Genomic DNA, 114,969 nt, shown 5'->3' on the forward strand with positions numbered 1-114,969 from the left:
CGACGTCTCCTCCAGCGACAAAGCCCAGTTTTTGCGTGCCTGGATTCGGAATCCATCCCTTCTTCCCTGTTTTGAGTCTCATTCGACTAATGAGAAGCAGATTGTCAGCCGGGTGGAACATGGCTCTGCTTGCGTGTTGGAGAATGTGCCATATCCATTTTCCCTATAGGACTGTGTTGCCCTTCCAGGCTGCTCAGAGTTTCCAGAAAAACACCCCTTTTTCTATCTCCAGAAATCGCTCGAGCAAACATGTTTTTCCCCTTTACTCTGAGCTGGCAGGATCCAACAGTCCCAGGCTGTAAACTTCATGCAAGCTTTATATTTTCCTCCCTCTGCAAGTTTCCTCCTTTCTTTCTTTAGGAGGGAAATAGAGGGACTTTGACTGCTTCCATTGCAGGGTTTAGAGGACAACTGGAACTCAGGCTGGATCTACACCAGTGGTTCCCAACCTTTGGGCCTCCAGGTATTTTGGACTTAAAATCATAGAATCCTAGAGTTGGAAGAGACCTCATGGGCCATCCAGTCCAACCCCATTCTGCCAAGAAGCAGGAATATTGCATTCAAAGCACCCTTGACAGATGGGCATCCAGCCTCTGTTTAAAAGCCTCCAAAGAAGGAGCCTCCACCACACTCCGGGGCAGAGAGTTCCACTGCTGAACGGCTCTCACAGTCAGGAAGTTCTTCCTCATGTTCAGATGGAATCTCCTCTCTTGTAGTTTGAAGCAATGGCTCCATTGCGTCCTAGTCTCCAAGAAAGCAGAAAACAAGCTTGCTCCCTCCTCCTCCCTGTGGCTTCCTCTCACATATTTATACATGGCTATAATATCTCCTCTCTGCCTTCTCTTCTTCAGGCTAAACATGCCCAGCTCCTTAAGCCGCTCCTCATAGGGCTTGTTCTCCAGACCCTTGATCATTTGAGTCGCCCTCCTCTGGACACATTCCAGCTTGTCAATATCTCTCTTGAACTGTAGTGCCCAGAATTGGACACAATATTCCAGGTGTGGTCTAACCAAAGCGGAATAGAGGGGTAGCATTACTTCCCTAGATCTAGGCACTATGCTCTAAATGTGTTCAAGTCCCCAGGGCTTTCCCAGAAATCCCAGCTAGTTTACTAGTTGTTAGGAACTGTGGGAACTGAAATCCAAAACACCTGGAGGGCCAAAGGTTGGGAACCACTGATTTACACTGTCATAAGGGGCAACTGAAATGATCAAGGGTCTGGAGAACAAGCCCTATGAGGAGTGGCTTAAGGAACTGGGCATGTTTAGCCTGAAGAAGTGAAGGATGAGAGGAGATATGATAGCCATGTATAAATATGGGAGAGGAAGCCACAAGGAGGAGGGAGCAAGCTTGTTTTCTGCTTCCATGGAGATTAGGACAAGGAACAATGGCTTCAAATTACAAGAAAGGACATGAGGAAGAACTTCCTGACTGTGAGAGCCGTTCAGCAGTGGAACTCTCTGCCCTGGAGTGTGGTGGAGGCTCCATCTTTGGAAGCTTTTAAACAGAGGCTGGATGGTCATCTGTCAGGGGTGATTTGAATGCAATATTCCTGCTTCTTGGCAGAATGGGGTTGGACTGGATGACCCATGAGGTCTCTTCCAACTATTTGATTCTATGATTCTATGATGCAGTTTGAAACTGCATCATATTATTAGTGCAGACTCGCGTAATGCATTTCAGTTAATCTGCATTTTTGAGCCTACATTGACAATCCAATGCAATTTCAAACTGCACTATATGGCAGTGTAGATCCAGCCTCATTTGACAGCTGAGGCCCCTTCTACAGTGTCATATAATCCAGATTATCAGAGCAGATAATCCATGCTATCTGCTTTAAAGTGTATTATATAAGTCTACACTGCCGGATAATCCAGTTCAAAGCTGATAATCTGGATTTTACGAGAGTTGAATAAAAAGTAATGCCTTTACCCTGTGCAGATGGTCGGTCAATGCGACTTAAGCAACGTGCAGTCATTGAATTCTTGACAGCGGAAAGTGTCACCTCAACATCTTTAAACTTACTCACCCAACGATGCACAGTACTCACATCAACACAATCACCATAAACAGCTTGCATTCTCTGATGAATCTCCTTTGGGATGACACCTTCTGATCTCAAGAATTCAAAGACTGCACATTGCTTAAGTCGCATTGACTGACCATCCTAGCAGGGTTCCATACTTCGCACTTTAACAACACAACTGTTCAATGCTAAGGCTTCCCACCAAAATGGAACTGTAGAGGAGAGTCTACTGAGCAAGCCAGTACCTGCCACATACCAGGGCTGCCATCTATTGAGGAGTTACAAAGGTGGAGGCATTACTTTTCATTCAACCCTCGTATATGGCAGTGTAGAAGGGGGCAGATGTATGTTCCTGGTGGGGCACAGTTGCATAAAAAGTAGTGGTGTTGTTGTTGTGGTTGTTGTAATATCCTGCTTCTCTCTCTCTCTCTCTCTCTCTTCAATGTGAGAGTGTAGCATTTCAAACAATGACATTTAAAATCTACAGAATATAAAAACAGGAATAATGTAGATTAAGGTTCATCTATACTGCAGAATTAATGTAGCTTGACATCACGTTAACAGGCATGGCAGGAGCCCCCGGTGGCGCAGTGGGTTAAAGCCCTGTGCCGGCAGGACTGAAGACCGACAGGTCGCAGGTTCGAATCCGGGAAGAGGCGGATGAGCTCCCTCTATCAGCTCCAGCTCCTCATGCGGGGACATGAGAGAAGCCTCCCACAAGTATGATAAAAACATCAAATCATCCGGGCATCCCCTGGGCAACGTCCTTGCAGACGGCCAATTCTCTCACACCAGAAGCGACTTGCAGTTTCTCATGTTGCTCCTGACACGACCAAAAAAAAAAAACCAAAAGACCAAATACAGGCATGGCTCAATCCTATTGAATTATTATATTGCAGTACAACTGTTTGGTTTGCTCCTAACACGCTAAATAAATAAATTATATTTGTCTAGTGAGGAACCCAAACTATAAAGAAGAAACCCCTCTCCAATGCCAGAAATACAGCTTAATGGTGTAACATTAGAAAATGTGAACCATTTCCGCTCCCTTGGCAGCCACCTCTCCACAAAAGTCAACATTGACACTGAAATACAACACCGCCTGAGCTCTGCGAGTGCAGCATTCTTCTGAATGAAGCACAGAGTATTGTCGAAGGCTTTCATGGCCGGAATCACTCAGTTCTTGTGGGTTTTTTCGGGCTATATGGCCATGTTCTAGAGGCATTTCTCCTGACGTTTCGCCTGCATCTATGGCAAGCATCTTCAGAGGTAGAGGTCTGTTGGAATTAGGACAATGGGTTTATATATCTGTGGAATGGCTGGGGTGGGGCAAGGAGCTCTTCCCTGCTGCAATTAGGTGTGAATGTTTAGCTAATCACCTTCATTAGCATTTGAAGGCCTGCCTGAACCTGGGAAAATCTGTTGCTGGGAGGTGTTAATCTGTGCCTGGTTTCTTCCTCTCTGTTGTTTAGCTGTTATAATTTTAGAGTTTTTTAATACTGGTAGCCAGATTTTGTTCATTTTCATGGTCTCTTCCTTTCTGTTGAAATTGTCCACATGCTTGTGGATTTCAGTGGCTTCTCTGTGTAGTCTGACATGGTGGTTGTTGGTGTGGTCCAGCATTTTTGTGTTCTCAAATAATATGCTGTGTCCAGGCTGGTTCATCAGGTGCTCTGCTATGGCTGACTTCTGTGGCTGAAGTAGTCTGCAGTGCCTTTCATGTTCCTTGATGCGTGTCTGGGCGCTGCGTTGGGTGGTCCCTATGTAGACTTGTCCACAGCTGCATGGTATACGGTAGACTCCTGCAGAGGTGAGAGGATCCCTCTTGTCCTTTGCTGAACGGAGCATTTGTTGGATTTTCTTGGTGGGTTTGTAGATTGTTTGTATGTTGTGTTTCCTCATCAGCTTCCCTATGCGGTCAGTGGTTCCCTTGATGTATGGCAGGAACACTTTTCCTCTGGGTGGCACAGAGTGTTTGAGGACCGGGACATCCATAGGGAAACCAAGAGGCTTGTTTATAAAGCTATTGTCCTCCTAACCCTGCTATATGCCTGCGAGACGTGGACTATCACAGATGTCACATGCAACTCCTGGAACGATTCCATCACCGTTGCCTCTGAAAAATCCTACAAATCTCTTGGGAAGACAGGTGGACAATTGTCAGTGTGGTGAATGAAGAAGCAAAGACCACCAGCATTGAAGTGATGCTCCTCCGCCATCAACTCCGCTGGACCTGCCATGTTGTCCGAATGCCTGACCACCGTCTCCCAAAGCAGTTGCTCTACTCTGAACTCAAGAACGGAAAATGGATTGTTGGAGGACAGGAAAAGAGATTTAAAGGTGGGCTCAAAGCTAACCTTAAAAACTCCGGCATAGACACTGAGAACTGGGAAGCCCTGGCCCTTGAGCGCTCCAGCTGGAGGTCAGCTGTGACCAGCAGTGCTGCAGAATTTGAAGAGGCACGAATGGAGGGCGAAAGGGAGAAGCGTGCCAAGAGGAAGGCACGTCATAGAATCATAGAATCATAGAGTTGGAAGAGACCTCATGGGCCATCCAGTCCAACCCCCTGCCAAGAAGCAAGCCAACCCCGACCAGGACCGCCTTCCGTCTGGAAACCAATGTCCTCACTGCGGGAGAAGATGCAGGTCAAGAAGAGGGCTCCACAGTCACCTACAGACCCACCACCAGGACACCAAACTTGGGGGACAATCTAACTCGAACAACAAGGGATCACCTAAGAAAGAAAGAAAGATTTACAAAATTCAAGACTTTGTAAAACTACAACTCCCATGACCAATAGCATTGTGCAGTGGCAACAAGACTGCATTCATTCTAGGCTATAGATGGATTCAAAGATACAGAATGGGGGATGCCTGGCTCGAGAGCAGTGCATGTGAAAAAGATCTTGGAGTCCTTGTGGACAGCAAGTTAAACATGAGCCAGGAATGTGATGTGGCGGCAAAAAAAAAAAAAAAAAAAGCCAATGGGATTTTGGCTTGGATCAAGTGGAGTCCACTAGTGTCTAGATCTAGGGAAGTCATGCTCCCCATCCTCTATTCTGCCTTGGTTAGACCACGCCTGGAATATTGTGTCCAATTCTGGGCACCACAATTCAAGAGAGATATTGACAAGCTGGAATGTGTCCAGAGGAGGGCAACTCAAATGATCAAGGGTCAGGAGAACAAGCCCCATGAGGAGCGGCTTGAGGAGCTGGGCATGTTTAGCCTGAAGAAGAGAAGGCTGAGAGGGGATATGATAGCCATGTATAAATATGTGAGAGGAAGCCACAGGGAGGAGGAGGGAGCAAACTTCCTTTCTGCTTCCCTGGAGACTAGGACACGGAACAATGGCTTCAAACTACAAGAAAGGAGATTCCATCTGAACATGAGGAAGAACTTCCTGACTGTGAGAGCCGTTCAGCAGTGGAACTCTCTGCCCCGGAGTGTGGTGGAGGCTCCTTCTTTGGAAGCTTTTAAGCAGAGGCTGGATGGCCATCTGTCAGGGGTGATTTGAATGCAGTATTCCTGCTTCTTGGCAGAATGGGGTTGGACTGGATGGCCCAGGAGGTCTCTTCCAACTCTAGGATTCTATGATTCTATGATTCAAGCTCAAGAAAACCCAAAGAATACCATGGAGACGGCCAGAATTCAATTCAGAGTCAGTCCAGGTTTGATTGCCTTTGTAGCCTTGCCCTTGGCCTTCTGTTGAATTAATTTGGGTAGATACATGCAGGTGAGTTGGTGACAGAACCTGGCCAAAACGTATGCCTGTTCTTTCCGCTTTAGATGGTGCTCAATGTTGCTGAAACCGGGACAGGTGGTGGCATGGAAACGGCAAGCGCCACCTCTATATATTGCCATTCTGGAGCCTTTGTGCCACCTGCCCTTCTGTCGTCTCCACCCTTTTCGGCACAGGGAAGCCTCGTGCCAGGTGCCGTGTAGCAATCATTGTTAACAGCTTGTCTACACATCCTGGCATGGCTGCAAAGCGTGTTCTTGGCTCTTGGAGCAAGGCTGGGGCTCCTCTAGCTACGTTTTGAAAGGCATGAAAGCTGCCTGCAGGATGCAAACGCCTCCTATGGCTTTGTTCCAAGAGAAAAAGGAAACATCTTCTGAATGGAAGGCTATGCGGTTTATCTGAGACCTCATCTACCATATAAAATCCACATTATCTGCTTTGAAGTGGATTATATGACAGTGTAGACCCATATAATCCAGCTCAAAACAGATAATGTGGATTATCTGCTTTGGAAATCTGAATTATATGGCCATGTAGAAAGGGTCTATTCCATAATCCCATAGCATTGAGTTCACTGCAGTTAAAGGCTCCTTCTTTGGAAGCTTTTAAATAGAGGCTGGATGGCTATCTGTCAGGGGTGATTTGAATGCAATATTCCTGCTTCTTGGCAGAATGGGGTTGGACTGGATGGCCCATGAGGTCTCTTCCAACTCTATGATTCTATTATTCTACTCCTGGGATTTGTAGTTTTCCAAGATCCTGAGCTGCAATACAGTGCGGATGCCTCACCAAAGTGCAATACAGTGGTGGTGCCTCACCAAAGTGCAATTCCCAGGATTGCAAAACATTGAGCCATGGCAACGAAAGTGGTGTTGTAAGGGATCACGGGTTTAGGATACGGGGTCCCTTTTCAAAGAAATCCACAGAGTCCAATTGGTTCATGTAAGACACCATTTAATCAAGCTGATCAACATGAGACGGACAGAAGCACTTCTGTTTGTGCTTTCAAAGACTGCCGCACCCCTCCTCTGTTTCTGCTGACTTTTATACTCAAGTAATAGGTCATGGAAAGTACTCTCTTTCCAGCCCCTCTCCCTTGACCTTTTGATGGAAAGTACCTTCTTGTACCTGCAGACTCTGCACTTAACCACAACCTTTGAACTTAACCACAACACAACTACTTCCTATGTCGGCTTGAACTTTGTATGACCTCCACATGTCACATCTTGTTTCTTAAAAACATTTTCTTCCGTGTTGCTCCTTTTCTACAGAGAAAGGGTATATTTCTCTTTTGCTGTTGATTTCATTCAAAGCCCCTTGCTTAGCATTTGCAAATTTCACTCAAAGACCTTTTCAGTGTCAAACTGCATTAATTCTACAGTGGAGATGCAGCCCTGGACCATTTTGGCCCTATTCGAAGACCTACCTTCTTTCCTTCCATCCATCCATCATCCCAAGGAGCCAAATCACACCTGTATGGTCTGAGACAGGCAGGTTGGCCTCCATTCTTTGCAAGTCACAAGTAATTGGTTCCAAATGGGAAGCTGTCAAGAGAGGAAAGGATCTCAATTTAGGGAGAGTCGTCTTTGTAATGAAACACCTGCTCTCTGTGTATGAAAAACCCTCTTTCCAGGGGAGGCCCAATCTATGTGCGGTCATGCCTCAGAGGGATGGAAATCACTTAACTCTGGCAGGTGGAAATCTATGACTTCATGGGCAGCTGAGCACCTGATGCTTTCCAGCCCTTCGTGGTTCTTCTTCTTCCCCTGGACACCCTCAATCCATTTCCATTTGTTTTAAATTATGAGAATTCTGTTAAAATGGCCAAAGATAGCTTCGTGCAGAGTGGGCAAGGAGGTGATTTTTCTCTCTATCAGAGACGTCACATCTGAATACACTTAACCCATTGTAGGAAGTCTAACTTGAAGGCATCAGATGCATCCTGGCAGAATCTGAGCTAGTTCCTATTTGGGTATCCATACTATTCTGGGAGTCGTAGTTTACTGCAGCACCAGCCCTCTTTGGAAGAGATGGTGGATTCCATGGTGGCAAATGATGCCAGTTGAAGTGGTGTCAAACTGCATTAATTTTACAAGGTAGAGGTAACCCTAAGGCCCCTTCCACACAGCTGCATAAAATCAATATTGAACTGGATTATATGGCAACGTGGACTCAGATAATCCAAAGAAGATTTTGTGGATTTTCTGCCTTGATATTCTGGGTTAGATGGCTATGTGGAAGAGCCCTATCTCTTATCTGATTCCTTGATGCCTTCCTTAATTAAAACAGAAATAATCAGACTCTGTCCAACATGCCTTCTGGATTCAAACTAATGGAGCTTCAAGGAATGGTTCTGTATAGAAAGACAAATCAAACACAGTTTAGGACTAAGTAAAATGGAGTCAATTGTTTTTGGTACAATAATAATAATAATAATAATAATAATAATCCTTTATTTGTACCTGTGCTGTGGCACGCTGGGCCTGTGCATCAGACTGTAGACAGGACATAAATTTTGTGTGCCCAACGGGACGCCGGGGCTGCCTCAGATTAAAGGCCCTTGGATTTCCTTAAAACAGAGTCTTTAGATTGCTTAAAGGTTCAACAATGTTCTTTATTAATGAAAACAAACAGGTACTTTCAAGCTTTCTTAATAATCTATTGTCTTTTGCAATCTTGTTCACTGGGAACAGGCACTATCTTCTTAACTGTAATTAACGAATGGGGAAATCCTTAACTTCTAATCTGGGCAGTCTGTACTTGCCTCTGTTGGCGTGGAGCCCCTGCACCCGGTACCAACTGCATCTGCTTCCGCAAGCAACCCTTACCAAGCAGAGCTTTGTAGACTTCCAAGGGAAAAGAAGGAGTTCAGGTTTCAGTGATGGCTGGCTGAAGTCCTTCAGCAAAGGAGCTGTAAGGCTGTATGATCCTCGGCCAAGCTGTAGGCTGTATATCTCCCCGGCCAAGCCGTAGACTGTATATCTCCCTGGCCAAGCTGTAGAAGACGAAGCTTTCTACAGGAGCTCTTGGTATTATGTCCAGCATGAAAAGCTTCTCTGTGTGGACTGAACCCAAACTGGCTCCTATTCCCTCCAAAACCCAAAAAGGGGGTGGGACCAGGGAACCTAACTATAATTGACAGGTGGCTAGCCCTATGATTGCAGCCAAAAGAAGCCACCTATCTGCAGAGTCCCTGAAACTTAGGACTACCAACAAACATTCAATGCAAAGCAAACAAAATTGGAGATCCTGGTGCAGTTGTACCTGCACAGTACCCTTCTACCATCTCACGAAGGACTCGGTGTGGCTTACAAGAGGCCGAGCCCAAATACAACAGTAAAAACAACACAACAACAATACAGCAAAATAGCTAAAAACAAGGCAATAACATTAACAACACACAATGGCACAATTAAAATCTATGGCAGGGCCAAATGTAAATAATTAAAATTAAAAAGTGCTGGGCATAACCAGGTGAGGGGTTTGGAGGGGGATGGGTATGCAGCTAGCAGTCATGCTAGTCTGGATAAATTATTCTTTTTCTAACAAAAAAAAGCAGTCTTCTGTATACTCTTCAGACAAATGTAGGTTACTTAATTACTTAAGCGATCCCTCGTTATCCGAGTAAGATTGTCCTCCAACTGCAGCATCCTGACGGTGGGTCTGTAGGTGACTGTGGAGCCCTATTCTTGACCTGCATCTTTTCCTGCAGTGAGGACATCAGTTTCCTGCAGTGAGGACATCAGGCATTTAACTGAGTGCTACATTAACTGGTAATGACAACTGGAACGGAATATGGTTTACGAGATTGGTTATGATTCTACGATAAGACGGAGCGGATTATTTAGTGTAATTATATTATTGTGTATTAGTGATATGCTGATTGTTCGTTATTGCTTTATTGTAAATTGTTTTTTATATGTTGTACACCGCCGTGAGTCGCCCTAGGGCTGAGAACGGCGGTCAACAAATGCAGCAAATAAATAAAATAAACAAATAAATAAATTTCCAAATGGAAGGCAGTCCCAGTCAGGGTTGGTTTGACACACCTACTTCCTTGGCACGTTTCTCCCTTTTGACCTCCATTCACGCCTCTTTGAATTCTGCAGCACTGCTGGTCACAGTTGACCTCCAGCTAGAGTGCTCAAGGGCCAGGGCTTCCCAGTGCTTGGTGTCTATGCCACAGTTTTTAAGGTTGGTTTTAAGCCCATCTTTCAATCTCTTTTCCTGCCCACCGACATTTTATTTCCCGTTCTTGAGTTTGGAGTAGAGCAACTGCTTTGGGAGACAGTGATTGGGCATTCAGAAAATGTAGAGTCCAATGGAGTTGATGGCATAGGACCATCACTTTAATGCTGGTGGTCTTTGCTTCTTCCAGCATGCTGACATTTGTCCACCTGTCTTCCCAAGAGATTTGCAGGATTTTTCAGAGGCAGTGCTGATGGAGTCATTCCAGGAGTTGCATGTGACGTCTGTAGATAGTCCACGTTTTGCAGGCGTAGAGCAGGGTTGGGAGGACAATGGCTTTATCAACAAGCACATTGGTCTCCCTACGGATGTCCCGGTCCTCAAACACTCTCTGCTTCATTTGGAAAAATGCTGCACTTGCAGAGCTCAGGAGGTGTTGTATTTCAGTGTCAATATTGATTTTTGTGGAGAGGTGGATGCCAAGGGAGCGCAAATGGTCAACATTTCCTAATGTTACACCATTAAACTGCATTTCTGGCATTGTAGAGGGCATTGTCCCACCCCTACCATCTATAGGTCTCCATAGAGTCTCTTATAGTATGCATGCAGAGGGAAGGAATCCTCCACTTCTTTTGCTGTGATGGATCTTCCTTGCAAACTGTGCCAAATGGCGCCAGCTGTCTCTCTCCTGGCCTTTGAAGGCTATTAAAAATCAGGCAAAACAAGGAGAACCAGAGCGAGTTTCTCTTTGTTTTTCCAGCTGCAAGGTCTGGTTGCCCCCCACCTCAACCTCCTGGCCTTTGACCCCAGGACTCTAGCCATTTGCTTCTAAGGATGGCTACTGGATAAAACTGGGCAAGAGGGATGGAAGAGAGATGGAAAGTGGAGACTGGAGACTCGATAGACAATGGCGGAGAATGAGAAGGCCTTGGAGGGAGAAGACCAACATTTGCATCTCAGGGGATGCATCTGCACTGTACAATCAATGCAGATTGATACTGCTTTAAGTGGCATGGCTCAATGTTGTGGGAGTTGTTGTCTTACAAGGTCTTGAATCATCTCTACATCTCTACAAACTATGACTCCCAGGATTCTATAGCCTTGAACTGTGGCAGTTAAAGTGGTGCCGAACCACATTCACTCTACAGTGCAGATGTGCTCCAAACCAAGCTGAGATACCACTATGTAACACGAGTTTTGTTCCTGGAGTTTTTGTTTTGTTTTGTTTTGTTTTTTTGATGACAGGAATGACTTGAGAAACTGCAAGTCGCTTCTGGTGTGAGAGAATTGGCCATCTGTAAGGACGTTGCCCAGGGGACGCCTGGATGTTTTGATGTTTTACCATCCTTGTGGGAGGCTTTTCCCATGTCCTCACACGGGGAGCTGAAGCTGACAGAGGGAGCTCATCTGCACTTTCCCCGGATTCGAACTTGCGACCTGTTGGCCTTCAGTCCTGCCAGCACAAGGATTTATCCACTGTCGTTTCCTAATTGTTTCTATCATAAAAACATGGGGAAAATTTATTAAACTGTAAAAACTTTGTTTTTGCATGACATCCTGCAACATATTTTGCTCTAGTTTGTCAATGAATCTCATCACTGGGTCTCAACAATTTCAACATAGTTTGTGGCAGCCACCAAAAACAAAGTTTCTGGAGGATAACAACTATTTTCAAAGTAATTACTGCACAATTCAACAGGAAGAACACCTGCAAACCAGGAACAGATTTTTTTTTCAAATTTTGTTACATAATGTAATTGTATGCATGTAGAGCTTGATAGACATATGTAGAGCACGTTGCAGTAGTCTATTCGAGATGTAACAAGAGCATGGACTACTTCAAGTTTGATAAGATTAGAGATGATGGGCCAAAACTAACAAAATGAAGTTCAACAGGGACAAATGCAAGATACTCCACTTTGGCAGGAAAAACAAAATGCAAAGATACAGAATGGGGAACAATGCCTGGCTCGAAAGCAGTACGTGCAAAAAAGATCTTGGAGTCCTCGTGGACAACAAGTTAAACATGAGCCAACAATGTGATGCGGCGGCAAAAAAGCCAATGGGATTTTGGCCTGCATCAATAGGAGCCTAGTGTCTAGATCTAGGGCAGTCATGCCCCCCCATGCTCTATTCCGCTTTGGTTAGACCACACCTGGAATATTGTGTCCAATTCTGGGCACCACAATTCAAGAGAGATATTGACAAGCTGGAATGTGTCCAGAGGAGGGCGACTCAAATGATCAAGGGTCTGGGAACAAGCCCTATGAGGAGCGGCTTAAGGAGCTGGGCATGTTTAGCCTCAAGAAGAGAAGGCTGAGAGGAGATATGATGAGAGCCATGAATAAATATGTGAGAGGAAGCCACAGGGAAGAGGAGGGAGCAAGTTTGTTTTCTGCTTCCTTGGAGACTAGGACTTGGAACAATGGCTTCAAACTACAAGAAAGGAGATTCCATCTGAACATGAGGAAGAACTTCCTGACTGTGAGAGCCGTTCAGCAGTGGAACTCTCTGCCCTGGAGTGTGGTGGAGGCTCCTTCTTTGGAAGCTTTTAAACAGAGGCTGGATGGCCATCTGTCAGGGGTGATTTGAATGCAATATTCCTGCTTCTTGGCAGAATGGGGTTGGACTGGATGATGGCCCAGGAGGTCTCTGCCAACTCTTTGATTCTATGATTCTATGATTCTAAGGACTCGGTGCAGCTTACAAGAGGCCAAGGCCCAAACACAACAAAAACAACAGCATCACAAATACAACAAAATAACTCATAAAACAGCAATAAATATTAAAACAATAGCAAATAACATTAGACAATAATACCATGACACATTTAAAAACTAAGGCCGGGCCAATGTAATGATTAAAAATTTAAAATGCTGGGCATGGAAGGTGAAATAGATACGTTTTTGGAGATAGGTGCAATGTGTAGACAATCTTAATCTCTGGTAAAGTGCATTTAGGGACATGATGCTTGGAGTTTCCTATTCTGGGAAGGCACACTGGAACAACCACGTCTTCAGGCTCCTCCTAAAGACTGCCAATGTTGGGGCTTGTCTGATGTCCTTGGGGAGAGAGTTCCAGAGTCGGGGGGCCACCACGGAGAAGGCCCTATCCCTCGTCCCCACCAATCGCGCCTGCGACGCAGGTGGGATTGTGAGTAGGGCCTCTCCAAATGATCGGAGAGATCGTGTGGGTTCATATACGGAGATGCGGTCACGCAGGTAGGCGGGTCCCAAACCATTTAGGGCTTTGTAGGTAAGCACCTGCACCTTGAATTGGGACCGGAAAATGAATGGCAGCCAGTAGAGCTCTTTAAACAGGAGGGTTGACCTCTCCCTGTAAGGAGCCCCAGTTAACAACCTGGCCACTGCCCATTGAACCAGTTGGAATTTCCGGGCCGTTTTCAAGGGCAGCCCCATGTAGAGCACATTACAGTAGTCCAATCTGGAGGTGACTAAGGCATGGACCACCCTGGCCAGATCCACCTTTAAAGTCATACACATCCCTTGCAGCTATCCTTTTTTGCTTTTCCCCTTTGTATCTCACACTGCTTTCTTTGCATACTTTCCCTAAAGTGTGAACTGATGGAAAGGGCTCTTTTTGAGGGGTCCCTGTTCAGACGGGACACCAGGGACCCCTGCCCCATTTAGACCACCATCTGCTGCCCTTTCCATTTGAGAGGTTGGCTGGAAGAAGGCAATTTCCCCCTTACACACATTTCATATCCAAAATAAATGGCACGAAAGTCATTTTCAGAGTGCTTTGGTGTCAACCCCCTCCATGAAGAAGCCATAATGGGGTCATCGTGGAGTCTCTATTCTCAGTCCCTCTCCTTTGTCCTCCACACTTCAGTATATGATGCCTTTGAAACAGCGGGATTGGAATAGTTTGAGACACAATGAAGACCCACAGCACTGGGCCAGGAGGTGGGCCACCAACCCAAAAAGAAAAGATGGGGTTAGTGACTTCAATGAGGGGCTTCCATGGCTTTATGAATAGGTTGGGGGGCCTTCATAGGCTTGTGAATGAAGACTCTGTGCCAAGGAAGCTGAAAAGGCCTATAGAGAGTCCTCATAGCAGCTGCGCTGGAGGGCAAGACCCAGGTCATCGAGATGGGGGACCATTTTGGGAAGGGGTTCTATGAGAAAGACCCTTGTCTCCATTTGTCTCTGTTTGGGTGAGAGAGAGAGGCCACGGCAAGGGATGGAAATCTTCACGTTCTTCATTCACAACAGCAAGAAAGTATATTCCTCACTTTGGGCTTTTCGTATATTTGGATACATCTCAAATTCATCAATTCTTTTCATATTCACTGAGCTTTCAATATCCAAATCCATGATATTGCAATAGTGTACAGGCTGGGTTTAGGAAAGGCAGAGGAACAAGAGACCGAATTGCCAACATCCGGATGCTGGATAATAGAGAAAGGCAGGGAGTTTCAGGAAAACATCTATTTCTGTTATATTGACTATTCTAAAGCCTTTGACTGTGTGGAGCATAATACATGGTGGCAAGGTCTTGGTGGGATGTATGGGGATACCAAGCCACCTGGTCTCTCTCCTGAGGAATCTCTGCAATGACCAAGTAGCAACAGTCAGAACTGACCATGGAACAACCGACTGGTTCAAGATTGGGAAAGGCGTACGGCAGGGTTGTAGACTCTCACCCAACCTATTCAGCTTGTATGCAGAACACATCATGCAACATGCGAGCCTTGATGAATCCAAGGCTGGAGTTAAAATTGCTGGAAGAAACATTCACAACATTCTGTTGTTACTCAGAAACAGTAACAACAATAACAAAATATAACATTAACTATAAGTTGTGCAAGTCCTTCAACGATCATGTTCGGAATTGCTGGGAGAGTCCAACCAGCTGCGATTGCTTTGTAAACATGCTCTTGAAATCCCTTAAAATGTATCCTTCTCAAGAGCCAAGATGGCTAGATTTGCTTTTTTTTGTTTACATAATGGAGTCCTGAACATTAGCACAGAGCCAGCATGTCACCACAATGGAGCATGAACATGCGCCCAGAGCTTGAGATGTACCAGAAGGGAATCCTGCTGTATAGATATAAAGTGTGGAGGGAAAGGCTTCCTTGCCCATGTGCGAAGTCATCAGAGTCTGCATTCATTTATTTATTTATTTGCTATACTTGTATACCGCCGTTTCTCAGCCTAGCCGGCGACTCAACGCGGTTTACAACAACTGATAACAAACAACAGTATACAGTTTAAAAGCATAAAAACACGATCCACAATACATATATCAATAAACCATCCAATTCATCTCTTGACTAAAATCGCGATCCAGTTTCGTCGTCCAAATTGCCAGTCCTTCAATCATTACACTTATTGCACTGAGTTAACCGAACGCCTGCTCGAACATCCAGGTTTTTAGTCTTTTCCGGAAAACCATCAATGAGGGGGCTGATCTTACCTCCATGGGGAGGGCGTTCCATAGCCGCTGGGCCACCACAGAAAAGGCCCTGTCTCTCGTCTCCGCCAGCCGCACCTGTGAAGCAGGCGGGATAGAGAGCAGGGTCCCCCCAGAAGATCTTAGGGTCCTGGTGGGCTGATAGGCAGAGATACGTTTGGATAGGTAAGTTGGGCCAGAACCGTTTAGGGCTTTAAAGGCCAGCGCCAGCACTTTGAATTCAGCCCGGTAGCAGATCGGCAACCAGTGGAGCTGGTGCAGCAGAGGAGTTGTATGCTCCCTGCGCTCCGCTCCAGTTAGTATCATGGCTGCCGAGCGTTGGACTAATTGGAGCTTCCGGGCCGTCTTCAAAGGCAACCCCACGTAGAGAGCGTTGCAGTAGTCTAAACGGGATGTAACCAGAGCGTGGACTACCGTGGCCAAGTCAGACTTCCCAAGGTACGGGCGCAGTTGGCGCACGGGTTTTAACTGTGCAAATGCTCCCCTGGTCACCGCTGAAACCTGGGGTTCCAGGCTCAACGATGAGTCCAGGATCACACCCAAACTGCGAACCTGTGTCTTCAGGGGGAGTGCGACCCCATCCAACACAGGCTGTAACCCTATGCCCTGTTTGGCCTTACAACTGACCAGGAGTACCTCTGTCTTGTCTGGATTCAATTTCAATTTGTTTGCCCTCATCCAGACCGTCACAGCGGCCAAGCACCGGTTCAGGACCTCGACAGCCGCCTTAGTAGCAGGTGGAAAGGAGTGACAGAGTTGGACATCATCCGCGTACAGATGACACCGTACCCCGAAACTCCGGATGATCTCACCCAGCGGCTTCATGTAGATGTTAAACAACATGGGAGACAGTATTGAACCCTGAGGAACCCCACAAGACAAAGGTTGTGGGGTTGAACAGGAGTCTCCCAGTAACACCTTCTGAGACCGGCCCTCGAGGAATGAGCGGAGCCACTGTAAAACAGTTCCTCCAAGACCCATTCCCGCGAGGCATCCCAGAAGAATACCGTGGTCGACGGTATCGAAGGCCGCTGAGAGGTCCAGCAGCACCAACAGGGACACACTCCCCCTGTCGAGCTCCTGGCGCAGATCATCCACTAAGGCGACCAAGGCTGTCTCGGTACCATGCCCCGGCCTAAAGCCAGACTGTGCCGGATCCAGATAATCCGTGTCTACCAAGAATGCCTGGAGTTGTGAGGCCACCACACGTTCCAAGACTTTGCCCAAAAAGGGGAGATTGGAAACAGGCCGAAAGTTGACGAATTGAGTGGGGTCCAGTGATGGTTTCTTCAACAGCGGTTTTATCACAGCTTGCTTTAAGCTGGCTGGAATTTTGCCTTCCCGGAGGGAGGCATTAAACACCACTGGTTGTACCATCCACAGCTTGAAAATGTGCATCCATTGGTTGTACCATGCACAGCTTGAAAATATTGCTCCCAAAAGCAAACCTTGATTTTGCCATATTATTAAAGGCATGCCATTTTACCCCTTGTTGTTGTTTATTTGTTCAGTCGCTTCTGACTCTTGGTGACCTCCTGGACCAGCCCAGGCCAGAGCTCCCAGAGCCTCCACCACACTCCGGGGCAGAGAGTTCCACTGCTGAACAGCTCTCACAGTCAGGAAGTTCTTCCTCATGTTCAGATGGAATCTCCTTTCTTGTAGTTTGAAGCCATTTCTCCATTGCGTCCTAGTCTCCAGGGAAGCAGAAAACAAGCTTGCTCCCTCCTCCCTGTGGCTTCCTCTCACATCTTGATACATGGTCCTGATCATATCTCCTCTCAACCTTCGCTTCTTCAGGTTAAACATGCCCAGCTCTTTAAGCCGCTCCTCATAGGGCTTGTTCTCCAGATCCTTGATCATTTTAGTTGCTCTCCTCTGGACACATTCCAGTTTGTCAACATCTCTCTTGAATTGTGGTGCCCAGAATTGGACACAATATTCCAGGTGTGGTCTAACCAAAGCAGAATAGAGCATGGGGAGCATGACTTCCTTGGATCTAGACACTATGCTCCTCTTGATGCAGGCCAAAATCCCATTGCTTTTTTTTGCCGCCGCATCACATTCCTGGCTCATGTTTAACTTGTTGTCCACGAGGACTCCAAGATCTTTTTCACACGTACTGCTCTCGAGCCAGGCCTCATCGTCCCCTATTCTGTATCTTTGCATTTCGTTTTTCCTGATCATATCTCCTCTCAACCTTCACTTCTTCAGGCTAAACATGCCCAGCTCTTTAAGCCGCTCCTCATAGGGCATGTTCTCCAGACCCTTGATCATTTTAGTCGTCCTCCTCTGGACACATTCCAGTTTGTCAATATCTCTCTTGAATTGTATTGCCCAGAATTGGACACAATATTCCAGGTGTGGTCTAACCAAAGCAGAATAGAGCATGGGGAGCATTACTTCCCTAGATCTAGACACTAGGCTCCTATTGATGCAGGCCAAAATCCCATTGGCTTTTTTTGCCGCCACATCACATTGTTGGCTCATGTTTAACTTGTTGTCCACAAGGACTCCAAGATCTTTTTCACATGTACTGCTCTCGAGCCAGGCATCATCGTCCCCTATTCTGTATCTTTGCATTTCGTTTTTCCTGATCATATCTCCTCTCAACCTTCACTTCTTCAGGCTAAACATGCCCAGCTCTTTAAGCCGCTCCTCATAGGGCTTGTTCTCCAGACCCTTGATCATTTTAGTTGCCCTCCTCTGGACACATTCCAGCTTGTCAACATCTCTCTTCAATTGTGGTGCCCAGAATATTCCAGGTGTGGTCTAACCAAGGCAGAATAGAGCATGGGGAGCAGGACTTCCCTAGATCTAGACACTATGCTTCGTCTTTTCCAAAAATGCCGTCATATGTCTCCAAAGGAAGCCATGCAGCCCCCTTGCCTTGCCCCCCAATGAAACCCAGCTGGGGCTGGCAAGACCTTTGTACAGCAAGGAGAGAAAAGGAAGAAGCCAAGCAAGGAAGGGAAGCAAAGAAGGGGGTGCAGAGACCCCAGAGCCGGATCCAGTGGTGGTGGGAAAGGGGGCCAAGGACCCCGATGCCCTTTGCTTGGCTTTGCCGGCCCTCACCCGCCCTTCTGTGGGCAAAGCCAAGGGGCAGGGCTTGCCCGCACAAAGAGGGCTGCTGTTCCCTGGCAGTCCTGGCACTGTGGAGGGAAGTCTTGCAGGCTGGACAGGCGTGCAGTGTGTCTGCAGAGGAGGGGAGGAGGGGGGTGGCCTTTGAAAGACCAGGCAGCCTCCCTCTTTCCCCCACCCCTCTCCCAGCCCCCTTCCCTCCTTCTCTTTCTTTCTTGGCTTCCCTTCTTTCCACTCCCTCCTTCCCTCCATCCCTCCCCTTCCCAGCCAGAGAGGAGAAAGAGAGCTCCTTCTTTTCCCACTTTTTGCAAAAACAAGGGGACAAAAAAAGGGGCTGGAAGGGGACTTGTTGGACTTTGGACCCCCCTGCAAAGGGAAGGAAGAGGAGCACCTCCAGAAATCCAATCTCTTCCTCAAAGGAGTCGAAAGAGAAAGTGGCCGAAAGAGAAAGTGACCGAAAGAGAAGGTGACCGTCTCCAAGGCTGTAGGGAGGTGGGGAGGGGTCCCTGCGCCCCCCTTGCCTCCCTCCCCAGCCCTCCCCATGGTAATCTCCAATGCCTTTCTGCTTCTCTTAGGCTTCTTTGATACTTTTGGGCTCTTCTGTCTCCTTGCTTTGCTACTCTCTCCTCTTCCTTTGCTTTGGCCTGAGGAGGGAGGGCATCTCAGGACACCAAAGGAGACCTTTGACCTCCTTCTCCCCTGAAAGTAAACAAAGGGGTGGCATGGAGAGGCTTGTTGCCCAACCTGTTTCCCAGCCAGAGGGGTCTTGTGGGGTTGGAGGGCTGGACTGGCAACCTGCGGGAACAAAGTTTCCAATTGTTGAAGGCTTTCATGGCCGCAATCACTGGGATGCTGTGTGTTTTGCGGACTGTTTGGTGATGTTCCAGTAGCATTCCCTCCTGACGTTTCGCCTGCATCTGTGACAGGCATCCTCAGAGGTTCTGTTTCAAGTAAGGAAAGTGGTGTGTGTGTGTGTAAAAGGTAAAGGTTTCTCCCTGACATTAAGTCCAGTCATGTCTGACTCTGGGACTCTGGTGCTCATCTCCATTTCTATGCCCAAGAGCCGGCGTTGTCCATAGACACCTCCAAGGTCATGTGGCCAGCATGACTGCATGGAGCACCATTGCCTTGCCACCAGAGCAGTACTTAGTGATCTACTCACATTTGCGTGTTTTCGAACTGCTAGGTTGACAGAAGCTAGGGCTGTTAAGTCCAGTCATGTCTGACTCTGGGGTGTGGTGCTCATCTCCATTTCTAAGCCCCAGAGCCGGCGTTGTCCATAGACACCCCCAAGGTCATGTGGCCGGCATAACTGCATGGAGCGCCGTTACCTTCCCGCCGGAGCGGTAACTAGTGATCTACTCACATTTGCATGTTTTCAAACTGCTAGGTTGGCAGAATCATAGAATCAAAGAGTTGGAAGAGACCTCATGGGCCATCCAGTCCAACCCCATTCTGCCAAGAAGTAGGAATATTGCATTCAAATCACCCCTGACAGATGGCCATCCAGCCTCTGTTTAAAAACTTCCAAAGTAGGAGCCTCCACCACACTCCGGGGCAGAGAGTTCCACTGCTGAACGGCTCTCACAGTCAGGAAGTTCTTCCTCATGTTAGAGCCGCTCAGCAGTGGAACTCTCTGCCCCGGAGCTAGGGCTGACAGCGGAAGCTCACGCTGCTCTCCGGAATCGAACCTGCGACCTTTCGGTCAACAAACTCAGCAGCTCAGCGCTTTAACCCTCCCCTCCCCTCTCTCTCTATCTATGGCAGGATTCTCTTCTGGCACATCTCAAGCTCTGGGCACATGTTCATGCTCCACTTGAGCATCAACATGACATTATACCTGTGGCATAATGTCCAGGGTGGGAGAAAGAACCCTTGTCTGTTTGAAGCAAGGGTGAATGTTGCAATTAGCAAGCTTGAATTAGCATTGGAGTAGCCATGAAGTTTACAAAGTCAACCAGCGAGGGTCTCTGCATAGAGGTATCCTGGCTGTTGTTGCCTGGAGGTATCCTCAGAGGTTTGTTCAGCAGTCTGTAGGAAATGAAGCAAGTGGGGTGTATAGACCTGTATAATGTCCAGGGTTGTAGAAACAAGCCTTGTCTGTTTGAAGCAAGTCTGAATGTTGCAATTAGCAAGCTTGAATGAGCATTGGAGTAGTCATGAAGTTTGCAAAGTCAACCAGTGAGGGTCTCTGCATAGAGGTAGCCTGGCTGTTGTTGCCTGGAGGTATCCTCAGAGGTTTGTTCAGAGGTCTGTAAGAAATGAGGCAGCAAGTGGGCTACATGTGTGTGTGTGTGTGTGTGTGTGTGTCTCCATGGTGGGAGAAAGAACTCTTGTCTGTCTGAAACAATTGTGAATGTTGCAGTTTGCAAGCTTGAATTAGCCTTGGAGTAGCCATGAAGTTTACAAAGTCAACCAGTGAGAGTCTCTGCATAGAGGTAACCTGGCTTTTGTTGCCTGGAGGCATCCTGAGATGTTTGTTCGGAGGTCTGTAAGAAATGAGATAAGTGGGCTGTGTATATGTATGTGTGTATGTATCTATGTAATGTCCAGGGTTAGAGAAAGAACCCTTGTCTGTTTGAAGCAAGTCTGAATGTTGCAATTAGCAAGCTTGAATTAGCATTGAGGTAGCCATGAAGTTTGCAAAGTGAATCCACGAGGGGCTCTGCATAGAGGTAACCTGGCTGTTGTTGCCTGGAGGCATCCTCAGAGGTTTGTTTAGAGGTCTGTAGGAAATGAAGCAAGTGGGGTGTATATACCTGTGTAATGTCCAGGGTTGGAGAAAGAAGCCTTGTCTGTTTGAAGCAAGTGTGAATGTTGCAATTAGCAAGCTTGAATTAGCATTGGAGTAGCCATGAAGTTTGCAAAGTCCATGCATGACTGCATGGAGCGGCGTTACCTTCTTGCCAGACCGGTACCTAATGATTTACTCACAGGGTTGTTGTAGGTTTTTTCGGGCTATATGGCCATGTTCAAGAGGCATTCCCTCCTGACGTTTTGCCTGCATCTATGGCAAGCATCCTCACTACCTCACTACCTCTGAGGATGCTTGCCATAGATGCAGGCGAAACGTCAGGAGAGAATGCCTCTAGAACATGGCCACATAACCTGAAAAAACCTACAACAACACTTGCATATTTTCAAACTGCTAGGTTGGCAGAAGCTGGGGCTAACAGCAGGAGCTCACCCCACTCCCTGGATTCAAACCGCCAACCTTTCAATCAGCAAGATCAGCAGCTCAGCAGTGTAATCCACTGTGCCACTGGGCACTCCAAAATTGCACTTTAGGATCTAGAAAATTGAGGATCTATTTTGCCTGCTATGGACCAAAGCAGATACGGGTCCCGCAGATACAAGGCTCATCATCCCATGCACAGTGTTCCCACTGAGATGTTTTGAGTGCAAGAGATGGGTGTTTCCTCTCCTTTCAAAAGAAGAATGTTGAAAATAAGGTTCTCATTTCCTCAGTGAAGCGTCCAGCCAGAGGTGTTGCAAAGCGGGCTATTATTGCAGCGGGAAGCGGCTGTTTCATCAGCTTTCTTCTATCCATCCCAGCTGGAAAAAGAACAGGGCCAGAGGTTGGAGACAAGATGGGAGAGGAGGCTGGAGAAGTGGTTTTGTTTTGGACTCGGCGGGGTGTCCCTGATGGATTGGGATTCATGGGAAGAAGCCGCCGCTCTGCTTTCAATAAAGAGAGAGAACTGGGTGAAAGGGCTTCTTGGTCAGATGGGGATGTGCGCAAAGTTCTGGGGATGCATCCACTGTTCTGTCGCGCGCTGGGCCTGTAACAGCTGTCTTTTCTATAGGACGTATACTTTAAGCCCAGCAGGAAGCCGGGGTGTCTCAAAGAGAGGTTCTCAGGGATTTTCTGAACTGATGGTCTTTAGAGTCTTTGATGATACAACAAAGTCTTTATTATGGAACCACTGACCACCTGCTGCAATGCAACCTGAGCCCTGCCACATGCATGATGGAGGACCTTCTTGCGGCAACACCCAAGGCACTCCAAGTGGCCAGATACTGGTCAAAGGACATTTAATCAGCTACCAAGTTTGCAAAGTTTGTGGGGTTTTTTAAATCTGTTTGTTTTGTTCTGTTAGAAATGTAATACAATGTTCTGGTTGCGGATGACACGATAAATAAATAAATAAATAAATAAAGTATGGAACAAACAACAAATCAAGCCAGAGGTACTCCTGGTCAGTTGCAAGGCCGAACAGGGCATAGGGTTACAGCCTGTGCTGGATGGGGTCGCACTCCCCCTGAAGACGCAGGTTCGCAGCTTGGGTGTGATCCTGGACTCATCGCTGAGCCTGGAACCCTAGGTTTCGGCGGTGACCAGGGGAGCATTTGCACAGTTAAAACTCGTGCGCCAACTGCGCCCGTACCTTGGGAAGTCTGACTTGGCCACGGTAGTCCAGCTCTGGTTACATCCCGCTTAGACTACTGCAACGCTCTCCACGTGGGGTTGCCTTTGAAGACGGCTCGAAGCTCCAACTAGTCCAACGCTCAGCAGCCATGATTCTAACAGGAGTGGAGCGCAGGGAGCATACAACCCCCCTGTTGCGCCAACTCCACTGGCTACCGATTTGCTACCGGGCTGAATTCAAAGTGCTGGCGTTGGCCTTTAAAGCCCTAAATGGTTCCAGCCCAAGCTACCTATCCGACCGCATCTCTGCCTATGAACCCACCAGGACTTTGAGATCTTCCAGGGAGACCCTGCTCTCGATCCCGCCTGCTTCTCAAGCACGGCTGGCAGGGACGGGAGATAGGGCCTTCTCGGTGGTGGCCCCTCGGCTGTGGAACGCCCTTCCCACAGACATTAGGCTATCACCATCTCTAATGGTATTCCGCAAAAAAGTGAAGACCTGGCTGTTTGAGCAGGCGTTCGAATAATTAGTGCAATGACTGGTAATGAACATAGGAATAGAACAATGGATGACGAATCTGGATTATGTTTTTGTGGATGAGACGATAGTGAATGGTTACTGTAGTAATTGTTTATTAATTGTATGATCTGCTAGGTTGTTAACTGTTTTTACACTGTAGCATTGAATTTTTGCTGTTCTTATTTGTTGTGAACCGCTGTGAGTTGTCTTCGGGCTGAGAACAGTGGTATATAAGTAAAGTAAAGTAAATAATAAATAAATAAATAAATAAATCTTCAATGGTTCAAACAACACTTCAAGGCTTTCTTAGTCTAGTCCTCAATGGACTGGTACCTGACTTTGATTAACTGAACTTTCTCTGTAGGAAAAAAAAACCCCTGTTTAACCTCTCCCAGGCTGTTTACTAACTATGCCTCATCGGTGTGGGTCCTACTACCGATTCCAAATGCTTCTGGGTATCGAGCAGACCTACCAGCCGAGGCTTGTAGATATTTCAGCTGGAGTTCCATGGATCTGTAGTGCTGTCCTCCCTCAGAGAATTCTTTTAAAACTTCAGGGCTGTTTTCCCTCTGTTTGCTGTGAGGCTGAGAGGCTATGAGCTCTCAGCCAGAGCTCCTGGAATTTTTGATTTTTGTTTCCCTGGATGTTCTTGAGAAAAGAAGCTTTTCTACGAGACGAGCTGGTCTACGTCCTATAGTTTCGCTTCCTTATGTGAGATTGCCCAAAAAATGGCTCCTTTCCCTCCCAGAGCCCTGAACAAGGGGCGGAACCAAAGCTTAATTATGATGGACAGGAGCCCTGCCCTATGACTGCAAACAGATAACAAAAAGGAAATAAAGTTGGAGCTCCTGGTACAGCCGTACCACTGCAGAATCGATGCACCTCGACACCACTGCTCATTGCTACGGAATCAGTGGAGTTCTAGCTCTACAGTTGACATTGAATCCAGACAAGACAGAGGTACTCCTGGTCTGTCACAAAGCCGAACAGGGCATAGGGTTACAGGCTGTGCTGGATGGGGTCACACTCCCCCTGAAGACACAGGTTCACAGCTTGGGAGAGATCCTGGACTCATCGCTGAGCCTGGAAACCCAAGTTTCGGTGGTGACCAGGGGAGCATTTGCACAGTTAAAGCTTGTAAGGCCAACTGATCCTGTACCTTGGGAAATCTGACTTGGCCATGGTAGTCCACACTCTGGTTACATCCCGTATAGACTACTGCAACACGCTCTACCTGGGGCTGCCTTTGAAGACTGTTTGGAAGCTTCAAATGGTCCAGCAGGTAGCAGCCAGGTTACTAACAGGATCCATGCTCAAGTAGCATACAACTCGTCTGCTGCGCCAACTCCACTGACTGCCAGTTTGCTACCGGGCACAATTCAAAGTGCTGGCTTTAGCCTACCAGGGTTGAATGAAAAGTAATGCCTCCAACTTTGTTACGTACTTTACTTACTTACTTAGGCAATCCCTCGTTGGCCGAGTAGGATAGTCTTCCAGGATCAGTATTCTTGTGGGTCCGTAGGTGGCTGTGGAGCCCTATTCTTGACCTGCATCTTCTCCCACAGTGAGGGCATCGGTTTCCAGGTGGAAGGCGGTCCCGGTAGGGGTTGGCTTGATGCGCCTTCCTCTTGGCACGTTTCTCTCTTTCACCCTCCATTCGTGCCTCTTCAAATTCTGCAGCACTGCTGGTCACAGCTGACCTCCAGCTGGAGCGCTCAAGGGCCCTCGCCCTGCATAATAATAATAATAATAATAATAATAATAATAATCCTTTATTTGTACCCTGCTACAAATAAAGATGTTACATGTAGAGGTCGGAAGTTGTATTGTGGTTAAGTTCAAAGGTTGTGGTTAAGCGCAGAGTCTGCAGGTCCAAGAAGGTACTTTCCATCAAAAGGTCAAGGGAAGGGGCTGGAAAGAGAGTACTTTCCATGACAAAAAAATGTTCTTGTTTACTTGAGGTTATATATCAGTGGTCAAAAGCTGCGGCAGTCACTTGAAGGGTAGCATCTGCGTATGCTGCCAGGCTGTCCGTCTTCTTCATGAAGAAAAGCAAATAAACCTTGGTTTTTTAATCATTTTTGGGACTGTCTCCTTCCTTTCGTGCTCCCATGATGTGGACCTAAGAAGACCCAATTTAGGGTCTCTAACATTATTATTATTAGAGAGAACTGTTCAGCAGTGGAACTCTCTGCCTCTGGAGTGTGGTGGAGGCTCCTTCTTTGGAGGCTTTGAAACAGAGGCTGGATGGCTATCTGTCAGGGGTGCTTTGAATGCGATTGTCCTGCTTCTTGGCAGAATGGGGTTGGATTGGATGGCCCACCAGGTCTCTTCCAACTCTAGAATTCTATGAATGTGAACGATGAATGCATTACCGGCTCTGAAGTTTCCATGTGTCAGCGTGATGGAAAGACAGAACATGAAACAGGACTGCTGACGATATTCATGGGGTGATTCCCTACTCTTAAAGGGATGCTCACCCATGTTTTCCCCTCTCAATGTGATGAGGTGCTGGGAGTCTGGTGTAGTCTCCTTCTCTGGAGGATTTTAATTATTATGTCTTCCTACCTGGCAGATCCCGGTTGGGCTGGATGGCCTCTGGGATCCTTTCCAAGCCTAGTATCCTATGTAGGAGGTGAGCTGTGTCCCTCTTTCCAGTTGTGGGAAGGCAACTTTGGCACTGAGAAGGGAAGGAGGCAGGGATCCTTTGCAGCTGTTTGCAAAGCGGGTGTGGGGGAGTGGGAATCTCCGTGATTCATAAAACCAGGCAGAGCGGCTGGGATCCAGATGAAATAGTAGATCTGCCTGGCCTCTCCTCTCTAAAAACACACGCAGAGACCTTGCAAATTTATTTATTTATTTATTTATCTATCGTGTCAGAAGCAAACCAAATAGTTGTATTGCAATTCCTATGATTCCATAGCATTGAGCCATGGCAGTCAAAGTGTGTCGAAAAGCATCAGTTCCACAATGTAGATGCATCCTTTATGTGGGTATTTATTTATCATGTCAGGAGCAAACCAGTACAGTCGTATTGCATTAAAAAGCAAGCAAACAAACAAAATACAAAGTTTGCAGACTTGATATTCTATTAAATGTCCTTTGACCAGTACCTGGCCCCTTGGAGTGCCTCTGGTGTTGCTATAAGAAGGTCCTTCATTGTGCATGTGGCAGGGCTCAGGGTGCATTGCAGCAGGTGGTCAGTGGTTTGCTCTTCTCCGCACTCGCATATCGTGGATTCCACTTTGTAGCCCAATTTCTGAAGGTTGGCTCTCCATCTCATGGTGCCAGAAAGCAGTCTGTTCAGCGCCTTCCAAGTCGCCCAGTTTTCTGTGTGCCCAGGGGGGAGTCTCTCATTTGGTATCAGCCATTGGTTGAGGTTCTGGGTTTGAGCCTGCCACTTTTGGACTCCTGCTTGCTGAGGTGTACCAGCAAGTGTCTCTGTAGAGCTTAGAAAACTATTTCTTGATTTAAGTCGTTGGAGTGCCGGCTGATATCCAAACATGGGATGGGCCCTAAGTGTCCCCCCACTCACTTGTTGTGGACTCCATTTTATAACCCCGTGGCTCTGCATCTCGTGGTGCCAGAGCGCAGTCTGTTCAGTGCTTTCCAAGTCGCCCAGTCTTCTGTTTTCCCAGGGGGGAGTCTCTCATTTGGTATCAGCCATTGATTGAGATTCTGGGTTTGAGCCTGCCACTTTTGGACTCTCGCTTGCTGAGGTGTTCCAGCGAGTGTCTCTGTAGATCTTCGAAAACTATTTCTTGATTTAAGTCATTGGGTATTATGCTGGCTGATACCCAAACAGGGGGTGGGCTGGAGATGTCTCTGCCTTGGTCCTTTCACTATTGCCTGCTACTTCCCGGCAGATGTCAGGTGGTGCAATACCGGCTAAACAGTGTAATTTTTCCAGTGGTGTAGGGCGCAGACACCCCGTGATAATGCGGCATGTCTCATTAAGACCCACATTTACTATTTTAGCGTGGGGAGATGTGTTCCACACTAGGCATGCATACTCAGCAGCAGAGTAGCATAACGCAAGGGCAGATGCCTTCACTGTGTCTGGTTGTGATCTCCAGGTTGTGCCAGTCAGCTTTCATGTGATATTGTTTCTAGCACCCACTTTTTGCTTGATGTTCAGGCAGTGCTTCTTGTAGGTAAGAGCAAGGTCCAGAGTGACTCCCAGATATTTGGGTGCGCTGCAATGCTCCAGTGGGATTCCTTCCCAGGTCATACTCAGAGCTCAAGATGCTTGTCTGTTTTTGAGATAAAAGACACATGTCTGTGTTTTAGATGGATTAGGAATCAGCTGGTTTCCCCAGTAATGGCCAGTAAAAGCACCTAAAGCTTCAGAGAACTTCTGTTCAACCATTTCAAAATGCCTTGAATGGGCGGTGATGACACAATCATCAGCATAGATAGAATTCTCTGTCCCTTCTGGCAGTGCTGGTCATTTGTGTAGATATTGAACATGGATGGAGCAAGCACACTTCCCTGAGGCAGGCCGTTCTTCTGTTTCTGTCATCTGCTTCTCTGGCCCTGGAACTCAACAAAAAAGCTCCTGTTTTGTAGCAGGTTTCCTATGAGGCGGGTGAGGTGGTAGTCCTTTGTGATATTATACATTTTTCTCAGGAGGAGGTGGTGGTTCACGGTATCATAGGCTGCTGACTGGTCTATGAAGACAGCTCCTGTGATCTGCTGCCTTTCAAAGCCATCTTCTATGTGCTGAGTCAGGTTCAGCACTTGCGATGTGCAGCTTTTGCCTTTTCTGAAGCCAGCTTGCTGTGGGATCAGACAGGGGTCTATATTTTCCATAATTCTATGCAAAATAAGTCTCTCCAGAATTTTGTAGAGGTGGCACAACAGGGAGATTGGTCTGTAGCTTTTTGGGTCATTACGGTCTTTGCCTGGCTTCAAGATGGCGATGACTCTTGCTTTCCTCCAGATTTTGGGGATCTGACAGGATGCAGTGCAGTTGTTCATCAGCTCCAGTAGCCAGCACTTTGCTTTGATTTGTTCAAAGTTCTTGATTTGTTCCATCCGTAGATCATCCAGGCCAGCTGCTTTGCCATTCTTACATTTGTTGAGAGCCATGTCCAATTCAGTAGATGTAAAGGGTTCATGGAGGTTGTTGTTCTCAATCTCTGGTTCTCTGGCTATTGGTTTCTTTCCTACTTTGGTGGCAAGGTTGGGTTTCCCATTCTTCAAGAGTTGGCTATCTGATCTGCCTTTATGTTGGCATGGGTATGAGTTTGTGAGGGATCGTTGCTCAGCCGTCTCAGCAGCCTCCATGCCTTCTGGCTGCTCCTGCCCATGTCGACCTCTGTGATCAGCTTGATCCACTGTTCTTTCTTGGCTTCAGAGATGGAGGACACAATGCTCTGCGCTGCCTGAAGAGTCTGCTCACTAAATGGGTCTTCGTTGTGGAGCCTGTAATAGTTTTCCAACAAGGCAGCTGTTTCAGGAGTAATGCCCTGGAGGTAGTGGGTTCTGCAGCCTCTCGGTATGGAGGCCCGTGAGCAGGTTTTCACGATTTCAATAAAATGCTCATATTCCTCAGGGATTGGCACGGCCGATGTGATCATGTCATCTAACATGTCTGAGAATTTAGTCTAATCTGCCTTTCTGAAGTTGAATCTTCATTTAAATAGAACTTCCTGAGGCCTTATAGTTGGAAACAGTTGGCATACTATTGGTTGGTGTTGTGTGTTTGGTATTGGTGGTCCCACTGATTTGGTGCATTGCTGTACGATGCTGTCGCTCACAAATAGGAGGTCTGGGCTATAACCTAGGTGCCATCTCCCGCTGTTGTAGGATGGTGGGAGTTTGCTATCATGGATGAGTGATAGTGATAGTTTGATTTGTGTAAATGTTGAACATGGATGGAGCAAGCACGCTCCCATGAGGCAGGCCGTTCTTCTGTTTCCGCCATCTGCTTCTCTGGCCCTGGAACTCAACAAAAAAGCTCCTGTTTTGTAGCAGGTTTCCTATGAGGCGGGTGAGGTGGTCGTCCTTTGTGATATTATACATTTTTCTCAGGAGGAGGTGGTGGTTCACGGTATCATAGGCTGCTGACTGGTCTATGAAGACAGCTCCTGTGATCTGCTGCCTTTCAAAGCCATCTTCTATGTGCTGAGTCAGGTTCAGCACTTGCGATGTGCAGCTTTTGCCTTTTCTGAAGCCAGCTTGCTGTGGGATCAGACAGGGGTCTATATTTTCCATAATTCTATGCAAAATAAGTCTCTCCAGAATTTTGTAGAGGTGGCACAACAGGGAGATTGGTCTGTAGCTTTTTGGGTCATTACGGTCTTTGCCTGGCTTCAAGATGGCGATGACTCTTGCTTTCCTCCAGATTTTGGGGATCTGACAGGATGCAGTGCAGTTGTTCATCAGCTCCAGTAGCCAGCACTTTGCTTTGATTTGTTCAAAGTTCTTGATTTGTTCCATCCGTAGATCATCCAGGCCAGCTGCTTTGCCATTCTTACATTTGTTGAGAGCCATGTCCAATTCAGTAGATGTAAAGGGTTCATGGAGGTTGTTGTTCTCAATCTCTGGTTCTCTGGCTATTGGTTTCTTTCCTACTTTGGTGGCAAGGTTGGGTTTCCCATTCTTCAAGAGTTGGCTATCTGATCTGCCTTTATGTTGGCATGGGTATGAGTTTGTGAGGGATCGTTGCTCAGCCGTCTCAGCAGCCTCCATGCCTTCTGGCTGCTCCTGCCCATGTCGACCTCTGTGATCAGCTTGATCCACTGTTCTTTCTTGGCTTCAGAGATGGAGGACACAATGCTCTGCGCTGCCTGAAGAGTCTGCTCACTAAATGGGTCTTCGTTGTGGAGCCTGTAATAGTTTTCCAACAAGGCAGCTGTTTCAGGAGTAATGCCCTGGAGGTAGTGGGTTCTGCAGCCTCTCGGTATGGAGGCCCGTGAGCAGGTTTTCACGATTTCAATAAAATGCTCATATTCCTCAGGGATTGGCACGGCCGATGTGATCATGTCATCTAACATGTCTGAGAATTTAGTCTAATCTGCCTTTCTGAAGTTGAATCTTCATTTAAATAGAACTTCCTGAGGCCTTATAGTTGGAAACAGTTGGCATACTATTGGTTGGTGCTGTGTGTTTGGTATTGGTGGTCCCACTGATTTGGTGCATTGCTGTACGATGCTGTCGCTCACAAATAGGAGGTCTGGGCTATAACCTAGGTGCCATCTCCCGCTGTTGTAGGATGGTGGGAGTTTGCTATCATGGATGAGTGATAGTGATAGTTTGATTTGTGTAAATGTTGAACATGGATGGAGCAAGCACGCTCCCATGAGGCAGGCCGTTCTTCTGTTTCCGCCATCTGCTTCTCTGGCCCTGGAACTCAACAAAAAAGCTCCTGTTTTGTAGCAGGTTTCCTATGAGGCGGGTGAGGTGGTCGTCCTTTGTGATATTATACATTTTTCTCAGGAGGAGGTGGTGGTTCACGGTATCATAGGCTGCTGACTGGTCTATGAAGACAGCTCCTGTGATCTGCTGCCTTTCAAAGCCATCTTCTATGTGCTGAGTCAGGTTCAGCACTTGCGATGTGCAGCTTTTGCCTTTTCTGAAGCCAGCTTGCTGTGGGATCAGACAGGGGTCTATATTTTCCATAATTCTATGCAAAATAAGTCTCTCCAGAATTTTGTAGAGGTGGCACAACAGGGAGATTGGTCTGTAGCTTTTTGGGTCATTACGGTCTTTGCCTGGCTTCAAGATGGCGATGACTCTTGCTTTCCTCCAGATTTTGGGGATCTGACAGGATGCAGTGCAGTTGTTCATCAGCTCCAGTAGCCAGCACTTTGCTTTGATTTGTTCAAAGTTCTTGATTTGTTCCATCCGTAGATCATCCAGGCCAGCTGCTTTGCCATTCTTACATTTGTTGAGAGCCATGTCCAATTCAGTAGATGTAAAGGGTTCATGGAGGTTGTTGTTCTCAATCTCTGGTTCTCTGGCTATTGGTTTCTTTCCTACTTTGGTGGCAAGGTTGGGTTTCCCATTCTTCAAGAGTTGGCTATCTGATCTGCCTTTATGTTGGCATGGGTATGAGTTTGTGAGGGATCGTTGCTCAGCCGTCTCAGCAGCCTCCATGCCTTCTGGCTGCTCCTGCCCATGTCGACCTCTGTGATCAGCTTGATCCACTGTTCTTTCTTGGCTTCAGAGATGGAGGACACAATGCTCTGCGCTGCCTGAAGAGTCTGCTCACTAAATGGGTCTTCGTTGTGGAGCCTGTAATAGTTTTCCAACAAGGCAGCTGTTTCAGGAGTAATGCCCTGGAGGTAGTGGGTTCTGCAGCCTCTCGGTATGGAGGCCCGTGAGCAGGTTTTCACGATTTCAATAAAATGCTCATATTCCTCAGGGATTGGCACGGCCGATGTGATCATGTCATCTAACATGTCTGAGAATTTAGTCTAATCTGCCTTTCTGAAGTTGAATCTTCATTTAAATAGAACTTCCTGAGGCCTTATAGTTGGAAACAGTTGGCATACTATTGGTTGGTGCTGTGTGTTTGGTATTGGTGGTCCCACTGATTTGGTGCATTGCTGTACGATGCTGTCGCTCACAAATAGGAGGTCTGGGCTATAACCTAGGTGCCATCTCCCGCTGTTGTAGGATGGTGGGAGCTTGCTATCATGGATGAGTGATAGTGATAGTTTGATTTGTGTAAATGTTGAACATGGATGGAGCAAGCACGCTCCCATGAGGCAGGCCGTTCTTCTGTTTCCGCCATCTGCTTCTCTGGCCCTGGAACTCAACAAAAAAGCTCCTGTTTTGTAGCAGGTTTCCTATGAGGCGGGTGAGGTGGTAGTCCTTTGTGATATTATACATTTTTCTCAGGAGGAGGTGGTGGTTCACGGTATCATAGGCTGCTGACTGGTCTATGAAGACAGCTCCTGTGATCTGCTGCCTTTCAAAGCCATCTTCTATGTGCTGAGTCAGGTTCAGCACTTGCGATGTGCAGCTTTTGCCTTTTCTGAAGCCAGCTTGCTGTGGGATCAGACAGGGGTCTATATTTTCCATAATTCTATGCAAAATAAGTCTCTCCAGAATTTTGTAGAGGTGGCACAACAGGGAGATTGGTCTGTAGCTTTTTGGGTCATTACGGTCTTTGCCTGGCTTCAAGATGGCGATGACTCTTGCTTTCCTCCAGATTTTGGGGATCTGACAGGATGCAGTGCAGTTGTTCATCAGCTCCAGTAGCCAGCACTTTGCTTTGATTTGTTCAAAGTTCTTGATTTGTTCCATCCGTAGATCATCCAGGCCAGCTGCTTTGCCATTCTTACATTTGTTGAGAGCCATGTCCAATTCAGTAGATGTAAAGGGTTCATGGAGGTTGTTGTTCTCAATCTCTGGTTCTCTGGCTATTGGTTTCTTTCCTACTTTGGTGGCAAGGTTGGGTTTCCCATTCTTCAAGAGTTGGCTATCTGATCTGCCTTTATGTTGGCATGGGTATGAGTTTGTGAGGGATCGTTGCTCAGCCGTCTCAGCAGCCTCCATGCCTTCTGGCTGCTCCTGCCCATGTCGACCTCTGTGATCAGCTTGATCCACTGTTCTTTCTTGGCTTCAGAGATGGAGGACACAATGCTCTGCGCTGCCTGAAGAGTCTGCTCACTAAATGGGTCTTCGTTGTGGAGCCTGTAATAGTTTTCCAACAAGGCAGCTGTTTCAGGAGTAATGCCCTGGAGGTAGTGGGTTCTGCAGCCTCTCGGTATGGAGGCCCGTGAGCAGGTTTTCACGATTTCAATAAAATGCTCATATTCCTCAGGGATTGGCACGGCCGATGTGATCATGTCATCTAACATGTCTGAGAATTTAGTCTAATCTGCCTTTCTGAAGTTGAATCTTCATTTAAATAGAACTTCCTGAGGCCTTATAGTTGGAAACAGTTGGCATACTATTGGTTGGTGTTGTGTGTTTGGTATTGGTGGTCCCACTGATTTGGTGCATTGCTGTACGATGCTGTCGCTCACAAATAGGAGGTCTGGGCTATAACCTAGGTGCCATCTCCCGCTGTTGTAGGATGGTGGGAGTTTGCTATCATGGATGAGTGATAGTGATAGTTTGATTTGTGTAAATGTTGAACATGGATGGAGCAAGCACGCTCCCATGAGGCAGGCCGTTCTTCTGTTTCCGCCATCTGCTTCTCTGGCCCTGGAACTCAACAAAAAAGCTCCTGTTTTGTAGCAGGTTTCCTATGAGGCGGGTGAGGTGGTCGTCCTTTGTGATATTATACATTTTTCTCAGGAGGAGGTGGTGGTTCACGGTATCATAGGCTGCTGACTGGTCTATGAAGACAGCTCCTGTGATCTGCTGCCTTTCAAAGCCATCTTCTATGTGCTGAGTCAGGTTCAGCACTTGCGATGTGCAGCTTTTGCCTTTTCTGAAGCCAGCTTGCTGTGGGATCAGACAGGGGTCTATATTTTCCATAATTCTATGCAAAATAAGTCTCTCCAGAATTTTGTAGAGGTGGCACAACAGGGAGATTGGTCTGTAGCTTTTTGGGTCATTACGGTCTTTGCCTGGCTTCAAGATGGCGATGACTCTTGCTTTCCTCCAGATTTTGGGGATCTGACAGGATGCAGTGCAGTTGTTCATCAGCTCCAGTAGCCAGCACTTTGCTTTGATTTGTTCAAAGTTCTTGATTTGTTCCATCCGTAGATCATCCAGGCCAGCTGCTTTGCCATTCTTACATTTGTTGAGAGCCATGTCCAATTCAGTAGATGTAAAGGGTTCATGGAGGTTGTTGTTCTCAATCTCTGGTTCTCTGGCTATTGGTTTCTTTCCTACTTTGGTGGCAAGGTTGGGTTTCCCATTCTTCAAGAGTTGGCTATCTGATCTGCCTTTATGTTGGCATGGGTATGAGTTTGTGAGGGATCGTTGCTCAGCCGTCTCAGCAGCCTCCATGCCTTCTGGCTGCTCCTGCCCATGTTGACCTCTGTGATCAGCTTGATCCACTGTTCTTTCTTGGCTTCAGAGATGGAGGACACAATGCTCTGCGCTGCCTGAAGAGTCTGCTCACTAAATGGGTCTTCGTTGTGGAGCCTGTAATAGTTTTCCAACAAGGCAGCTGTTTCAGGAGTAATGCCCTGGAGGTAGTGGGTTCTGCAGCCTCTCGGTATGGAGGCCCGTGAGCAGGTTTTCACGATTTCAATAAAATGCTCATATTCCTCAGGGATTGGCACGGCCGATGTGATCATGTCATCTAACATGTCTGAGAATTTAGTCTAATCTGCCTTTCTGAAGTTGAATCTTCATTTAAATAGAACTTCCTGAGGCCTTATAGTTGGAAACAGTTGGCATACTATTGGTTGGTGCTGTGTGTTTGGTATTGGTGGTCCCACTGATTTGGTGCATTGCTGTACGATGCTGTCGCTCACAAATAGGAGGTCTGGGCTATAACCTAGGTGCCATCTCCCGCTGTTGTAGGATGGTGGGAGTTTGCTATCATGGATGAGTGATAGTGATAGTTTGATTTGTGTAAATGTTGAACATGGATGGAGCAAGCACGCTCCCATGAGGCAGGCCGTTCTTCTGTTTCCGCCATCTGCTTCTCTGGCCCTGGAACTCAACAAAAAAGCTCCTGTTTTGTAGCAGGTTTCCTATGAGGCGGGTGAGGTGGTCGTCCTTTGTGATATTATACATTTTTCTCAGGAGGAGGTGGTGGTTCACGGTATCATAGGCTGCTGACTGGTCTATGAAGACAGCTCCTGTGATCTGCTGCCTTTCAAAGCCATCTTCTATGTGCTGAGTCAGGTTCAGCACTTGCGATGTGCAGCTTTTGCCTTTTCTGAAGCCAGCTTGCTGTGGGATCAGACAGGGGTCTATATTTTCCATAATTCTATGCAAAATAAGTCTCTCCAGAATTTTGTAGAGGTGGCACAACAGGGAGATTGGTCTGTAGCTTTTTGGGTCATTACGGTCTTTGCCTGGCTTCAAGATGGCGATGACTCTTGCTTTCCTCCAGATTTTGGGGATCTGACAGGATGCAGTGCAGTTGTTCATCAGCTCCAGTAGCCAGCACTTTGCTTTGATTTGTTCAAAGTTCTTGATTTGTTCCATCCGTAGATCATCCAGGCCAGCTGCTTTGCCATTCTTACATTTGTTGAGAGCCATGTCCAATTCAGTAGATGTAAAGGGTTCATGGAGGTTGTTGTTCTCAATCTCTGGTTCTCTGGCTATTGGTTTCTTTCCTACTTTGGTGGCAAGGTTGGGTTTCCCATTCTTCAAGAGTTGGCTATCTGATCTGCCTTTATGTTGGCATGGGTATGAGTTTGTGAGGGATCGTTGCTCAGCCGTCTCAGCAGCCTCCATGCCTTCTGGCTGCTCCTGCCCATGTCGACCTCTGTGATCAGCTTGATCCACTGTTCTTTCTTGGCTTCAGAGATGGAGGACACAATGCTCTGCGCTGCCTGAAGAGTCTGCTCACTAAATGGGTCTTCGTTGTGGAGCCTGTAATAGTTTTCCAACAAGGCAGCTGTTTCAGGAGTAATGCCCTGGAGGTAGTGGGTTCTGCAGCCTCTCGGTATGGAGGCCCGTGAGCAGGTTTTCACGATTTCAATAAAATGCTCATATTCCTCAGGGATTGGCACGGCCGATGTGATCATGTCATCTAACATGTCTGAGAATTTAGTCTAATCTGCCTTTCTGAAGTTGAATCTTCATTTAAATAGAACTTCCTGAGGCCTTATAGTTGGAAACAGTTGGCATACTATTGGTTGGTGCTGTGTGTTTGGTATTGGTGGTCCCACTGATTTGGTGCATTGCTGTACGATGCTGTCGCTCACAAATAGGAGGTCTGGGCTATAACCTAGGTGCCATCTCCCGCTGTTGTAGGATGGTGGGAGCTTGCTATCATGGATGAGTGATAGTGATAGTTTGATTTGTGTAAATGTTGAACATGGATGGAGCAAGCACGCTCCCCTGAGGCAGGCCGTTCTTCTGTTTCCGCCATCTACTCTGGCCCTGGAACTCAACAAAAAAGCTCCTGCTCATTAGTGTTTCCTGGTGAGGTGGTCGTCCTTTGTGATATTATACATTTTCCTCAGGAGGAGGTGGTGGTTCACAGTATCATAGGCTGCTGACTGGTCTATGAAGACAGCTCCTGTGATCTGCTGCCTTTCAAAGCCATTTTCTATGTGCTGAGTCATGTTCAACACTTGTGATGTGCAGCTTTTGCCTTTTCTGAAGCCAGCTTGCTGTGGGATCAGACAGGGGTCTATTTTTTCCATAATTCTATGCAAGATAAGTCTCTCCAGAACTTTGTAGAGGTGGCACAGCAGGGGGATTGATCTGTAGCTTTTTGGGTCATTACGGTCTTTGCCTGGCTTCAAGATGGCGATGACTCTTGCTTTCCTCCAGATTTTGGGGATCTGACAGGATGCAGTGCAGTTGTTCATCCAGGGTCCAGGGTAACTCCCAGGTATTTGGGTGCGCTACAATCCTCCAGTGGGATTCCTTCCCAGGTGATCCTCAGAGCTCGGGATGCTTGCAAATGTGCTAAAAGTAGCAAAAAGTTCAGAATCCATTCAACTCTTTGGACGTCTTTCTCTCTAATGCTTTCTTTTCTTGGGCTAAATGTGTAAATATTTATTTCAAACCAGTTTTGGGCAATATATTGGAATCCAGAAATGTGTAGTTTTACATGGTCTTTTGCCTTCTCTGCTCATTAGTGCTGGTGCTTTACCAAACTACAACTCCCAGGATCGCATAGGATTGAGCCACAGCACTTAAAGTGTGGCCAAATTGTATTAATTCTACAGTGTGGAGGCAGCCCAGAAATGCGGAGGTGGAGGACTCTTTCAGTTTGCTTGTGTTGGACGGATGTTCCAGACGCCGCCAAGAAAGCCTTTGCTCTGCAAAAGGAAGCCACACAGAGAGCAGATGTTTTCGTCTTAGCCGGAGGGAGGCTCTTGAGATCCCGATCTCATTATCTCATGACAGAGCCATTATATCACAGTCTGGGAAGTTTGCAAGTGGGCAGACGCATCCCGGATGTTTTGGACTGCAACTCCCGTTTTATGACCCTTATTGCCATTTCCAGTTGTGATAACTGGGTTGAATTGCTGCTCCCTTCATCCAGGTTGTATATACGTGAGAGTGCAACTACATCGTAAATAGATGCAGCTTGACGCTGTAACTGCTCAAAGCTATGAAACCACAGGAACTATAGTTTTCACAAGGTCATTCATCTTGTGAAACTACAACTCCCATGATTACATATCATTTTGTTTCTCAGCTAGCATAACAAACTAACACTTTCTGGAAGGTACATCTACACTGTAGAATGAACGCAGTTTGACCCCACTTGAACTGCCATGGCTCAATGCTATGGAAGCCTGGGAGTTGTAGTTTTTCAAGGTCTTTAGTATTCTCTGCATTGAGCCATGGCAGTTTAAGTGGGGTCAAATTACATTCATTTGACAATGTCAATTTGACCCCACTTGAACTGCCATGGCTCAATGCTATGGAACCCTGGGAGTTGTAGTTTCACAACTACAATTCCCATAGTTACATATCATTTTGTTTCTCAGCTAGTAAAACAAACTAACACCTCCTGGGAGGTACATCTACACTGTAGAATGAACGCAGTTTGACCCCACTTCAACTGCCATGGCTCAATGCTACGGGACCCTGGGAGTTGTAGTTTCACAACTACAACTCCCATGATTACATATCATTTTGTTTCTCAGCTATCATAACAAACAAAAATTTCCTGGAGGTACATCTACACTGTAGAATGAATGCAGTTAGTCACTACTTGAACTGTCATGGCTCAGTGCTACGGAACCCTGGGAGTTGTAGTTTCACAACTACAACTCCCATGATTACATATCATTTTGTTTCTCAGCTATCATAACAAACAAACATTTCCTGGGAGGTACATCTACACTGTAGAATGAATGCAGTTAGTCACTACTTGAACTGCCATGGCTCAGTGCTACGGAACCCTGGGAGTTGTAGTTTCATAACTAAAACTCCCATGGTTACATATCATTTTGTTTCTCAGATAGCATAAGAAGCAAACACTTCCTGGGAGGTACATCTACACTGTAGAAGGAACACAGTTTGACCCCACTTGAACTGCCATGGCTCAATGCTATGGAACCCTGGGAGTTGTAGTTTTTCAGGGTCTTTAGTATTCTCTGCATTGAGCCATGGCAGTTGAAGTGGGGTCAAATTACATTCATTTGACAATGTCGATGCATTTTCAGATGACTGTAATGCCCTGGCTTTGAATCTCAGGCCCTTTCTACACTGCCATATAAAATCCATATTATAATCCAGTTCAAAACAGATAATCTGGATGTTATATGGCTGTAAAGATGAGGTCTCAATCCAGGTAAAAGTGGGATATAAATAAATATGAAATATTATAATTATAATTATAATTCTGATGGATTTAATGCCGTTTCCTAAGATTTTCTTTGCAAGTCGTTCAGAGGTTTTCCCTTTGTTTTCATCTGATGTTGGGGCCCCATCCCCATTGCCAAATAACACACTTTGGAACTGTATTATGGTCAGTGTAGATTCATACATAATGCAGTTGACACGAGACAATTATAGAATCCACACTGAGCATAGAATGCAGAATCAAACTGCATGATACGGTGGTGTGGATGGGGCCTGGGAGAGCATGACTTGCGCAAGTGCGCTTCCATGGCTGAGCATGATTTGAACTCTGGTCTCTAGACGCTCAAGCCCCACACTGCCTGTCTTGAATTGCCCTGGATATTTGTACCCCAAATGCAAACTTGCCACCCAATGCATGGTCCCTTATCCTGACTGCCTTTCCCTCTGATAGGACCCGCAGTCCCTGGATGCGGCGGTGCAGACGACACTCTCTGGCCTCTTCCCTCCCTTCGAGGCCACGGCTCCCACGGTCCTGGGCCAGCTCTTCCGGGTCCTGGAGGCCAAATACCACGGAGATGGGCTCTGCTGCCTCCTGGACTTCCTCGTCCCCTCCAAGCGCCTCCTGGAAGACGTGCGCCAAGCTGCCTGCGTAAGTGCCACCGGGTGGGCAAAGGACGTATTTTGCATGGCCTAGAAGCTCTTTCCCAGGAATTGGGATCACCAAGCAATAAGAGTTGGAAGGGACCCCCAATGTCCCCCGTGACCTTCTTGCAAGCAAACTAGTCAAATATGGGATAAGCCAGCATTTCTCAACTTGAGAATCGGGACCCCGGGGGGGGGGGGGGTCACCAAAGACCATCAGAAAACACAGCATTTTCTGTCGCTCATGGGGGTTCTGTGTGGGAAGTTTGGGTTCAGAATGCTCTTGATTGCAGGTGAACTATAAATCCCAGCAATTACAACTCCCAAATGTCAAGGCCTGTTTTCCCCAAACTCCACCAGTGTTCACATTTGGGCATATTGAGTATTCGTGCCAAGTTTGGTCCAGATCCACCATTGTTTGAGTCCACAGTGCTCTCTGGATGTAGGTGAACTACAACTCCAAAACTCAAGGTCAATGCCCACCAAACCCGTCCAGTATTTTCTGTGGGTCATGGGAGTTCTGTGTGCCACGTTTGGCTCAATTCCATCATTGCTCTTTGATTGTAGTGTACTATAAATCCCAGCAAATACAACTCCCAAATGTCAAGGTCTATTTCCCCCAAATTCCACCAGTGTTCACATTTGGGCATATTGAGTATCGCTTCCAAGTTTGGTCCAGATCCATCATTGTTTGACTCCACAGTGCTCTCTGGATGGAGGTGAACTACAACTCCCAAACTCAAGGTCAATGCCCACAAAACCCTTCCAGTATTTTCTGTTGGTCATGGGAATTCTGTGTGCCAAGTTTGGTTCAATTCCATCATTGGTGAAGTTCAGAATGCTCTTTGATTGCAGGTGAACTATAAATCCCAGAAATTACAACACCCAAATGTCAAGGTCTGCTTTCCCCAAACTCCACCAGTGATCTCATTTGGGCATATTGAGTATCCATGCCAAGCTTGGTCCAGATCCACCATTGTTTGAGTCCACAGTGCTCTCTGGATGTAGGTGAACTACAAATCCCAAACTCAAGGTCAATACCCACCAAACCCTTCCAGTATATTTTCTGTTGCTCATGGGAGTTCTGTGTGCCAAGTTTGGTTCAATTCCATCGTTGGTGGAGTTCAGAATGCTCTTTGATTGTAGGTGAAGTATCCCAGTAACTACAACTCCCAAATGTCAAGATCTATTTTCCCCAAACTCCACCAGTGTTCACATTTGGGCATATTGAGTATTCCTAAACATTAGGAAGAACCTCCTGATGGTCAGAATGGTGGAGTTTGGTGGAGTCTCCTTCTCTGAGTGTTACGAAGCTCTCGGGAAGCTGATTCAGGTGTGGGAATTGACCCTGACATGGATGGCCAAGGACTGGGAAAGGGAGGGAGAAGCAAGGAAGAGAGTTGGAGAGATAAGGCCCATCTGGCTAGGTTGTTATGGGAACTGATGAGCTGGGGAGGTTGGAATGTAACCTGTTTGCAAAGAGTATATAGTAAGCAGTTTGAATTAGACTAGTAGAATTAGCTTTTTTGAATCCTGGCAAGGAGGAAAGTAAAGGCCTGTTTTCAGTGACTACAGTGTTCCCTCGCTACTCCGCGGTTCGCTTTTTGCGGACTCGCTGTTTCACGGGGTTTTTGCCCCTGGAAACGATGGAGTGTGGAAGGGGGTTTCACCCTCCCCCTTGGGAGAAGGGCAGCCAATCATAAAAGAGACAGAGAGAGTAAATATAAAGTAGTTTGTAAATCACGGCCTTATAGCCCCTTCCTTATAGCTATCAAAACAAAAAGTGGTGTGCGGTGTCATGAATAAGGCTCTGCCATATTCAGGTAGAGATGAACCAAACAACCTCCCAGTTTGTGTTAAACAATTTAATTAAAGCAGTACTTACTTTCTGGCTGTTTTAATAGTCCAAAACATAAAGATAGCACTCAGCCACAGAATATAAAACAAAACTGACAGCAAACGTTGTTGCAGGTTCAAGATAACACCATAGTCAAAAGGTCCAGTCCAGTGGTCAAATGCCAAGAGTTCAATGAGCAAAGTCCAGGGATCAAGAGTCTGTACCGTAGTCAAAAGCCAGTCCAAAGATTCAAGGTTCCAGGGTTCCAAGGGTTCAAGTGACAGGTCAGGATACCGAAAATCCACAAACCTGGGGGGAAAACCAGCAGCATCTACCACCAAAATAAGACAAATTCTTTTCTCCCGAAGATCAGTACCAAGGCTTGCTCCTTATATCCAGAAACACCCAGCTGCAACCTATCTCTTGCATTCCTCCACCCTTAATTGCTTTCACCCATGAACTCTTACTTACGGATTACTCAACCCTTTAGAACTAAGACTTATATTAACCCTTCCATCACCAACTGCTAGGCCTGCCACCACCAACCACCATCAACTGCACAACATGATACATGACATGCAGTGCCTTTAAATCTCACCTCACTTCTGCCTCACCCTCGGAATGTGATAGATAGATAGATAGATAGATAGATAGATAGATAGATAGATAGATGATATTAGCTGTCCCCTGCCATGCGTTGCTGTGGCCCAGTCTGGTGATCTGGAAAATAAAGTAATGAGAAAGTGTTGGTTTCTAATATATGCAGTTTTCTTTCTGCTTGTGGGTAAACAGTATTTCTTGTTGTTTCTTTGTCAGTGTTGATGTGGAGAGTGTCTGGTTTGCCTACTCTGGAATATGCAACATATCATAGTCCTTCTTTAAGGGTCTCTTTCAAATCTATGATACTATATCTGTGTGTGTGAGAGAGAATCATATCTATATTTATGACTGGATGGCTCTTTGTCAGGAGGGCTCTGATTACATTTTCTTGCCTTGGTGAAGAGAGTTGGGCTGGATGGCCTTAAGTATTTTCTGTTGGTCATGGGGGTTCTGTGTGGGAAGTTTGCCCCATTTCTGTCGTTTGTGGGTTTCAGAACGCTCTTTAATTGTAGTGAACTATAAATCCCAGTAACTACAAATCCCAAAATGTCAAGGTCTATTTCTCCCAAACTCCATCTGTGTTCATATTTAGGCATATGGAATTTTTGTGTCAAGTTTGGTCCAGATCCATCATTGTTTGAGTCCACAGTGCTCTCTGGATGTAGGTGAACTACAACTCCCAAACTCAATGTCAATGCCCACCAAACCCTTCCAGTGTGTTCTGTTGGTCATGGGAGCCCTGTATGCTAAGTTTGGCCCAATTCCATCACTGGTGAAGTTCAGAATGCTCTTTGATTGTAGGTAAACTATAAATCCCAGCAACGACAATTCCCAAATGACAAAAGCCATTTTTTTTGAGTGGGGAACATAAATTGGAGTGTTAGGTGCCTTGTGTCCAAATTTGGTGTCAATTCCCCCAGTGGTTTTTGAGTTCTGATGGTAGCACAAACGAACATTACATTTTTATTTATATAGATATATATATATAGTCCCTACTTTGTGGATTTTCACTTTTTGCGGGTGGTCCTGGAACATAACACCTGCAATAAGTGAGGGAACACTGTACAGTGTGAGCTATGTCTGCATTCCAAGGCCTTCCAGGATCTTACAGACACAGAGGCTGAATGGCTATCACTCAGGAGGGGTTGGGTTGTGTCTTCCTGCATGGCAGAATGGGGTTGACTGGATGTCCCTTGTGGTGTCTTCTTTCTCTATGATTTTAGGAGTGAGTTGCTTTGGAAAAGTAACTTCTGAAGCACTGATCTTTGTTTTCTTTCTCTGTCCACCAGGCCCCTTACGTCAACCGCGTGTTCCTCCACGAAGGCTGGCCGCTCTGCCTCCATGAGAAAGTGGTGGTCCATTTGGGTCCCTTGAACCCGCTCCTCTTGCGCCCCGGAGACTTCTACCTCCAAGCAGAGCCCTCTGGGGATCAGTCGGCCTGCCTTTCCCTGAAATGTCTCTCCAGGGACCTGACCTCGGTGCAGAAAATCCCCATCTCGGAAGCCTCCTGCCCTTTGCTCTTCACCCAGGAATGGCTGGAGGAGGTCAACCAGGACTTGGACCAGCCAGCGCTACATACTTGCATGGTGGCCACTGGAAATGGCATCGTCCCTGTGCCCTGGAGCAAAATTGTGACGCCAGAATTCGTCCAATTGCCCAAAAGCAAAGAACAAGAGGTCACCTCAGACTACTTGGAGACCTCTTCCTCGCTGAAAGGTGGCAATGACCGAAGCCCGAGGTCAACCAAAGGCAAGTATCCAGGCCTTATCAAGGTGGAGCAAGGGACATGGAAACAATCAAATGTATTCCTCCTGCCGAGTCTTTGCGATATCATAAGTGAGAATTTGGAAGGAGAGTACGTCAACCTCTTGGGCTTTTCAGAAGAGAAGAAGACAGATTCTTCCTCTCCGGCCAAGTCAACGGCATCTAGAGCTCACCAAGAGGTTACTGGAGAAGAATCACCTGGGATGGAAAAAGGACTTATGAATGGGGTTGCGGAGGAAATATGGAGCTGTGTGAAGGGTCCTGACTCAGAGGAGGGTCCTTGCACTCCTTGTTTGAGGAGGAAACTGAACCAAGACCCCAAAGTCCATGAGCCCAAATGCCGGTATCGGGAATCCTATGTGGCCGCCCTCAAGAACCCAGTCAGCTTCAGCTCAGGGTTGATGGAAGCAATCTTGGAAGAGATAGACACAACACAACAAGCTCCAGAGATTGTGGACACTATGTCTCCCAGAGAGTTGATTTCCAGAATCTCCTTGGAGCGTCCAAACAAGGAAAGCAAAGTTGAGGAGGTTCCCAAACAAAAGCCCTTGAAAGTCCTGAAGTCCCCTCCAGAAGGTCCTGCACCAGGCAATCGATTCTCATTCTTAAAAGGATACCGGCATCCTGTTCTTCCTTCTCCTCCAACTTCTCCGGAGAAAATTGGGAAGGGGCAGGAAGGGCCTCGGAAAAGGAATGTTTGCTCTCCGAAAGCAACCCGAGGAAAGCCGGCTTCTTCAGGGAAAGGTAATCCCTCAACTATGCATTTAGGAATTATTATTGATGTTGTTGTTATATATTCTTATAATATACTAGCTGTACCCGCCACGTGTTGCTATGGCCAACCTTCCCTCTTTCTCTCCTTTCCCTCCTTCCTTCCCGTCTTTCCTTCTCTTCTTCCTTCCTTCTCTATCTCTTTCCTTCCTTCCCCTTTTCGTTCTCTTCTGCTGTCTCTGTTTTCTTCCTTCTCTTTCCTTCTCTCCCTCTTTCTCTACATCTTCCCCCTTTCCTTCCCTCTTTCCTTCCTTCTTTCCCTTTTTTCTTTCCTTCTCTCCTTCCTTCCTTCTCTAACTTTCCTTCCTTCCCCCCTTTTTTCCCTTCCTCTTTCTCTCCTTCCTTCCTTCTCTACTTCTTTCCTTCCTTCTCTCTTTGCTTCCATGCTTCCTTTCCTTCTTTCTTTCCCTCCCTCCCTCTTTCTTTCTTTCTTTCTTTCTTTCTTTCTTTCTTTCTTTCTTTCTTTCTTTCTTTCTTTCTTTCTCCCCTCCCCCCTTTTTTTCTTTTTTCTGTATTGTCATTTAGCTTTTCGTCATTTAGCTTTTTGGGGCTTTTTAAGTAGCTTCTGCTGTGTTTTTATGAATGAAGGACATAGGTTGGGTTGTTAGGTGTATGCTGTCCAAATTTGCTGTCAGTTTGTCCAGTCATCTTTGAGTTCTGTTAATCCCACAAACGAACATTACATTTTTATTTATATAGATTCTATTATATCTACCTTAACACGAGGAAGAACTCCTTGACTGTAAGAACTGTTGTTCAACAGTGGAACTCTCCACCTCGGAGTCTGGTGGAAGCTCCTTCTTTGGAGACTTTTAAGCAGAGTTTGGATGGCCATCTGTTGGGAGGGCTTTAATGGTGCTTTTCCTCCAGGGCAGAATGGGATCGGACTGGATGGCCCATGCAATCTCTTCCAACTCTAGGATTATATTACATTATAATATCCTGTTTTCAGGGTTGTTGTAGGTCTTTTCGGGCTATATGGCCATGGTCTAGAGCAGGAGTCCTCAAACCTTTTAAACAGAGGGCCAGGTCATAGTCCCTCAAACTGTTGGAGGGCCAGATTATAATTTGAAAAAAACATGAATTAATTCCTATACACACTGCACATATCTTATTTGTAGTGCAAAAAACACTTCAAAACAATACAATAATTAAAATGAAGAACAATCTTAACAAATATAAACTTATTAGTATTTCAATGGGAAGTGTGGGCCTGCTTTTGGCTGATGAGATAGGATTGTTGTTGTTGTTGTTGTTGTTGTTGTTGTTGTTGTTGTGTGCTCTTGAGTCATTATAGACTTAGATTGACCCTGAGCGAGGGCCGGGTAAATGACCTTGGAGGGCCGCATCCGGCCCCCGGGCCTTAGTTTGAGGACCCCTGGTCTAGAGGCATTCTCTCCTGACGTTTCGTCTGCATCTATGGCAAGCATCCTCAGAGGTTGTGAGGTCTGTTAGAAGTAGGAAAATGGGTTTATATATCTGTGGAATGACCAGGGTGGGACAAAGGACTCTGGTTGCTGGAGCTAGGTGTGAATGTTTCACCTGACCACCTTGATTAGCATATAATGGCCTGACAGTGCCTGGAGCAAACTTTTGTTGAGAGGTGATTAGATGTAATTTTAGAGTTTTTTAATACTGGTAGCCAGATTTTGTTCATTTTCATGGTTTCCTGCTTTCCTCTCTTGAACGAGACTCAAAGTAGTCTCTTTCCCTGCGCTCCTCCTCCCGACGCCTGGGGATGTGTGTGTCTTTCACTGCACCGTCACCCCTCTCCCCACTGACATTTGGGCAGAGGTCAGGGGCATCCCTGTCGTCAGAAGATCGCTGTCAGCCTCGCTATCCACGCCAGTTAGATCCAGTTCAAGTGCTGTAGCCAATACCTCTGGGAGGCTCATTCCCAGGACCAGTTTCTAGCAGGTCCTCTGACCCCTCCATAGACAGAGTGCTCTCACCGTACAAATACAGACAGTACGGGACAAGCATAAAAGGAGAACTGTCTTAATGTCAGAACCTGGAAGCTCTTAGAACAAAACTACGCTCTGTGCTGTCGCACGCTGGGCCTGTGAATAAGACTGTAAACAGGACATAAATTCTGTGTGTCCAACGGGACACCGGGGCTGCCTCAGATTAAAGGCCTTTGGATTTCCTTAAACAGAGTCTTTAGATTGCTTAAAGGTTCAACAAAGTTCTTTATTAATGAAAACAAACAGGTAATTTCAGGCTTTCTTAACACTCTATTGGCTCTCTCTCAATCTTGTCCACAGGGAACAGGTACTATCTTCGTAACTGTAACTAATGGGGAAATCCTTAACTTCTAATCTGGGCAGTCTGTCTTTGCCTCTGATGGCGTGGAGCCCCTGCACCCGGTACCAACTGCTTCTGGCTTCCGCGAGTGACCCTTACCAAGCAGAGTTTGTAGGCTTCCAGGGGAAAAGGAATTCAGGTTTCGGTGATGGCTGGCTGAAGTCCTTCAGCAAAGGAACTGTAGGGCTGTATAACCCTGGTCAAGCTGTGGGCTGTATATCTCCCCAGCCAAGCCGTAGAAGACGAAGCTTTCTACAGGAGCTCTTGGTATTATGTCCCGCTTGAAAGGCTTCTCTGTGTGGACCGAACCCAAACTGGCTCCTATTCCCTCCAAAACCCAAAAAGGGGGTGGGACCAGGGAACCTAACTATAATTGACAGGTGGCTTGCCCTATGATTGCAGTCAAAAGAAGCCACCTATCTGCAGAGTCCCTGAAACTCAGGACTACAACAAACATTTAATGCAAAGCAAACAAAATTGGAGCTCCTGGTACAGCTGTACCTGCACACGCTCAAAAGGACAATCTTTGGATACAGCTTTATTCCTTCTTATCACAGCCATGTTGGAGCTCAGCCTGTGATTGTGTTTCAGGATCAGGGTGTCAATGAGGTTCAAGATGAGTTTCAAGATGGCAATGGTTTGGTCAGGGATATGGATGCAGAAAATGACCAGGAGATCCTTGTAGTTTCCCAGGAGAATCTCCCTGAGGGGCGTGGGGATGGTAGTGTGCTTGAATTGCTACCAGAGGGTTCCCATGAGAAATAACAGAACGTTATCTCAGCACCTGCAGAAATTAATGAGCAAGTAGATAACGAGCCAAGAGATAGGTGAGAAGAGATAGGTGAGAAGAGATTAGCCAAAACAGGAGGGCTGAACAGTGGCTTCGCCGATCGGCCCGGCTCCGACAGAAAACAATAATAAAATCTCAATTAAAGAGAAACCAGTTTCTGACCGCTAGTAACGAGGCAATAAAAGTCTCAGCTTTGGGATGTGTAGTCAGATGAAGCATAGTTTAGAATCACGCCAAGTTCTTGTCCTCGTTTCATGGAAGCTCTGCTTTGAAGATTCATGTTAAGATATTTCTTGTGTCATGGTTTTTGATTCCTGGATTTATTGATTACTCATCCAAGCCATGAATCAATGTATTCCTGTTTTTCTGGATTATATTAGAGAAGTGTGGACTTTGCTTTATGGACTTGGCTGAACTTTAGCTTGGATTAATTTGCTTCTGCTTATCTTCTCACCTAATTGGATTTGCCTATTCTTTTTAAGTGCTTTTTATTTAGATGCTTTTTACTTATCTATATATATAAAAATGTTCTCTGCGTAATGAGTACCCTAAAAACAAAAGAACCAATGAACGAAATCACACCAAATTTGGCAACAAAATGTCTCACAACACAAAATTATGATTTTTGTCATTTGGGAGTTGTAGTTGCTGGGATTTATAGTTCACCTATAAGCCAAGAGCATTCTGAACTCCACCAACAATGGAATTGAACCAAACTTGTCACACAGAACTCCCATGACCAACAGAAAATACTGGAAGGGTTTGGTGGGCATTGACCTTGAGTTTGGGAGTTGTAGTTCACCTCCATCTAGAGAGCACTGTGGACTCAAACAATGTTGGATCTGGACCAAACTTGGCACAAGCATTCAATATGCTCAAATATGAACACAAATGGAGTTTGAGGGAAATAGACCTTGACATTTGGGAGTTGTAGTCGCTGGGATTCACAGTTCACCTACAATCAAAGAGCATTCTGAACCTCACGAATGACAGAATTGGAGCAAACTTCCCACACAGAACCCCCATGACCAACAGAAAACACTTAAGGCCATCCAATCCAACTCCCTTCACCAGGGCAAGAAAACATAATCAAAGCCCTCCTGACAGAGAGCCACCCAGCCATAAATATAGATAGATGTGATTCACACACACACACAGTATCATAGATTTGAAAGGGACACTTAAAGAAGGACAATGGTATCTTGTATGTTCCAGGGTGGGCAAACCAGACACTCTCCACATCAACACGGACAAAGAAGGAGCAAGAAATACTGTTTACCCACAAGCAGAAAGACATTACTTATATTAGAAATCAATATTTCCTAATTACTTTATTTTCCATATCAATAGACTGGGCCACAGCAACGCGTGGCAGGGGACAGCTAGTCTTCAATAAAAAGATTGTTTTTCTATTCAACATGTGGTGTTTAAAATGAGAGGATTTTTCCTGTCCTAGAATCATAGAATCAAAGAGTTGGAAGAGACCTCATGGGCCATCCAGTCCAACCCCATTCTGCCAAGAAGCAGGAATATTGCATTCAAATCACCCCTGACAGATGGCCATCCAGCCTCTGTTTGAAAGCTTCCAAAGAAGGAGCCTCCACCACACTCCGGGGCAGAGAGTTCCACTGCTGAACGGCTCTCACAGTCAGGAAGTTCTTCCTCGTGTTCAGATGGAATCTCCTCTCTTGTAGTTTGAAGCCATTGTTCTGCGTCCTAGTCTCCAGGGAAGCAGAAAGGAAGCTTGCTCCCTCCTCCCTGTGGCTTCCTCTCACATATTTATACATGGCTATCATCATGTCTCCTCTCAGCCTTCTCTTCTTCAGGCTAAACATGCCCAGTTCCCTAAGCCGCTCCTCATAGGGCTTGTTCTCCAGACCCTTGATCATTTTAGTCGCCCTCCTCTGGACACATTCCAGCTTGTCAATATCTCTCTTGAATTGTGGTGCCCAGAACTGGACACAATATTCCAGATGTGGTCTAACCAAAGCAGAATAGAGCATGGGGAGCATTACTTCCTTAGATCTAGATCTAGATCTAGATTACTTCCTTAGATCTAGATCTAGATCCTGGAGTGCAACAAGCCAAGAGAAAGACAGATCTAAAGGTTTCCCGCCAACCCCAACCCTGTATATCATTCCCATCCCATCCCTCTCTACTGCCCACATTCCATTCCCATCCTGACATAGGTAGCCGCACCATACCTTCTCTCACTTTTCAATTTTCCCTCCCTCTCTCCAGGTACCAACCAGACTGATGCCATATTTCGAGAGCAACCATCACCAAAAACGAAAGAAGGCATCACAGCCAGTGTTTCTAGCACCGATTCCTTGCTCAAAGAGCTGCAACCTCCAGGATCTGGCCCTTGGGATCCTGTCCGCTGGGAGTCGCTGAATCCGGAGCTTTTGTCTTCTGGACTGGTGTGTTTGCCAGGTATTGTGAGCAGAGATTAATATCTGGAGATCTAGAGTGCATCTACACCGCAGAATGAATGTAGTTCGATTCCGCTTTAACCCCCATGACTGTTGGATCCTGGGAACTGTAATTTGACAGGGAAAGCTCAAGACCTTGTAAAACTGGAACTCCCAGGTGGCGTCAAACTGCATTAATTCTAGTGTAGATGTGCGCTAAGAAACGAATGTTTTTTTTTTAAATAGAAGAGGTTTCAACATTGGAGGATTTTGAACAGTGATTGGATGGCCACCTTACCTTTCCACACTGGAAAGAGGTTGACTAAATGGTCTTTTCAACCTGTGACTTTGTAAAACAATTATTATTTTGTTGTCGTCTCAGGGCAACCAGTCAATTGTATTACATTTCTAACAGAACAAAACAAACAAACAGACAAAACGCAAAATTTGCAAGTTTGGTAGTTGATTAAATGTCCTTTGACCAGTATCTGGCCACTTGGAGTGCTTCTGGTGTTGCCGCAAGAAGGTCCTCTATTGTGCATGTGGCAGGGCTCAGGTTGCATTGCAGCAGGTGGTCAGTGGTTTGCTCTTCTCCACACTCGCATGTCGAGGATTCCACTTTGTGGCCCCATTTCTGAAGGTTGGCTCTGCATCTCGTGCTGCCCGAGCGCAGTCTGTTCAGCGCCTTCCAAGTCGCCCAGTCCTCTGTGTGCCCAGGGGGGAGTCTTTCATTTGGTATCAGCCATTGACTGAGGTTCTGGGTTTGAGCCTGCCACTTTTGGACTCTCGCTTGCTGAGGTGTTCCAGCGAGTGTCTCTGTAGATCTTAGAAAACTATTTCTAGATTTAAGTCGTTGACATGCTGGCTGATACCCAAACAGGGGATGAGCTGGAGATGTCTCTGCCTTGGTCCTTTCACTATTGGCTGCTACTTCCCGGCGGATATCAGGTGGTGCAATACCGGCTAAACTGTGTAATTTCTCCAGTGGTGTAGGGCGCAGACACCCCGTGATAATGCGGCATGTCTCATTAAGAGCCACATCCACTGTTTTAGTGTGGTGAGATGTGTTCCACACTGGGCATGCATACTCAGCAGCAGAGTAGCATAGCAGAAGGGCGGATGTCTTCACTGTATCTGGTTGTGATCCCCAGGTTGTGCCAGTCAGCTTTCGTATGATATTGTTTTTATTTATTTATTTGTTTATTTATTTGCTATATTTGTATACCGCCGTTTCTCAGCCTAACCGGCGACTCAACGCGGTTTACAACATAATATAACAATCAACAGTATACAGTTAAAAGCATAAAAACATAAACACAATTCATACATCAATACCAATCCAGTTCAACTCTTAACTAAAAACGTGATCCAGTTCGACGTCATTTGCCAGTCCTTTAGTCAATTACCATTCGTTGCACTGGGTTAACCAAATGCCTGCTTGAACATCCAGGTCTTCAATCTTCTTCGAAATACCATCAATGAGGGGGCTGATCTTACCTCCAAGGGCAGGGCGTTCCATAGCCGCGGGGCCATGGAACGCCCTGCCCTTTTTAGCACCCACTTTTTGCTTGATGTTCAGGCAATGCTTCTTGTAGGTCAGGGCACGGTCCAGAGTGACTCCCAGATATTTGGGTGCGCTGCAATGCTCCAGCCAGAAGGCGTGGAGGCTGCTAAGACGACTGAGCAATGACCCCTCACAAACTAATACCCATGCCAACATAAAGGCAGATCAGATAGCACACCAACTCTTGAAGAATGGGATACCCAACCTTGCTATCAAAGTAGGAAAGAAACCAGTACAATAATACCAATTGTGGAATTCCCATTCATTTCAATACAGGCCTGAAAATTCCCTCGGGATGCAAGAGCCCATCCTGTCCAAGTATTGCAAATATAATAATAATAATAATAATAATAATAATAATAATAATTGTTATTTGCAAAAGGCCACCTTACTGGGATCTGCATTCATTATTCGCTGATACATCAACAGTCCTAGACGCAGCCCATCTCTTCTTAATTTAAAGAGGAATGGCAGCCTTTTTGGCTTTGCTTCGCTTGCGCTGAAAATGAAACTGACTTCCAAGCATTGCAAAACTCAAATGAAAAAGTATTGGGTGAGTTTTCATTCTTGAGTTTTTGCATGGGTGCCCTCCTGTGTTTCTTATATCTGTTTGTATATACAAAACTTACAAATTAGATATGACTTAGGATTTAAAAACAAAAATTTGAACATCCCTATTGGCTAAAGGTGTCCCCTTGCCTCCTTTTTCCTTTCTGGGCTGCAGGGAGCACCGATAAGGCAGGAAGGCCCATGATCCACATCAGGAGTGGCCCAGAGTGGAGCGCATCCTGGTGCTCAGCCGCGGAAGTCCTGCGCCTCCTCCTCTACCTTTTCTCCTTGTCCAGGTGAGTCACAAACCTATCTCCAAAACTAGAAGAATGTTAGATCAGTTGAAACATTCACACCTAGCTCCAGCAGACAAGAGTCCTTTGTCCCACCCCGGTCATTCCACAGATATATAAACCCTTTTTCCTAGTTCCAACAGACCTCACTACCTCTGAGGATGCCTGCCATAGATGCAGGCAAAACGTCAGGAGAGAATGCTTCTAGAACATGGCCATATAGCCCAAAAAAACCTACAACAACCCAATGTTAGATCCGACTTTAAAAAGACTTCCAAATGAGCAAACACACAAATATGAATCCCACGTTCTTGCATTATATGATTATAGCAGCGGGAATACTTTATGTGCAAAGTGGAGAAAAAACATAAAGCAACACTATGTAACACAATTGTGGTTCCTGTGTTATAAATGTCATTTCCTAATTGGTTCTATCACAAAAAAACATAGGAAAGGAGGAAACCATGAAAATGAACTAAATCTGGCTACCAGTATTTAAAAAACTCAAAAATTACAACAGCAAAACAACAGAGAGGAAACAATCAGGAACTTCCAATCACCTCTCAACAAAAGATTGCCCCAGGCACTGCCAGGCCATCAAATGCTAATCAAGGTGGTCAGTTGAAACATTCACCCCTAGCTCCAGCAGACAAGAGTCCTTTGTCCCACCTTGGTCTTTCCACAGATATATAAACCCTTTTTACTAGTTCCAACAGACCTCACTACCTCTGAGGATGCTTCCCATAGATGCAGGCAAAACGTCAGAAGAGAATGCCTCTAGAACATGGCCATATAGCCCGAAAAAACCCACAAGAAGCTAGTGATTCCAGCCATGAAAGCCTTCAACAATACAGAGGTTATTGAACTTTCCAGTTTCATGAGGGTATGCTTGAATTCTGGCCACCGGGGGAGCTGTCACTTCACCGTCCGTTTGTGACACTGATGGAGTACTTCCTAATTCTTTGCATGCTTGTTGGAGATTTTTATGGCGTCATAAATTAATTAAATTAGCCTCCCCACATAAGCGGTACCTAAATTTCCTACTTGACCGATGCAACTGTCTTTTGGGTTGCAAAGATCGACAGCGAGCTACACAATGGTCGGAAGCTCACTCTGACCCAGGCTAGCTTCGAACTCATGACTTTCGGTCAGTATTGATCTAATGCAGCTCAACAGTCCCGGTGCAATAAATAAATAGCATTACAAAACACAATCACCAGGTATCTAAACTAATATGTATGTATGTATGTTTGTATGTATGTTTATAAACATACATCTGCATATACACGCACACGCACACATTTAGAAGCATGCAACAGGTTAATGTCACAATAGAATTCAACTTGTACAAGTATTAAAACAAATTCAACTAAAAAACAGTAAGCCAATGCAATAACAACAAGAATATCCCATTGCAAGTCAATAAAGCCTTGCAATGCACATCTCCCTTTCCAGCAAATAGCAGAGCCAAAACTATGACTTCAGAAATGATTGATTTGGCAGAGCCAGGGCATTAAAAGACACCATATATAGAATATCCACTTACTGCCAGGGACTCTGTTGGAACCATTTTGGACGAATCTTCACTTGAAAGGAAACATCTGGATTTTTGGCGCGTTGTCCATGGCTGAGGTCATTCCAGGGTCTGGAGTGAAGCTTCTCCTTTGTTTTGGAGTGTGTCTACGTTGTAGCGTAGATGGAGTTTGACCCCACTTGAACTGCCATGGCTCCGTGCTATGGAGTCCCGGGAGTTGTAGTTTCACAAGAACTGGAGCCTTCTTTGCCAAAGAGTGCTGGTGCCTCACCAAACTACAACTCCCAGGATCCCATAGCATGGAGTCAAGGTGCTTCCGCTCATTCATACCTTTCCACCATCCAGTCTTCTCTTCTTGGTACTAGCTTTCCATCTTTGTGCATAAATAATTCTCACTGTTGTAGTCATATACTAAAGTATTTCCCTGTAGTTGGGTTGTTGTAGGTTTTGTGGGCTGTATGGCCATGTTGTAGAAGCATTCTCTCCTGACGTTTTGCCTACATCTGTGTGGCAAATATCCTCAGAGGTTGTGAGGTATTTCCCTGTAATGCTCCAGATGAAGCTTCATTCTTCCCAACATGTAAAATTCTGTACTTTTTTCTGCAAGTAAATTTCCAAACGTCCTCTATCATCTGATCCGTTTCGTTCCAGTATTTCTGAGGTTTATTATACATCTCCACAAATAAGAAAAAGGCCCTTGTGGAATATTTGGATTATATTTTGAAGAGAGATGAAGGAACTACCAAAGGGAGGGTTGGAAGGCAATTCTTTCTTTTTGTTTATTCTGCTTTTGTTCTGTTCTCACTCTGCTTGTTCCTCTTCTACTCCTTTTCCTCCTGTTCTCTCTTCTTCATCATCTCTTTCATCTCCTTTTTCTCTCCTTCATATTCTTATTCCGCCTCTCCTTCTTTTATTTACAGCTCTCCTCTTTTTCTTCCTCCTCTTGTTTCCCATCTCCTTCATCCTCTTTATCCCTCCTCCTTTTCCTTTTCTTCTCCTTTTTTCTTCCTGTTCTCCCTCCTCCACCTCTTCCTCCTCTTCTCCTTTCTCTTTTCCTTCTTCTATCCCTTCGTTTTCTCTTTCCTTTCCCTCATCTCCTTCTCTTTTGATGTACTAATTTCCTCTTCCTCCTCCTTTACTTCTTCTTCCCCATCTCCTTCCTCTTCTTTGTCCTTTCCCTTTTCTTCTCCTTTTCTCCTCCTGCTTCTCTTTCCACCCCTCCTTCTTTGCTGCTCTATTTCTCATTTCTGTAATTCTTACTAGTTTAATTGAATCAACTTTTACTTTTTTTAGAACAGAGACCTCCAAGGAAGGAGGTTCCATCTGCCCAGGCCGCTCTACCAAGTCCTGTTAGATTGAAATGGCAAAGCATTTCTAGTCATAGTGCAAATACTGTTTAATGAGCATTTGGTATATTGATAGCACCTGGGTAATGGCTGTGAATGTCATGATGCAATACTTAAGTAGGTGTGGTAATGACTGAGCCATAACCATGTGAGGTGAGGTGTATTGCAAAGGATTTGCATCAGCCAGTGTTCCTTACTGATGACCCATCAGCAGGTGGTTATATAAAGAGGATGAAAGAATCCACCTTTCTCTCTCTTGTGTGACTCTTGTGTGACCCATATCTGCCTATGTTGTATGGGACTATCTGGCAGGGGCGGCTCATCCATTACGCGAAGTAAGCGGTCGCAGAAAACTTATTTTTGCCAGGGGCTCAGAGGCGCCTCTGTAAATGCCCCTCGACCGCCACTTGATGAATGCCCCCTTGGCTCACAACAGCCCTAGCAGTCCGGGGGGAGCCTCGGCTTTCTTGCATCGCTGCCGGGTGATCCTCTTCCCAAAGGGGCCGGGCCCTTGAGCCTCACCTAGCCCCTCTCATTCCTGCTCCACTCGGCCACCGGGTGTGTGAGCAGAACTGGCGCTCAATCGTTCTCTGCGTTCGATCCCTTCCCCATGACCAGCTCCCTTTCACGATCCCCCAGCGCTCCTCCTGCCTCCTCTCCTCTCCCCAATCCGCGGGTGGGCCAAGGGCCGGAGCTGCCATGCCTGGCCTGCTTTGGGTCCAGAGGTGTGTCTGCAGACCCCAGCATGCGCACCAAAAGTCGCCTCTTCTCCTGACTTTCTCTTCAGCCATTGGGACCGAGAGAGAGAGAGAGAGAGAGAGACCCTCCGGCTGGAGGTATCTCCCACCTCCGCTCCCTCCTTTGTTTTTGCACCTACCTTCAGGAAAGGTGGGCATCTCCACCTCTGTCTCTCTCTCTCTTGGTCCCAATGGCTGAGGAGAAAGTCAGGAGAAGAGGTGACTTTTGGTGCACACGCCGGGGTCTTCAGGCACGCCTCCGGACCCAAAGCGGGCCAGGCAAGGGAGCAAGTGCGGCAAGTGTAGTTACTGGGATGTATAGTTCACCTACAATCAAAGAGCATTCTGAACTCCACCAATGATGGAATTGAACCAAATATGGCACACAGAACTCCCACGACGAACAGAAAATATATATCAATGATTGGTTGGGTGGGGGGGCTGCCCAAATAGTTTGCTTACCGTTGAAAATTACCTAGGGTCGCCTCTGCTGGTGACTCTAATTATTTGCTAGTATAAGGAAAGTGGATCTGAGTATCCTGTTTGTACATTTGTATATAATGCAACTGTGAAGATTAAAGCCCCTGATATTTTGGATGAAAACCTGAATCCTTGAATTTACTAAACAGTGTGTAGATAAGGTGAGGAGCTGGCAGTTGGACTCTGCTGATAGACGGGTTGAAGCATGTTTTTGCTGTGAAAGGTCTTTGTTGTATTTACTTGCTTCTGGGTCACTTGCTATCCAGTTTGCAGAAGTTCAGGGAGGTCACCATTTGGAAACTATAGATCACTTCATTTACTCCAGAGGGCAGGAGCAGGATTCAAAACGATCTTGACAGATTAGAGAGATGGGCCAAAAATAACAAAATGAAGTTCAACAGTGACAAATGCAATATACTCCACTTTGGCAGGAAAAACGAAATGCAAAGACACAGAATGGGGGACGCCTGGCTCGAGAGCAGTACGTGTGAAAAAGATCTTGGAGTCCTCGTGGACAACAAGTTAAACATGAGCCAACAATGTGATGTGGCAGCAAAAAAAGCCAATGGGATTTTGGCCTGCATCAATAGGAGCATAGTGTCTAGATCTAAGGAAGTCATGCTACCCCTCTATTCTGCTTTTGTTAGACCACATCTGGAATATTGTGTTCAGTTCTGGGCACCACAATTCAAGAGAGATATTGACAAGCTGAAATGTGTCCAGAGGAGAGCGACTAAAATGATAAAAGGTCTGGAGAACAAGCCCTATGAGGAGCAGCTTAACGAGCTGGGCATGTTTAGCCTGAAGAAGAGAAGGCTGAGAGGGGATATGATAGCCATGTATAAATATGTGAGAGGAAGCCACAGGGAGGAGGGAGCAAGCTTGTTTTCTGCTTCCCTGGAGACTAGGATGCGGAACAATGGCTTCAAACTACAAGAGAGGAGATTCCATCTGAACATTAGGAACTTCCTGACTGTGAGAGCCGTTCAGCAGTGGAACTCTCTGCCCCGGAGTGTGGTGGAGGCTCCTTCTTTGGAAGCTTTTAAGCAGAGGCTGGATGGCCATCTGTCAGGGGTGATTTGAATGCAATATTCCTGCTTCTTGGCAGAATGGGGTTGGACTGGATGGCCCAGGAGGTCTCTTCCAACTCTTTGATTCTATGATTCTACCAGCATGCAGCCAAACTCTTTTCCTTGACCTTTCCTTTGTGTATCCTCCCCATCAAATGAAAAGCAGACCCCCCCTTCCTTGCCATTGCTTTGGTCAACCTCTTCTTCCCTCTTGCAGGAAGTGGTCAAGCGAAGCAGCTCTGACGGTGGTAATCGATGCCAGGAAGGACCCCCTTCTCCCATCTCTCTCTGCAGCCTTGGTGGCTTTTCAGGTAACTCAGGTGAATGGGAAGAAGGAAGAGGGAATCTTTGCATGTTTCAGAGTTATAACCTACAATTACGAGTCAAAACATCCCAAGAGGCTACTACAATAAAGGATATGACCCTTTATTGAGGCTGGATCTACACTGCCATATAATATGGTTTCTGAATCCAGATTGCACTACGTAACACGATTTTTTTTGTTCCTGGATTATAAATGTCATTTCATATCAACTTATATCCCCATACCAAAAAAGGGAAATGCGAAAGACTGCTCCAACTTCCGTACAGTGGCCCTTATTTCTCATGCCAGTAAGGTAATGCTCAAGATCCTGCAAGGAAGACTCCAGCAAGACATGGAGAGAGAATTGCCAGATGTTCAAGCTGGGTTTAGAAAAGGCAGAGGAACGAGAGACCAGATTGCCAATATCCGCTGGATAATGGAGAAAGGCAGGGAGTTTCAGAAAAACATCTACTTCTGCCTCATTTACTATTCTAAAGCCTTGGACTGTGTGGATCATAATAAATTGTGGCAAGTTCTTAGTGGGATGGGCATCCCAAGCCCCCTTCCCTCTCTCATGAGGAATCTGTACAAGGACCAAGGAGCAACCGTCAGAACTGACCACGGAACAGGAGACGGGTTCCAGATTGGGAAAGGCGTCCGGCAAGGCTGCAGACTCTCACCCAACCTTTTTAACTTGTATGCAGAACACATCATGCGAGGATGTGTGGGGCTTGATGAATGCAAAGCTGGGGTGAAAATTGCTGGAAGAAACATTAACAACCTCAGATATGCAGATGACACCACTCTGATGGCCGAAAGTGAGGAGGAGCTGAGGAGCCTTCTAATCAAGGTGAAAGAAGAAAGCACAAAACCTGGGTTGCAGCTAAACATCCAAAAAACCAAGATTATGGGAACAAGAATGATTGACAACTGGGAAATAGAGGGAGAAAACGTGGAGGCCGTGACAGACTTTGTATTTCTAGGTGCAAAGACTACTGCAGATGCAGACTGTGGCCAGGAAATCAGAAGACGCTTCCTTCTTGGGAGGAGAGCAATGTCCAGTCTCGATCAAAGAGTGAAGAGTAGAGACATCAGACTGGCAACCAAGATCTATTGCCTAGTCCAAGCCATGGTATTCCCGGTAGTCACCTACGGATGTGAGAGCTGGACCTTAGGGAATGCTGAGCGAAGGAAGAGAGATGATTTTGAGCTGTGGTGTTGGAGGAAAGTTCTGAGGATGCCTTGGACTGCGAGAAGATCCAACCAGTCCATCCTCCAGGAAAGAAAGCCCGGCTGCTCACTGGAGGGAAGGAGACGAGAGACAAAGCGGAAGTCCTTTGGCCACATCATGAGGAGACAGGAAAGCCTAGAGAAGACAATTATGCTGGGGAAAGTGGAAGGCAAAAGGAAGAGGGCCCGACCAAGGGCAAGATGGATGGATGGCATCTTTGAAGTGACTGGACTGACCTTGAAGGAGCTGGGGGTGGTGACGGCTGTCAGGGAGCTCTGGCGTGGACTGGTCCATGAGGTCACGAAGAGTCGGAGGCGACTGAACGAATGAACAACAAACACAATTGGTTCTAACATAAAACATGGAAAAGGTTTATTAAACTGCCAAAACTTTGGTTTTGCAGGAGGGAACATCCTGCTAGAGCACATTTTCATTGTTTTTTCAATGAATATCTCAATGAGTCTCAACCAATCCATCTTTGGAAACAACAATCTTCAAAACTTTTACTCCGTACGCTGGGAGTTATGGTCAAAAAGCAAGATTTTCAAGCTGCACTATTCTTTTTGGAGGGTTAGAACTGAAGCTGTCAGGGTGCATCATGGCTCCCTGTCCCAATCACACCGCAATTTCTTTCTCTCTCTCTGTTACAGAAAGCCTTACCTGGCTCCATTCACACCATCTTGCTTCTCGCAGAAAAGGAAGCGGCTTCCCACCTGGAAAGGTTACCTGGGGTGCAGGTGAGTTGCAGAATTTGGAACAATACCTTTAACAAGTGACCCATACTCATAGCTAGAATAATTTTAGGTTCTTGTGGGTTTTTTCGGGCTATAGGGCCATGTTCTAGAGGCATTTCTCCTGACGTTTCGCCTGCATCTATGGCAAGCATCCTCAGAGGTAGTGAGGTCTGTTGGAATTAGGACAATGGGTTTATATATCTGTGGAATGGCTGGGGTGGGGCAAAGAGCTCTTCTCTGCTGGAGCTAGGTGTGAATGTTTCAACTGACCAACTTCATTAGCATTTGAAGGCCTGGCTGAGCCTGGGAAAATGTTCTGTTGAGAGGTGTTAAGATGTGCCTGGTTGTTTCCTCTCTGCTGTTTTGCTGTAGTAATTTTTGAGGTTTTTTAATACTGGTATCCAGATTTTGTTCATTTTCATGGTTTCCTCCTTTCTGTTGAAATTGTCCACATGCTTCTTGTGGATTTCAATGGCCTAGTTGTGTAGTCTGACATGGTGGTTGTTGGAGTGGTCCAGCATTTCTGTGTTCTCAAATAGCATATTATTTGAGAACACAGAAATGCTGGACCACTCCAGCAACCACCATGTCAGACTACACAGAGAGGCCATTGAAATGCACAAGCATGTGAACAATCTCAGCAGAAAGGAGGAAACCATGAAAATGAACAAGATCTGGAGGTTTTCTAGTTGTTCCAAGTACGGTTAGTGGACTGCTAACAGGTTCCAGGATTCAGCAGTTTTGCTGTAGGTTTTATGATCTTGTTTATGGACATTTCTTGTTGCTGATTTTTATTGTGACTTTTTGAAAAAACTCTAAAATTGCAACAGCAAAACAGCAGAGAGGAAACAACCAGGCACATCTTAACAACTCTCAACAGAACTTTTTCCCAGGCTCAGCCAGGCCTTCAAATGCTAATGAAGGTGGTCAGCTGAAACATTCACACCTAGCTCCAGCAGACAAGAGTCCTTTGTCCCACCCCAGTCATTCCACAGATATATAAACCCATTGTCCTATTTCCAACAGACCTCACTACCTCTGAGGATGCTTGCCATAGATGCAGGCGAAACGTCAGGAGAGAATGCCTCTAGAACATGGCCCTATAGCCCGAAAAAACCTACAAGAACCTAGTGATTCCAGCCATGAAAGCCTTCGACAATACATAGAATAATTTTTTCAATGATAACTTGTGTTGCTGATTGGTTTTATGCTGTTTCCTGTTCCTTTTAAAAAAAACTGATGGTCTTAACTGCTAGTACAAGCTGAACTCCAACAATATTTATTTATTTATTTATTTGCTTTACTTCTATACCGCCTTTCTCAGCCAAAAAAGGCGACTCAAGGCGGTTTACATAGTAAAGGTTAACACAACAATATCAAAAAAGCAGTTAAAACACATTATACAAGACATATCAAATCAAGCAATCAATTAACATAGACGTGCGCCTCAGCAAACAAATCAAAATCAGAATCCGCAATCATAGTCCTTTATACAGTTCCTATGTTCAGTTGTACCATCTTACTGTGGAGGTGTCTCTGTGTTTCATTGCACAATTAGCCAAACACTTGTTCATAAAGCCAAGTCTTGACCTTCCTCCGGAATGCCAGCAGTGAGGGGGCCTGTCTGATGTCCACAGGTAGGGCGTTCCACAGCCGGGGGGCCACCACCGAGAAGGCCCTGTCTCTCGTCCCCGCCAACCGCGCTTGCGATGCGGGCGGGACCGAGAGCAGGGCCTCCCCAGACGATCTTAATGTCCTAGTCGGTTCATAGGAGGAGATGCGTTCGGAGAGGTAAGTAGGGCCAGAACCGTTTAGGGCTTTATAGGCTAAAGCCAGCACCTTGAATTGTGCCTGGTAGCAGATTGGCAGCCAGTGGAGCTGGCGCAACAGAGGAGTGGTGTGCTCCCTGAGTGCCGCTCCTGTTAGCAACCTGGCTGCCGAGCGCTGGACCATTTGAAGCTTCCGAGCAGTCTTCAAGGGCAACCCCGCGTAGAGAGCATTGCAGTAGTCTAAGCAGGATGTAACCAGAGCGTGGACTACCGTGGCCAAGTCAGACTTCCCAAGGTGCGGTCGCAGCTGGCGCACGAGTTTTAACTGTGCGAATGCTCCCCTGGTCACCGCCGAAACCTGGGGCTCCAGGCTCAGCGATGAGTCCAGGGTCACACCCAGGCTGCGAACCTGCGTCTTCAAGGGGAGTGCGACCCCATCCAACACAGGCTGTAACCCTATGCCCTGTTCGGCCTTGCGACTGACCAGGAGTACCTCTGTCTTGTCTGGATTCAATTTCAATTTGTTCGCCCTCATCCAGACCGTCACAGCGGCCAAGTACCAGTTCAGGACCTGGACAGCCTCCTTAGTAGCAGGTGGGAAGGAGTGACAGAGTTGGACATCATCCGCGTACAGATGACACCGTACCCCGAAACTCCGGATGATCTCCCCCAGCGGCTTCATGTAGATGTTAAACAACATGGGAGACAGTATAGAGCCCTGAGGAATCCCACAAGACAATGGTTGTGGGGTTGAACAGGAGTCTCCCAATAACACCTTCTGAGACCGACCCTCTAGGAATGACCGGAAACTAGTGGAAACTAAATAGTGGAAACTAAAAAGTCATTGCAATGGTGTCGACTGAATGGTCCCTTCCAACTCTATCAATCTCACCTTGTTCGTCCCAGTCCCACACACCCCGCCTCCCCATTCCTCTGCATCTCCCCTATTCCACTTTGCCCTTCCTCCTCCTCCTCTTCCTCCCAGCCTGGTTAATTATGTGGATTCTGGGAGTCCCCTAATAGAGTGCCATTGCCGGCAGCGAAGGGAGCTCGCGCTCCCAATTAGAGCGCCATGGGCCGGACACGGGCATTAAGATAATAATTCAGTGCTGGAAAGCCTTGACGGTTCTTTTATTCACCCTGCTCGGCTTAATTAATGTAATATGAAATATTAACGAGCCTGATGAACGGCCTCGGCTGCAAATGATTAAACGGCTGGCGTTTTCCCCCGATGGGAAACTCAGACGAGGCTTTGGTTTTACTCTTGGCAGAAATGATGGATTGCCGGAGAGGCGAGACCCAAGAAAGCGGCATGCAAATACTGTGGGAAATATGTATATAGACGCACACACTTCCCATTAAAGTGAAACAGAGGTGCATCTACATTGTCGAATTAATGCAGTTTGGCACCACTTGGAACTGATTTGGCTCAGTGCTATGGAATCATGAACATTGTAGTTTGCAAGGTCTTCAGCTTTCTCTGCAAAAGAAACCTTCACCAAACTATAACTGCCAGGATTCCATAGCATGGAGCCATGGCAATGAAAGTGGGGTCAAACTCTATTGTTTCAACAGTATAGGAAAATGGTGCATATATTTGCATAATTAGTATTATTGGGGTTTTTTGGCACTCCTGTGAATCATCATGGTGCCATTGTGGATGGACCGGGTTGTGGTGCAGCTGGTTGGGAGTCAGCTACATTACATTCACTACTGACCGAAAGGTCATGAGTTCAAAGCCAGCCTGGGTCGGAGTAAGCTCCCAACCATTCATCTAGCTTGCTGTCCACCTTTGCAGCCCGAAAGACAGTTGCATCTGCCAAGTAGTAAATTTAGGTACCGCTTATGCAGGGAGGCTAATTTAACTAATTTACGATGCCATAAAACTCTCCAGCAGTGTGCAAAAGAATGAGGATGTGCTCCATCGGTGACACAAGTGGATGGTGAAGCGACAGCTTCCCCGGTGGCCGGAATTCAAAAAGCTGGAAAGTTAAATAGCCTCTGTGTCTCTGTCTATATATGTTGTGTGTCTATGGCATTGAATATTTGCCATGTATATGTGCATTGTGATCCACCTTGAGTCCCCTGCGGGGTGAGAAGGGCGGAATATAAATTCTGTAAATAAATAAATTGTTGGGGTTCAGCCTGTGTGTGAACCTGAACCTGATTCTCTGATTGTATTTTCTGGTGCCAATGTAGATGTCAATGTGAATTCTGAGGCCAATTTAGATGATGATGGTTTGAGTAGTGAAAATCCTACAGCCTTGGAAAGTGAAAGTCAAGATTCCCATGAGAACATGCATTCTGAGCTAAGCGAAGACGTTTCACTCCCTTTTCCTCCCAATCTTAGTTCTCCAGAGAATCTGACACCTGTTCTGCCTAATGAGGATAGGTGGGAGCAGATTTGGCAGAGCCGGGGGGGAAGCACAACGTTTACGTAGGTCAGCTAGATTAAGAGAAATGCAAACAAAGTCTTCAGGCGTGTCTCGCAATAGATTTCTCGGCCTTAAGTATGCCTGGCCTGAATGCAGCTTCAGACCAGGCATCGTTCCAGATTCACGTGCAAGCTTTTGCAGGTCTCCTGATTCAAGTGGCCTTGTTCCTTGGAGGTTTTCTAGTTGTTCCAAGTACGGTTAGTGGATTGCTAACAGGTTCCAGGATTCAGCAGTTTTGCTGTAGGTTTCATTATCTTGTTTATGGACATTTCTTGTTGCTGATTTTTACTGTGACTTTTTACCTTTGCATATTTCTTCTATTTTGTATTAATCTTTCATCAATAAAGAAGGATTGTTTTCTGGAGGTCAAGTGTGGTGGATTGTTGTCTGAGGGTCCAGTTTCCTGCTCTGGGTTGCAACATAAATAAATAAATAAATAAATAAATAAATAATTGTACACCAAGGGCATTTAGAACCATGTCTGTAAAAATATATAGAACCATTAGTGTTTTCAAGGTTGTAAATATATTTTTATTTATTTTTATTCTACAAAATTGTATATATTTTGCTGTTATCACAAGGTTTTGAGCCTTCTCTGCCCCAAAGGACTGCTTCCTTGCCAAACTAGAACTCCCAAGGGCCCCATAGCCTTGAGCCATGGCTGTGATAGTGGTATCAAACTGTATTCATTCTTCAACACAGATGCACATTTTGTTGTAATCCAGCTTTTTCCATCTTGACCACTGGGTGTCTTGTTGTGTCCCACCTGCAGGTGGAGCTGCTGAGCAACCTGAAGGCGCTGTCCCGATTTGTAGATGGAAGCCAGTTAACCCAGACCCTGGATGGCCAGTTCCCATACTGCCACAGCGAGTGGGTCCAGTACTTTCAGGTGCCAAATGCCATAGTCATGATGTAATGGTTGAGCAACCTATACTATTTGTTTTGAACTGGGCTATATGGCAGTTTGGACTCTGTTGATTTATTTATTTACAGTATTTATATTCCACCCTTCTCACCCCGCAAGGGACTCAGGGCGGATCACAATGCACATATACATGGCAAACATTCAACGTCATAAACACACAACATATATAGACAGACATACAGCTTCATGAGGGTATGCACAAATTCTGGCCACCAGGGGAGCTGTCACTTCACCGTCCACTTATGACACCGATGGAGTACTTCCTCATTCTTTTGCATGCTGCTGGAGAGTTTTATGGTGTCGTAAATTTGTTAAATTAGCCTCCCCGCACAAAGCGGTACCTAAATTTCCTACTTGACAGATGCAACTCTCTTTGGGGCTGCAAAGGTCAACAGCAAGCTAGATCAGTGGTTCTCAACCTGGGGTCCCCAGATGTTTTTGGCCTTCAACTCCCAGAAATCCTAACAGCTGGTAAACTGGCTGGGATTTCTGGGAGTTGTAGGCCAAAACACCTGGAGACCCACAGGTTGAGAACCACTGAGTTAGATGAATGGTTGGGAGACTTTTTCCCATCAAAGGATATGTATGTATAGTAGGGCTGTGCAACCACAGAAAAATTTGTTTCTAAACTCGATTCATTTTTAAGGGTTTTTTGCGTTTCATTATTTAAAAGAATTCCGAAATTTTTCTTTTAAAAAGTTCGATATTTACGAAATTTCGGAAATTACGAAACAATTTCGAAACAATAACGAATCGATTCGTTAATGGCGGACGCGATTGCGCAATACGCTAAAAAACCCTCCAAATGGGACCGGGGGAACTTCTGAAGCTTCCCTCTCCCTCTGTTGTTGACTGTTGGTGTGATAATTTATTTTTTTTATCACTGATAAAACAACAACAACTATAAAACTTGCACCAGACATACGGAAATAATTACGAAATAATAACGAAACAATTTTGAAACAATTACAAAACAATTACGAAATAAATTTTAAAAATTCGTTTCGATTTTTAGTTGCTCCTGAATGGTTCAATATCGGATCGTAAACCACCTTAAATATGAATTATTAACGAATTACGAAATTAACGAACGAAACCACACAGCCCTAATGTATAGTCTTTGTTGATAGTTATTAGTTTTAATTGACAATATGCTTTCTTGCTTCCAATTTTCAGAAGTTACACCATTTCGTAAATGACCTCACAAAGGCTTCGGAGTTGTTACGGAGCGCCATCAAAGAACTGGAGCGGGGCGAAGTGCCAGAGACTTTCCAGGTGAGACATTGGCCTTGTAATTTGGCATTGCAGAATGGCATTGGGCGTGGATCATAGAATCAAAGACTGGAAAGGACCCCCAGAAGGCATCCAAATGAACTCCCTGTTGTGAATCAGCCTGATGTGGGAATGATGAGGGAAATGATGAGGAAAATGATAATGCTGAGGCTGAGGTACAAGATGGAGATGGTTTGGTCAATAATTTTCAGGCAGACAATGACCCCCCAGACGAGGCCCCAGTGCAAAGGGCAGTTTCTCATGAGAATATCCCTGCTGGGCCTAGCGATGATGGCTCTCTCCCTCTCTCTGTGAGCTCTCAAGATTTAGGTTTGGAAAACAATCTGACACATGGGAATTTTAATGAGCAGCCAGATAGGGAGCTGAAGAATAGGCGGCTGGAGATTAGCAAACTCAGTGTTTACGTCGCTCCGAAAGGCTTCGACTGATAAGGGGGAAATGTGGAGGGGAAGCAAAACCAATTTCAGAGTTTTGGGATATAAGGTTTGCCTCAAGGGGAAACCTGTTAGATCAGGCACCGTTTGGAAACCAAGTTCATGTGCCATAGAAATCCAGTTCAAGGGGTCTTGTTCCTGTGAAGTTTTTTTTAGCATTTTGGATTGTCTTTGCATCCTGTTAATACTGTCTTGGATTACTTGTGTGGACATTGCTTTGTGCAACTGCCTTTTATGGACGTATTACTTTTTGAAACCTTTCTTATTTACTTACAAGCATTTATTTCTTTTGGCTATTTACTAAGCTTCAATAAAAGAAGATTTGTTTCTTCACTCTTTGTGTGGTGTGTTTTAAAGTCAGAGGGCCTTTTCATGACCTGGAGTGCAACACTCCCTTCTGCCAGACAGAAAGACACAATCTAAGCCCTCCTGACAGATGGCTACGCAGCCTCTGCTTAAAAACCTCCAGTGAAGGAGATTCTACTGGTCTCCAAGGTAGCAGTGTATTCCATAGTGCAACTGCTCTCATCCTCAGGTAGTTCTTCCTAATATTCAAGTGGTATCTCTATTCGTAGAATCATAGAGTTGGAAGAGACCTCCTGGGCCATCCAGCCCAACCCCATTCTGCCAAGAGGCAGGAATATTGCATTCAAATCACCCCTGACAGATGGCCATCCAGCCTCTGTTTAAAAGCCTCCAAAGAAGGAGCTTCCACCACACCCCGGGGCAGAGAGTTTCACTGCTGAACAGCTCTTACAGTAGGACGTTCTTCCTAATGTTCAGATGGAATCTCATTTTTTGTATTCCTGCAATTTGAATGCATTGCTCTATTGTCTCCTAGTCTCTAACCAGGGAGAGATCTGCTTTGCCCCTGTAATGTCTCAATCCCCTGCTATCTTCTTCCTCCAGGCCGTTCAACAGCAGATGCAGCGCCACCGGCAGTTGATGCAGGAGGTCTTGTCCGACACGCGGCTGGAGGGTCTGCAGCGGGAAGGCGGGGCCACGCTGGCCAGGCTCCGAAGGGAGGCCGCTCGGCTCAGCCCCTCCCCGGACATCCGGTAAGCAAACAAGGGAAAGAAGTGACGAGCAGAGTGCCACCAGCAGGGTTCCCCCCTGGGCCCGGTCCTGTTCAACATCTTTATTAATGACTTAGATGAAGGGTTAGAAAGCAGGATCATCAAGTTTGCAGATGACACCAAATTGGGAGGGAGAGCCAAGAGGAGCCACCACCGAGAAGGCCCTGTCCCTCGTTCCCACGAAACGCGATTGCGAAGGTGGTGGGACCGAGAGCAGAGCCCCTCCAGACGATCTTAACAACCTAGATGGTCCATAGGGGAGAATCTGTTCGGACAGGTAAACTGAGCCGGAGTCGTTTAGGGCTTTATAGGTCAACACCAGCACTTTGAATTGTGCATGGAAGCTAATCGGCAGCCAGTGGAGCTGGCGCAACAGAGGGGTAGTATGCTCCCTGTACCCCGCTCCTGTTAGCAATCTGGCTGCCGCTCGTTGGACTAATTGAAGCTTCCGGGCAGTCTTCAGAGGCAACCCCACGTAGAGAGGTCGTGTGGAAGGTCCAGGGTGGGAGAAAGAACTCCTGTCTGTTGAAGGTGTCCACATGCTTGTGGATTTCAATGGCTTCTCTGTGTAGTCTGACATGGTGGTTGTGAGAGTGGTCCAGCATTTCTGTGTTCTCAAATAGTATGCTATGTAGGCTGTTAGGAATTGTGGGAGTTGAAGTCCAAAACACCTGGAGGGCTGAAGTTTGCCCGTGCCTGAATTAGATATTGCTCATCAGGACTCTAAAGTCAGATACAATACTTATGCTCAGCTAGTGCAGTGAGTAGGTTGGACCAAAAGCATTGGTGGGTTTCTTGGAGACTTTGTCCAAACGTATTGTTTGTTGTCTTTGCCTTCCTGGTGTCTCATCCTAGCTCCGCTGTCCCACACAGAAGGGTTGGTTATTTCAGTCCTACCCATGCATGTCTAAGAAGAACGAAATGTATTTCCGTAATGTGCATGGTGTTTACGTTTCCTCCTTTGTTAAAACCACCTCCTTTCTAGGATGGGCATCGAGCGGGCCTTGGCACTCTACAGCCTGCTGGAGGATCAGGTCCACTCCTTGGTCACCAAATCCAACAGCCATTCGGGGCGACTGGAGTTCCTCTCGAAGATCCGTGAACTGGAAGGAGAATTCAACAAGGTGGGTCAGGCTTTTGTAAATTGGTCACTGTAGTGAACTCATACCTTTGCTTCATAGGCCGCAGCCTGAGAGTCAGTGAGCAGGCCTCCATGTTGGGAGGGTGCTCAGGATAGCTGACATGTTGGGAAAGGCAGAGAGGCAAGGGGAGGAGTCAGCTAACTCCTGATTGGCTCAGACCCCTAGGGGAGGAGTTGAAGGAGTGTGTAAAAAGGCTGTACTTTCTGTCAGAGAGGAGAGAAGAATGATTTGATCTAGAAGAGAGATGGTTTTGATCTAAAAGAGAGAAGAGGGATTTGATCTGAAAGAGATAGGATTAGGATTTTCAGGCAGGGAGAAGAGAGTTTCTGAGTGAGTTAGAATTAGACTGGTAGGGAATAATAGAGGGCAAGTGCTTCAGGGTACTTTGGCTTTGACAGTCAAAGAGAAGGCTTGTTGACTTGTATTTGGAGAGAATACAAGTGGGTTTAAAGTGGGTTTATTTCCCTATAGTGCAGAGTAGTCTAGAAGGAATCTAGTTACTCTCGCAGGCAGCCAGGGCGGCTGGTCTGAGAAACACACTGTTACTTGTTATAGAATAGTGTGAGGAAAGTAACTCACGTCAAAGAAAAGTTACTCCTTCTATAGAAACCATCTGTTTTATAAGTCTGTACTTCAGAAACCAACTATGCATGTGTACCACTCAGTAATGAGTTGTCTGATTCAAATATTTCAATAAACCTGTTCTCCAGTTTACTTTTGATCTGCCTCAGCCTTGTTCTGTCATATAAAGCTAGATTCAATCAGCCTCTACATCTCTGCAGTCCAGTCATAAGAAAGGGAGCCAAAAAGAAGAACTGGTGTATAGGGACATTTTACCTCAAGTATATCATCTAGTTAATTCCTCAACCAAAAGTTTGAGGTGGTGGCAGCAAGATATACACACTAGGCCTGGGTAACAACGCAAAAATTTGTTTCTAAAATCGATTTGTAATTGGGGTTTTTTTTTGTTTCGATATTTAAAATAATTACAAAATTTTCCAAAAAAAAGTTTGGTATTTACGAAATTTCGTAAATATTTACAAAACATTTTGTAAAGATGGCGCCCTTTTTTTTCCAATATTTTAAAATATTTTTTAAATTTAATTATTAATTTAGTAGAATAGGGAGGAGAAATTAAAATTATTATTAAGGAGGGAAGGCAGGCACTCACTCTGGTGGGCCCTCTCGCTCGCCGCTCACTCGCCGCTCGCTCGCCCCTCTCGCTCACCCTCTCGCTCGCCCCTCTCGCTCGCCGCTCGCTCGCCCCTCTCGCTCGCCCTCTCGCTCGCCCCTCTCGCTCGCCGCTCGCTCGCCCCTCTCACTCACCCTCTCGCTCGCCCCTCTCGCTCGCTGCTCGCTCACCCCTCTCGCTCGCCGCTCGCTCGCCCTTCTCGCTTGCCCTCTCGCTCGCCCCTCTCGCTCGCCGCTCGCTCGCCCTTCTCGCTTGCCCTCTCGCTCGCTTGCTCAACCGGCGCCGAGAGAGGAGAGCTCCCAGCAAGCATCGGCAGGCGGCCATCTTACGTATTTCCGAAATGGACGGAAATACAAAATTTTTTGGCGCCTGCCGTTTCGATATTTAAAAACATTTCCAGGTTAAAAAAAAAGTTTTGTAATCGTTTCGTAATTCAAAAATTAATGAATTTTTTAACGAATTACGAATTAACGAAACGAATTGACCAGCCCTAATACACACCCCTTTCTCTCTCATCACCTTTGTGGGTAACACCCTCGCATATTCCTTCACACAAGAGCAATAAGAGACCCTGATCTCTTAACCCTCTTTACAGTCACTAAGAAAGAAAATGTTGTAGGATAGATGCGTGATTTGCAGTTCTCCAATCACACCCTCCCTGGAAATGCTGCACACTGAACGGAAAGTTTCAGAGGCAAGAAAAAACAAATACAGCAGAGTTCTTATCAGCAGAGTATAGTAATTTAGGCAATCCCTCGTTGTCTGAGTAAGACCGTCCTCCAAGTTCGGTGTCCTGGCGGTGGGTCCGTAGGTAACTTTGGAGCCCTATTCTTGACCTGCATGTTCTCCCGCAGTGAGGGCATTGGTTTCAAGGTGGAAGGTGGTCCTGGTCAGGGTTGGCTTGACGTGCCTTCCTTTTGGCATGTTTCTCTCTTTTGCCCTCCATTCGTGCCTCTTTGAATTCTACAGCACCGCTGATCACAGCCGACTTCCAGGTAGAGCGCTCAAGGGCCAGGGCTTCCCTGTTCTCAGTGTCCAACGGGCAGCAGTCCGATTACTTACCAGAGTGGGGTACAGGGAGCATACAAGCGCGCTGTTACGCCAACTGCACTGGATACCAGTCTGCTACAGCACTGCTGGTCACAGCGGACCTCCAGCTAGAGCACTCAAGGGCCAGGGCTTCCCAGTTCTCAGTGTCTATGCCACAGTTTTTAATGTTGGCTTTGAGCCCATCTTTAAATCTCTTTTCCTGTCCTCCAACATTCCATTTTCTGTTCTTGAGTTCAGAGTAGAGCAACTGCTTTGGGAGACAGTGTTCGGGCATTCGGACAACGTGGCCCGTCCAGCGGAGTTGATGGCAGAGGACCATTGCTTCAGTGCTGGTGGTCTTTGCTTCTTCCAGCAGGCTGACATTTGTCCGCCTGTCTTCCCAAGAGATTTGCAGGATTTTTTGGAGACAGCACTGATGAAATCGTCCCAGGAGTTGCATGTGTAGACAGTCCACATCTCACAGGCATATAGCAGGGTTGAGAGAACAATGGCTTTATAAACAAGCCCCTTGGTAGCCCTATGGATGTCCCGATCATCAAACATGCTTTGCTTAATTTAGAAAAAAGCTGCACTTGCGGAGCTCAGGCGGTGTTGTATTTTGGTGTCAATGTTGACTTTTGTGGAGAGGTGGCTGCCAAGGGAGCGGAAATTGTCAACATTTTCTAATGTTACACCATTAAGCTGTATTTCTGGCATTGGAGAGGGATTGGCTGGTGTCTGCTGGAAGAGCACTTTGGCTTTCTCGATGTTCAATGACAGGTCAAGCTTCTCGTATGCTTCTGCAAAGGTGTTTAGAGTGGCTTGTAGGTCTTCTTCTGAATGCCCACAGACAAAATTGTTACCAGCATAATGGAGTTCTATAACAGATGTTGTTGTAACCTTGGTTTTGGCAAACTATCGAGAGGCTTTGAATCTTGACACGTCACTCTATATATACAGATATGTACACAGATCAGGATCCCCTAATCCACAATCAGTCAATAGCATATGCAATAATATACTCATGACGTAGACTAGTCAGGAGGCACAATGGCAAGACACGCATGGCAAGAGAAAGAATGGCAGTTCCTCCCTTCTTTTATACGCACCTGCTGGCTTGTCACTAACCAGGGACAAATGAATGATGCAATCCTTTGTCATGAATGTCACATGAGCATGACTCAGCCTTTTCTGCAGTTAATACATCACTACCCACTTAATCATTCTGCAGGTGTGTGATCACATGTCCATTAGAACTGTATTTTGCACAATAGATTCACTGCTAATACATTTCTATCTAACAGAAAAAGGCCTTTGTGACCATTTTCCCATCCATAAGGTTCATGGAAAGATGCAGGACTCCCCTGTGGCGCAATGGACTAAATTCTTGTGCCGGCAGGACAGTTCGAATATGGGGAGAGTGGGTTGAGCTCCCTCTGTCAGCTCCAGCTCCCTATGTGGGGACATGAGAGAGGCCTCCCTCAAGGATGGTAAAACATCAAGCATCTGGGTGTTCCCTGGACAACGTCCTTGCAGACGGCAAATTTTCTCACATCAGAAGTGACTTGCAGTTTCTCAAGTTGCTCCTGACACGAAAAAAAGAATGGAAAGATGTATCTCCACTCCATGCAATCCTGGGACTTTGAGATGGTGTTGGAGGTGATTTTTCTTTCTTTTTTTTTAGAAAGGACCAAGCCAATACATTTACTCACATTAGAATCCCTGCAGAAATGTATTATCTTTCCTAACGTCCAGAAAAGACTTAGAATCATAGAATCATAGAATCAAAGAGTTGGAAGAGACCTCCTGGGCCATCCAGTCCAACCCCATTCTGCCAAGAAGCAGGAATATTGCATTCAAATCACCCCTGACAGATGGCCAGCCAGGCTCTGTTTAAAAGCTTCTAAAGAAGGAGCCTCCACCACACTCCAGGGCGGAGAGTTCCACTGCTGAACGGCTCTCACAGTCAGGAAGTTCTTCCTCATGTTCAGGTGGAATCTCCTATCTTGTAGTTTGAAGCCATTGTTCCCTTGCGTCCTCGTCTCCAGGGAAGCAGAAAACAAGCTTGCTCCCTCCTCCCTGTGGCTTCCTCTCACATATTTATACATCTCCTCTCATCCTTCTCTTCTTCAGGCTAAACAAGCCCAGCTCCTTTAGCCGCTCCTCATAGGGCTTGTTCTCCAGACCCTTGATCATTTTAGTCGCCCTCCTCTGGACACATTCCAGCTTGTCAATATCTCTCTTCAATTGTGGTGCCCAGAACTGGACACAATATTCCAGATGTGGTCTAACCAAAACAGAATAGAGCATGGGTAGCATGACTTCCCTAGATCTAGACACTAGGCTCCTCTTGATGCAGGCCAAAATCCCATTGGCTTTGTTTTGCCGCCACATCACATTCCTGGCTCATGTTTAACTTGTTGTCCACGAGGACTCCAAGATCTTTTTCACACGTACTGCTCTCGAGCCAGGCATTGTCCCCCACTTCAATTAACAAGAAACTCCAAAACTTTGAATACAATACAACCCGCCGGCGATTGCAAAAGGATTCATCTATACTATAAAATGGATGCAATTTGACACCACATTAACTTCCATGGTTCCTGGGATTTGCAGTTTTGTGAAATTCCAATACTCCTTGGACAGGAAAGCTGAGCACCTTGTCCAAACTACAATTCCCATGATTCCCTATCATTGAGCCATGTAGTTAAAGTGGTGTCAAACTGCATTCATTCTGTGCTGTAGGGAGGGAGAGCCAATACTCCAGAGGACAGGAGCAGGATTCAAAACGATCTTGACAGATTAGAGAGATGAAGGGCCAAAACTAACACAATGAAGTTCAACAGGGACAAATTCAAGATACACCACTTTGGCAGAAAAAACGAAATGCAAAGAGACAGAATGGGGGACGATGATGCCTGGCTTGAGAGCAGTACGTGTGAAAAAGATCTTGGGAGTCCTCGTGGGGAGGAAATTAAACATGAGCCAGGAATGTGATGTGGCGGCAAAAAAAGCCAATGGGATTTTGGCCTGCATCAAGAGGAGCCTAGTGTCTAGATCTAGGGAAGTCATGCTCCCCATGCTCTATTCCGCTTTGGTTAGACCACACCTGGAATATTGTGTCCAATTCTGGGCACCACAATTCAAGAGAGATATTGACAAGCTGGAATGTGTCCAGAGGAGGGCGACTAAAATGATCAAGGGTCTGCAGAACAAGCCCTATGAGGAGCGGCTTAAGGAGCTGGGCATGTTTAGCCTGAAGAAGAGAAGGCTGAGAGGAGATATGATAGCCATGTATAAATAGGTGAGAGGAAGCCACAGGGAGGAGGAAGCAAGCTTCCTTTCTGCTTCCCTGGAGACTAGGACGCAAGGGAACAATGGCTTCAAACTACAAGAAAAGAGATTCCATCTGAACATGAGGAATAACTTCCTGACTGTGGGAGATGTTCAGCAGTGGAACTCTCTGCCCCAGAGTGTGGTGGAGGCTCCTTCTTTGGAAGCTTTTAAACAGAGGCTGGATGGCCATCTGTCAGGGGTGATTTGAATGCAACATTCCTGCTTCTTGGCAGAATGGGGTTGGACCAGATGGCCCATGAGGTCTCTTCCAACTCTAGGATTCTATGATTCTATGTAGATGCACCTTCTTCCTCTCTGCCCCCAGATTGGCATTTAAGTAGAATTGAGGTCTAATTGGCCCAAAGCATTGCTCTGCTCAAGGAATGAAGGCCAATTATTAAGTAATTGTCTTCCTATTTCTTAATATCCAGAGGCTAGACTAATTTACTATTTAATTGCAAAGGAATCGAAACAGCATGAAATGGGAATTCCATCTTCATTTTTTCACGGTGCCATGCAGCCTCGTGCGTAAAATGTGTGAATGTCTACTCCAGGTAGATATGTTCGGCTGTGTTGATATGAATCCACTTAAACTCTCATTTTTATAGGGTGAATTAAAAATAGATGAACGAAACTAATTATAACAACTCAGGCAGAGGGTGAAAGTGAATTAAATGCTCGGGAATCAGACTGAAACAGAATGGAAAAATATTCTAAAACATCTGGAAAATAGTCAGAAAACATTTTTTAAAAAACTGATGAGGAGAATGCAAGGCTGATGAGAATCTTTGCAGCTTGTGATTTAGGTTCTTGTGGGTTTTTTTCGGGCTATAGGGCCATGTTCTAGAGGCATTTCTCCTGACGTTTCGCCTGCATCTATGGCAAGCATCCTCAGAGGTAGTGAGGTCTGTTGGAAATAGGACAATAGGTTTATATATCTGTGGAATGGCTGGGGTGGGGCAAGGAGCTCTTCTCTGCTGGAGCTAGGTGTGAATGTTTCAGCTGATCACCTTCATTAGCATTTGAAGGCCTGCCTGAGCCTGGGAAAACCTTTTGTTGAGAGGTGTTAAGATGTGCCTGGTTGTTTCCTCTCTGCCCCTCTATTCTGTTTTGGTTAGACCACACCTGGAATATTGTGTCCAGTTCTGGGCACCACAATTCAAGAGAGATATTGACAAGCTGGAATGTGTCCAGAGGAGAGTGACTAAAATGATAAAAGGTCTGGAGAACAAGCCCTATGAGGAGCGACTTAAGGAGCTGGGCATGTTTAGCCTGAAGAAGAGAAGGCTGAGAGGAGACATGATAGCCATGTATAAATATGTGAGAGGAAGCCACAGGGAGGAGGAGGGAGCAAGCTTGTTTTCTGCTTCCCTGGAGACTAGGACGCAAAGGAACAATGGCTTCAAAGTACAAGAGAGGAGATTCCATCTGAACATGAAGAAGAACTTCCTGACTGTGAGAGCCGTTCAGCAGTGGAACTCTCTGCCCCAGAGTGTGATGGAGGCTCCTTCTTTGGAAGCTTTTAAGCAGAGGCTGGATGGCCATTTGGCAGGGGTGATTTGAATGCAATATTCCTGCTTCTTGGCAGAATGGGGTTGGACTAGATGGCCCAGGAGGTCTCTTCCAACTCTTTGATTCTTTGATTCTATGATTCTTTGAATGTTTCAGCTGATCATCTTCATTAGCATTTGAAGGCCTGCCTGAGCCTGGGAAAACCTTTTGTTGAGAGGTGTTAAGATATGCCTAGTTGTTTCCTCTCTGCTGTTTTGCTGTTATAATTTTAGAGTTTTTTAATACTGGTAGCCAGATTTTGTTCATTTTTTAATGGTCTCTTCCTTTCTGTTGAAATTGTCCACATGCTTGTGGATTTCAGTGGCTTCTCTGGTGGTTGTGAGAGTGGTCCAGCATTTCTGTGTTCTCAGATAATATGCTGTGTCCAGGCTGGTTCATCAGGTGCTCTGCTATGGCTGACTTCTCTGGTTGAAGGAGTCTGCCGTGCCTTTCATGTTCCTTGATTTGTGTCTGGTCAATGCTGTGTTTGGTGGTCCCTATGTAGACTTGTCCACAGCTGCATGGTATCCGGTAGACTCCCGCAGAAGTGAGAGGATCCCTCTTCTCCTTTGCTGAACGTAGTATTGGTTGGATTTTCTTGGTGGGTCTGTAGATAGTTTGTATGTTGTGTTTCCTCATCTGCTTAGGTCAGTGGTTCCCTTGATGTATGGCAAGAACACTTTTCCTCTGGGTGGATCTTCATCTTGACTCTTGTGGCTTGTTCTTGGTCTTGCAGCTCTTTTGATGTCTGAGGTGGAGTCTCCATTGGCCTGGAGAGCCCAGTTGAGGTGGTTCAGTTCACCTTTTTCATGCATCCAAATGCCCTGACTTTGCAGTGAGAATCCCAACCTTGTAGGGTCACTATCCCAGTGGCATGATAGCAGAAGCATAAGCATACGAGAAGCTTGGCTTGTCATTGAACATTGAAAAAACCAAGGTGCTTTTCCAGCAGGCACCAGCCATCCCCTCTCCAATGCCAGTGATACAGCTTAATGGTGTAACATTAGAAAATGTGGACCATTTCCGCTCCCTTGGCAGCCACCTCTCCACCAGTCAACATCGACACCGAATTACAACACCGCCTGAGCTCTGTGAGTGCAGCATTTTCCAGAATGAAGCAGAGAATGTTTGAGGACCGGGACATCCGTAGGGATACCAAGGTGCTTGTCTATAAAGCTATTGTCCTCCCAACCCTACTCTATGCCTGTGAGACGTGGACTGTCTACAGACGTCACATGCAACTCCTGGAACGATTCCATCAGCGCTGCCTCTGGAAAATCCTGCAAATCTCCTGGGAAGACAAGCGGACAAACGTCAGTGTGCTGGAAGAAGCAAAGACCACCAGCATTGAAGCGATGGTCCTCCAACATCATCTCCGCTGGGCCGGCCACGTTGTCCGGATGCCTGACCACTGTCTCCCAAAGCAGTTGCTCTACTCTGAACTTAAGAACGGAAAACGGAATGTTGGTGGACAGGAAAAGAGATTTAAAGATGGGCTCAAAGCCAACCTTAAAAACTCTGGCATAGACACTGAGAACTGGGAAGCCCTGGCCCTTGAGCGCTCCAGCTGGAGGACAGCTGTGACCAGCAGTGCTGCAGAATTTGAGGAGGCACGAGTGGAGGGTGAAAGAGTGAAACGTGCCAGGAGGAAGGTGCGTCAAGCCAACCCCGACCGGGACCACCTTCCACCTGGAAACCAATGCCCTCACTGCGGAAGAAGATGCAGAGCAAGAATAGGGCTCCACAGCCACATACGGACCCACAGGGAAATCCATAATGGAAGACCATCTTACTCGTCCAACGAGGGATCGCCTAAGTAAGTAAGTAAGTAAGATAGCAGACCATTCAGCCCTGGGCAAAACAAATGCCATATTACACATTGTATATACTTACGCAGAAGTTGACCTCATATATTAGTCAAGGGCACGTTTGGGGGCCAAAATAATGGATTTTGATATGACCTATGGATAGGTTGACCCATGCTTTTTTGCGCCGATACTTTGACTAGAATTCCTAGACGTATATGTCGGGTGTTTCCTAGATTGCACACTGTCAGAAATAAGTCTGCCTTAAACAGTATTCATTCCTAAGGCAATAAATAGGTACTTTCATTTCGGGTCACAGGGGTAGGACGCCAGTTAAAAATAGCCTGGTTATGTCTGTTCAGAGGGAAAACATCAGGGAACCATGGACTTCGTAAAACAAAGCTGGCATTCATGGGCCGTTCAGGAATAGACTGCCAATCAAGGGACCTCTTCATTTTAAATGCCTTCAGTCTTCTTTTTGGAGCCTCTCGTCAAAACTGTATCATTTCCAGACATGGAACTGGGCGTTTTCGGAATGTTCATTAGTCTGTTGAGAAGCACTGTTTATGTGCATTAGGAAATCAGAATATACGGAGGAAGATTTTTTTGGATCATGTGATTTTAAACGTTTGTATTAATATGCCTTTAACTCGATGTTTTAATGTCTAAAGGGCTTTGATTAGATTTTCTTGGTGAAGAGAGTTGGACTGGATGGCCTTAAGTATTTTTTGTTGGTCATGGGGGTTCTGTGTGGGAAATATGGCCCAATTCTATCGTTGGTGGGGTTCAGAATGCTCTTTGATTGCAGGTGAACTATAAATTCCAGTAACTACAACTCCAAAATGTCAAGGTCTATTTCCCCCAAACTCCATCTGTGTTCATATTTGGGCATATGGAATATTTGTGCCACGTTTGGTCCAGATCCATCATTGTTTGAGTCCAGAGTGCTCTCTGGATGTAGGTGAACTACAACTCCCAAACTCAAGGTCAATGCCCACCAAACCCTTCTAGTGTTTTCTGTTGGTCATGGGAGTCTTGTGTGTCATCTTTGATTCAATTCCATCATTGGTGGAGTTCACAATGCTCTTTGATTGTAGGTGAACTATAAATCCCAAAAACTACAACTCCCAAATGATGAAATCAAAATTTTTTGAGTGAAGAACATACATTGTTAGGTGTACGCTGTCCAAATTTGGCCTATTTGATAGCCTGGCAGTGCCTTGAGCAATCTTTTGTTGAGAGGTGGTTAGATGTCCTTGTTTGTTTCCTCTCTGTTGTTTTGCTGTTCTAATTTTAGAGTTTTTTAATACTGGTAGCTAGATTTTGTTCATTTTCATGGTGTCAATTCGCCCACTGGTTTTTGAGTTCTGTTAATCCCACAAACAAACATTACATTTTTATTTATATAGATATGATATTTATTTATTTACGACATTTCTATGCCACCGTTCTCACCCCGAAGGGGACTCAGAGCAGCTTACAAGATATATTTTCACACAATATATTATATTATCAGCATAGTACAATATCACTATTATATATTACTATATTGCACTATACCATTATATTGTAATATTATTAGTAATATTACATGTAATGTAAATATATAATTATAATATTGTATTATCATTACTAGTATTATATTGTATTACATTTTATATACATATAATATATTATATACATATAATGTATGTATATACATATAATAATTATAAATATTATATGTATATACAATATAATATATTATATTAGTAGTAAAGACAAGATGGAACTGTTATATGTTATTGTTGGTTTAGGTTATATTTCATATGCATGTGAGGCATTGAATTTTTGCCACAAATATGTTGGAAATTGTTTTCAGTCCCCCCTAGGGTGGGAAAAGCAGTATACAAGGAAAGTAAATAAGTAAATAAATAAATAAATGTATTATTTACAGTATTTATATTCCACCCTTCTCACCCCGCAGGGGACTCAGGGCAGATGACAATGCACATATACATGGCAAACATTCAATGCCATAGACACACAACATATATAGACAGACACTCAGAGGCTATTTAACTTTCCAGCTTCATGAGGGTCTGCTTTTTGGATTCCAGCCACCGGGGGAGCTGTCGCTTCACCGTCCACTTGTGATACTGATGGAGCACTTCCTTATTCTTTTGCACACTGCTGGAGAATTTTATGGCGTCAAAAATTAGTTAAATTAGCCTCCCTGCATAAGCAGTACCTGAATTTCCTATTTGACAAATGCAACTGTCTTTTGGGCTGCAAAGGTCAACAGCAAGCTAGATGAATGATCGGGAGTTTAATCCAACTCGGGCTAGCAAAGTTGTGCATTAAGAATCAGATTCGCTTATGATGACCCTATGGATGTGAGTCTTCCAAGAGCAAAAGTATTATTATTTATTATTTATTTACAGCTTTTATATTCCGCCCTTCTCCTCACCCCGCAGGGGACTCAGGGCGGATTACAGTGTACACATATATGGCAAACATTCAATGCCAATTTTGACATACAACATATACAGACATAGACAGAGGCTATTTAACTTTTTTCTGGCCGCCAGGGGAGCTGTCGCTTTCATCGTCCATCTGCGACATTGATGAAGCACTTCCGCATTCCCCGCATGCTTCCCCGCTGGAATGCTTTGCTGAAGTCTTCTTTATGGCCTCATAAATCAGTTAATTTAGCCTCCCCACACTTTAAGGTGGTACCTAATTTTCCTACTTGACAGATGCAACTGTCTTTCAGGTTGCAAAGGTCAACAACAGGCTACACAATTGGTTGGAAACCCACTCCAACCCAGGCTGGCTTTGAACTCATAATCTTTTGGTCAGAGTGATCTTAATGCAGCTGACAGCCAGCTGCGCCACAATCCCGGTGCAAGTAGCCAAAGAAAGTCAGCACAATATGCCAAAAAAGAACCACTATATGATTTATATGTTGGGACTGCCTTTGGGTGCATCTTTAACTCTGGTTTTTGTAAAACTACTACTAATGATAGTCAAAGTGGTGTCAGACTGCATTAATCCTACTGTGTAGATGTAGAGATGCAGAGCTGACCTTAAGAAATGAGGCGACAAAGTGGAGTTCACAACATGCGAGTGCGAAGAAGAACAAACCACTGACCACCTACTACAATGCAATTTGAGCCCTGCCACATGCACAATGGAGGACTTTCTCACAGCGACAAAAGAGGCACTCCAGCTTATGGTTAAAGGACATTTTGCATAATGCCAAATTTTTAAAGTTTGTTTGTGTTTTTACATAAAGATTAACTGTACCCTCAACTTGCTTCTGACACGATAAATATACTGCGTAGATCAGTGTTTCTCAATCTGTGGGTCAGGACCCCTGAGGGGGTCGCGAAGGGGTGTCAGAGGGGTTGTCAAAGACCATCAGAAAACACAGTACTTTCTGATGGTCATGAGGAATCCATTTGGGAAGTTTGAGCCAATTCTATTGTTGATGGAGTTCAGAATGTTCTTTGATTGTAGTGAACTATAAATCCCAGCAATTACAACTCCCAAAAATCAAGGTCTATTTTCCCCAGGCTCCACCAGTGTTCACATTTGTGCATATTGAGTATTTGTGCCACGTTTGGTCCAGATCCACCGTTGCATGAGTCCACAGTTCTCTCTGGATATAGGTGAACTACAACTCCCAAACTCAATGCCCACCAAACCCTTCCAGTGTTTTCCATTGATCATGGGAGTTCTGTGTGGCAAATTAGGTTCAAATTCATCGCTGGTGGAGTTCAGAATGCTCTTTGATTATAGGTGAACTATAAATCCCAGCAACTACAATCAATCCTCCCCCAACCCCACTAGCATTTACATGTGGGTGCATTGGGTATTTGTGCCCAGTTTGGTCCAGTGAATGAAAATACATCTTGCATATCTGATATTTACATTATGATTTATCACAGTAGGAAAATGACTGTTATGAAGTAGCAACAAAAACAATGTTATGGTTGGGGGTCACCACAACCTGAGGGACTGTATTAAGGGGTCACGGCATTCGGAAGGTTGAGAAACACTGGTGTAGATGCACCCAATGTCTTCCTTTGTTCTGGCCTGAGCCTTTAATATGTTCTTTGCTTCTGTTTTTTGCACAGGTCAGTTTGTGGTTTGAGGAAAAAGGGGAACCGGAGCTCCTTGCAGTGGGATCTGCAGATGGCAGCCAGGAGACCATCGAAGAATCCTACCGGAGATTTAAGGAATTCTTCAAAGAGGCCACGGTATGTTGAGAAAACAATCCTATAGAATCCTAGAATTGAAAGAGACCCCCAAAGGCCATCCAGTCCACCTCCTATTCCCTTGCAGAAAAAAACACAATCCAAGCACCCTCAACAGATGGCCTTTTAGCCTCTGTTTAAAAGCCTCTAAGGAAGGAGTCTCCACCAGACCCATAAGGAGCCTTATTGACCTCCTTAACTGATGTTGATTATTATTCTTAACGTATGGAACCACAGTGTTGATTTCCTTAACTTAAAAGAGTCATTGTCTCTGGTAATGTAAACATGTTGTTTTCCACCTCATAGTTCATTATTTCTCTCTGGTCATTAATGTCAGCAGTTCAGCAATTTTTAATTACAGTTCATGAATTCTTTTCTTTTTGTAGTTTTGCAGGCCTCAATCTTAGGGTGGCATCTCTAGACTGTGTAGGTCACAACCATACACCTTTCATACAATTCCATTCAAATTACATATGGCCATGTTCAAGAGGCATTCTCTCCTAACGTTTCGCCTGCATCTATGGCAAGCATCCTCAGAGGTAGTGAGGTCTGTTGGAACTAGGAAAAAGGGTTTATATATCTGTGGAAAGACCAGGGTGGGACAAAGGACTCTTGTCTGTTGGAGCTAAGTGTGAATGTTTCAACTGACCACCTTGATTAGCATTTGATGGCCTGGCAGTAGTTTATTTATTTATTTATTTCGGTTGCTTCTACCCCGCCCTTCTCACCCCGGGGGGGGGGGATTCAGAGCGGCTTACAAAAGCGAGGCACAATTCGATGCCCGCATCACATAACAGCAAAAGACAATAAGATCAGTTAACAGAGACAGCAATTCTAGCAATAACAACAATTAACAGAAAACAATAATTACTATAGGCAAAAACAACCATAAAACCAATAAAAGCAATCAAACCAATACAAACCTCATTGACAGTCAGCGTTTCACAATCTCATAGTTCCAATTCCAATTCCACAATGGTCCTGTAGGTCCTATCCATCCGGTTATCCATATCTAATTGTTAGATTGCCCAAAGGCCTGGTCCCAGTTTGGTGTGGCTTGTTGGTTCCTGGGGCAATCTTTTGTTGAGAGGTGATTAGATTCCCAGATTGTTTCCTCTCTGCTGTTTTGCTGATGTAATTTTAGAGTTTTTTTTAATACTGGTAGCCAGATTTTGTTCATGTTCATGGTTTCCTCCTTTCTGTTGAAATTGTCCACATGCTTCTTGTGGATTTCAATGGCTTCTCTGTGTAGCCTGACATGGTGGTTGTTAGAGTGGTCCAGCATTTCTGTGTTCTCAAATAATATGCTGTGTCCAGGTTGGTTCCTCAAATCTTCTGCTATGGCTGATTTCTCTGGTTGGAGTAGTCTGCAGTGCCTTTCATGTTCCTTGATTCATGTCTGGGCAATGCTGCTGCTGCGTTTGGTGGTCCTTATGTAGACTTGGTTGTACTGGTCCATTTAGTTTTCTAACAGATGCAGATTGTGGCCAGGAAATCAGAAGACGCTTCCTTCTTGGGAGGAGAGCAATGTCCAGTCTTGATAAAATAGTGAAGAGTAGAGACATCAGACTGGCAACAAAGATCCATTGCCTAGTCAAAGCCATGGTATTCCCTGTAGTCACCTACGGATGTGAGAGCTGGACCTTAGGGAAGGCTGAGCGGAGGAAGAGAGATGCTTTTGAGCTGTGGTGCTGGAGGAAAGTTCTGAGAGTGCCTTGGACTGCGAGAAGATCCAACCAGTCCATCCTCCAGGAAATAAAGCCCGACTAAAGCTCATTGGAGGGAAGGAGACTAGAGACCAAGTTGAAGTCCTTTGGCCACATCATGAGGAGACAGCAAAGCCTAGAGAAGACAATTATGCTGGGGAAAGTGGAAGGCAAAAGGAAGAGGGGCCGACCAAGGGCAAGATGGATGGATGGCATCCTTGAAGTGACTGGACTGACCTTGAGGGAGCTGGGGGTGGTAACGGCCGACAGGGAGCTCTGGCGTGGGCTGGTCCATGAGGTCACGAGGAGTCGGAGACGACTGAACGAATGAACAACATGTAGACTTGTCCACAGCTGCATGGTATACAGTAGACTCCTGCAGAAGTGAGAGGATCCCTCTTGTCCTCTTGTTGGATTTTCTTGGTGGGTCTGTAGTTAGTTTGTACGTTGTGTTTCCTCATCAGCTATGCAGTCAGTGGTTCCCTTGATGTCTTCTCCCTGAGCACCGCTCCCGTTAGCAACCTCAATAACATTCAAAACATTTTGAAACCATGCAATTAAAAATAACAAAAATGAAATAGGATGACATGGATAGTCTTGAGTTCAAGTGATTGACATTTGAAGATGTCTAGTTTGTACAGATTATGTGCCATTCTGGAGGTCTGTCAAACCACATTCAGTGAATCAAGCAGATGATGATGAAGATTGATACCCTGTTTTTGTCTTTCCATTGAGACCCAAAGCAGCCAGCATAACCTTTGTATTGCGGATACATATTTCCTTCTCTTCCTGTCTTTCCTGCGCTAGGTGCACTACAACCGGGGCCTGTCTCTGTCAAAGGATGCAGCCAAATTCCAGGGCTCCTCCTTCCCCGAAATGGGAGCCTTTGAGGCAGCAAAGCGGTCATTCCAGGCCAAACTGACCACCTTCTACATGGAGATGGAGAGGACAGGGGCCGAGCTGGAGACACTCCTCGACCTGCACAAGTTCGGTGACAAGGTGAGTGCACTATATAATATATATATATATATATATATATATATATATATATATATATATATATATATCCAGAAATGCCAAAACAGATGCCTTCACATATGAAGAATTGGAATATATGTAAAAATAATACTGTATAGCAGTGTTTCTCAACTTTCCTAATGCCATGACCCCTTAATATAGTTACTCATGTTGTGGTGACCCCCAACCATAAAATCATTTTCGTTGCTACTTCCTAACTGTAATTTTGCTACTGTTATCAATTGTAATGCAAAGATTTGATTTATTCACTGGACCAAATTTGCCACAAAATATCCAATAGACACAAATTTGGATACTGGTGGGGTTGGGGGGTTGATTTTGTCATTTGGGAGTTGTAGCAAGGAGCATTCTGAACTCCACCAATGATGGAATTGAAGCAAACTTGGCACACAGAACTCCCATGACCAATAGAAAATACTGGAAGGGTTTGGTGGGCATTGACCTTGAGTTTTGGATTGTAGTTCACCTGCATCCAGAGAGCACTGTGGACTCAAACCATGAGGGATCAGGACCAAACTTGGCACTAATACTCAATATGCCCAAAAGTGAACACTGGTGGAGTTTTGGGGAAATAAATATTTGAGAGTGTAGTTGCTGGGATTTATAGTTCACCTACAATCAAAGAGCATTCTGAATCCTACCAGTGATAGAATTGACCTTGAGTTTTGGATTGTAGTTCACCTACATCCAGAGAGCACTGTGGACTCAAACCATGAGGGATCAGGACCAAACTTGGCACTAATACTCAATATGCCCAAAAATGAACACTGGTGGGGTTTTGGGGAAATAAATATTTGAGAGTGTAGTTGCTGGGATTTATAGTTCACCTACAATCAAAGAGCATTCTGAATCCTACCAATGATAGAATTGACCTTGAGTTTTGGATTGTAGTTCACCTACATCCAGAGAGCACTGTGGACTCAAACCATGAGGGATCAGGACCAAACTTGGCACTAATACTCAATATGCCCAAAAATGAACACTGGTGGGGTTTTGGGGAAATAAATATTTGAGAGTGTAGTTGCTGGGATTTATAGTTCACCTACAATCAAAGAGCATTCTGAATCCTACCAATGATAGAATTGACCTTGAGTTTTGGATTGTAGTTCACCTGCATCCAGAGAGCACTGTGGACTCAAACCATGAGGGATCAGGAGCAAACTTGGCACTAATACTCAATATGCCCAAAAATGAACACTGGTGGGGTTTTGGGGAAATAAATATTTGAGAGTGTAGTTGCTGGGATTTATAGTTCACCTACAATCAAAGAGCATTCTGAATCCTACCAATGATAGAATTGACCTTGAGTTTTGGATTGTAGTTCACCTACATCCAGAGAGCACTGTGGACTCAAACCATGAGGGATCAGGACCAAACTTGGCACTAATACTCAATATGCCCAAAAGTGAACACTGGTGGGGTTTTGGGGAAATAAATATTTGAGAGTGTAGTTGCTGGGATTTATAGTTCACCTACAATCAAAGAGCATTCTGAATCCTACCAATGATAGAATTGACCTTGAGTTTTGGATTGTAGTTCACCTACATCCAGAGAGCACTGTGGACTCAAACCATGAGGGATCAGGACCAAACTTGGCACTAATACTCAATATGCCCAAAAGTGAACACTGGTGGAGTTTTGGGGAAATAAATATTTGAGAGTGTAGTTGCTGGGATTTATAGTTCACCTACAATCAAAGAGCATTCTGAATCCTACCAATGATAGAATTGACCTTGAGTTTTGGATTGTAGTTCACCTACATCCAGAGAGCACTGTGGACTCAAACCATGAGGGATCAGGACCAAACTTGGCACTAATACTCAATATGCCCAAAAGTGAACACTGGTGGAGTTTTGGGGAAATAAATATTTGAGAGTGTAGTTGCTGGGATTTATAGTTCACCTACAATCAAAGAGCATTCTGAATCCTACCAATGATAGAATTGACCTTGAGTTTTGGATTGTAGTTCACCTGCATCCAGAGAGCACTGTGGACTCAAACCATGAGGGATCAGGACCAAACTTGGCACTAATACTCAATATGCCCAAAAATGAACACTGGTGGGGTTTTGGGGAAATAAATATTTGAGAGTGTAGTTGCTGGGATTTATAGTTCACCTACAATCAAAGAGCATTCTGAATCCTACCAATGATAGAATTGACCTTGAGTTTTGGATTGTAGTTCACCTACATCCAGAGAGCACTGTGGACTCAAACCATGAGGGATCAGGACCAAACTTGGCACTAATACTCAATATGCCCAAAAGTGAACACTGGTGGGGTTTTGGGGAAATAAATATTTGAGAGTGTAGTTGCTGGGATTTATAGTTCACCTACAATCAAAGAGCATTCTGAATCCTACCAATGATAGAATTGACCTTGAGTTTTGGATTGTAGTTCACCTACATCCAGAGAGCACTGTGGACTCAAACCATGAGGGATCAGGACCAAACTTGGCACTAATACTCAATATGCCCAAAAGTGAACACTGGTGGAGTTTTGGGGAAATAAATATTTGAGAGTGTAGTTGCTGGGATTTATAGTTCACCTACAATCAAAGAGCATTCTGAATCCTACCAATGATAGAATTGACCTTGAGTTTTGGATTGTAGTTCACCTGCATCCAGAGAGCACTGTGGACTCAAACCATGAGGGATCAGGACCAAACTTGGCACTAATACTCAATATGCCCAAAAATGAACACTGGTGGGGTTTTGGGGAAATAAATATTTGAGAGTGTAGTTGCTGGGATTTATAGTTCACCTACAATCAAAGAGCATTCTGAATCCTACCAATGATAGAATTGACCTTGAGTTTTGGATTGTAGTTCACCTACATCCAGAGAGCACTGTGGACTCAAACCATGAGGGATCAGGACCAAACTTGGCACTAATACTCAATATGCCCAAAAGTGAACACTGGTGGGGTTTTGGGGAAATAAATATTTGAGAGTGTAGTTGCTGGGATTTATAGTTCACCTACAATCAAAGAGCATTCTGAATCCTACCAATGATAGAATTGACCTTGAGTTTTGGATTGTAGTTCACCTACATCCAGAGAGCACTGTGGACTCAAACCATGAGGGATCAGGACCAAACTTGGCACTAATACTCAATATGCCCAAAAGTGAACACTGGTGGGGTTTTGGGGAAATAAATATTTGAGAGTGTAGTTGCTGGGATTTATAGTTCACCTACAATCAAAGAGCATTCTGAATCCTACCAATGATAGAATTGACCTTGAGTTTTGGATTGTAGTTCACCTACATCCAGAGAGCACTGTGGACTCAAACCATGAGGGATCAGGACCAAACTTGGCACTAATACTCAATATGCCCAAAAGTGAACACTGGTGGAGTTTTGGGGAAATAAATATTTGAGAGTGTAGTTGCTGGGATTTATAGTTCACCTACAATCAAAGAGCATTCTGAATCCTACCAATGATAGAATTGACCTTGAGTTTTGGATTGTAGTTCACCTACATCCAGAGAGCACTGTGGACTCAAACCATGAGGGATCAGGACCAAACTTGGCACTAATACTCAATATGCCCAAAAGTGAACACTGGTGGAGTTTTGGGGAAATAAATATTTGAGAGTGTAGTTGCTGGGATTTATAGTTCACCTACAATCAAAGAGCATTCTGAATCCTACCAATGATAGAATTGACCTTGAGTTTTGGATTGTAGTTCACCTGCATCCAGAGAGCACTGTGGACTCAAACCATGAGGGATCAGGACCAAACTTGGCACTAATACTCAATATGCCCAAAAATGAACACTGGTGGGGTTTTGGGGAAATAAATATTTGAGAGTGTAGTTGCTGGGATTTATAGTTCACCTACAATCAAAGAGCATTCTGAATCCTACCAATGATAGAATTGACCTTGAGTTTTGGATTGTAGTTCACCTACATCCAGAGAGCACTGTGGACTCAAACCATGAGGGATCAGGACCAAACTTGGCACTAATACTCAATATGCCCAAAAGTGAACACTGGTGGGGTTTTGGGGAAATAAATATTTGAGAGTGTAGTTGCTGGGATTTATAGTTCACCTACAATCAAAGAGCATTCTGAATCCTACCAATGATAGAATTGACCTTGAGTTTTGGATTGTAGTTCACCTACATCCAGAGAGCACTGTGGACTCAAACCATGAGGGATCAGGACCAAACTTGGCACTAATACTCAATATGCCCAAAAGTGAACACTGGTGGAGTTTTGGGGAAATAAATATTTGAGAGTGTAGTTGCTGGGATTTATAGTTCACCTACAATCAAAGAGCATTCTGAATCCTACCAATGATAGAATTGACCTTGAGTTTTGGATTGTAGTTCACCTACATCCAGAGAGCACTGTGGACTCAAACCATGAGGGATCAGGACCAAACTTGGCACTAATACTCAATATGCCCAAAAGTGAACACTGGTGGAGTTTTGGGGAAATAAATATTTGAGAGTGTAGTTGCTGGGATTTATAGTTCACCTACAATCAAAGAGCATTCTGAACCCTACCAATGATAGAATTGGGCCAAACTTCCCACACAGAAACCCCATGACCAACAAAAAATACTGTTTTTCCTGATGGTCTTTGGTGACCCCTCTGACACCCCCTTGCAACCCCTCCAGGGATCCCGACCCCCAGGTTGAGAAATGCTGCTGTATAGGAACGGCTAAGACCATGGAACGGTTGCAGATTTGAACAAGAAAACAAGTTTTTATAATTTTTATTGTTATTGCTTTTACAGTTTTTAAATGTATTATAATGTGATTTTTTTTGCTTCTAACCGATGTATGTATTTTTATATGGCATCTAATTGTGCCGATTAGTACGCCGCCCTGAGTCGCCTTCATAGAATCATAGAATCAAAGAGTTGGAAGAGACCTCCTGGGCCATCCAGTCCAACCCCATTCTGCCAAGAAGCAGGAATATTGCATTCAAATCACCCCTGACAGATGGCCATCCAGCCTCTGCTTAAAAGCTTCCAAAGAAGGAGCCTCCACCACACTCCAGGGCAGAGAGTTCCACTGCTGAACGGCTCTCACAGTCAGGAAGTTCTTCCTCATGTTCAGATGGAATCTCCTCTCTTGTAGTTTGAAGCCATTGTTCCGCGTCCTAGTCTCCAAGGAAGCAGAAGACAAGCTTGTTCCCTCCTCCCTGTGGCTTCCTCTCACATATTTATACATGGCTATCATATCCCCTCTCAGCCTTCTCTTCTTCGGGCTAAACATGCCCAGCTCCTTTAGCCGCTCCTCATAGGGCTTGTTCTCCAGACCTTTTATCATTTTAGTCGCCCTCCTCTGGACACATTCCAGCTTGTCAATATCTCTTTTGAATTGTGGTGCCCAGAATTGGACACAATATTCCAGGTGTGGTCTAACCAAGGCAGAATAGAGCATGGGGAGCATGACTTCCCTGGATCTAGACACTAGGCTCCTCTTGATGCAGGCCAAAATCCCATTGGCTTTTTTTGCCGCCACATCACATTGTTGGCTCATGTTTAACTTGTTGTCCACGAGGACTCAAAGATCTTTTTCGGGCCGATATGGGCGGGATAAAAGTGATGCAAATAAATAAATAAATAAATAAATATTCAAAGCCAAATTTAAAAAATTATTAACTTAAAAAAGAGAAGAAAGAGTTAGTATAGTAATCAGAATAACTTATGTCGATTTAACTTAGTGTTATAGGTGTAGTGTTTGCAGTGTTTCAATGTATTCTACTTCCATCTTTCATCTTCTCTTAGTTGTACAGACATGTATACTCGTCTCTCTCTCTGATTCTGTACAGTCTGATTGCTGCTTGTTGTTGTCTAACATTTATATGTTTATTGTCGAAGGCTTTCATGGCCGGAATCACTAGGTTCTTGTGGGTTTTTCGGGCTATATGGCCATGTTCTAGAGGCATTTCTCCTGACGTTTCGCCTGCATCTGCAGGCACTGCAGACTCCTTCAACCAGAGAAGTCAGCCATAGCAGAGCACCTGATGAACCAGCCTGGACACAGCATATTATTTGAGAACACAGAAATGCTGGACCACTGTCACAACCACCATGTCAGGCTACACAGAGAAGCCATTGAAATCCACAAGCATGTGGACAATTTCAACAGAAAGGAGAAGACCATGAAAATGAACAAAATCTGGCTACCAGTATTAAAAAACTCTAAAATTAGAACAGCAAAACAGCAGAGAGGAAACAACCAGCAAAACATTTTCCCAGGCTCAGCCAGGCCTTCAGATGCTAATGAAGATGGTCAGCTGAAACATTCACACCTAGCTCCAGCAGACAAGAGTCCCTTGTCCCACCCTGGTCATCATTCCACAGATATATAAACCCCTTTTTCCTAGTTCCAACAGACCTCACTACCTCTGAGGATGCTTGCCATAGATGCAGGCGAAACGTCAGGATAAAATGCCTCTAGAACATGGCCATATAGCCCAAAAAACCCCCACAAGAACCTATTTATATGTTTAATAATAATAATAATAATAATAATGAAGAAGAAGAAGAAGAAGAAATGAAAGCTACTGTGAAAGCAAGCACAAGAGTTCTGACTATACAACTAAACTGCGCATCAATTGACTGTGGCACTCTACACCCAGCAAGGTGACTTGATCAATTAAACTTGTTGAACTATTTAAAAAACAGATACCTTAGCCAAAACATCAGAGGAAGGAATTGGACCTCAGGCATAACTTTCAAACCCCCCATTTTCCAGTAGAGTATTTGCACGAATCCGAAGCACTACAGGTCTTTAGCCTCCTCTGCCAAAGAATGCTGGTGGTTCACCAAGCTATGTATCTTTGAGTCATGACAGTTGATCTGGCCTCAAACTGCATTCATTCTAAAGCATAGATGTACCCAAGGAGATATTTAAGAGTGTTGGGTTATAGAGCAATGGGTGCATCCACACTTTAGATTTAATGCAGTTTGACCCCCCCCCCCCCTTTGGGCTGCTGTGGCTCAGTGCTAGAGAATCCTGGGAGTTCTAGTTCAGTGAGGCTGTGCAGTGCCAGGAGATTTGAAGCTCTTTTTCTTGCACTTCTAGTTTGTATGAATTTATGTAAGCCTTGCATTTGCAATCAGGTATCTTCCCCAGGTTGCAGCCATAGGTCCAGCAACTTGGCAATCATCATTAGAGTCTTTTAGACCCGCCCCTTTCCCCAGAGTTTTGGAGGCAAAGGAGGACCTTTGTTTAGTCTCACTGTTTGGAGCCTAACAACAAGACGTGTGGGCTTTCTCTATCTCACCTGCACAAAGGCTTCACTACTCACAGCTCTGCTGGGGGAGTAAAGGAATAGTTCCACAGCTTTTGCTGGGGGAATACAGCCAGCCTTTGCTGGGGCAACAGGACAGTTCCTACAGCCTTCGTGGAGTAAAACTAAAGGACACCTTACAGCTTGGCAGATCTACAGAAATTTTGTCTGGTAAGGGACCACTCGGGCTATCCATAAAGCAGCTTGGAGCCGGGAGTAGGGGCCTCACGCCAACAAGGCAAAGCAAGATTGCCCAGGGAGGGGTCAGAAGATTTCCCTAAGGAAGAAAGGGACAGTTTACCACCAGTTGCCCGCCATTGATGGGAGATTGAGGAAGCGGCAAAAAAAGCCAATGGGATTTTGGCCTGCATCAATAGGAGCCTAGTGTCTAGATTCAGGGAAGTCATACTCCCCATGCTCTATTCTGCTTTGGTTAGACCACTTGACCTGGAATATTGTGTCCAATTCTGGGCACCACAATTCAAGAGAAATATTGACAAGCTGGAATGTGTCCAGAGGAGAGCAACTAAAATGATCAAGGGTCTGGAGAACAAGCCCTATGAGGAGCAGCTTAAGGAGCTGGGCATGTTTAGCCTGAAGAAGAGAAGGCTGATAGGAGACATGATAGCCATGTATAAATATGTGAGAGGAAGCCACAGGGAGGAGGAGCTTGTTTTCTGCTTCCTTGAAGACTAGGACGCGGAACAATGGCTTCAAACTACAAGAGAGGAGATTCCATCTGAACATGAGGAAGAACTTCCTGACTGTGAGAGCCGTTCAGCAGTGGAACTCTCTGCCCCAGAGTGTGGTGGAGGCTCCTTCTTTGGAAGCTTTTAAACAGAGGCTGGATGGCCATCTGTCAGGGGTGATTTGAATGCAATATTCCTGCTTCTTGGCAGAATGGGGTTGGACTGGATGGCCCATGAGGCCTCTTCCAACTCTTTGATTCTATGATTCTACCTGTTTTCCAAGGTTATAAAGTGTTTAATTCATTTGTTTGAAGATTTAAGCCCAAATAAAGAACTTTGTTGAACTTATCTTAAGCCTCAATAGAACTTTGTGTTGGGAAATCTAAGGGGCCCTTCAGCTGAGGCACCCCGGCGTCCCATTGGGCATACAGAAGGCGCGTCCTGTAAACAGACATTATTTCAGGCCCAGCGTGCGACAGCACAGAGGCAACAAACTACAACTCCCAGATTTCCATAGCATTGAGCCATGGCAATTTAAGTGGCATAAAACTACGTTAAATCACCAATCATGACAAACATTGGCCCCTTCTACACTGCCGTATAAAATCCGGATTATCTGCTTTGAACTGGATTATATGGCAGTGTAGGCTCAGGCCTACACTGGGCAATGTAGATGGGGCATAACTAGCTACTATCACATACTACAAGACTAAATTCAAAGCAAACATACTAAACAAACACATACGTCAATGAACACGCACATACTAATCTACAAACACACATCTAGAAAGAAGACACACTCATTAGGTTCTTGTGGGTTTTTTCGGGCTATAGGGCCATGTTCTAGAGGCATTTCTCCTGACGTTTCGCCTGCATCTATGGCAAGCATCCTCAGAGGTAGTGAGGTCTGTTGGAAATAGGACAATGGGTTTATATATCTGTGGAATGGCTGGGGTGGGGCAAAGAGCTCTTCTCTGCTAGAGGTAGGTGTGAATGTTTCAACTGACCACCTTCATTAGCATTTGAAGGCCTGCCTGCCTGCCTGAGCCTGGGAAAATCCTTTTTCAGTTCAGAAGTTCAAACAGTACAACAATCTATACTACAGTTACTCAGAGTTCAGGCAGAGGAATGAAATAGTCCTTTTAAAATAGTCTTTAAAATATGCCTCATGCCATAAAATGATCAGTCTGCTAATGAAGGTGGTCAGTTGAAACATTCACACCTAGCTCCAGCAGAGAAGAGCTCTTTGCCCCACCCCAGCCATTCCACAGATATATACACCCATTGTCCTATTTCCAACAGACCTCACTACCTCTGAGGATGCTTGCCATAGATGCAGGCGAAACGTCAGGAGAAATGCCTCTAGAACATGGCCCTTTAGCCCGAAAAAACCCACAAGAACCTAGTGATTCCAGCCATGAAAGCCTTCGACAATACATAGACACACTCATTGTCTGTTGATTTTAGGCCTTATTATTATATTTCCTTTAGATAGCGCTATATACTCACAGTATGGACTACTTAACTCTTCCCCTCCCAGGTTACACAGTTCAGCCTTGACTGCAAGCTGCTCCTGGTCCACTCCACCTCCAAAGGGAATGCGCTTGAGAACCCAAATGTCCAACAAGAGATGGAAGAATTGCTCCAAAGGCTCTCCGAGGAGTTTTCGGCCGAGACCTTCCAGCAGATGAAGATCCAGGCCTCCAGCCTTTCCAACCGAAATGGCTTAACGGTGTGGAGGGAAGCTCTGGAGAGATGTCAGGAGGCCAAGCGCACCCTCCAAAGCGCATTGGGGAGATTCAAGGAAGAGAGTAACCAGAGAGAGAAGAATGAATCCTTCAACCCAGTTCCTGAAGTCCATGATTTGGATGGAGTATCAAGAGAACAAGACAGTGAAGTCAAGAACAACAAGGATGGATTTGCAAATGCTCTTGATGATAGCGACCATCCATCTGATGCTGCGCATAACAAGACAGGCAAGGAGAGAGAGGAGACCTATCTTGATTCGCTGGAATATGGTCCCACCAAGAACAATGAGGATGGATTTGCAGGCACCATTGGCATTGGTGACCATCCATCTGATCATGTGCATGGTGGTACGGGAAAGGGGAGAGAGGAGACCTATCTTGACCCCATCTTGGAATACGGAAACCCTGAAGCTCAGGATTTGGAGGCAGAGATCTCCGATGGCCTCCACGTCTCAACTCACAGCTTGCCTTCCATGCTTCCTGACCTCTCCCCCAAGACCTGTGAGAAGCTGCCCTCCACCAAACAGCCTTGCGCCTCCATGCCGGCCAGAGGTCGCAACCGCCGGAGGACCGAGGCGGCCCAATACTTCCAGCTCTCCAGACACGAGAGCTTTTCCTCAGAAGATGCAGATTCCCAGAACTCTGCCGAAGACACCTTGGGGTCCAGCACCTTGTCCATGGAGTCTCCAAGCGCCAATGCGTCCTGGGCCCAGGAGAAGGCTTTGGGCATTCTCTATTTGGAGAACCACAACGTGCATTGCATGCCTAATGCAACCACACAATGAAACCAAAGAGCGTTGAGTCTCAAGTTCCACAGGTTCGAGCATTTCAAGGTTTGGGTTGCTGTGATTTTTTTTGGGCTGTCTAGCTTTGTTCCAGCAGCATTCTCTCCTGATGTTTTGCCTGCATCTGTGGCTAATGGTATCTTCAGAGGTCTGTTGGAGGTGAGGCAAGTGGAGTGTATATATATCTGTGGAATATCCAGGGTGGGAGAAAGAACCCTTGTCCATTAAAGCAAGTGTGAATGTTGCAATTAGCAAGCTTGAATAGCATTGAGTATGTCGGGATTAATTTAGTTATGTATGTGTTTTAAATGCGCTTCTATGTATTTCCAAGATGGATTCTACTGTGTATTAGAAATGCTGTGCAGAATGTTTATTCCATGAGGCTGTGATTATGTGACCTTGAGAGATAAGGTTTGCTCTTGCTGGGAACAGAAGGGAGTAACCGGTCTCAGCAAGAAGAGATTAGCAGATGTGAAGAGACTTTCGGTTTTGACTAGTTCCTGAATTGTAGCTCGCTGTAGTAAGACGTGTCTATTGAATGTGCTTAGTAAACGTAGTTTCTTTTGTAACTCAAAGCCTGCAGAGTCCTTATTTTGTAACACAGTGTTTGCTGATCTAGCAATCCTTCTGCTGTGCGCCACCAAACTCTGACAGAGTAGCTTGCAGCTACAAAGTCAATCAGCGAGGGTATCTGCATAGAGGTAGACTGAGATTTGTTGCCTGGAAGCATCCTCTATTTGGGAAGTGTCCACTGGCCCTTGGTATCAGGAGTTCCCGTTTCTGAGTGGTGTTCTTTATGTACTGTCTTGAATCTGATGTTTTTTAATTCTCTAGATAATCCTCGCTGATTGACTTTGCAGCTTCATGGCTACTTAATGCTAATCAAGCTTACCAATTGCAATATTCAACTTGCTTTAACAGACCAGGGTTCTTTCTCTCACCCTGGACATCATTCCACAGGTATATATGCACTCCACTTGCCTCACTGCCAACAGAACCTCTGAAAATGCCTGCCACAGATGCAGGTGAAACATCAGTAAAGAATGCTGCTGGAACATGGTCATACAGCCTGAAAACCTCACAGCAACCCCGTGATTCTGACCATGAAAGCTCTCAACAACACACAAGGATTAATGTTTTCCCATTACACTATGTAACTAAATTTGAAAATGTTTCTGTTCTTGATTTGAAAGTATTATTTCCTATTTTATTGTGCGGTCCTTCCTTTGAAAGTCGTCATTCTACTCAAAAAACTTGTTTTTTTGTGGCTGTCACAAACTGTGTTGAATTGGTTGAGACTCATCTATGTGCAAATGTGCATTGGAACCCTCTTATTCCATATGTTTTTTTTCCTTAATGTAAACTTTTGGCCAAGATCCTACATTGGTCCTTTGCAGTGTGTGGAATTGCACATTAATTGTGCTATGCAATTAGTATAGTTGTTGTTCAGCTGACCCAAGGTACCAAAAGTGCAAGCGAACAGACAATCAAATACATGTGTTCATCCATGTACAAACGAATGGGGCATCACTGTGCAATACGTAATATGGCATATATGCTCATAAACATTCCACATGTCTTTGCCGTGTGCATCCCATGTACAGTGGTGGCCCATGTGCAATTCTATGTTTGCAACCTTGCAAAAATATTTTCCGTGTCAGGAGCGACTTGAGAAACTGCAAGTAGCTTCCCATGTGAGAGGACTGGCCATCTGCAAGTACGTTGCCCAGGGTATGCCCAGATGTTTTGATGTTTTTACCATCCTTGTGGGAGACTTCTCTCATGTGGCCGCATGGGGAGCTGGAGCTGACAGAGGGAGCTCACCCGCACTCTGCCCGGATTCAAACCTGCAACCTGTTGATTTTCAGTTCTGCTGGCCCAAGGGATTAACCCATAGCGCCACCATGAAGACGAAACATGTGCAACTTATTGCATAGCATGTGTGAGATACCAACAAGATTGCAGTCTGTATTTTAATTTTTTTCATGGATGTACATGAGTCTGAGATCAAGGGTCTGGAGAACAAGCCCTATGAGGAGCGGCTTAAGGAGCTGGGCATGTTTAGCTTAAAGAAGAGAAGGGTGAGAGGAGATATGATAGCCATGTATAAATATGTGAGGGGAAGCCACAGGGAGGAGGGAGCAAGCTTGTTTTCTGCTTCCCTGGAGACTGGGATGCAATGGAACAATGGCTTCAAACTACAAGAGAGGAGATTCCGTCTGAACATGAGGAAGAACTTCCTGACTGTGAGAGGCGTTCAGCAGTGGAACTCTCTGCCCCAGAGTGTGGTGGAGGTTCCTTCTTTGGAAGCTTTTAAGCAGAGGCTGGATGGCCATCTGTCAGGGGTGCTTTGAATGCAATATTCCTGCTTCTTGGCAGAATGGGGTTGGACTAGATGGCCCAGGAGGTCTCTTCCAACTCTTTGATTCTATGATTCTGAGTATTGTTGGTGCACAGGACTATTTACTCTATAGACAATTATCATCACAGGTTGCAACACACATTTAGGAAATGACAGAGGAAAGCTGGTTCATGGCTGGGAGATATAGTTCCTCTCTCATCTTTTGAGGCTTCTGGAAGAGAAGGAAGCACATAGAAACCCTGGAACATTTGCATGCCAAGCATGTACTCCTTGCACAATGGCTTTTATACAAAAGTGTTCTCCTACTGGGACATCGATGTTCACCTCTGCAAGAGATGGACCATTTTGGAATGGAAACCATTCAAGTGCCTTTTCCTTTTATTCCCCGATAATATGGAACCCTCCTTTGGGTTGTATTCCTCTCCAGTGCTACCACTGAAAGCAACAAGACTCACATCAAACACAGCCAAACGTTCCGTTGGCTTCAATGGGTCTAGGTCATAATTCCACTCGAAAAGATGCCTACGTTTAGAGATCTTTAGAAATGCCATTTTCCAATCTGATGGAGAGCTTCAAGTTCGGAGCATTTGGAGCATGAAATCACTCAGAGGAAGGAGTACGTGTGAAAAAGATCTTGGAGTCCTCGTGGACAACAAGTTGAACATGAGCCAACAATGTGATGCGGCGGCTAAAAAAGCGAATAGTATTTTGGCCTGCATCAATAGGTGCATAGTGTCTAGATCTAGGGAAGTCATGCTCCCCATGCTCTATTTCGCTTTGGTTAGACCACACCTGGAATATTGTGTCCAATTCTGGGCACCACAATTCAAGAGAGATGTTGACAAGCTGGAATGTGTCCAAAGCAGGGCGACTCAAAGGATCAAGGGTCTGGAGAACAAGCCCTATGAGGAGCGGATGAAAGAGCTGGGCATGTTTAGCCTGCAGAAGAGAAGACTGAGAGGAGACATGATAGCCATGTATAAATATATGAGGGGAACCCACAGGGAGGAGGAGGGAGCAAGCTTGTTTTCTGCTGCCCTGGAGACTAGGATGCAATGGAACAATGGCTTCAAAGATCTTGGAGTCCTCATGGGGAGGAAGGGGAACAGGAGCCAGGAATGTCATGCGGCAGCTAAAAAAGCCAGTGAGATTTTGGCCTGCATCAATTGGAGTCTATGGCCTAGATCAAGGGAAGTCATGCTACCCCTGTATTCGGTCTTGGTCCAACTACTTTACCTGGAATCGCACTTTGTCCAATTCTGGGCACCGCAATTGAAGGGAGATGTTGACTCTAAGATGGAAGGTGTCCAGAGGAGGATGACTCAAAGGATCCATGGTCTGGAGAACAAGCTCTATGAGGAGTGGCTGAAAGAGCTGGCATGTTTAGCCTTCAGAAAATAAAGCTGAGATGAGACATGATAGCCATGTATAAATATGTGAGGGGAAGTCATAGAGAGAAGGGAGCAGGCTTGCTCTCTGCTGCCCTGGAGACAAGGATACTATGGAGCAATGGCTTCAAACTACACCTGAACATGAGAACTTCTTGATTGAGAGCCGTTCAGCAGTGGAACTCACTGTTCAGGAGTGTGATGGATATGCCTTCTTTGGAGGCTTAAGCAGAGGCTGGATGGCCATCTGTCAGGGTTGCTTTGAATGTGATTTTACTGCTTTTTGGCATAATGGGGTTGGACTAGATGGCCCATAATGTCTCTTCCAACTCTAGGATTCTAAGCTCATGGGCAAAGATGCCTGCCTTGCCTACCTCACAGGGTTGTTGTGAGGAGCAAGTAGGATAAAACCTAAAGCTTTTTATATTAGGGTTAAGAGAGCTGATATCTACACAAAAAATGGGGGATATGGAGAATCTCCTTTTGGGGTTTCCTATCGAAAAGGAAGACATCCAACCAGAGCAGATATGGCAACTGCACAAAGCACCTTCTCCACTGAAATGGGCATTGATGTTCAGAGCTTTGGAGACTGTGTGAGGTTTATAATGCCATATACGTGATGAATACAATGCTTTAATGTGAATAGCGGCCAGTATCCCTTTGCTCCGACAACAAAGATGTTTGTGACAATCTTTTCTCCCTTCTTTTTTTTGGAGAAGGAGTGAGAGGCGCATGAACAAATGTGTATTTGTCTCTATATGTCTCTTAAACCAAAGGAATGTCTATGTGCATTTTCAAAAAAGTAAAGATTATATATATTGGGTTGTTGTAGGTTTTTTCGGGCTATATGGCCATGTTCTAGAGGCATTCTCTCCTGACGTTTTGCCTGCATCTATGGCAAGCATCCTCAGAGGTAGTGAGGTCTGTTGGAACTAGGAAAATTGGGTATATATATCTGTGGAAAGACCAGGGTGAGACAAAGAACTCTTGTCTGTTGGAGTTAGGTGTGAATGTTTCAACTGACCACCTTGATTAGAATTTGATGGTCTGGCAGTGCCTGGGGCAATCTTTTGTTGAGAGGTGATTAGATGTGCCTGAATGTTCACTCTCTGTTGTTGTTTTTTTGTTGTTGTTGTTGTAATTTTAGAGTTTTTTAATACTGGTAGCCAGATTGTGTTCATTTTCATGGTTTCTGTTGAAATTGTCCACCTGCTTCTTGTGGATTTCAATGGCTTCTCTGTGTAGCCTGACATGGTGGTTGTGAGAGTGGTCCAGCATTTCTGTGTTCTCAAATAAGAATATGCTGCGTCCAGGTTGGTTCATCAGGTGCTTTGCTATGGCTGACTTCTCTGGTTGAAGGAGTCTGCAATGCCTTTCATGTTCCTTGATGCATGTTTGGGCAATGCTGCTGCGTTTGGTGGTCCCTCTGGAGACTTGTCCACAGCTGCATGGTACACAGTACTCCTGCAGAGGTGAGAGGATCCCTCTTGTGCTTTGCTGAACGGAGCATTGGTTGGATTTTCTTGGTGGGTCTGTTGACTGTTTGTATGTTGTGTTTCCTCATCCGCTTCCCTCTGCGGTCAGTGGTTCCCTTGATGTCTGGCAAGAACACTTTTCCTCTGGGTGGATCTTCATCTTTACTCTCGTGGCTTCTTCTCGGTTCTTCTCTTCTGATGTCTGAGGTGGAGTCTCCATTGGCCTGGAGAGCCCAGTTGAGGTGGTTCAGTTCATCTTGGAGGAGGTGGGGTTCACAGATTCTTTTTGCACGGTCTGCCAAGGTTTTAATGGTGCTTCTTTTTTGACTTGGGTGATGGTTGGAGCTTTTGTGTAGAGATATCTCTGTGTGTGTGTGGGTTTTCTGTAGACGGTGTGACCCAATTGTTGATCTGGTTTGCGGATGACTAGGACATCTAGAAAAGGCAGTCTTCCTTCATTTTCTTTTTCCATGGTGAACTGGATGTTTGGGTGGATGCTGTTTAGATGGTCCAGGAACCTATTGAGTTCTTCATCTCCATGGCTCCAAATGGTGAAGGTGTCATCCACATCTCTGAACCATATCGTGGGCTTTTTGGTTGCTGTTTCCAGGGCTTGTTTTTCAAAGGGTTCCATGTAGAAATTAGCTATGACCGGGCTGAGAAGGCTCCCCGTAGCTACTCCATCTTTCTGTTTGTAGAACTCATTGTCCCACTCAAAGTAGCTGGTTATTTATTTATCGTGTCAGGGGCAACCAGACCATTGTATTACATTTCTAACAGAACAAAACAAATGAACAGATAAAAAACACAAAGTTTGCAAGCTTGGTAGTTGATTAAATGTCCTTTGACCAGTATCTGGCCACTTGGAGTGCCTCTGGTGTTGCCGCAAGAAGGTCCTCCTTTGGGCATGTAGGTTGCATTGCAGCAGGTGGTCAGTGGTTTGCTTTTCTCCACACTCGCATGTTGTGGATTCCACTTTGTGGCCCCATTTCTTGAGGTTGGCTCTGCACCTCGTGGTGCCAGAACGCAGTCTGTTCAGCGCCTTCCAAGTTGCCCAGTCTTCTGTGTGCCCAGGGGGGAGTCTCTCATTTGGTATCAGCCATTGAATGAGGTTCTGGGTTTGAGCCTGCCACTTTTGGACTCTCGCTTGCTGGGGTGTTCCAGCAAGTATCTCTGTAGATCTTAGAAAACTATTTCTTGATTTAAATCGTTGACGTGCTGGCTGATACCCAAACAAGGGATGAGCTGGAGATGGCTCTACCTTCGTCCTTTCACTATTAGCTGCTGGTTTAGTAGTTGGTAAGGGTGCTCCATGCAGTCATGCCAGCCACATGACCTTGGAGGTGTCTACGGACAATGCTGGCTCTTCGGCCTAGAAATGGAGATGAGCACCACACCCCAGAGTCAAACATGACTGGACTTAATGTCAGGGGACTACCTTTACCTTTTTAGTAGTTGGTGGGGCAATGAATTATATATATTAGCAGAAACTGTTCTGGTTGTTCCCAATTTATGGTGCTCAGGGGGTTGCACTAGATGGCCTTTGGGGTTCCTTCCATCACTATATGAGTTTATGGAATCGGTTGTCAAATGGTAAGGACATAGGAAACTGCAGTTGATTGAAAGGGTCTCCTCTGCGTGTCATTTCACAACGGGGCGCATTAGGAGATAGCAGGGTAATCACGAGATTATTCCATCACTGCCTGAGATTAAAAGACACCTGTCTTCCTCCTGTTCCATCAGCGGATAAATATCTCACGGCTGTAATTAAGACCCATTTATCATCCCTTTCGCGACTTTGGAGAGACAGGGTTCCGCTGGGAGATGCAAATCAGCACCTCGCTCATTTCCAGGATTGATGAACGCTCATTAATTCGATGCCATTAATGGAGAACAGCATCTGATAGAGAATAGAGAAACACTAAGGGACGAGAAAAGGCTGTTTTATCTTCTCGTGGTGGCTGATGACTTCCAAAGCACTCAAATCCGCACTGGGTTTTAGTCCGAACTTTAAAGGAGGTGCGGAGTTTCCTTCCCCAAATTTTTTTCAGCACCTTAGACAGCTCCTGTTTGGGGTTAAACTCCCAAAGAGATGTGCTATACCAGGCATGGACAAACTTGGGGCCCTCCAGGTGTTTTGGACTTCAACTCCCACAATTCCTAACAGCCGGTAGGCTGTTAGGAATTGTGGGAGTTGAAGTCCAAAACACCTGGAGGGCTCAAGTTTGTCCATGCCTGGGTTCTACTGATATAGGGATTGGTAGTTTGGAAGTGGCTTCATTGAAACTCAGTGTTATGGAATCCAAGGTCTTTTACCTTCTCTGCCATGTGTGTCACCAAACTACAAATCCCAGTATCCCAGAGAATGGAAGCATTGCAGTAATGTGGGACCAAACTGTTGTGATTCTCTGTATTGTAGAAGGCTTTCATGGCTGGAATCACTGGGTTGTTGTAAGATTTTTGGGCTGTCTGGCCATGTTCCCACAGCATTCTCTCCTGACATTTTGCCTCCATCTATGGCAAGCATCCTCAGAGGTTTGTTGGAAATGAGGCAAGTGGAGTGTATATATATATACCTGCAGAATTATGTCCAGGGTGGGAGAAATAAGCCTCTTCTTGTGCTTGCTGAACATAGCATTTGTTGGACTTTCTTGGTGGATCTGCTGACTGTTTGTATGTTGTGTTTCCTCTGCGGTCAGTGGTTCCGTTGATGAATGGCAAGAACACTTTTCCTCTGGGTGGGTCTTTGTCATTACTTTCGTGCCTTGTTTTCTAAATTCAAGCCGCACACTTGCAAAGATTGCTCCTGCGCTTTACTGTTAGTCATAGGGAATTCAAGGTGTATTGGAAATTGAAGTCATCTGAACTCCAACGCCAAGTTGGTCAGATTGAGTGTCTGTCCATGGTCCATCCTTTTCCAAACCATGCCAGGATGTAGAGTGGGTCATGGGGGCTCTGTGTGTCAAGTTTGGTCTTGCTCAGTCATTGGTGTGTGTCGCAGTGGTCTCAGGACGTGAGTGAAGGTACTGTAAGTCCCATTGTCCATGGTCTGTTGTCTCACAAACCAAACCAGAAGGTAGAGTGGGTCATGGGATCTCTGTGTGCAAAGTTTGGGCTTGATCCATCATTGGTGGGGGTTGCAGTGGTCTCAAGAAGTGAGTGAAGGTATTTCAAGTCCCATTGTCCATGGTTCATTCTCCTCCATGCTGCACCAGGATGTAGAGAGGGCCATGGGGGCTCTGAGTGCAAAGTTTGGTCTTGATCAGTCATTGGTGTGGGTCGCAGTGGTCTCAGAAAGTTAGTGAAGGTACCTCAAGGCCATGGTCCATCATCCCACAAACCACACCAGGACGCACAGTGGGCCATGGGGGCTCTGTGTGCCAAGTTTGGTCTTGATCAATCATTGGTGTGGGTCACATTGGTCTCAGAAAGTGAGTGAAGGTATTTCAATTCCCATTATCTATGATCCATCCTCCTCCAAACCACATCAGGATGCAGAGTGGGTCATGGGGTCTCTGTGTGCCAAGTTTGGTCCTGATCCATCATTGGTGTGGGTCGCAGTGATCTCAGGAAGTGAGTGAAGGTACTGCAAGTCCCATCGTCCATGGTCTGTTGTCCTCCAAACCGCACCAGGATGTAGAGTGGGTCATGGGGGCTCTGTATGCCATGTTTGGCCATGATCAGTCATTGGTGTGTGTCGCAGTGGTCTCAGAAAATGAGTGAAGACACTGCAAGTCCTATCATCCAGGGTCCATCCTCCTCCAAATGGCACCAGGATGTAGAATTGCTCATGGGGGTTCTGTGTGCCTAGTTTGATCTGTAATTGGAGGGGGTCGCAGTGGTCTCAGGAAGTGAGTGAAGGTATTTCAAGTCCCATTGCCCATGGTCCATCCTCCTCCAAACTGCACTAGGATATAGAGTGGGTCATGGGGGCTGTGTGTGCCAAGTTTGGTCTTGCTCAGTCATTGGTGTGGGTTGCAGTGGTCTCAGGAAGTGAGTTAAGGTACTACAAATCCCATCGTCCATGGCCCATCATCCCACAAACAACACTAGAATGTAGAGTGGTCGCAGTGGTCTGTAGAAGAGAGTGAAAGTAATGCAAATCCCATCATCCATGGTCTGTTGTTCCCCCAAACTGAGCCACCAGAAAGTGAAGTTGTCACTCTTTTAGCCACCCAGGTAGATTTTTGGAGCATTTTGTCATTTTAGTTAGTTGTTAATGGCAGAATTGTGTAATGAATAAACATGGCATGTTATTAATGTGATTGTATTTTTCAATTTTCTTTTTTTTAATAACCCATGAAAAATATCCTCAAGTGACTCATGTTTTCCTGCCCTGAGTCATGTTTCCAAAATAATAAATCAGTGGTCCTCATTGTATGTATATATGTATATAAAGCAGCCCTTATTATGAGCTCATATGTATGTAACATAAAACAACCAATATTCACTTTCTTGACATTAAAGCATTTTAAAGAAATACGTAATGCTTTGCCTTAGTTTTTAACGAGTACATTTGCTAATTTCATCCTCTGGAGGTGGGAGATCCTGCACTGAATTTGGTGCTGGACTAGATGGTCTCTGGGGATCCTTTCTTAGTCTAGGACTCCATTTTCACTGCAGAATTAATGCAGATTGACATTGCCTTAGCTATCATGGTATAAAACTTGGGATTCCTGAGAGATGTATGTATGTATGTATGTATGTATGTATTATTTACTCTCTGCCCTGGAGTGTGGTGGAGGCTCCTTCTTCAGAAGCTTTTAAACAGAGGCTGGATGGCCATCTGTCAGGGGTGCTTTGAATGTAATATTCCTGCTTCTTGGTGAAATGGCAGGGAGAAGGTTTCAGGAAAAGAGACAAAGAGAGGTCCGGGGGTCTCAAAAGCACGGATTTATTTCCAGCTGGGACCCTGGAGTGGACTATGTCCAAAAGCATCCAGAGCCCCGATATAGGCGTTGACTATGGCTTTTATACACTCCAATCGCAGTCAAACAAAGAACATACGTCTATATACATTGACTTCATTCACTATGACACCTTAGCATCATACGAATATCAAATTCTACCTTCCAACATACAAAAGGAATGTCTCTGTGTCTTTCTAAAGAGCAAGCATACAGCTTACATTCATCAATCAAGGGGCCTAACTTTGACCTGTCAGGAGGGAGAGGTATTGGTTCCATTTGTACCAGTCTCTCTCTCTGGAATGTATAGATAACATGCCCCCCTCTTCAGCCACCCTCTTGCTGTGCCTGGACAGCAGCTCTCCTTCAGCATTCTCTCTAATACAGAGAGAACTTGGTTTTTCTATACATTTCAATGCTTGTAAAGTACATACAATTTATACATAAATAAATATCTATTTTTCCAATATCTATTTTTCCAATATCTCCTCATCATTAGCAGAATGGTGTTGGACTGGATGGCTCATGAGGTCTCTTCCAACTCTAGGATTCTATGATTCTATGTATTTATATGCTGCTGTTCTCACTCCTGGGGGGGGGGGGGGACTCAAGGCCGTTGGCAACATACTAATGGCAAAAATTCAATGCTAACATACAGTACACAAAGATATCATAATGACTAATTACAACATATAACTATGAACTTGAAATCAATTAAAACCATTAAACAAGCCCTGGCCCTTGAGCGCTCTAGCTGGAGGTCAGCTGTGACCAGCAGTGCTGCAGAATTCGAAGAGGCATGAATGGAGGGTGAAAGGGAGAAATGTGCCAAGAGGAAGAAGGCATGTCAAGGACCACCAGGACCGCCTTTCACCTGGAAACAGGTGCCTCATTGCGGGAGAACATGCAGGTCAAGAATAGGGCTCCATAGCCATGTATGTACCCACCACCAAGACACTATACTTGGAGGGTCATCATCCTTGGACAATGAGGGATCGACTAAGTAAGTAAATACATAACATTTAAACATTCAGACATGCATTAAATCATCCTAGTATAAACATTAAAATCCTATGATCCAGAAATCGTATACCATAGCTATTCTGAATTGTTGTTGAACATGTTCCTTAATTTTTTGTACTAGCTGTCCCCTGCCACGTGTTGCTGTGGCCCAGTCTGTGTATATGTGTTTTTTCTGTGTGTCTATATGTTTATATGTGTGTATATATTTGTGTATACATGTGTGTTTGCATGTGTGTGGTTTTGTGCATGCATTGTGTTAGAACACAGGCGCCTTAAAGGGCCAGACTCAAAGTTAGTTCCAAAATAGTTTCATTAAACAAAGGAAAAAGATTCAGAGGCACTTAACTCAATGTCTCTGGTCAAAACTCAAAGGTAAAAACCAGTCCTGGTTCAAAAAGGTAACTAAAGTAATAATCTGGATTGTCCAGGGAAAAGAACGGGATTAAACAAAACACTCCGAAAGTCACACAAAACAGCACAGCATGCAAATGGTTAACAAAACAAAGAAGCCACGGGGAAGAAAGCATAGTCAAGTGAAGTCCAGGGTCGTAGCAAACAGAATCTGAAATAGCGGTTCAAAAGTCCATCGAAGCAGCGTCGTAGTCAAACCGGTTCAAGGTCAAGGAAGGGGGAAATCCACATTCACGAGAATCCAAGCCGAGCGACAAGTACCCAATGCACGAACGTAAACCAACACCTTGCCTGCTGCAAAGATTCATCATTTCTGAACCTACTTTTATCTGATACATCATCATCAGAAGATGAGCTGACCTCCACCCCATCATTATCCCTTGCAGCTGTTCTTGACTCCACATGTGAACTCCTACTCCCATCTCTCCATCTTCTGTCAAGACTTAGATCCCCCCAAGACTCAGATGTATTCCCCGATTGCCAGTCCCCATTACCAGAGAACCCTACAAATGTATCACTGGATGTTGGATCCGCACGTACAGCTTGTACCTCTTTCACCTTAGTCCAGTCCAATGTGTCATCCCTGTCTTCATCACTCCTTAACCCATCATTCCCAGAGAAACCCACGAATGATTCCTCATCTGTAGGAGCAGTAAGTATACCCTGGATCCTCTTCCTCTGTTGCTCCTCATCAGACTCCTGCTCCCGAGTAGCCCTTTTCCTTTCCTTGGATCCATGATGTTTCCTTCCTCCTCTTCACTTGTTGACCCATCATCCCCAGAGAAACCCTCGAATGACTCCTCATCCAAGGGTGCCATAAGTATGTCCTGGATCCTTTTCCTCTGTTGTTCATCATCAGAGTCCTGCTCCCGAGTAATCCTCTTTCCCCTTCTAGTGCCCAAACTACTGTTAGCATCGTTACTCGCAGGCTCAACTACAACACATTGTAATGTATTTTTTGTTGTTTGGCTTTTTAAGTCTCTTCCGCTGTGTTTTTCAGTGTTTTTATGAGTGATGGTCACTCGTTGGCATGATAGCTGTGTTTTGTCCAAATTTGGTGTCAATTCGTCCAGTGGTTTTTGAGTTATGTTACTCCCACAAACTAACAACTGCATTTTTATTTATATAGATTGCATTTATATAGACCTTGAAGGAGCTGGGGGTGGTGACAGCCAACAGGGAGCTCTGGCGTGAGTTGGTCCATGGGGTCACAAAGAGTCAGAAACGACTGAACAAATGAACAACAGGATTGCATTATTCATTAGCCAAAGGCTTGCTCCCACAACCACATCTTTGTTCACTTGTTAAAGGCCAGGAGGAAGGGCGCTGATCTAATCTCCCTGTTGGCTGTCACCACCCCCAGCTCCTTCAAGGTCTATATAAATGCAATCTATATAAATAAAAATGCGGTTGTTAGTTTGTGGGAGTAACATAACTCAAAAGCCACTGGACGAATTGACACCAAATTTGGATCTAATTTCACCGGGGAGTTCCAGAGCTGAGAAGCCACCACTGAGAAGGCCCGTGTAGAATCGGAGAAACCTGGTATAGAATCCTAGAGTTGGAAGAGATCTCATGGGCCATCCAGACCAACCCCATTCTGCCAAGAAGCAGGAATATTGCATTCAAATCACCCCTGACAGATGGCCATCCAGCCTCTGTTTAAAAGCTTCCAAAGAAGGAGCCTCCACCACACACCGGGGCAGAGAGTTCCACTGCTGAACAACTCTCACAGTCAGGAAGTTCTTCCTTATGTTCAAATGGAATCTCCTTTCTTGTGGTTTGAAGCCATTGTTCCATTGCATCCTAGTCTCCAGGGAAGCAGAAAACAAACTTGCTCCCTCCTCCTTGTGGCTTCCTCATACACACATGCACACACACACACACACACACATATGTAAGGGATCAACTCTCTCTCTCTCTCTCTCTCTCTATATATATATATATCCTCTGGAAATTGAGAAGGTAAGTCTGCAAATTCATTTGTTTTCTGGAGGTAACTTCACTCTGCTTGCAATCTTCCAGAGCCAGGCCATGTCTTTCTGCCCGACTCTGGTTCCAAACAGCTGGGAATGATTTCTGCCTTCCTTGGCTACCTTCCCTTCTCACGCACTTCCTCTCACTCTCCCTTCTTCTTCTTTTGTTCTCTTTACTGGAAGCAAGGAGGAGAAAGAGGGAGCTCCAGGGCCAAACAGGTTTGAGAGCAGTGCTGTGGCTGGCTTCTTGGTGCAGTGAGGCAACGTAAGGGCCAGGTGAAACAGAATCCCAGCATCTTGGAAGGAGACTCCAAAGGCCATCCAGCCCAACCCTCTTCTGCCAGGAATACTCAGGTCCAGTACTCCTTGGGCCCTATATATGAAGTCAAACATGACCCCCCCCCCCCATAAGAGATAGTAATTTATAGTTTTGCTAAGGGCAAGGACCCCAGGCTGGATAATAAGGGTTAAGCCTTGGTCAGTTTGGTGTGAATCATTTAATCAAGGCTTTATGCCCTATTTTCATATGTTTACAGCAGAAAGTAACCAATTTATTACTGAAAATCATGCCACAACAGTATTTGAATTTTTCCATCTGAGACACACCTGGGCTCCTGATGGTCCCCCATCTCACAAACAAGGGACTCTCTTTCCCCCTCATGAACTTTTCCCTTTATGGACTATGGACTTATGAGATATTTTCATGATTTTCCTTGTGGCTGAACTTCCTCCTTGACCTTTTCCTCCCCTTTCCCTTTGATGAAATCCCACCAGGAAGTGCCCCCAATACTGAAAGGATGCAGAGCCTAAATCAGTCACAAAGAACTCCTATCAACATGGACAGAAACAAAGGCGACATCCTTGCCCTCAGAGTTTTGCCCAGAAGGGAAGTCGCCCCTTGGCAGACTTTTGATTACTTTTCTAATTGGAGATGGGGGGCGCCTTCGAAAGCCATCCCCCTTTCCGCCCTGTTGCCCCATTCAATCTTTCATCAAAAACTTCACCCAGTATTGCCCCTTTTGTCCTTCTGTATTGCCGCCACAGAAAGCCCGGATTTTCCTGTTTGTATTCAATTATCATCATTCATGAATCAATAGAACTGCTTGATTAGAAGGCCCTTCCTGGGACTCATTAAGTCGTTGGCATTTCCTTACTTCATAATCCATTCAAGTATCCATTGTTTTTCCCTCGTCCCGCCTCCCTCCCTCCTGATTTGTCAAGACGCCAGAGCGGTAGAAGCCTTTTCATTGGCCCTGACGCACTGCAGTGGCTCCCTGATTGGTCCAGATGAGCTAGGGGTGGACGAGCCCCCTCCCAGCTGTTGGCACGTCAGCCAATCACGACAAAGACCGGACAGGGGGCGGGCGCGGGAGATTTGAACCATACAACTCTGTATTTCTATAAAAATAGCATTTATTTCTGTAACCACATGCTCTGCTTGGCGAATGATTGCCGCTCTGCATCCTTTTCAGCTGAATTGCTAATAAACCTTGGTGGCACTTCCTTCCACTTGGAGAGACCTTTTATTGGGAAAAATCAGGGATTGGGTGGTTCTCTCTGTCTTGCCAAGGTAACGAACTCTTTAAAGAGTCTGATCGGTCTCTGCCTCCTGGCAAAGACCCCTAAATTCCAGCTTTATAACATATATACTTCTATCTGTTGCCTGTCTTGGCATTGTATCATCCACATTGAATGTTTGCCATATATGTGTTCTGTCATCCGCCCTGAGTCCCCTTCAGTCTGAGAAGGAGGAATATAAATACTGTAAATGAATAAATAGGAGCCCCTGGTGGTGCAGTGGGTTAAACCAATGAGCTGCTGAAAGGTCACAGGTTCGATTCCGGGGAGCAGTGTGAGCTTCTGCTGTCAGCCCTAGCTTCTGCCAACCTAGCAGTTCGAAAACATGCAAATGTGAGTAGATCAATAGGTACTGGGTTGTTGTAGGTTTTTTCCTGACATTTCACCTGCATCTATGGCAAGCATCCTCAGAGGTAGTGAGGTCTGTTGGAGCTAGGAAAATGGGTTTATATATCTGTGGAATGACTAGGGTGGGACAAAGAACTCTTGTCTGTTGGAGCTGGGTGTGAATGTTCCAACTGACCACCATGATTAGCATTTGTGCCATCGCGCCTGGGGGGCTATTATTGTTAATGAAGGAGGCATGGACGTGGCATCTTTCCCCCAAGGGATTGCTTCTTGCCCTCCTATAGGAAACTGGAACTCCCAAAACCCCAAAATGCTGTAAATAACTCAAAATAAGTTTTATTGATCACAAAGAGTTATTTCTTTAAAGCAATGAGCTGGAAACTTCAGAGGGGTGAAGGAAAATATACGTTACAGTCTCAGTCCTGGGTCCAAGGTGTTTGAAGCTGAGAAGCTTTTCCAAGTTTCCTGTTTCCTCAATGGCTGTGAATGCCGGAGCAAACCACAACCCCAGTTCAGATGGCCTATGTTTGAAGACTCAGGATCTTCCTTTGGTGCCAAAAGAACCGGTTTGAAGGCACTTGAGAATTCCAACGTCATTCAGGTTGGTCTGAACATGAAGCACAAGTCTCAAGGGTAAAAAACCTCAGAATTGGTGCTGAGAGATAATTAAATCAGGGTCTTTTAGAGTCAGGTCTCTTACTCACGCCCATCTGGTAGAACCTCTGATGGCAGAATGAAAAAAAAGGAAGCACTTCCCTCCTGCAGGAAGAGGTGGAGCCAAACAGTACTGATTGACAGCTATAAGTAACCAATCCATACAACTATACATAAGCAGAGTAAAAGGGGAGGATTAAGCATGATACAACAGTTTAAATCTTGCAACTAACAGTTCTACACATAGGTGGCGCCACTCGCACCGTCACAGCATTTGATGGTCTGGCAGTGCCTGGGGGAATCTTTTATTGAGAGGTGATTAGATGTCCTTGTTTGTTTCCTCTCTGTTGTTGTGCTGTTGTAATTTTAGAGTTTTTTAATACTGGTAGCCAGATTTTGTTCATTTTCATGGTTTCCTCCTTTCTGTTGAAATTGTCCACATGCTTTGTGCACATTTCTCTCCCTCGAAATTCCTCCCGAAGAACAACAAAAATGCCCCAAAAAGTTGCATTCTCCTCTCGAGTGCGGGAAAATTTGTTTGGAGCCTATTAAGACAATAATTCTTGGCAAAGTGGAAGATCATTCAAAGGAGAGAAACCCATTGCAGATGCGTAAATTCAGTCCAGGCAGTTGCAGCCCTGACTTTGAAGACCTGAGGTCTCTCGTCCAGGGGTCTTTCTCCATAAACTGGACAATTTTACGACAATTAACACTTTACCATTTAGTCTTGCGTTAAGAACGAAACCGGTGAAGGCGTAGATCCCCACCGAAAGCAGGAAGCTCACTGAAGCGAAAACTGCCTTGTTTTGCAAGAAGAAAACACATAAAGTCCAAACTAGGACATTTGCCCTACATTCGACTTCTGCTTTGCTTTGCTTTCCCTTCTCTGCGGCTTCTTGCCCTTTCCCTTCAAAGAAAGTACTGAAACCTTCTTAAGGATGTACTCCTCTCCCATTTCTTCTTTGTCTTGTTGAAGGTTTTCGTGGCTGGAATCCCTGGGGTGTTGTGTGGTTTCCAGGCTGGACGGCCAATATGTTTTAGCAGTGTTGTCTCCTGATATTTCGCCTGGATCTGTGGCTGGCAAGTAACCAGGCCTTTGTTCCCTTTGAACTGTTTATTGCCTAGAAACATCCTTTGCCTGGGTGGTGTTCACTGGACCTTACTTAGGTGATCCCTCTCATAGCCCAAAGATGATGGCCCTCCAAGTGTAGTATCTTAGTGGTGGGTCTTACTGCCTATTACAGGGAAAACCAGCTGATCCCTAACCCATCTAAAACACAGACATGTGCCTTTCATCTCAAGAACAGACAAGCATCCCGAGCTCTGAAGATCACCTGGGAAGGAATCCCACTGGAGCATTGCAGCGCACCCAAATACCTGGGAGTCACTCTGGACCGTGCTCTGACCTACAAGAAGCACTGCCTGAATATCAAGCAAAAAGTGGGTGCTAGAAACAATATCATACGAAAGCTGACTGGCACAACCTGGGGATCACAACCAGACACAGTGAAGACATCTGCCCTTGCGCTGTGCTACTCCGTTGCTGAGTATGCATGCCCAGTGTGGAACATACTAAAACAGTGGATGTGGCTCTTAATGAGACATGCCGCATTATCACGGGGTGCCTGTGCCCAGGGGTGGCCCAACCCATTACGCAAAGTAAGCATTTGCAGCATAGTTGATTTTGTCCAGGGGCGCTCTTGAGGTGCTCTTGGGGGAAAATAGATCTTGACATATGCAAGTTGTAGTTACTGGGATGTATAGTTCACCTAAAATCAAAGAGCATTCTGAACTCCACCAATGATGGAATTGAACCAAATATGGCACACAGCACTCTCATGACTAACAGAAAATATATATCCGTGATTGGTTGGGGGGGGGGGGGCAAAATACTGTTTGCTTACCATTGAAGATTACCTAGGGTCGCCTCTGCCTGCGCCCTACACCACTGGAGAAATTACACTGTTTAGCCGGTATTGAACCACCTGACATCCGCCAGGAAGTAGCAGCCAATAGTGAAAGGACCAAGGCAGAGACATCTCCAGCTCACCCCCTGTTTGGGTATCAGTCAGCACAACAATGATTTAAATCTAGAAATAGTTTTCTAAGATCTACAGAGACACTCGCTGGAACACCTCAGCAAGCGAGAGTCCAAAAGTGGCAGGCTCAACCCCAGTACCTCAACCAATGGCTGATACCAAATGAGAGACTCCCCCCTGGGCACAGAAGACTGGGTGACTTGGAAGGCGCTGAACAGACTGCACTCTGGCACCACGAGATGCAGAGCAAACCTTCAGAAATGGGGCTACAAAGTGGAATCCTCGACATGTGAGTGTGGAGAAGAGCAAACTACTGACCACCCTCCAAGTGTAGTATCTTAGTGGTGGGTCCATAGGTGGCTCTGGAGCCCTGTTCCTGATCCGCATGTTTTCCCACAGTGAGAACATCAGTTTGCAGACAGAAGGTAGTTCTGGTCAGAGTTGGCTTGATGCACCTTCCTCTTGGCACGTTACTCCCTTTTGCCCTCCAGTTGTGCCTCTTCAAATTCTGCAGCACTTCTAGACACAGCTGACCTCCAGTTAGAGTGCTCAAGAACCAGGGCTTCCCAGTTCTCTCTTGGTGTCTATGCCACAGTTTTAAAGGTTGGCTTTAAGTCCATCTTTAAATTTCTTTTTCTGTCCACCAACATTATGTTTCCTGTTCTTGAGTTGGGAATCGAGTAACTGCTTTCATAGAATCCTAGAATCAGAGAGTTGGAAGAGACCTCCTGGGCCATCCAGTCCAACCCCATTCTGCCAAGAAGCAGGAATATTGCATTCAAATCACCCCTGACAGATGGCCATCCAGCCTCTGTTTAAAAGCTTCCAGAGAAGGAGTCTCCACCACACTCCGGGGCAGAGAGTTCCACTGCTGAACGGTTCTCACAGTCATGGGGCCATCCAGTCCAACCCCATTCTGCCAAGAAGCAGGAATATTGCATTCAAATCATCCCTGACAGATGGCCATCCAGCCTCTGTTTAAAAGCTTCCAATGCCATAGACACACAACATATATAGACAGACAATCAGAGGCTATTTGTTGTTGTTATTGTTACATTTATTATTTTACTCTATTGTTTTTATTATTGTATTTATTCTTTTACTTTATTTATTATTGTTATTATTACATTTATTATTTTACTCTATTATCACTGTTATTATTATGTTTCCATTATTTTACTCTATTATTATTATTATTATTATTATTTCATTTATTATTTTACTCTATTATTATTGGAAGGACATGTAAGCGCATTTACATTGAAGAAGCTTAGAATAATGATTTAATCAGAGTTAGACTGCCTTATCTTAAATCACAGTTTTATGTAAATATTCAAAAACATTTAATCTCTTGATACCTCAATTAATATAATTTTATTGGTATCTATTTCCATTTTGAAATTGACCAGTAGCTGCTGCATTTTGACCAGTAGCTGCTGCTGCTTGGCTTATACTCGAGTCAATCTGTTTTCCCAATTTTTTGTGGCTAAAAATAGGTTCCTTGGCTTATATTCGGGTCGGCTTATGCTCGAGTATATACGGTATATATTTTCTACTTACTTGACCACCATCAGATCCTCTGAAAATACCAATATTACAGATGGAAAGAAGTGACGAGTGGAGTGCCGCAGGGTTCGTCCTGGGCCCGGTCCTGTTCAACATCTTTACTAATGACTTAGAT

General features: G+C 45.4%; 1 protein-coding gene across 1 annotated transcript; it reads left to right on the top strand.

The window, feature by feature from the left end:
• The first annotated feature begins 18,640 nt into the window (after positions 1–18,640).
• Positions 18,641–96,773, top strand: KIAA1755 (KIAA1755 ortholog). The gene is made up of 14 exons (XM_067468294.1): positions 18,641–19,010; positions 39,170–39,367; positions 43,087–44,305; positions 49,668–49,859; positions 52,126–52,246; positions 57,628–57,721; positions 59,596–59,682; positions 64,656–64,772; positions 65,985–66,083; positions 67,445–67,593; positions 68,597–68,735; positions 81,788–81,910; positions 84,421–84,612; positions 94,135–96,773. The coding sequence occupies exons 1-14, from the start codon at positions 19,008–19,010 to the stop codon at positions 95,125–95,127; spliced, it is 3,726 nt and encodes a 1,241-aa protein (XP_067324395.1). The 5' UTR covers positions 18,641–19,007; the 3' UTR covers positions 95,128–96,773.
• Positions 96,774–114,969: the final 18,196 nt, after the last annotated feature.

The sequence above is a fragment of the Anolis sagrei genome, chromosome 4 (genome assembly GCF_037176765.1).
Source record: "Anolis sagrei isolate rAnoSag1 chromosome 4, rAnoSag1.mat, whole genome shotgun sequence".
Taxonomy (NCBI): domain Eukaryota; kingdom Metazoa; phylum Chordata; class Lepidosauria; order Squamata; family Dactyloidae; genus Anolis; species Anolis sagrei.

Coding starts and splice junctions, on each gene's coding strand:
- KIAA1755 (XM_067468294.1), top strand. Junction 44,306..49,667: donor GCCGGCTTCTTCAGGGAAAG/GTAATCCCTCAA, acceptor CCCTCTCTCCAG/GTACCAACCAGACTGATGCC. Junction 57,722..59,595: donor CAGCCTTGGTGGCTTTTCAG/GTAACTCAGGTG, acceptor TCTCTGTTACAG/AAAGCCTTACCTGGCTCCAT.